This window comes from Aythya marila (assembly GCF_965140915.1).
Source record: "Aythya marila genome assembly, chromosome: 2".
In the NCBI taxonomy this organism is placed as follows: Eukaryota; Metazoa; Chordata; class Aves; order Anseriformes; family Anatidae; genus Aythya; species Aythya marila.
The window spans coordinates 64,113,417-64,257,595 of NC_139043.1; the positions used below are offsets into that span (position 1 = coordinate 64,113,417).

General features: G+C 40.4%; 2 protein-coding genes and 1 pseudogene across 5 annotated transcripts; 1 reads left to right on the forward strand and 2 right to left on the reverse strand.

The window, feature by feature from the left end:
• Window positions 1-3,373: 3,373 nt before the first annotated feature.
• On the reverse strand, window positions 3,374-22,000 carry MLH1 (mutL homolog 1). Its single transcript, XM_082755442.1, has 19 exons — window positions 21,842-22,000; window positions 21,365-21,455; window positions 21,133-21,231; window positions 20,508-20,581; window positions 19,364-19,436; window positions 18,374-18,465; window positions 17,072-17,114; window positions 16,681-16,769; window positions 15,182-15,294; window positions 14,524-14,617; window positions 13,413-13,566; window positions 12,327-12,703; window positions 11,385-11,533; window positions 9,602-9,710; window positions 8,743-8,806; window positions 8,071-8,235; window positions 4,697-4,789; window positions 4,227-4,340; window positions 3,374-3,718 (listed from the first exon to the last, which is right to left on the reverse strand). Exons 1-19 carry the CDS (start codon window positions 21,946-21,948, stop codon window positions 3,551-3,553), a joined length of 2,268 nt encoding a protein of 755 aa, XP_082611568.1. The 5' UTR covers window positions 21,949-22,000; the 3' UTR covers window positions 3,374-3,550.
• Window positions 22,001-26,608: 4,608 nt separating this feature from the next.
• LOC309874603 (solute carrier family 12 member 7-like) lies at window positions 26,609-108,465 on the reverse strand. Of its 3 annotated transcripts, XM_082752915.1 has the most exons (25): window positions 108,239-108,465; window positions 93,237-93,334; window positions 90,857-90,979; window positions 85,215-85,361; window positions 84,386-84,440; window positions 72,845-72,975; window positions 71,572-71,813; window positions 67,046-67,257; window positions 61,113-61,280; window positions 59,080-59,178; window positions 58,388-58,445; window positions 56,163-56,337; window positions 54,665-54,783; window positions 52,706-52,804; window positions 50,591-50,710; window positions 48,933-49,037; window positions 46,513-46,681; window positions 42,397-42,592; window positions 41,871-42,040; window positions 41,593-41,724; window positions 40,113-40,220; window positions 38,091-38,207; window positions 35,653-35,834; window positions 28,023-28,156; window positions 26,609-27,586 (listed from the first exon to the last, which is right to left on the reverse strand). In XM_082752915.1, exons 1-25 carry the CDS (start codon window positions 108,366-108,368, stop codon window positions 27,495-27,497), a joined length of 3,381 nt encoding a protein of 1,126 aa, XP_082609041.1. In that variant the 5' UTR covers window positions 108,369-108,465; the 3' UTR covers window positions 26,609-27,494. The 3 variants fall into 3 exon arrangements, with proteins under 3 accessions (XP_082609041.1, XP_082609039.1, XP_082609040.1); XM_082752913.1 differs by lacking the exon at window positions 38,091-38,207; XM_082752914.1 differs by lacking the exons at window positions 38,091-38,207; window positions 108,239-108,465 and adding an exon at window positions 100,659-100,713.
• LOC309875193 (inositol polyphosphate multikinase-like) lies at window positions 74,632-75,404 on the forward strand (annotated as a pseudogene). Its single transcript has one exon. The product of its transcript is annotated as an inositol polyphosphate multikinase-like (transcript).
• Window positions 108,466-144,179: the final 35,714 nt, after the last annotated feature.

The window sequence follows — 144,179 nt, forward strand, 5'->3', positions numbered from 1 at the left end:
TCAGAAAAACAGTCAGAAATATTACAACAAATTGCATCATTGATTACAACGCGTGTCACACATCGACGCATACCCGACAGGCCACTCGATCTTACTATTCTGTGTGGTCCGCAATACTTGATGGGTGCTATCACACAGCAAAAAATAAAAACGGGGGAGACGGGAGTGGAAACTGTGGTATTGGAATGGATAGCTCCCCCATTGCAACCCCGAAGAACAATTCAAGATGTGTTATTCTTAAATGTCCAGGTGTTTTGTGTTGAAAGTATTTATGTAAGGGTAAGGTTTTAAAACAAAGTGTTGCAAGTCACTTCACGAGGAACACAATGAGAGGCAATACTTGTTTGTTTGCTTATCATTCTAAATTATATTCTTGTGGTATGATTGAGGTTGTGGTATGATTGAGAGTGAGATGTGCCAGAGGCCTCTGGGTGTGCAAGTGTGCTCTGGGTGTACAAGTGTGATCTGAGTGTGCAAGTGTGCTGTGTACTGTGTTAGTGAGAGCGCATTTATTGCCATAGTACAGGCTGAAATCATAGGAAATTAGTCATTGTGTGAAGTAGCCACTTGGAGAAACTTAAGGGAACGTACTGTTTAAAACTTTTTGATCGTACTGAGTCAATGCACAAATCTATTACTTTCTTGAAAGAGCACATGAGAAAGAGTCAATATGGTATCAATCCTTTCCATCAATGGTTCACTGGTTTGTTTGAAACAGTGCATAGATGCTTACTGGGATTGATCAAGGAGGGATTGAGGATTTTGTTCGCTGTGGTGTCAATCATCATTGCATGTAGTATTGTGATAAATGTGGTTGTAGGGTTACTTGCAAAAATGTTATAAAATGTTATAGAGATTTTGAAGTGGTGCCGGAAGTGGGTGCCCGGTGGATCACTGCAAAGCGGACTGAAGCAGCTTTGGAGTCTGCACGCGCCGAGGACGACCAGGAAGAGGTTCCTGATAGTTATTCTGACGGTGACGTGGGCTGTGGCACCTCGACAACTATCAAGAGCAGCCTTTAATCACCATCAAGTGATTGGGTTTGGGTGTGTTACTATTGAGTTGTTGCTTACTATTAATTGTGTTGCCATTGAGTGCTTACAGTAATTGTAGTGTTATTAGGGTTAAGTTGTATAGTTGTGTTATGTGATGCATTTGACATCTGATGTAAAACCAGCCCTTGAAGAAAAGTCACCAAGAAAGGATAACAGCGACCATGGCTGAATGAACAAAGCAAGGGACTTTGGTTATGTTATCAGTTATAATAATGGCTGGACATGGTAATGCCATCTTAGGGAAAATTGACCCTCACCAGAATATATGGGTCACCTGGGCTAATCAGTCTGGGCAGAGCACATTCTGTCTGTCTCTCGCTTCTGCATCTGATCCTTTTAGAACATGTTTGTTTGGGGTCCCAATAGGGGATCCAGAGGAACTGAGTGAAATGTTAGCACCATATTCTGCCAGTATTACTCTACTCAGTAGATCCCTTTCTGCAAACGTCTCGGATGGAGTAGTCGCTGCCCTGCAAGCTCTTAATAACTCACTGCCATGGGACCCTCAAGAACTGGATCTCTCGGGGTCTGTGGTAGTAGGAAATAGCAGTAGCAACTGGACACAAACATGCTTTGTACTCAGTGAAGGGAAGCAAAATAAAATGAACTGGACCAACATAACGTCGAGGACCCTTGGATTTGAGGCCAATGGACATTACTGCGGATGTAACAACACAAGTTCTTTCTGAAATGTCATAAGATATGGAGAGTCTGAGACATGCTGTATTGCAAAATAGGGCCGCTATTGATTTCTTGTTGCTGGCTCAGGGACATGGGTGTGAAGATGTGGAAGGAATGTGTTGTTTTAACCTTTCTGACCATGGTCAGTCAATTCATGAGCAATTGAAATGGTTAAGGGATCATACACAAAAAATTGTAGTACAAGATAGTTGGTTTGACGGTTGGCTTAAATCTGTTTTTGGGAACATGGGTGGATGGGTTCAGTTAGTTAAAGAGGGACTTCGGTTTCTACTTATAGTTATATTGATTATAATTGCTGCATATGTAATCTTTAACTGCCTAACTAAGAAACTAGAGCAACTCACACAGAAGGTATTTGTTGAGCAAAATAAAAACGGGGGAATTGTTGAGGAATGGTTAAGTGAAGTGGGACATGTGAATGTGGGGCAGTTGGGAGGCAATAAGCTAATAAAGTACCGTACTTAGCTTACATGGGTCTGGGCACATACACAGGTGGCTGAGAGCCAATCAGGATCAAGGACACGATGCCCTTGGGCGATTGGGTAGACCCCCTGGGGCAGGACAGTAGCAACTGCAAAGCGCGGGAAAATGTTAGCCAATCCTAAGTTTAGTTTAAGAATATTTATGAGTTTCGAACTAGATAAAAGGCGACTGAGCTATCCATTAAAGTCGAAGTTCACTGTTCACTCATATTGAGCGTCTGTGTCTTCCTCCCGTCGACAACAGTGAGATGATCTGAGCAATTAAAAAAAGCAGGCAAGAAAGATCACGCTGACCTTTTCTAATTTGAAGAGGTGAATCTGAACTGTAGTAAAGGCAGCAGATGTGGCTGTGTGCTGTTTGTAACTTATTTTGTTTTTTTGGGGGGAAGGGCTTGAAAACAAAGTTTGGACTGGGTGTTGTTTCAAGAGGCAGTTGTCAACGAAGAAACTAAAAGGAAGAAAATAAGAACCCCAAACTATTAACAAAATTGGTACGGTTATTTGGTTGTCAATTTGTACTCCATAACAGGCTTGAGAATGTTTTGCGTTATTGCAAGCAGCACTGCAAAATACATCCTGCATTTTTCTCCTGTTTAGGAGACAAGGTGACTTTAGGTAATAGTTTTGTAAAGCTCTGAACTACAGAAAAAGAGCAGTTTCAACCATAATGCAGGTAAATGGTAGGTAGCTTGTGGATTTGGGGGAAAAAAATTGCTCTTCCTCTTTGAGAAATACTACTGGAAGTAACAAATCTCCCTATGCCTACTCAGGGAACAGGATGCTAGAGTAGTTTGGTGAGCAGAAAGATCAGTGTGCTGTTCATTCTTTATTCACTTTGTGAAACCATCACTCTTCAGTAGTTGTATTTCTAGTGGATTCTGCAGATTAAAGTGGTATTTTGGAGGATTTGACTACGTACAAAACATTGCTAATTTTTTGGCATATGGCAAGAGGCATATCTTTTAGTTTAGTTGGATCTGAAACACAATAGCTCATCCAGTACTAAAAAATTAACCTTAAGTGCATTCCATGTATGTTTGACACTACCAGCCTCCTACTTTAACTCAAGATCACTTAACTTGATTCATCTCTATTATATTCTATTGCTGGATTGTTTAATATTGACACTCAAACCATGAGTGAGGATTTAACTGAAACATTTTAGTCAAAATATTTCTTTATTCTTTGATAAGTTGAAGGAAAATGTTTGCTATCATATTTGTATAATATTAAACACCTTCCTCCCTCAGCTGAGATTTCATCTGTTAAATAAAATAAAACACGTACAAGTCTATACAAATAACTACTTGTTCAGCATCTCTCAAAAACTTTGTACAGGTCAGGCAAGTTAGCAAGCTGCAAGATGTTGCCATCATCTGTGAAGTGTTTAGGAGGTAAAAGGTAAGTCCTAAAAGCTTTGTAAACAACGTGTTCCACAGTCCATTTCCATGGTGGTGAAACAGAATCAGATTCCTCATTCTGAAATACAGAAAAAGTAGAAACAAGCTGAAGCTTTTACTGAAGGAGAGCATTTCAACTTTATCAGAATACAGAGACTAAAATTCCACTAGTGTTAAAGTTAACTGTACAGCATGAACTCTTAGTTCTGAAAAGTCTATTTGAGTCATGCCACTTGCAGAATGAGCTAGCTGAACTGAATGATGAAGCAGGTACTTAAAATCGTCTGCTTATGTTTATATGAATCCCTCTATAGAAAACTATTGCAGCTGAATAAGATAAAAAGACATCCTAAACTCTGAGGCCAAGGCCTGCTGCAATATTAAGCACAGTGCACAGCCTGCCTGCTGTTAAAAGGTTCTGGCAGGAGACACAGTTCAGAAAACTTCAAGCCCCACTCTTTCATTCAGATTCTTGCTGCACTGCTACTTGATTTACTTTGTTGAAAGGAGAGTTGGCATTACAAGTCTATAGTTGAGGGAATTCATGTCTTAACTCTGTTCATTTAAGTAGTTACATACTACAGTACCTGGGAGTGGGTCAGGGTGGCTTCCTCTATTAAATACTGCTTTCTAATGGAGTAAAACAGAGAGAGTTCTTTACTCAGGCTTTCAAAGCACTCCTTTTCCTCATCCCAGTTTACCTGTTTCAAGAAAGAGAAATTATTTAATAGAGCCTGAATAAGCAGCCAGAGACCTAACAAAAATTCCTAAGGTGGAAAAGTCATAATATTTTGACCATTTTTGTGCTGCTAAGGTGGAGGCACTGAACAAAAAGGGGTAGAACTGGAGACATTCAGATCAAAACATTCAATTAACAGATACTAATACAGAGGTGCAGTACAACTACTCAATAACCATAGCAAAAGTGTCTGGAGTATGTAACAGTGCAGTTAATCAACTCTAGGCTCTCCTTTGCAGCTTCTGATAAGGACTTTGATTCATTCCAGTGTTTCTTAAGTGGAAAAAGTCATTTGTGAATGAATTGTTGAATACTTACCTCTGTGGCCAGACGAAGGATAAACATAGGCAGTCCTTCCAACAGGGGAATATAGGTATCTATCAGAAGTGGCAAGCCAATCAGATTTCCTTCCTGCAAGGCAATACTGCTGCTTCAGTAAGAAAAATAACTGTTCTTTCTTGCAGTTAATGAACCAAAACTGTTACCTGTTGGAGGACTGCTGAGCCTTAAGGGCAGCTGAGGTCAAAAAGTTTTAAAGCCTGGGTTCTGCCTAAGTTCTAGGCAGAACATCAGTGGTGGCATTTAACTTACACTGCCTGAATTTAGACCTTGTACCACAGGGAGACTTCAACTCAGCTTTCTCTTGAACCTCTAATCCCTGACTACACCAGTCCCATTTCTGAGAACTCATGTGAGGTGCCTGAGTTATGGCACCTGCTGAAGCTGTTCCGTTTTGTATGGAATTGGAGTGCCCAAAACAAGAACCATGAAGAGCAAATGTGATCCTGTAGATCGGAGTTGGTTAAGCCACACACCTTCACAGAATCACAGAATTTCTAGGTTGGAAGAGACCTCAAGATCATCGAGTCCAACCTCTGACCTAACGCTAGCAGTCCCCACTAAACCATATCCCTAAGCTCTACATCTAAACGTCTTTTGAAGACTTCCAGGGATGGTGACTCCACCACTTCCCTGGACAGCCTGTTCCAATGCCTCACAACCCTTTCAGTGAAGAAGTTCTTCCTAACATCTAACCTAAAACTCCCCTGGCGCAACTTAAGCCCATTCCCCCTCGTCCTGTCACCAGGCACATGGGAGAACAGACCAACCCCCACCTCACTACAGCCTCCCTTGAGGTACCTATAGAGAGCGATAAGGTCGCCCCTGAGCCTCCTCTTCTCCAGGCTGAACAAGCCCAGCTCCCTCAGCTGCTCCTTGTAGGACTTGTTCTCCAGACTCCTCACCAGCTTTGTCGCCCTTCTCTGCACCCGCTCAAGCACCTCGATGTCCTTCTTGTAGCGAGGGGCCCAAAACTGAACACAGTACTCGAGGTGCGGCCTCACCAGAGCCAACTACAGGGGTCGATCACCTCCCTAGCCCTGCTGGTCACACTGTTCCTGATACAAGCCAGGATGCCGTTGGCCTTCTTGGCCACCTGAGCACACTGCTGGCTCACATTCAGCTGACTATCCACCATCACTCCCAGGTCATTCTCTGCCTGGCAGCTCTCTAACCATTCCTCTCCCAGCCTGTAGCTCTGCTTGGGGTTATTGCGCCCCAGGTGCAGGACCCGGCACTTGGCCTTGTTGAACTTCATGCAGTTGACCTCAGCCCATCGGTCCAGCCTATCCAGATCCTCCTGCAGAGCTTTCCTGCCCTCGAGCAGATTGACACACACACCTAACTTGGTGTCATCTGCAAACTTACTGAGGGTACACTCAATGCCCTCGTCCAGATCATCGATGAAGATATTAAAGAGGACCGGCCCCAGCACCGAGCCCTGGGGGACGCCACTAGTGACTGGCCTCCAACTGGACTTGGCTCCATTCACCACGACTCTTTGGGCCCGGCTATCCAGCCAGTTTCTAACCCAACGAAGCGTGCGCCAGTCCAAGCCAAGAGCAGCCAGTTTCTTGAGGAGAATGCTGTGGGAGACGGTGTCAAAAGCCTTGCTGAAGTCAAGGTAGACCACATCCACAGCCTTTCCCTCATCCACCCAGAGCGTCACTTTGTCATAGAAGGAGATCAGGTTCGTCAAGCAGGATCTGCCTTTCATAAACCCATGCTGACTAGGCCTGATCGCCTGCTTGCCCTGCAAGTGCTGCGTGATGACTCTCAGGAGGATCTGCTCCATGAGCTTCCCTGGCATTGAGGTAAAACTGACAGGCCTGTAGTTTCCTGAGTCTGCCCTCCGGCCCTTCTTGTAGATGGGCGTCACATTTGCTAGCCACCAGTTAACTGGGACCTCCCCCGATAGCCAAGACTGTTGATAAATGATGGATAGTGGCTTGGCCAGCTCCTCTGCCAGTTCTCTCAGTACCCTTGGGTGGATCCCATCCGGCCCCATCGACTTGTGCACCTCCAAGTGCCGTAGCAGGTCACCAACCAGTTCTTCATGGATAGTGAGGGCCACATCCTGCTCCCCATCCCCTTCCACCAGCTCAGGGTACTGAGTATCCAGAGAACAACCGGTATTGCCGCTAAAGACTGAGGCAAAGAAGGCATTGAGCACCTCTGCCTTTTCCTTGTCTCTTGTAACTAAGTTTCCCCACGCATCCAGTAAAGGATGGAGATTCTCCTTAGTCCTCCTTTTTGTGTTGATGTATTTACAGAAACGTTTTTTGTTATCTTTAACAGCAGTAGCCAGATTGAGCTCCAGATGAGCTTTGGCCTTCCTAATTTTGTCCCTGCACAGCCTCGCTACATCCTTAAAGTCCTCCCTAGTGGCCTGCCCACTTTTCCAAAGATTATAAACCCTCTTTTTTCTCCTAAGCTCAAGCCACAATTCTCTGTTGAGCCAGGCTGGTCTTCTTCCCCGCCAGCTCGTCTTTGGGCATGTGGGGACAGACCGTTCCTGCGCCATTAAGACTTCCCTCTTGAAGAGCGCCCAGCCTTCCTGGACCCCTCTGCCCTTCAGAACCGCCTCCCAAGGGACTCCACCAACTAGTGTCCTGAGCAGCTCAAAGTCAGCCCTCCGGAAGTCCAATACAGCGGTTTTACTGGTCCCCTTCCTGGCCTCACCAAGAATAGTGAACTCCACCATTTCATGGTCACTCTGCCCAAGACAGCTCCTGACAATCACATCCTCCACCAGTCCTTCTCTGTTTGTGAAGAGAAGGTCTACCAGGGCGCCACCCCTGGTAGGCTCACTAACCAGCTGCGTCAGGAAGCTATCTTCCACGCTCTCCAGAAACCTCCTAGACTGCTTTCTCAAGGCTGTGTTGTGCTTCCAGGATATGTCTGGGAAGTTGAAGTCCCCCACGAGTACAAGAGCTGACGATTTCGCAACTTCTGTCAGCTGCCTGTAGAACTCCTCATCCGTCTCCTCATCCTGGTTCGGCGGTCTATAGCAGACCCCGACCAGGACACTAGCCTTGTTGTCCCTGCCGATCCTAACCCAAAGGGACTTGACCTTGTCATTCCCATCCTCGAGTTCTACAACCTTGCTGGACAGGAGACATACAGACTAGTTAGTGAGGAGATGACTCATTTGATAACTAATTAATTAAGCTTTGCATAGTCCCCCTCTAAAAGCAGCGTAAGTCCTGAGCCTTTTTTTAAATGAAAGGGGTAAACCACCTAAACCTTAGTGGAGTTGTCTATCAGTAAGTACAGCAAGCAAACTGTTGTGGTTATCAGTTACCAAACTGTAGCACCATGTAGAACAAAGAGCAATAGTAGCAGTCATATACCTTGTCAATTTCAAGAGAGAAATAGTCTTTCAGCATTTCAGCCTTCTTTTTCAGAAACTCAACTATGTACTCAGCAAGACCTTCTTTTGGGCCATCTTCTTCTGTCCAGCCACTCTCAGGGTCCTCTAAAGCAAGCATTGCAAGCTCATATAAAGGAGCTGCCTCCTAAAAATGGAGGAAGCAGAAGTGTTGTTAGTGATTCCACCAGGAAAGGCTGTAGCTTTTTCCTTCACAAACAATCTAACTTCATTATACAGCTTCCAGGATTCAGAGCAGACAGTTCTGCTAATCAAGCAATTAAGCTGATTTCTGCTACAAGTCTCTGCAGCCCACAATCTTGCCAAGTGTTGATATTTACAGGATAAGCAATAGCACTCTACGCTTTCTAATAAAGGTAGATTGAGTATTCTAATTTTGTCTAAATGTATCAAGCAATAGCAAAGCCAGGTGAATAGTCAGAAGCAACACTAGCAACAAGCCCCCAGGATCACAAGATACAGCTGTAGCTACAGAATGACTCAAGGTGTTTGCTATTTTGTATTACTGTGACAGCAATGGAGCATCACTCTTACAGGGTACAAAATTGAACCTATAAACATATACATTATCTGAAAGGGCAGCCTCACTTTAGATAAGCATTTTTTATATAAAATAATGTAAAATTATACTTACAGATAGCCTTAAGACTCCAAAGTTTGCAAAGTCATAAATAAGTATCTGGTAGAAGAGTTCTTGGCTAAATTGAAGTTTAAAAAAAAATTAGTTACACAGACATGATCATGCATCTCCAAGGTACCATAATTAAAAGGGGAAAAGTAAAGGTCATCTTTGAAACAATAAATGACCATATCCTTTCATGTTAATAAAGATCTTACTTTTAACTCAACAGTTTAAGATTCATACTCCCTCTCTAGATGTTTATAATTGTTTCTTAGTTTCTGACATCACCAACACTGATGCAGAGCTGTTACGTAACCATGCAGCTGCTATCAGTTTGTTCCCAGATCCCTCATATTTCATGGTCTTTAATCCTTTGCTGTGCTGCAAGAAATACAAAGGAACTTGGAAATTGATACAAGTCCATCTTTAATTTTGTAACAAGTAGGAGAATATCCTTGTGTCTGGCCCAGTAAGATCGCAGGTGAAAAGCTTTATGTTATGATCACATCCTGCAGCTTCTCTTAACCCAAGTGGATCAAGTCACTGACTTGTCTAAAGCCTCTGCTCACTCATCTTTCCACTGTAGGTAACGAGTAGTTGCTGTAGACAAGCATAAAGCAACTAAAATTTATTTCCCTTACTCCAGTCTGTGATCACAGAGTGCAGTGGCTGGCATTTAAGAGCTTCTGCAGCTTTTCACAGGCAGTCCAGACTTGTTTCTACTGTTTCGAAAGGTTGCTTAATCATGAGTCTCATGGCTTTCTGGATAGGCCATAAGAAAAAATTATTTTCTATCATTTCCTTCTTCCTTCTAATTAGCTTGGTAACAGGTAATCACTTGAACTGCCAGCAAGTGTGAGAGGTTCTTTACCTGAGTTTTGTTGTATTGAGAAGATACAGTTTTGTCTGATATTGCACCAGAGCCCACTGAGGGCTGACACAGCCAACAAATGAGTGATCGCGTAGCATTTCCTGAAGACCTGAAACAAGGGGAAAAAAGTAAAAAAGAGGTTAATGTTCTGTGTGCAACTCCACCCTAATTTAGTCAGTTGAGTGATTTGTGACTAAAGTCTGCCTACTGTTCAGCTACTACTGCACTACAGTTCCTAATATACACATACTACCAATTCTAGTTTATTTTAAAATCTTAAATCGTTCCTTTGTATATGCATATATTCATAATATATTAAAGCACTCATGAGACAGTTTACAAAAATTCACATTTCTAGTTTAACTGTTAAGAAAAATCTCTCAATTTGATTTGAATAACCTGAGTTTCTGAAGTTGTTTCCAGCCACAGGAGACTAGGATAGGAACGTAGACTTCTTTCAAAGAAAACTGTATAAGCAAAAGAAACTTGCAACAAAATCTCACAGAGATTATCAGACTAGGTTCTGGCAATGCAGTAGATTAGGGCCATAGTCAGTGTCATCTTCCCTCCATAAGTTTCCAGCCTCTTCTCTCTTATTTGAAAAAAGAAGAGTGCAGAGTCTGGATTCCTTGTTCATTTTACGCACTCTACCAAAAATGTCACTACAGCCCTCAGAAACAACTTCATTATAGGAGCTCTGCACTGCCATCACACCATGTACAAAGCATTACACTAAGCAAATTGCATTGCAATATTGTGTTCTGCTGGAAAAGGTGACAAGAAGAGCATTTCTTACTCTGGTCTCTTGTGTTTCTCACATACGTGAAGATGAGAACCTCAAGCAGCTGCACAAGTTGTGCTGTGTACTTCAGGGGATTTTTGAATATTTCATGGCACAGGAATAGCTACGTGATTTCAGTATTTAAACCGCAACAGCCTAACAGGGAATTACCAGCCTACTGCAGAACTTATTCTATAGCACGGGTACTACTTACTAGAAACCTTGATCTTTAAAAAAAGAAAAAAAAACTTCTAAAGATTTTTAATCAGTTATTTATTTCAGAAGTCTGTTAGTCTAGCCATTTTAGCTGTGGAGCTTCTCCCCAGATTCACAATTCAGTGACAAAAAACCACGAGGTTCCTAACATCTAGACCAACTGAATAATACTGGAATATGACTCAATATGACTCTTAAAGCAACTGAAAGAGCAAAGAAGAAACAACCCTAGGAAGAACTGCAAACATTTCACCTTTTCACCAAAACAAAAGAGTATTTCACCAGCCTTTTTTGAACTCCTCCCATAAGTGGGACAGATCCAAATAAAAATGACTAGCAAAAGCAGTAAATAAGAAAATATGACCATCAGGCCTGTCCCATGAAGTTTTCCTTCTGAATATTTTGTAATCACACAATTAATCAAAATTTTTAATAACTATAAACAATTATTTTTTTTGAAAATTACAAAATACCATAGCTTTTCAAGCTGTGCCATAACCAATACCAAAAAAAATCACAAGTTAGAGTTTACAAATTATTTAGAATGAAGCATTTGCCTACTAGCAAGGTATGCTAGTTTTTAATAAGTCTTCCCAGTACGTCTCCTGCTTTTAGTAGCAGACTGTTCAGAGTTTGACACTTGACATTTAACAATTTTGTTTGTCAAAAGCTCAGTTAAAAACATGCCCATAAGCTCACTGTGTTGCTAACTATCTTCCCCTCAGCAGTCCAAGCAGGCATACTTAGTTGGTGAAATAAGCCGAAGAATCAAAGCCACCTGCTTACTTTCATGTGCCCGGCTGCTAATTTCCTCCTGAAGAGTCAACACACTGGTCAAATTGATAATTCTTCTTTTAGGGGTGCAGGCAGCAGTCATCTCCTTTCTGGAAACATCTTTTTCCATCTCTATGTCAGTGTCTTCCCGTGGTCTCTTTCTGCAATACAGAAACAAAAAGGAAGTATATTCTATCCTCCTGTCACTGAAGCAAAACACAAACAGATGGTCTGCTGCATTCACACGTTGTACGTTACAAAAAGGAAATGCACAAAGTTTCCCAAAGCTTCCACTTCCAGTTTTTTGTTTTGTTTTGTTTTGTTTTTTTTACTTCCTATGCATAATTTGTTAGAAAAAGATGATTCATAAAGAATTTAAGACTTCAGTATTGGTCACACTGGATGTCTGTTAACCAACAAGCCAATGGGCTCTAAAGGACACATTATAAATGTTGACATTTCTAATGATGCCCCACACATACACTTCTCTGGCCTCTCGTAACAGCTCCCTGCAGGGGCTGTAGAAGATGACAGTGCTTCTATCTTCACCAGGGTAGTGTCTGCAAAATTCAGTGATGTGGTTTCTACCTTTCAGTCATACCACAAAGTGGTGTCCTCCAAACTGAGGAGGACCACTATGATCTTCCTCAAGTAAAGTCAAGGTCATCATTATTTTTATAGGTTCCTGCATTCCAGCATGCACAGAAATCCAGTTAGAAAATTTATCACGAGCTACGTAAGTTACAGTTCACAGATTAAGTTGGATTTCTCATTGAAATACCATGAGGAGTTCTCTAGGTAAAGAGAGAATTTCTAGGAAAAGGTTTCCTTCTTGGAAAAAAAAAAAAAAAAAAAAAAAAAAAGTCCTAAGGTATCAGAAAACCCTCTAAATTCAAGGCAAAGCCATGAAATAACCAGGTAGGACTGCAAGACCTCAGGAAAGATGAGACTTACCGAGGAAGTGCTTTCTCAGGAGACAAGTGTCTACTCTTACTCAGCTCTTCAGGCATTGCCACATCCTGCTGAACCTCAGCCGCTTCAAGGACATCAGCTATTTCAAGATCACTGACATCTTCCATTTCAGCATCCTGCAGCCTGGCAGGACCCTCTGGAGGTGCTGCATTAATAACCCCCACGGTCACTTCAGCAGGGCCTGTGCTTAGGGGGTTGTTCATGTGCTGAAGGAAAGCATCCAGTTTCTGCTCTCGGGAATCAGTGCGGACCATCTGGTGTGCGTAGATTTTATCACTGCTTCCTTTTGTGGCTGCAGAAGGGTTTGCTGCTGATTTTACCACCTCACAGGAAGAACACTCAGCCCCTGGAAGCAATGTCTTCATTCAAACATGGGGAAGCAGACATCAACAATAGGTAAGTAAAAGCAGAGACCAACCATGCTCCTCACAGTGCCTTACTGCTCAAAGGTAAGTTCCAAACCCCACAGACACCATGTCAGTTGCTTAAACAGGCCACCAGCTTTGCAGTGGTTTTCTGCATAATATGAGTGTCACCATCTTGGCAATTACTGAAATCATTAGTTTGTATTTGAGACAAGTTTTAAAAACATTTAAAAATCACAAGGAAAACTTTTTAGAAGGTTACAGTTAGCATACTATGCTATATGTAAAAAGCAATTAGGGAAGATTTTTCCCGCTATTTTTCTGGTTAGGTTAAATCCAAAATGTCATCAAATACACAGAATAAACAATTTCCTCACACATCTTTCTCATAAAAAAGGGCAGAATAAGAAGTTTAGTGCATGTGAAGGGTAATATACTTGTAAAAATCAAGAAGATTGAACAGATACTTGACAGAAAGTTATTTAAAATATTTCCATGCCCTTCTCCAGTAAGTTTACTGCCTCATTATTAACACTGGTATATTAAAGAAATCCATCCCTGGAATAGAGCAAAGATCTCACGCTACCAGTGTAACAGTGATGACTATCCATCACTGCCTAGCTTGTACTCCTGAAGAAGGTAAACACATCCACTACTGTTAAAAGAGCGCAGAGCTGTGGTTACTTGAAACATGTATTCTCACCTGAGTGAAGTACATCCTTGAGGAATTAGAGCCCAGTAACTTGCTCTCTATGTGCTGCTGCACACGCTCTAGAATGCTGTCTTCATGAAGGAAGTGGACCTCATGTTTTGTAGGGTGCACATTCACATCTACATTCTTGGAAGCTATTTCCAGGCTGGAAAAGATTTTAAAGGTAGTTAACCTAAAATCTTCCATGGATGGCAGAGAGCACACATTGGTTCAGTATAAAGACTGTCAGACTTGGGGCAAATTACCACAAGCAAAGAAGCTAATAATAGTCCCAAAACCTACTAAAGTTACACTACAGTCAAAATTTGTTTGGTATATTAAAAGAATAATTACTCTGAAGAACCCTACTCTGAACTCAAAGTCAGCTTGCACATGCAAACTTAAATCAACGTCTCCACTGCACTACTAAAAACCGTTTCTGGAAATAGCTTTTACTCACAGTGTCTCATGAGTTACTTGTTGATGCCCTGTCATTATCAATGACCCCAAACACTGCAATGCAAGAACTTTATTCCTAGAAAGCACCGGATATCATTAAGTTTCACTGGTGAATGACAAGATTTAGTTGCTTACCATTTAGTTGACTAGCTCTTAAATATTTCATACTCTCCAATTTTTAAGAGAGCAGTCTGGTTTTACCTATTTTTTGTAAATAATTACTTCCAGTAAGCAGCATGTAATTCACTTTTTTGTTACACTAATATACCAAGAAGAACAGTATCTATTAAAGAGAGAGATACAAATATAATTCCTAGCAAGAAAAAAATATGAATGGCATTTGGAAAATTATCTGAGTGGTCTTAAATGCACTGCTGTATTCCTAGCATAACTCATTTTCCTAAGCAAAGAGCATAATGTCAAAGGACTTAAGCTTAGTTAAGTTCACTGCTTATGAAAATTAAAGCCTGTCTTTAATTGTTTGTGCTGACTTTTTTTGGTAACATTGAAGATGCATGGCGAATTACCTCCTGTCTAGCAATAACCTACCTCAGTACAATACTTAGCACTACCATCGGGAACACAAATGACCTTCTAAACCTACTCACCCTAGCTCCATCCTGTAAGATAGTACCAAAAGGCTACTTTTTCCCCATTACTTTACCTTAAGTACAGGAATGGATGCGTACTTTTTGGCAGGTAAGCAGCATACACAGTCTCTATGGCTTTCCGCAAAGCTGTTGACTCTACCAGTCGATCTGAAAGAGAACAAAATGCTGTTTTCTGTTTTCCAAAAATGCTAGTGAATAACTAAACCTTCAGAGCAATATCTTTATGCTTTATATCTTTAAAAGGCACACATTTTATCCCTCTTTTTCCCTAGACCTCTCCAAGAGAAATACAGGTTTAGGCAGTATCATCTTAGTATTTGCTTTATAATTACAAGTATTTTTCACAAATATGAAAATAACCAGACTACCCTTTCAGTATTTCATACAGTCAATGTTCACTGCATCCTGAGCTCATGTTGCTACAGAAGGAAGAGACCACTCTGTGTTACTGCGCAAGATACCCTCATTACCTCGGTATTTCACAGCCTTCAATATAGACCCAGTCTTACCTGCTCTCCAGTACTTACAGAGCAAAACTTGACCCACATTACACATAGAAAAACACCTTAAAATCTACAGTTACCTGTAATATTTATTCTTCAACATTTTCAAGAATTTTTATACTCAAAAGATTTTTGCAATTCTTCAGAAAATTTTGTTCTGATTAGTACATAAGAAGCAATATGATTGTAAAACTTTTTTTAAACTTACGGTTTATGAAGAGTAAAAATACAGATTTCTTCACAGAATAATTTGCATTTGTGATGTAGCCTTTCATTTTAAAGGCCAGATTTGCATCTTCACAGCCCACTTCTATCAATTCCCTATTGACAGTTTGACAGAAACACACACAAAGTTTCTCCTGTTAATGCAAGTTTCAAAGGGTACTCACAAGTAGCAGCACTGTCCTATGTTCTATTTATGCCACAGTTACAGCAAGCTACAGTATGATTTGAGGGCTCCAACATTCTTTGCTGAGACACAAAATTATTTAACCACAAAAAAATAATGAAGTGCCAACTGCATTTTCTTTCTTTCTTTCACTGGTTTCTTTCTGCACCCTCGTATCTCTCCCTAAGAGAATGTAAAACAGTAATCCAGTATGATTGGAGCCTGTAAAACTACCTTGAGTACCTTTTTAACACCTATCACAATATCATAGCCATGTATTGGCACAGCATTAACAATTTTCATAACAGATTTTATACTTTTCATGGTACGTTAGTTCGGGAAATCCAATCACATTTCAGTAGCTTCTAGCAGCATATTGTGTGAGCTGCTGAAGCTCATGTTAAGAAAGGCTTATGGGCTTTTTATTTCCCATTCAGACACTCTGTATACACAAGTGCCAATTTAATGCATGTAAACACAATCTGAAATTGGGTAAAATAGGTTTCACTTGAAAAAGTAAGATCAAAACATGTCAAAATTGGCAACTTATTCAGAACTGTACAAAGAAAAAACTGTATCAAACAAGCATTTGGAAGTAGACAAAAAACGCATGGCAGAGAAATACTGTCTATCTTATTACTAAGCAGCCTCTCTAGTGTGCTGTGTTTCCATGTATTACAAGTTAAATTCCTTAAATGTGAATTATGATTTTAGTAACCAAATCAAACTGACACCTCGGTATTCATGGGAAGACCTCAGAGAAACTCATTCTACATGTCTGTGCTATGAGTTCTTCTCAGCTGAAGATTTAATAAAGAGAATTTTTCCTGAAGTGGCAGATAAATTTTGAGTAGATGCCCAGTTTTGTTTCCAACTTCTGACTGCTTTACTTAGCATCAACTGATACAGCTTTTGTCAAAACGTTAAACCTTAAGATTTTAGAAAAAAAGTGAGAAGACAGAAATGTATCAAAGAGACTGCAGTATGAAGAGGTAAGATTTTCATGGTGTAGCAAGAAGATAGGAACTCATAAATAACACAAGTACAGTCTGCTTTTTTAGATTAGCACACAAAATTACAACTAGGTTGTTCCCTTTCAGCACACTGAAGGAGTAACTTTACAGCTTCCCTATTTCCTTTGATATACTTTTTAAAAAAAAAGTCACTGTCCGCAGTACAAAGGAGAGCTTTTTATTACTGCAGTCACACTTTCTTGTAATTCACCTTGAAGGCAGAAGTTTGCACAGCCTGTGTTCTTTACAAGAGAAGGCGGGAGGAGATTTGCTAGAAAGTCAAAACAGAACTCAACACCAACATACCTGCTAACAGCATTTCCAAAGATGGACCTAATGTTGTCCACTGTTGAGGCATTTGTTAAAGTTCTAACATCCGACACGGTATCACCTTGCTAATAGATCAGAAATAAGTATCAATCAGTTCACGGTTCTGTTTGAATAGAATAGCAATAACAATTCTAACAAAAAGGTACAATGTAATTATCATGTTTTCTATTATTTCCTTATTAATGTTCAGAAAAGTAACATGTTAAATGGCACAGGATTGCAGGATTTGTTAGCCTCATACCTATACAGGCTAATACTCCATCTTTGAAAGTGAAGAATGTATGCAGCTCTGTACAAAAGTTCTGTTGCTTAAAAAAAACTTGACCAGGTGTATATATGGTGAAGGTAAGGGCTTTTTTTCACATACCTTTTTAACTGAAAAGCTGATACCTGAGTTATGGATGGCGTACCTGAAAAACAGGTAAGCATAAGACTGTGGTATGTGAAAAAGAATAAAATGTCACTACATGAATGCTGAAAAGCAGCTAGTAACATGGGCAAACAAAGAAGTATTTCCTGCTATCCAGTAATGTGATTTGAGCCAAAATAAGCTTTGTAGACTTAACAGCTATAAAAACTGTTCTGTTTAACCCACCTGTAGTCATTAAAAAAAAAAAAAAACAAAAAAAAAAACATGATAAACTTAGATTATTTCTCAAAAAAAAAAAAAGTTGAAAAACAACCCAGACCTAATCCAGCTTTTATTGACTGTCTTGCTTAGTTCAGTTTCATTACATAGGTTTAACTAGAAGAACAGCAAAGCTCACTCAATATAGCAGAATTAACTCTAAATTCATACAGAGAAAGATCTGAGAAGTGGCTGGCCCGTCTGACCTCCCCTACCTGGAAAGTTCAGCTGCATGTGAGTCCAAGGTTTGATACACTACAGCTGCATAACCTTGGCTTAAGCTTCTAGAGAAATCATTAAGTCATGAGAAAGAACCTTGCAAGATGAAAACGGTAAAAACACAGAGGTTAGATTGCTGTAACCAGGACAGCTAGTAACTTCAGATCAGCCCATTCCAGAGTACTGGCACCTGATGCTTTACCTCCTGGCTGAAGTCTTCCTGGGCAGTAAAGATACTCTAAGTAGCTCATTCAGGGAGCACGCTAGCACTTCTGCTACTCCTTGCTATCTTTTGTATTTCTCACTGGAAATGCAAAGTTTTTTTTTTTTTTTTTTTTTTGTTAAATTGACTGAATTCTACTTGCAAAGCTTCTACATATGGCAAAAGATAAAAAAAAAAAAAAGGGACCTAGTAAGGGAATGTTATATCTAGTAGCATTTTTTTTTCTGTTATTTAAAAAAAAAAAATTGCCATTCAGCCTTTTCTTTTTCAGCCAAATCTCAATACTCTTACACGTTTTTTACATTGATTCTTTTCATCCCAAGTTCATTGAGAGTTCACTCGTTTCAGTCTATCATCAACTGTTTGCTGGGATTCTTGGTAATAAGAGGCATGGAGTGAATATGCTATTCTTCCTGTTTTTTTCTTTATCTAAGTGGACTGTTAACTGTTATCCAACACCATACGCTTAAAAAAAAAAAAGTGGAAAAACAACAACAACAAAAAATACCATACATGCATATGCCAATACCTCTGAAAACAAGCAAGCAAAACAGTGCTCTCCACATCACTAGAAACTGGAGTTTCTTATTTCAGTTTACCTGCCAACAACTTCTAGTATTTTCGCATACTCTTCACTTGGATTTTTTAAAGCTTTCCTCCGTGTATTTACATTGTAAAAGAGATCTTCAACCTACAGAGAAGATGATAACAATTAAAAACCATTGAAGAAGTCTCCTCTCACTATATAATTAAGATAATTTTCAAATATATACTACAAAATTTTCTGAGAACATTTAAGTTTCTGAAGAATCTGCATTTGACTTTTTTGCTTACCTGCTTAGGTTTACCTAACAAGTTTAAACTCTAGAGAAATACATAGCTTTATTTTAGTACATTCTTTTTTTGTTTATTTATTATTTTTTTTAAAAAAAAAAACACTACCACCTTTACAAGTATTCACTTTTCAGTGAAAATTATATTCCTTCTATTGCTGATAACAACGGATTCCCTGATTAGATTGTTATCATGAACCACAAATAAACTTGAAAACAGCTGTTGCAATCAGGGCTATTAATGTTATTAAAACAGCAACTTAAGTTGTTAATTTTCACTATTTATTGAAACAGCGTGCAAGTTATTTTTCTTTTCTGTAGTGAGAAAAGCAGAATTTTGAAGTTTACTCTTTATGTTATCCTGTATAAAAATGCAAACGTAAATCTACAGCTGATTCACACGCTAAGCCTGCAGGGCACGTATTCCCACTGCAAGACAAGCACACACCTGCAGACCCTTTGGCAGGGCTGGCTTCTACCTCCCACCCTAAACCTTGCAACACACATTGCTCTTTCTATTTTGAGCTCCCTGCTTTTCTGTATCACAGCCGTCTGTCTCATTCTGATCACATGCTAACATCTGCAGTCACATCATCTCACCACAAGACCAACTGAAGATCTGCCTGCCTGTCTCTCCCCAACTTTCCACTTTTGTGCAATACGCCCCACTTCTTCCCTTGCAATGCAACACATACCAATAAGTGGTACAAACATAAAGACCAGGGAACAGCAGGATAACATACAAAAAAACCTTACCATGATCTGTGTCCCTTGGTTTCCAGCACAGGGTTTTGGAGGGGCTTTAATTTTTCCATCACTGTAAGAAGCTCTAGGCAGAAAAGAAAAACAAGTTGTCAGACAGTTGCCAGGATTGGGTGGAAGACGACAGAAACCCCATCATCACCACACTTCTCCCAGCAAAGAACTTGGATTGCTGTGAATTGGCTGCAGCTTCTCCCTTTCTGCTAGCAGAAAACTGACTGTATTGACCCCAGAGCCCATCAGGGCTGCAGGAGAGTGGGAGTTAACAGCAGAAAATGTGTAGTAGATAACAGAATAAGTATTTTGAGATTGTACTACTCAAGCTGTTCCTGTAATTGTAGGATTATTATATTGTAATAGTAGGATAATTGTAGCTTTCTTTAATAACTAGACCTGCATTAATAATAATTCTTCCACTAGACTTCACACTTCAGTTATACTAATAATAAATTATTGACTTTATACATGTGTTTCCTTTTGGGCCAATAACAGGATTTTGACCATAAAAGATTTCTGACCCATTTAGCTCTTTCTGGAATTCTGCATCTGCGTGACTTCCTAAGAACACACTTCTTTTGACCTCTTACATACCCTACATAATTAATAAAAGAAAGACCATCATCATACAGTCTTTTCAAAAAAAAAAGTCAAGATGTAAACATTTTTCCTTCTTTTTCATAAAAATAGCTGAGACACCAATAAGCTTATTTTTGCTTATGTTTAGAGCTAAGTCTTCAGAAGGATATTCAAAACCCTTTTTGGATAGCATTGTGAAACAAAATGTTTCTGTGTTCAGAGACCTATGAAATTTGCAAAACTTGCAGGCTGTGTACACACATTTTATCCTGAAATGTGAAAGATGAAAGTTAACCCTACACTGCCTGCTGAAGTAGAATTCCTTTTAAAACTTCCCCCACGCACGTTTAAATTATATTGTTTAGGTAAAGCCTACCTTTACAGTCTGCAATAAAAATCATTCAAACTATGTTTTTTTATATTCTGGGCCCTGTTTGGAACTGTCCTAGAAACAAAGCATTCAGTGTCCCCATTCCCACCAATAAGAGCACTGAAAAGAACATGAAACACATCTGTTTGTTATTATCTACAGCAGAAATTACCTGGATCATAACTAGCATACCTGTATGCACACTTTGCATCAGCTGTTTTAGTTGTTACCGTAACATGGGCAACATGACTGATGCTAGCCAATGCCTAGAGAAAGAAAAAGCATCTTTGTAAACCTTGCTCTAGATGTCACTGATAGCTGAAAAAGCATACAAGCTCCAAAGAGCACCACAAAATTCTCATATACCACCTGCAAATAATTAATAAAAGCCCCCGTAAAAAAGTCACTGGGGTCAGTAAAGCCTTTATGACTTTCAGTACCTATAAAACCAGACTTTATCCAGAACTTTCTTTTGGCTTTAAGTACTGCATTTAGCAAAAAGTCTGTCATCATTGATTTACCATCCAGTCAAAACTTCCATTGCCTTTCACCTATACGTTCCTGAAGCAACGCTTGAAAAGACAGGTATTGTTTTACTTAAATAACCTCTTACTCCAGAAAGCAAAAAGAATATACACCTCTCACTAGGAATCCATATATTCTTAAAAGACACATAAATATATTTTAAACTACATTCAGAAGGCAGATTCTCAGATATCAGCATAGAGTTTTGTGAATGAGCAATTATGTGAACTCTGCACTACAGAAAGGCACCAATAAACAATGAACAATTTCTAAACCTTGCTGAAGAGCTTACCTCACCCCTGAAACCGTATGTAGAAATACTAGACAAGTCTTCAAATTTTTGTAGTTTACTCGTAGTAAATCTCTCACATACAACGTTGAGATCTTCTTTCTATGTAACAGGGATAAGAAAATAATAACAGCTACTTTCTGTTCCCACTCTTTTCAAGATCAGAAACACTTATAGATTTACGTAAATGTTAAGAGGTTATACAAGACATCAGCACAGAGCTGTTGGTACTCACTCTGATACCACAGCCGTTATCTTGGACTTGGATGAGCTTCAGACCACCTTCTTTAACTACTACCTGGATACTCGTAGATTTAGCATCCAAGCTGTGGAAAGCGAGAAAGCACAGCATAGAACAGCCATTCTAGAGAATAAATAGCTATACGAAAGTGGAATTTTAAATTGTCCTTATATCTGATGTTTCTACTCTGGTTTTCGGACACATTGGAACTTCTGTTCCAAACAGGCGCTTACCGCCTTCTTCCTTTTTCTTCCAGCAGCCATATAAACGATTCTAACGCACTATTCACAGCTCAAACATGGTTTCACAAAGCCCAGAGAGCCAGGAGGGTGTCCAGCCCCGGAACGACCCCTTCTCCCCCCGCTCAGCTGCTGCCCTCCACACGCCCGGCTCCCTCGGCTCGCCTCAGCGCCCGGGCTGCAGCCCGAACCCGGAGAGTCCGCCCCTTCCGAGATACCGCAAGCGCCTCACCAGTTCTCTATCATCTCCTTGATGGCATTCGCTGGCCTCTGGATGACCTCGCCGGCCGCGATGCGGTTCACCACATCTTCATCCAGCCGCCGGATCACGCCGGCCATCTCCGCCGCGACAGGAGCGGGGCCCGGCCCGCCGCGAGGGGGGATTCGAGAAAATGGCGGCCGCCTCAGGGGCTTGGGACGTTGGAGGGAAACAGCCGCCCCCACGCCCGTTCGCGCCAAGCGGCGGCGCGCCCCGCAATTGGATGAGGCAAGTGTCCATCACTCGGCCGCCCTCCCGCCCCGCGCGGCGATTAGCGGAGGGCTGGGGGACGGCCTCATGGTGGCGGGGAGGGGAGGCCGTCCTCACCTGTCTTCGTGTCTGGGATCATCGTTAATTGTAACGTGCTAACAGCGATGTGTAAAACAGTTTTCACTTTACAGAAAGAAAAAAAATAAATAAATAAAACATCCAGAGGAGTAAACTGAGACCAGTCCCCCCTGCTCCTGACACCTGGCAATATGGTTGGCATAACCAACGCCATTTCATCACAGAATCATCTAGGTTGGAAGAGACCTCCAAGATCACACAGTCCAATCTCTGACCTAACACTAACCAGTCCTCCACTAAACTATATCACTGAGCTCTACATCTAAATGTCTTTTAATGACCTCCATGGATGGTGATTCCACCACATCCCTGGGCAGCCCGTTCCAATGCCTAACAACCCTCTCAGTAAAGAAGTTCTTCCTAACATCCAACCTAAACCTCCCCTGGTGCAACTTAAGCCCATTCCCCCTCATCCTGTCACCAGGCACGTGTGAGAATAGACCAACCCCCACCTCACTACAGCCTCCTCTAAGGTACCTGTAGAGAGCAATAAGGTCACCCCTGAGCCTCCTTTTCTCCAGGCTGAACAAGCCCAGCTCCCTCTGCTGCTCCTCATAGGACTTGTTCTCCAGACTCCTCACCAGCTTTGTCGCCCTTCTCTGGACTCACTCGAGCACCTCGCTGTCCTTCTTGTAGCAAGGGGCCCAAAACAGAACACAGTACTCAAGGTGCGGCCTCACCAGAGCCGACTACAGGGGGACAATCACTTCCCTAGCCCTGCTGGCCACACTGTTTCTTATGCAAGCCAGGATGCTGTTGGCCTTCTTGGCCACCTGAGCACACTGCTGGCTCATATTCAGCTGACTATCAACCAATACTCCCAGGTCCTTCTCTGCCAGGCAGCTTTCTAACCACTCATCTCCCAACCTGTAGCTCTGCTTGGGGTTGTTGTGCCCCAGGTGCAGGACCCGGCACTTGGCCTTGTTGAACTTCATACAGTTAAATTCATGAAGCATGCAGCTGCTATCTGCCGGCAGGCTGATCACAAGTCACCCCTTCCACCTCTCTGCATGATTTTTGGAAGCACATGTGCCCACCAGCACTGTGAAAGCCCTGGGCATGGAGTCTCTAAGATATGGTGACACCCGTTACAAAGCAAGGGAGCAAAGCAGCATTTGAGATACCACCCGTCAAACCCAGCAGCTATCAGTAGGACTTAGGTCAGAATTGCTGCTGGGCAGCAAAACCTGTGACCCCCATGGCCAGGGGCACTGCCAACATCATCTTGTTTCGTCTGAGGATTGAGTAACTCATGTAATTTTACATGTATTCTGAATTTAGATCATGATTATTAAGAATTTGACCTAACTGGCAGAGTGTCTAGGTGATCAAAAATCTTACGTAATAAAAAAGCCATGATGACTGCTAAAAAATCTATCTAATAATGTAGGTCTAATTATAACCACAACTAAGTGGCGTCCACATTCTACTCAGTATCCCTAAAGAACCTGCTTTAATTCTTTTAGTCCCCATAGCACAGGTGATGGTACACCATCACAGGTGTCACTTCAAACAAGGGGTTTTACAAGGTACCACATGCCTTGGCCAAAGGCATGAAGAAGACACAGTTTCTGCAAGAAACATGTAAAGCATGAAGCAAAGCCATTTTTTCTGGGTGTTGAGGGTTAAGAGTGTGAAACATGGACTGGCTGTCTCTTGCTGTAAGGTGTCTTGCCTTGCAAGGAGGCCAGTAGTCCTGGGAATGGCATGGAAATATCTGGAGAGAGTCAACAGACTCCAAGATTGAATTTGAGCCAGATTCAGAAAGCAGGGAGGTGGTAGAAGCCCAGCCCCTCGCAGAAATGCAGGAGCAGCAGCAGCTGGCAGGCAGAGGGGTGCATATCACACGCACCTGTATTCCAAAAGAATACAAGGAAACAGATGTGGAATGATCTTGTGCGTCAGTGTCCCACAATCAGATGGGATCACAACATCAGAACTGTTTCGCCAATGGCAAAAGTTAGTACCTATGCAAAATAATAATAATAATAATAATAATAATAATAATAATAATAATAATAATAATTCCCCTCCACCCCATCTCAAGGCAAGGCACTACTTGGCAAGTGCCAAAACAGCAGAAAGGAAGGTCTGGTGGTTCCTCCCAAATTATCTACACTGTAGTCTCTTACCACAAGGAGGACCAACACCTCTGTGTTCCTTCAACTATAAAGTGTCAGTCTGGAGGGATTTTACCTGTGTTAGCTCTGGTGGATAATACTGGAGCTGAAGTTACTGTATTACATAGAGATTAATGGTAAAGAAGCCGCACCACAGAGCACAGAAATTCCCGCCCTCCTCCCCTCAGCCCCCAAGCTAAGGTTACTTTAACAGAAGGAAATACCACCCCATTTTCCACAATGGTGTTAATTGCAACAGTTGAAGAATATATTTTGGGTATTGATGTGTTAGCAGGATGAATTGTTGAAACAGTAAACGGTTACTTTTGCTCCGGGACATCGCAAGCGGGATTTACTATTCAGTCTGTAACTGCTTTGTGTGAATTCCCAAAGTGGGATCCAGTTGTGCTGCCAGCACCTGCCAAGATAGCGACTGTAAAAGTTCAGGCACTTCGACAAGTAGAAATTGTTAAAGAAACCGTGAATGCTTTTAGGAGAAGTTAGATTGTAGAGAGCTGACCAAAGTCACACCCCCACTTGTAGTTACAGTACCAGACATGGTTGCTCTCAGAAAAAATTACCAAAAATTCACAGCCCTGGAAGATGATGCTCTGGTTTCAGGAATTATGTTATAGCAAACAGATGTACAGGCATCTAGTCACTGGGCCTTGAATAGCATATGGATTACATTGGCCCCCAACCATCAAGGAACACACTTTAGTGGACACAATGTCCTAGATGGGGCTCAATGGCTAGGTAGAGATTGGATATTCCAATTTACCTACCATCCCCAAGCTGATGGGTTGATTGAAAGAATGAATGGGATACTGAGGCACGGCATGGGTCAGGTTGGAGGATGGAAGCAGTTACCTCTGCATGGACCATAAGGCCAACGTTGTCATCCAGGGCAGTGCCTGACAGCAACTGTTGTGAAGAGACCTGCCTGTTTTTGGTGGTACAAACTGGAGTTTCAAGTTGAGCCACAGCTCTCCTTGGTCTCTCAGAAACCAGGAAGCAACAGGCAGTCCCTGGGCAGCATTCTTCTTACTGGCCCCATTGAGCGGCATCTCTACAGGACAGAGATTTCCCTTGCAGTAGGACACTCATCGATACTGGGAGCCCGGGAGGGAACAACAATACTAGCATTGCTCAAGTTTGCTGCTTGCCACACATCTGTGTGCAAGCTCTAGCTTAGTTTCTTTCTTTCCAGAGACAGGACCTTTCCTGAGTTTTCCAAGTTTTCCTTCTTTCCAGAGACAGGACCACAGGTGCTGTGGTTTTCTAGCTTCCCAATGCAAGCTCTAGCCCAATTAGCATTCCCTTCTTTCTGGAGACAGGGCCACAGGTGCACAGCAAAGGGCCACAGGTGCACAGCAAATACACTTCCAAAACTACTTATGCTTTCAAACAGCATTATCGAATTGTGGTGCGGTAAGAATTTCAAAGCCCTTGACTTTGCGCAGGTTAGGAATGGTGCAGCGTGTGTGAGCCTTGTTCTCGCCAGGCTTGGGCTCAATGTGCATTCTGCTGGTTTTGCGGACAGCCCAGCTGGGCCACCCCACAAGGAAAGAACAAACTGCTGTGTACAAGGGACCCCTGAGTTGTGTTTCACCAGCTAGCCCAAAACGGCGAAGGCAAGTTCTTCTGTGCTGAGCTGCTCCTGAGGCACATGGCTCAGCAGAATCAGGTGTTTGGCGATAATCGGTCATTTTAGTTCACCTAGTTTATCTCCCACTAAAGCATGTGAGTAACAGAGGACCAGCAGTGGGGTAGGCTAATCCCACAATTCCGTATGTTTCTTTTTTGATGTGGTTTTTAATGTGTTTTACCTTTAAAGAGCAAAGGGTTACTATGGGTCAGCCTAGAATCTTCCTTCAGCTCTTTTCCTCATTCTTGCTTTCATCCCTTATCTCCTTTGCTTTTGCTAGTTCGAGGCTACCAGTCTTCTTGTTTTCTTCAGCTCAGGAAGGAACTCAGATGTGCATCCAAAGATGCTGCTAGACAACCAGGGAGCACAGCAGGTCAGGAAAACAACCTGTTGCACTTCAGATGGCTCTCACCTCCAGGACACACCAAGAGGCACTTGGAGGGCCATAGTACAAGGGAGAAGTTACTCACAGATCATTTTGTTATCTCAGTGTCTTTAGAACTGCAAAAGTAAACAATGATTGAAAGCAGGCACATTTCTGACTAGAAACTTTGCTTCTATCAAGCACTTAAATTGTCTGTTCTACTAGTACAAATAAAACACTTATGGTCTCTTTTGGTTTTGTTTTCCTGAAAAGGAGATTTTATTTTCACAGCAGTGTGTACATACAACATTTCTCAAAATACACAGATCTGAAAACAAGAGACTACATACACATCACTGATCAGTTTGCTGTGGCTTACTAATAGCTATAATGGTGATACTGCATCATAGACTTCCTATGAATTGGACTGTTTGGTATAATTATGCAGTATAGTGTAGCTCATTAAAAAAAAAAAATAAAAGATGTACAATTTACTATTACTGTCACCTGAAGATTTTGAAGTATACATACGTTTCCTGAAGTATTTTAAATAGAAAAAACACTATTTAAAGCAAGCATGGCAAATCATGAACCTCAGGGAAATACTTCAAAATACCTAACAACATCCTAATTTGACTGTTTTTAAACTCATCTCTGAATTAAGTTTCCTGAACTAATCCCAACAGAAGCAACATAGCAGCATCTTTGTAAGTGAGGAAGCCAACTTCTCCCTTTTATTTAGAAGCAGAGCAGAGACTAAGAACAATAAAAGTTGCTTACATTTCTGTTATGTTTAAAAGTAAAATAGCATTACCATTTCTTGTTTCACCACAGATTAACAGGTGTCAGAATATGCTATATATAATTATCCTAATCCATGCAGCATTTATTAATCCACTACAGAAATATTCTCAACATAAATCTCTTGAAAATATAATTTAAATATAACGTTTTAGTAAAAAAACAAAAAACAAAACAGAACACCTCACCAGAAGATTCAGTTTGCTGATTGTTTGCAATGTACTAGAGCTCTTAATGAAGCCGCTCCAATTACATCAAATAATGTTGCACATTTTGCCCCCTGCCCCAAGAATCACAAAACAAAAACAAAACAAAACAAACAAACAAACAAAAAAAGAAAACAGATTAAGAATAAATGGTGATCACTTCACGTCCACTGCCTCGGACTAGGAGAACTCTGTCCAGACCTTCTGTCAGTACTTCCAAAAACTCCATGTCTGAAGTATCGTTAAGTGAAAAGATCACAGAAAAGAAGCAAAACAGCTACTGATGACCCAAGATATCTGATGTACAATTAAAAAACAAGTTCATCAGGAAGCTTTCCTGTGTATCTCCCTTTATTGCCCAATTACGCTTGGGCACTTCCACCTGCTTACTCAGGAAGAAGAAGTGAAGACTAATTCTGGGGATTTGTACAAGAAGATGTGTTTTTCTGCCCTACTGACCTACAGAAAAGAGAAAATAGAAAGTTAAAAGAAAATTCAGCATTGAGGAATGTCTTGCATCAATTCAACTGACAAAATTTCTGTGGTTGACAGTCGTAGCACTATCAACACTTGATTTTTTTCTGTGAAATCGAAAGTAGACAGTGGCACAACCAAAAAATCAAATTTCCAATTTCAGGAACTATAGAAGCAATATAGCAGAGGATACAGTTTTCATCCCCTTTTCTGTTTTTAGGAGGTCCAGGCATATTCAGGAGAACTAGTTGAGCATGTTGTGATTTATTAAGCACCACTCCATTGAGCTTCACAGCGGTGTGCATTCTTCTTACATTCGACTGATTCCTGTACACAAACAAATCTTTTTAGGTATTGCCACAATACTTACATATCTGTGCTTATAAATTAAAATGTACACATCTTATGCATTTGAATTTATAAGCATAATCTGTATGCATGTATAACAAGCTATTTTCTTGGACTTCACTTGTACATATTCAATATAAATTTGAGAAAATGAAATGCCTATGTTTTAAAGATTTTTTTCTTCAAAAATAAAACCTAAAATTGCCTGAATATCATCATTAAGTGAATTGCCAAAATGCACAACTCTTTCAGTTGTCAGTTATCATTTACAAAGATGAATCAAAAGCTTAATTTCAGTGGAAATGAAATTTAGTCAAATAGTGAGAACCCTGCTAATCGAACTAAATAAATATATAACTGGATTTTGCAAGGAATTCTAAACACCAAAGGAGCTACAGAAATATAACAGAAAGATTACGGTGTTTGTTATCATTTCCAGTACAAGACTTCCCTTGTGGTCCTTTACAGGATTATTGTAAGCCCAGCAAAGAAGCTTCATGAACAGCAAAGATTTTATGAGGAAAAAAAATAAATTCAAAAACACACAATAACACCCCGCCCCACCCCCCAATTCCCATAAAATCATGTGAGCTCAGCTGGGCTCCCATACTGTTTTAGGTCTGGCATGTAACTAGTGGCAGGACATAGACATCCTCTGAAGTGCCTGACCAAGTCCAGACTCTTCTGAATTCCACCAACAGTAGTCAAAATGATAGTACAAATGCTTCAGCACTCTTTTAGCTTAGGGAAACAATGGACATGAATGAGATCCCTTTTCCCAAAACAAAAATATTTTGGATCTCAAAATTTACAAAAGAAAACACACACTACTTTATATTTAATTCTAGAATCTTCCAGCAACACAAGGCCACCATCAGATGACATAAATAAGTGCAGCAGACAGACACAGGTTCATTCAAACAAAGGGTGGGACAACAAAAATGGAGAAGGCTGGGTGCATGCGTACTTGTGTTCCAGCACACCCTATTTTACCGCAAAGGGAACAGCTGTTAACACAAAACTATTAGAAATGGCATGTCTCAAGTCATATTTTTATCCTTAACTTTACAGGTGCAATCAGAAAAAAGGACACTTGGCCTGCAACTTAGTGATCAGTGGAGACCAGCTTCACTAATACCCATTTTCCTCCAAAAGACAGGGACATTTTGAAAGCTAAGTTTATCAGGCTGGGGAATTTTCTGTCACAAGGGCCATCTGTTCTGAGTAAGAGCCAACTGTAAGCAAACCATGTATGGAACAAAAGAATACTTGAACCACAGCTTTTCAGAAGCAGAACAGCAGCTTAAGGGGACAAAAGAAAAACTATGAGGAGAGAGGTGTATAACTGAAGAGGTGCATAAATACTGAATTAGAAATTTTGTAAAGCTACATATAAAATAAAGGGGAAATAAGGTAGGTGTAAATTTGTGATGGAGTGGACAAGCATTCAGAACTGAAATAATGGGTCAAAATGACTGTTCACCATGTATAACGTGAACTGAGGTTATCTAACCTCATTTCCCTTTCAAGCGTTGGTTGAAATGAAATAATATATGGAACACCAAGTATGCCTTCTAGTTTTCATAAGAAGCTCAAAATGAAGACAACACAGGTCTGAAAAACAACAACAACAAGCAAACAAACAAACAATAAAAAGCACACAGAGCATCATGAGCTGGTTCCACACAAGTTCAAGCAGAGATGAGATGCCCCAAATGGTGCAGCAACCATTTGCACTAGTGAAGGCCACCCTTCTTACTTTGCTCTTAAGACAGGATAGTGGGCATTCAAAGGCTGCAGGTGTCTATACCAACCACCCCAGTGCTGTTTGATGCCTCCACCTAGACAGCTGCTGGAAGGTGAGGCTGCAGTGCAGATCAGACTGCAGGAAGTGCCTAGATCTTTCTCCTGTGGCAGGCACAGAGGCCTGTTTGCTGAAGTTGTGCCCAGATGGAGGGCCTCCTGCAGCAGGTAGTGAAACTGCTGTCGGAAGTGAGAATCTGACTGCACGACATCAGGGAACCTGAGGAGTTGGGTGGTTCCATGTGCAGTCTGCATCAGAGCCACAATCAGAAACTGCCCCTGCAGGAATACACAGGAGGAAACAATGCTCAAAACAGAAAAATGAAGCTTGTTATGGCAAGGACCATCAGAAGGAAGAGACTTCCCCCACTGCCTGATATGCCCTTGCAGAACCAGTTTACTGCTCTGGGGACTACAGAGGAAGGACCTGTCATGTCAGGGTAGCCACTGGTGTGGACTCAGCCAGTTCAGTCTATTCCCAGTATAACGACCAGTCTAACCAAGAAAGAACGATGGGTGATAGTCATAGGTGACCCTCTTCTGCAGGGAATGGAAACACCCATTTTCCAACCTGACTTAACCTCAAAAGAGGTTTGTTGCATGTGAGAGACTCATGCTGGGGATGTCGCCAAGAGACTACCGAGCCTTGTACAGCCCACAGACTATCCACTGCTTTTATTTCATGTGGGTATCAGTGACCCTGTCGAGAGCAGTCCAAGGTGTATTATGAAAGGTTACAGAGCCCTTGGAGCAGCTGTAGAGGCTCTTGGAGCACAGGTGGTTGTCTCTTCAATCCTTCTGCTGAGAGGAAAAGGTTTTGAAAGGAGCTGGTGCTACAGACAGGGATTGGCTGTTTAGACCATGGGACTCTTTGAGAAACCTGGTCTAGGGATCACTGGGGACTGATGGGGCCCATCTGTCAGAGAAAGCGAAAAGTATCTTTGGTTACAGGCTTGTCAAGCTGGTGAAGAGAGCTTTACAGTTGCTGGGGGAGAGGAACATTAGTTCTAATAAAATTAATAAATAATAAAATAATTAGTTCTAATAAAAGTCCTCTTTTATTGGTCAGCATCAGCAATGAACGTTCAGAGATGGGAAACGGAACAGGTGTCAGTGGGAGAGCACCTGAAGGGGAGCACAAAGGAATTCCAATCACTTCATCCAATAAAACAGTTTCATCAGCCCAGTTTAAGTGCTTCTATTTCCCATGCTGCATTTATTTAAACAAGGTAAACTTGAATTTTTCTTAAGTCTCAGGACTTTCATGTCTGGAGTGCTGTGATAGATGGTTACAGACTCTACAGGAGAGATATGTAGAGAAAGAGAGGAGGTAGGGTAGCCGTTTGCAGTAGGGAATGCTCTGACTGCATGGAGCTGAGTGATGGTGATGAAAGGGTTCAGTGTTTCTGGGTAAGAGCCAGGGGAAAGGCCAATAAAGCTGATGTTATGGTGGGAGTCCATTACAGCGCACCCAACCAGGATGAAGAGTTAGATCAAAAATTCTATAAGCAACTAGGAGAAGTCTCACAATCACTAGTTCTTGCTCTAATGGAGATCTTCCCCAAAGTCTGCTGAAAATACAATACAGCAAAAAGGAGACATTCTAAGATATTGCTGAAGTGTGTGGAGGATAAATCCCTGACACAGGTGGTGAGGAAGCAAACTAGGGAAGGTGTCCCACTTGAGCTGCTGTTTGCAATCACAAAAGACTTTTGTGTGAGGTAGTGGTTGGAGGCTATCTTAGGCAAGCAGTCACAAAACAATAGAGCTTTTGATCCTTGGTGAAGTAAAGGAAGTGATTATCAAAACTTCTGCCCTGGATCTCCAGAGGGCAAACTCTGGCCTATTTTGAGATCTGGTTGACAGAGTCCCTTAAGGAGACAGTTCTGAAAGGCAAAGGACCCAGGAAGACCTTCTTCAATAACAAAGTCTTAAAAGCACAGGAGCAGGCTGTCCCAATGCACCAGAAGTCATGCCAGTGGTGGAGAAGATCAGCTTGGCTGGACAGGGAGCTTCTTCACTCAGGAAGAAAAAGAGAGTTCATGAGATCTGTAAGAAGGAGCAGGCAACTCAAAACTGCTGTCAAGATGTGCAGGCAGAAAATTAGAAGGGCCTAAGCCTAACTAGAACTCAATTGGGCTAGTGCAGTAAAAGAAAAATGCTTTTATAAATACATCGGCAGGAAAAAGGGAACTAAGGAGAAACTTCATCCTTTATTGGATGTGAGGGGAAACATAGTGATGGAAGATGGAAGATAAAGCTGAGGTACTCAATGGTCTTTTTGCCTCAGTCTTTACTTAGTAAGACCTATTGTTCTCAGTGTACTCAGCCCCCTGAGTTGGAAGATGGTGACAGGGAGTGACTTGAAGCCCCTATAATATAATGGGAAGCTGTACATGACCTCCCCCATGTTTTAAATGCTCATAAGTCTACAGCGCTGGACAGGATCCATCAAAGAGTACTGAAGAAGCAAGAAGAAATACTCACCAAGCCGCTTTCAATAATTTACCAGCACTCCTGGCTAACCAGGAAGGTCCTAGATGATTTGAGATTAGCCAATGCAACTGTAATTCACAAGGACAGGAAGGAGAATCCAGGGAATTACAGACCTGTCAGTCTGACCTCAGTACCAGGAAGGTTATGTCATCCTGAATGTCATCACACATTCTGTGATCAGATTCAGCCAGCAGGTCCTGCTGCCTGACTAACTTGATCTCCTTCTGACAAGACAACCTGCTTATTACATGAGGGAAAGGCTGTGGATGCTGTCTACATGGATTTTAGTGAAGCATGTGACACTTGCCCACAATATCCTCCTGGAAAATCCAGCTGCTTATGGCTTGGACAAGTATATGGCTCAATGGCTGAAGAACTGTCTGGATGTCAGGCTCAGAGTCACAGTGAATGGAGTTCAATTCACCTGACAGTTGGTCACCAGCTGTGTTCCCCAGGGCTCAGTACTGGGGCCAGTTTTGTTTAACATTTTGCTAAAAATGATCTGGACGAGATCAAGTGGACCTTCAGTATGTTTGTTGACAGTACCAAGTAAGGCGGGACTGTTAATCTGCTTGAGAGTAGGAAGGCTCTGCAGGAGGATCTAGATAGGGTAGATCGACAGACAGAGCCTAATTGCATAATATTCAGCAAGGTTAAATGCCAGGTACTGCACTTAGGTCGTAATAATCCCTTTCCACAGTACAGGGTTGGGGAAGAGTAGCTGGAAAGTTGCCCAGTTGAAAAGGACTTAAAAGTGCTGCAACAACTAGCTGAACATTATCTGACAGTGTGCCCAGGTGGCCAACGAGGCCAATTGGCATCCTGTCCTGTATCAGAAACAGTGTGACCAGAAGGACTAGCGAAGCGGCTGTCCCTTTGTATGCGGCACAGATGAGACTGCACTTTGAATGCTGTGCTCATTTGCTCTCACCACAAGAGAAATACTGAGTTGCTCACGTGTGCAGAGATGAACAACGAAACTGGTGAAGGGACTAGAAGACATGGCTTAAGAGGAGTGGCTGTGGGAACTGGGATTGTTTAGGCTAGAGGACAAGAGGTTGAGGGAAGACATCATCACTCTTTAAAACTACCTGAAAGTAGGTTGTCAGTCTCTTCTCAGACGGCAGTGACAGGGTGTAAGGAAACTGTCTCAAATTGAACCAGGGGAGGTTTAGATTGGATTTTAGGAAGAATTTCTTCACAGAGAGGATGGTCAAGTGTTGGAATGCACTGAGCCTAGGGAAGTGGTGGTTTTTCCATCCCTGGAGGTATTTAAGAGACGTGTGGATCTAGCACTAAGAAAGATGGTTTATCAATGGAACTCAGTAGGCCAGGCTGACAGTTTCACTTGATGATATCAAAGGTCTTTGCCAATGTAAATGATTCTTTGATTCTACTCTATGATTTTTATATGCTAGTGCCATACCCAATTTATTATCTGAACTCACTATAGTTCTGTATGTGGATTGTGGAAGTGAGGCAGAACTGGCATTTCATGGACTGTGAAAGTTCTTTGTGATATAAATACTTGGACAAAAAGAATGGAACTTATCACACTGGGGGCTATTTTTCCAGACCAAATTTATATTCACTTTTTTTTTTTTTTTATTTTAATCTTGTGGAGAAGAGTACTGTCAGATTTTGCATTCTTCTAGAAACTAAAGTACTTGCTCTGTGACTTACTTTGAAGGGAAAGTTGATGATATTTAGAAGAAAACATTAACAGATAATGAAGAAAACTATTTTTCAGTGATAAATGCTAAAACACAGCATAAAAAACAATGAACAAAACAACATGCAAACTGCAAATCATGATTTAGGAACATGCAGACAGTATACACCACCACAAGAACTACGGAACACAACCAAAATTGCTTAAGTGAAATGAAATTTAGAGACTTACAGATTTCCCCATTCTCTACATGGAAGGGAAGCAAACGTATAAAAAATTATTTTTATGCTATTAGGTACATGTTAATTCAATAATAGCAATGCATTGTGCTGGCACACCAAGTTCAAACCATAATTTCCACCCCGATCTTATACAGTAGTTTTAAAATAATACTACCAATAAGTCTACACCTTGTACAATTCTAAAGAAACAGGAAATCTTTCCAACATTTAAAAGAAAAAAAAAAAAGTCTAAGAATTAGAGCACCTGTTTTTTTGTTCTGAGCTCCAGAAGGTGAGCAAGATTTTTGGAATTTGCAAAAGGCAAATTCTTTCAACAAAGCCTAGAGCAAATCCACAAAACAATTTAGGATTTTAAGTACACCTAGAATTAGTGCCTAAATCTGTCTCTAAGTCCTAGATTTAATATATGTTTCCTCTAGACATTAAATTTCCCTTGCCATTAACATTTTTGATTTGAGCATGGGCAAAGAATAGACCAGACCATGCTTAGAATTCATTTCCTTCCAGAACTCAGAAAAGATGCGTGTATGCACTTGAATCACAAAACAAGAAGGAAGCAAATAAGCTGATATCCTTCTTTCATCAGTTTCGTGGGTCTACTAGCTCAGGCCTGACAGTAGCTCTTAGTGAGTAAGTGACTTATATTTTAACAGACATTTAGAGATAAAGCATAGTTTCACCAGGAAATACTGAATATATCAAGACATACGTATAAAGCAATATAGAACTTGTGCTTATATACTCATTTTAGAGGAAGAAGACCTAACATTTTTTTTCAAAAAAATCATGTAAATCTCTTTCAAGATTTTTAGTTTATCTGATTCTTTGTACTTCTACCACCCCAACAAAAAACAGTAAATTTAAGGGAAATGATATCCAGATGAAGAGAGGAAAACGAAAGTTACCATTAAGCATTAAACATCTGTGCTTTCTGGTACAATCCATAAGCTGAAAGTCTTAAAGTCTGTCATACTTGAGATTCATCCACAACATTATGAATATTTTTATATGTATATTAACAATGTCTATTACAGACATTCCACCCAGCCTGTCTCACAAAGATGGCATTTAAGTGAAGTGCATGGAAAGACCATGTTTGTACTCAACTTTAAATAAACATGAATCTCTTAAATACAAACAAACAAAACTATACAGCAGCAACAAACCAAACCAACCAACCGAAGTCCACCCAACAAACAAGAAAACCCTACACCCAAAACACAGAATCGAATACAAACTCCAACTATCACACATGTACTTACGGCTTCATGTTGAAAATATCTTTGAAACCAGACACATTTGTTTCTTTGTTTTTATGCTTTTCAGCTACAAACTTTTCTTTGGTCCAGGTCATTTGCACTTTTTCTGGCACAGAAGCAGCCACACTTGCTTTGACAGCTGGAGTTGAGTGCGAGGCTGTGTTTCTGTCATGGATCAGTTGAGCCTGGAGACAGACAGGCAGACAGATAGACACACACACAAAAGAAACCAAACCAAAATTCAGCCAAATGATCATTTGTAGATTATAGATTATTAATACCTTGAAATTGAATTTCGCTGAAGTATAGCAAAAGAAAAATCAGAACCCCCCCCCCCTTATTTTGTGAACAAATATCAGAAAGTGTTTTGACATTGTCATGAAATGAAACTGCTTCTAAAAATCTAGTTATTTGTTTATATTTGAAGGACTACTTTTGGGCTGGGACATGATTCTTGTAGTGAACTAAAGTGAGTTAGAATCCAACCTGAGTTTAATCTTTATTAATACCAGAGGCTTATGACAGTGAACAACATGTAGGACAGTGTATTCATTCTTCCTCAGGTTTCTATCAGATAAATTGCTATTTTTAATTTGCTCTGACAATGTTGTAAGCACTGCACTTGAAAGATTTTATGTGCCTTTATCTGAATTAGCAGCATGACCATTACACTTCTAAAACCACAACATTGGATTTTAGAGTTTCCATGGTTGAAGTGAAGGCCAGCTATGTTCCATTTTGATGGAAGGATCATAGATTATTTCTGCACACAAATGCATTTTAAATAACAAAAGCCAATCACAGTCTTACCATGGAAGAGCCTTGTCTTCTGTTCTAATAGCAGTAACTCAGTAAATCAAACCAGTAAGAATATAATGTTATTCCCTCATGTATAAACACTTCTGAGATCTCCATTTCCCACTCCCCTTTGTCCTCTTGAGGAAAAAAAAATAGAATATTTAATTCTTGTTTACTTTCCATCATAATACATTGTCCATAGGCTTTTGTATTTCCATCAAAAGTATCCCAAGTACAGTACCCTAGACTCTTATGATTGTAAATAAATAGGTATTGGTGGAAGGATGATTGTTTTTGTGGTTTTTGTTTGCTTGCTTCCTTGTTTTTAAAGTTTTAACAGTTAGGAACCACCTTCAGATACTTGTTAAATTGTGAATTGGATCCCCTATTTCATTCAAGAATCTCGATTATTCATGCTAGTGAGGGGCATTGCCCCTCCATACATGTGGTGATTCAGAAGAATTGATTTCATTTAGTCACAATCAGAGACATTAATAAAATTTATTAATAAAAATTAATAAAATAAGAAAACTGCATTCATTCTCAGAACACTGATTCCCCCCAGTGGTTCACAGACTGTAGTTGTAGCTGTTTTAATTGCCTAAGTGCTCCTGTGTTTTTCCTAAATTATTTCTCCCATCCCTAGCCTAACCTGGAGGATTCTCAAATCCTGGAGCTCATTTTTCTGGTTCACACCTCTCTGTATGATGGTGTTCATATCTCCCCAAAAAAGTAAATAACGAGTCAAGAGTATAAATCAGAAGTTACTGTGAATACAGTAGCTATTGTGAATATGGAAGAAGTTAACAAAATACATGCAGCTACTATACCTGCTATACTGCAGTGTCCAATAAACTAAAACTTCAAACTAACAAATGTAAGATGAATTCAATTCAGTTATGCTTTAGGGGAAGCTAGTTCTCAATTTTTAGAAAGACAGTGAGGCCAAAACAAATTCTGAGCCTATAGTACATTTTGATAAAAATGCAGAGACAAAAAGGTACATTTTTGTTATTGCTACCTTGATAACAACTTAAATCCATGTAATAAAAGGCATGATTCCATACTTCAAGAAAAAAGGGAAACACAAAGGAATACTGCACTTCTACAAACTACGCTATGCATCTTTACAGATAAGCAACACTTCAAGTGCACACTAACAGCACTGATAACACCAGTCAACTTCCTTTCAAGCTCGGTAAGCAGAAAAATAGTAATGACTTACAAAAGCCCTATCTATACAGTTTTTGAGAAGCTTCAGCACTTCAGTAAGGGAACTAAAAAGGAAAAGCAATGCTTTGAAAGCATGAAACATGCTTATTAATCAAACATCCACTATAAAAATGTATAAGAGAGAGAAGGCAAATAAATATTGTTGCTTCTAACTCTTAAGAAAACCAATTGCTCCCAGATAACACATGCAATTTTTTAATCAAAACTGTGACAAAATAGGATGCAATTCATGTCACAAACATCATCTAGAGAAAAAAAAAACATAGCATGATTAAGACTATACTGAAATTAAAATTTATGAAATCCTGTTTTGGTAACAATCAAGATGTTTTTTTCTAGTTCAGTTTGCAATAGTGGCACTAAGTGTTGCAACGGGAAAGACCTATACAGCCAGTACTATGTCCAGCTACCTCCTCCTCTCCATAGTCATTAGTCATCAATGCCTGTACATCTTGGCCAATGGACTGTAGACTAGAGTAGCTTTTTCTTCTGATTGAGCCTCGAGACTCATCAGTGATGCTCTGAATCTGGGACAAAAAGGTTACCAATGACAAAAATAGTCTAAAGAAAAAGAACAGACAATTGTATTATTCAAAATAAAAAATGTCCTCATTTAAACAGATGAGATATGGTATCATAGGTTATTATACACTTGGTTTGTTTTCACAGATGTGGCACTTGTTTATATATGTGTATATTGTGGAGTTCTGTACCTAACTGCTAACTGTTTCAAAAAAAGTCTCTTTACAGAGATTTGTTAAATCATGAAATGAATTAAAACATTATGGGAACCTCATATACTCACGTGTTCATGAGGGTCATGTCCCTTCCTATGTGTGTTGGCTCAGATGAATTGATTTCATTCAGTCATAATCGCAAGTATGGACAACTGTAGATTCATTCCCCAGGGATTTACAAACTATAACTGTGCTCCTCATCTACATGTGTCCACATTTCTGTCAATCTTACAATCTATACAAGAGTACTTATGTGGAACAACCCAACACCAAGTAGTGTTGGGATGGATGACTGCCATATCAAAACTTGAACAAAATTGCTGCCTGCCCCAACAGCTAGAACTAACCAGAGGAAAAAGCCAACCACAATCAAGCAGATCAGCAAGGAAGTGAATCTCTCTCTACATTTTTTTCCATATCACAGAATCACAGAATGTTAGGGATTGGAAGGGACCTTGAAAGATCATCTAGTCCAATCCCCTGAAATTTGCAGCATTATTGACAAAGTCAAGTAAATAAGCATTTAGCAGATGCATCTAAATCTGCAGAAAAAAGAATCTAATGTCTCCTGTGCACCATTTCTGCAAGAAAACCCAACCATCACATGGTTAAGATCAAGCAAATTTCACTTAAAAAAAAAAAGTGAGAGAAGAAGGGAGGACAATTCCTTAGGTATATGAGCAGGCTTATGAAGGAAAAATGAAAAGAACAATGTACAAAAACAGATTATCTCGATGAAGGTTTGAAGAAGTACAAGCACAGAAGAGTTTTTTTTGTTTTGTTTTGCTTTTACTAGAAAGATTTTAGGTAGATTCAGACCAAAAGGAAACTGCTATGACACAGATGAGAAAGAAATTAAAATGTACAGCTGCACATTTTTATAGTTACACTGTAACTTCAGGAAATCCTACAAAAATGAAAAGGATAACTAAGGACAAAAACAAAGGAACTACATAGGCATGAAAGATTAATGTCAAAAAAGCTTAGGTGTAAAATGAGTTACAATTCTCATTAGACAAAATACACCAAGACAAATATTCTAGTTATTTCATGAATGAGCAGTTAAACACTGTAGAGATCTCTCATTTGGCATGGGAGGGAAATCACTGCAAATGACAGAACAGCCAAATTAATAACTTTTAAAGCACAAAAATGTGTTGGTAATAATAGGGTAGTTAACAGAATAAATGAGTGGAGAGAAACACTATCCAAAAGTGAAAAAGAAGATCATTTTAAATAAAGTTACAAATATTCAGGAAAACATAGCTGAAAAAAAAATTGTTATTACAATGTACAAAATACCATGGAGGACTAACAAGAGTAGGGGAGCAGCAAATAGCATCCTCATCTGGAAGAAAATACGGGCTCAGAGGATTACAAGCTAGTCAGCCTAATTTTGTCTTTTGGTGCCACAAAAACCACAAAATCCAAAAAGAAAAAAAAATACACACACAGACAAAAACCCACAAAAACAAACAAAGCTACCAGGAAAACTACATGTATACTTATTCAAATACATAGGGATTTTTTTTCTTCAGATTATTTTATTCAAGTAAGTGAAACCTGCTGCAGAGAAAGTAACATACAGTACAGTTAAAAAAGTTTTTGACAAGTCAGAAACTGATAAGAAATCACAATTAAGAAACATGATTTTCATATTTTTGAAAGAGTATCTTACCAAACTGAAATTCCTACCTCTCTTTCCCTTTCATTCTTTGATAGTTGCATCTGTTTTAGCATCTGGGATCGCTGTTCCATCATAAGTGTCTTTTCATATGTAAATGCAGAAATGTCATTTTCAAACTGCAAAAATGATTGGCATTAGAAACATCAGAAGAGAAGTACCACTCAAAAAATGACCAACATTTAGACACTTGTACCCCACTTATTTTTGCGTTCGTTGAGCCCTAGATTCATTTATGGCATTAGAGAAATCCCAAACGTATATCTTATTGACGATTTCTGCTGTTTGAAGATGAAGTGTTAAGAATAAAGACAATCTCCTACTATAAACTGCCATACCATACCAACAGCAATGTAATATTAGCTAAATTTTAGGTACTTGGGACAGACTTTCCATTGTTCTGTTCCAACAAGGCTGCAGAAGTGAGGAAAGGTCAAAGGCATTTGTTCAAACTGTCTGCATTGCTAACCCCTGAGCATGTGAGCGTTATTATTATCTAAAGACACTCTGTGTCTTTAGAAACAGTCTAAAGTCACAACATAACACATTACCCTTTCTCCAGTGAGAACTGTTCACTATAAAAGCACTTATGAAGAAACTCTAGTATATATTCTCACATGAGCTCAAAGCTAAAATACAACCCATACAACCCCAACCACTTATCTGTGCTGCCACTGGTATTTAAACTATCTCAACATTTGGAAGATTCTCAGGCTTAAATATGGCCCACATAAGAAACGAATAAACTGTGCTTCCTATGCTGACTTCTGCTTACAATGCAACCAAGGCCTTTCTTGTGGTATGCTGTCCATCTTCTTTCACCTGTGTATGCCACAGCATTTTTTTTTCCTAAGTTATTTATGCTAATTTAAGTGATTCTTAAAACAGTCTAAATCTGCTTTATGGCATGACAAATATTGAGAGGTCAGCTATCTCAAAAGATTCTAAGAACACAAGATCTTGAAAGGAACAACCCATTCCTATGCTCCTTCGTACCATTTCAGAATGAGTGGAGAAGAGATTTCTGGTCTTAGGTCTGAAAGTGAAATTATGCTTTTCCTTAGTTGCCAGATGGGTATGTACAGTTTTATCCCTTTCTTTTTAGCCGTTTACACTGGTGTTTAAAAAATAACAAAATACAAAATTTACTTTGTCTGAATTTGAATCATGAATCTGTAGCTACATTGTCTTGCTGTTCAGTGCCAAAGAGACTGACAATGCCAAAAACAACAGACAGTTTCTTGGGGGGCTGAAGATTCCTTATTCCAGAGACATATTTTTACAACAGTTAGAGAGATGGACATGTTAGTCATTTCTCATGCTGGATGCCAGGGATTATTAGACTAAGCACAGTTGGTCTTTTTTACCAGTGATCACTCCCTAAAAATCTTTTCAGTGTTGTATTTATGTTAACACATTAGTTTCAAAAAGACTAAATCCAGTTTCCCAAGTTTAGTCTCAATTTCAGTGAAAAAAAATGCAGTAACCTACCATTTCAACAACTTCCACTTCAGCATTCAGGCGAAGATGGTACAAGAACATCTGAAGATCCTTCTTCATTTGAATGCTATTATCATCCATTTGAGCAACAGTGAAGATACGCATTTTACATTTTCTCCAAACCTATCCAAAAATGCATTATTTATAAGTATTCATAATACAGTGATTGCTATCTCCAAGTATAATTCTTTCACAGTGAACATTTCATTAGAAACATTTAGAACTATTTATTACAAAATGAAATCCCAGCCATTTTCTATTGTCCTTGCCTTGTGCTGTCGAAGGAGAAAAGGCAGTAACATCAGCATACCACCATCATGAACAATCCACCACACATCTATGTTTCCTTCAGTAAAACGTTCTTGATTTGTTGGAAACAAATCGATGTTCTTAGCCACCAATAAAGCCTGCTGAGCTGCAGTTGTTTCTCGTACAGTGTCTGCAAGGGAAAATAAGACATTTGATCAAGAACTTCTAGCTTTCATTCCCAATGTTTTATTTGTATTTTTTTTATTGTTGTTGTTGATGTTTGTTTTAAATTTAAGAGCTTAAATCCTCTCAGACTCTGCCTTGGTGAAAGAGGACATTCTGGGTTTAGTGAATAATCCGCCTAAGAGGACAAGAGAAGCCATGGTTGAAGAGACTGAGTATTGAGAGTACCCACTCCACATGAAGTTAGAAGTGGGGAAATACCAAGTGTCCACTGGATATTCAGCCTCACATTTTTCCCCACACAGCAAATACAACAGCTATATAGTTGTATTACAACTACAGTAAGAGTCAATAAACACATACCAACAAAATTTTTCCAAGAGAAATGATTTTCTGTCCGCTTCCATGACTGTGGCCATGCCATCAAGACTGTGTTGTGTTTCATTCCTCCTAGACCAGCTGACTGAATCAAATGTGATATTCCATCTCTGAAACTAGGAGATACCACAATCTGGCAAAATCCTTTAGTCTTTTCTACTCCCATTAAGGCCTTAACATTCTGTGTGAAAGGAAGTACACATGAAGTACAGTCAACAACACTGATAATAAATACTATAAGGAATAACAGTACCACATAAGAGAAAAACATTAGACACAATGTACAACCAACATCAAGGAGCCACTCCAATTCCCCAATAGTGATTTCCAACCTAAATATGATTTCATGGTGCTACAATTCTATGGTAACTAAATCCCAGAATAACCCCTGAAAAGACACCAGAGTTTTTTCATTTGTTTAGTTATTCAGCCTTTTACTTCCAAAGAAGAATCAACATGATATGAGTAAAATCATATTAAGTAAAGATAATAAATGCTACTCCAAGTGAAGTCAAAACTTTATTCACTGAGAAAACACTGTATCTATGGAATGGCAAGTCCTTCTTTTGGAATTGGAAGGGTATGGAAAATGGGATGACAAAGATTTTAGAACTCATTAAGAAAGAGGCACATTCTCTATTTATCTGCTCCAAACATGGTAAAACAGACATGCAGGAGACAGTCAGAATCACTGGCTGCATAATGATAAAATAAGCTGACAAGATTCAGTTCCCACACTCCTCAATTTCAATATGGCTCCCCTTCAGTTAAACACCAGCATAAAGTCACATAACCTAATAATTTAAAAGTAGCATCCCACATGGCATCAAGGTTTTCCAGACAACACCAAGTTGGGGGAAAGTGTCAATCTGCCAGAGGGTAGGAATGCCCTGCAGAGGGACATGGACAGGATGGGTCCATGGGCAGAGGCCAATGGGATGAGGTTCAACATGACTAAATGCTGGGTCCTGCACTTTGGCCACAACAAACCCATGCAGCACTACAGGCAGAGTGGCTGGATAGCTGTGCAGAGGAAAAGGATCTGGGGGTGTTGGTCAATGCTCACCTGAACACAAGCCAGCCGTGTGCCCAGTTGTCCAAGAAAGACAACAGCATGCTGGCTTGTATCAGGAACAGCATGGCCAGCAGGAACAGGAAGGTGATCATCCCCCTGTACTCTGCCCTGGTGAGGCTGCACCCCAAGTGCTGTGTTCAGTTTGGGGCCTTTCAGTACAAGAAGGACATGGAGGCCCTGGAACATGTCCAGAGAAGGGCTACGAAGCTGGTGAAGGGTCTGGATCACAAGTCCTATGAGGAGTGGCTGAGGGAACTGGGGTTGTTTAGTCTGGAGAAGAGGAGGCTCAGGGGAGACCTCATTGCTCTCTACAACTACCTGAAAGGAAGCTGTGGGGAGCTGGGGGGTCAGCCTCTTCTCACAGGTAGCTAGTGATAGGACTAGAGGGAATGGCCTCAAGTTGCTCCAGGGGAGGTTTAGGTTGGAAATTAGGAGACATTTCTTCTCAGAACAAGCAGTCAGGCATTGGAACACATTGCCTAGGGAGGTGGTGGAGTCACCATCCCTGGCGGTGTTTAAGGAAAGGTTGGACCTGATGCTTAGGGAGGGACATAGTTTAGTGGGTGACATTGGTACTAAAGGGGTGTTTGGACCAGATGATCCTGGAGGTGTTTTCCAACCTTAATGATTCTACGATTCTAAGGTTGACAAGGGAACATCAGATTTGGCATTTCCTATGTTTTGATAGCATGACTTTGAAAATCCTATAATCATCAATTGCCTACGCGGGAGATAAACATTGTTTCTAATAAAAGCACCAAAATATGTATTGACGGAAAGCACCAAAATATATATATATATATATATATTTTGTAATTTTTTGTTTGTTTTAGAAGAAAATTGTTTGGAATTTCAGAGGAATAGATGGTTTTGGACTCACAAAATAACCTTCAATAGCACATACAATAGCATTAATGCATTCCTGTTTTCTTTTGGATGAAGCAGCTTCTAACCGTGGACAGAGTCACTAGGTTTGCTCTTTGGCTTCATAGTTGTGTCAGAAACAAAGAAGGCTGAGGACTGAAGAACTGTAAATTATTCTCTGCATTTGGACAGACAGTTTCAGAGGAGGTTTCTGGACAGTTCATGCTGCCCACAGTGTCCTTCAAAATGTTATTCCTACCTTGGTAGCATCTTGTTTCTACTTGCCTCTCAACAGAAGAGAATCCTCTGAATTCCTGCCCACTTTTTATTCCTTATAGTTGCAAGCTCATATCTCTGTCTCACTGTACATAAGTTCTCACTAGGTGCTCTTGTCTGCTGTTCCTTAAGCATATCTCCATCTCCCTCCTGATGATAACTGGAGGCCAGACAAAGAACTGTTGCATAAAAAGTAACGCAATTCTCTGCTCTTAGGTTCTGTTACTGACCACACAACGACTTCCAATCAAAAAGTACTGTTGCAAGAGAATCTCTATAAAACACCGGTAAGGAGACATTTGATTACAAAATGATTGCTACTAGCTTAGTGTGGTTTCACATAAGAAATTCTGTTCAGTATACCAGTATAGAAAAAAAAAAAAAAAAGTCTTCTGAGAACTTGGTATCAAAACTGACAAGTCTGTGTGTACAAACAATATCTGTAAGGGCGTGTGTATATATATATATATATATCCTTTTCAAGAGAAAAAGAAGAAATTTTGATTTTCCACAAATCTTCTAGAAAATGCATTTTCTAGCTGATGTTTTCCAAAACCACTGAGCCATTCAGACACTGTTTTAAAATTTGTCTTCATTTATGTTTTAAAAGCAACAGTATCCTTGATCTTGACAGTAGAGGGTCTGACTTGAGAACATAGAGATTAGGTCTCCCGTAAATTAATTCCCAGATCCATCTCTCAGAAATGCTTATCTATGCTAGAGGTGTCAGATCCAAATAATTTAGTGCTTTAGGAGTCTTTACACAGATTTCAAGAAGCCTTGGATCAAAACAGTAGACAGTTCAACTGTTGCTCATTTCAGTAATACTGCAGATATTACCCATATTTGAAAGAGATAAAAGACTACATGGGGTTTTCTAAAAATATTTTGTTTCTCTGTAAAGTTAGGAGTAAGACAGCTTTAGAACTCTATAAGCAACTATATATCTATACTACCACCATATACCAATACTGGAGCTACTGCAGTATACAAAGAAGTACACAGTTTGTTTAAGATGAAACAAAAATGTAAAATTGCTTTGCTTTGAAAATCAAATTTTTATGAACAGATATTCAGAACAAATAACTCTATTAACTTGCATTTTTCATTCAGGGGACAGATTTAAAATTTAGAGTTCAGATATTTTCAAGTGCTTCCCACAAAAACATCTCCATGTAAATCCAAATAGGTAGCACAGTCAAATACAGGTTGTCAGAAAACAAACAAACAAACAAACAAACAAACAAACAACAACAACAAAAATTCAAATTAAATTAAATTGCGTTTGTAAATACAGTTAGATGTCATCATAAACTATATGACAACTTGCTATTTTTTCCCACCTCATCCCACCATCTTTGGCCATATGGGGCAAATAGTAAAGAGAAAAAGAATGATGTTGCTTTATATTTAAGCAACCAACTAAGGTGAAGAAAAAGGTTGTTCCTAACTTTAGCTCTTCTAAGTATTTCTAGGACAATGTAGAAAGCAGTATAAGGTATACATCTAGAGGATGAAATTATGCCAAAATTCTGCATTTTAAAATGAATAAAACTGTTTTCTTCATAAAGTTATTTGTTAAAAATCTACCACTTAATATTTTTCAAGAATGCAATTTGATTGCGAACCCAGGGCCCTCAACACTGAAAATACGTCTAAGAAGTATCAGCATTGTCTCATTCCATTAGGAATTTTCATAAATCATTTGATTATAGTACACCAACCTAGTTTTTATTTATATATGAATATATAAACTATATGCATATATCAATTGTGCTGACAGTCAGAACATTTTTTAAAGCATTTTTTTACAGCAGTTTCATTCAAAATACCAGATTCAACATTTAAATACTAATACAAGAGTTTGTAATACATCTTTTACATACCTCTTCAGCTTTCTGAGTTTCTGTACATTTATCCAAATAGGTTCCTTGAAGCACAGATCCCACAATAGTCAGCCCTTTACCAGCCTTCAACTGGGAGGTGAAAGAAAGCAATCTTGGATGTTTCACCAAGTGTTCACAATCCAAATTTAACAAGACCAAAAGTTGAGGTCTGCCAAAAAAAATTACATAAGAGGACACACATACATATACATAAAAGCAGGGAAGAACTGGAAAAATAGAATTAATAAGCAATAAAATGCAGATTCAATGGCAGACATTCAAACATTAAGCAAAGAAATCATAATTAGCAGTAGCTACACCATTTCAGGTACATGAGCCACCATCCTCAACACCTTACCCTAAGAGAATAGGTTTACTAAGAAAATTGTTGAAACAGAACTATCACCCTTTGGAGGTTATATAGTCCAACCTGCAGCTTGAAGCAGTTAAATGTTGAATTGCACATCAGATTGTTTAGGCTTCAGTCCAGTTAGATCTTGAAAACCTCCAGGGACAGAAATTCTACCACCTCTGGGCAACACCTACCAATGCTTAACTGTCGTTATTTTTATTTTTTTTCCTTTCCGTTTTAGCATTTTCTCTCATTCTCCCATCATATATTGCTGTAAAGAGTCTGTCTTTTCAACAGTCTCCTCTTAGGGACCGGATGTTTACCAGGTAGTTATACTAGCTTTTAGATTCTCCTTAAGCCTTCTCCAAGCTGAATAAACCTCGCTCCCTCAGCCTTTCCCCACAGGAGACATGCTCCAGTGCCCCAGGCATCCTGGTGGTCCTCTGCTGAATGCACTGCTGCTTACTGATGTCTGTCTGGTAGTGGGGTGCCTAAAACTGAATTAAATACTCCGAAGATATTCTAATGAACGTTGTGTAAAGAGGAATATTTACTTCCCCTCAATAGGCTAGCTATGCTCCTGTTGCTGCAGTCCAGCAATGCCAAGGCCTACTGCTGGCTTACTATGCACTCAGAACAACAGGTTCTTTTCAATATCCTTATCCTGTACTATTGCACTGGGCTAGTTGTGGGGGGAGGACTGGGAGGGACCGTGGGTGGATGGCAACACTAGTCTGTCCCATGGAGTAGACTTTGCCTTTGACCATGATGTTCATGTTGACTCATACCTCTACCTCTTTAGGTCCTTCCTAGAGAGTCATACTCTTGACTGCACTGACAGCATGAGTTTGGTTTCATCTGCATACTTAATGAGGTTGTACTCTGCTTCCTTCAATACACAATTTGCTTACTGTCCCCAAACAAAAGTTCTATACTTTTCACGTCATTACTAAAAATTCAAAAGAACTACAAGAGAACTGGAGTGTATTTCCCTCCTCAACACCAGCACAGCTTAAGATAGAACAAGAAGGTCTAGTTCTACCAATTATGTTGACACAATAGCAGGATAAGTCATCTGTAACTGGCTGCAGACATTTAACATTTACATTAAGTTATTTTAGTTGACATTTAAGTTAACATTTACACTAATGTTTACAATAGATGTCAAGCTCATACACAATATAAAGGTTAGGAACAAGCAATGGCTCATGGATTCTTTAGTAACTGCTTGGGTTCTTCAGCCCCATAAGAAAAGGTAAAATAATACAAATAATGCTGTCACACAGAAGAGCAGCAGAACATTGGTTGTACGTGTACCCAGGGATACAATCACATCTGTGATAAGTGGCAGTTTCTTTTTTGTATCTTCCACTGATCTCTGAGTTATTTTAATTTGCACTGCGTATATCAGAAGTGACAACATGTGAAAATACTTATGTTTTTAAATATTTTTTTGTGTTGGCTTTGAAAAATTGATAGTTTACCAAGTAAAAGGAATAGACTATAAAAACAGCAATGGACACTTATCCCCATTACAAACAAAGTACTCCAAATGTGAGATTTTAGTAAGATTTAAGCACTTTCAAAGACGTTGCTATTAAATTACATCTACCTTAATGTAACGTAAGTATAAAAAAAAAACAAAAAAAAAACCACATATGTCCACAAATAAGGACTCCTCTGTGTATTTTTAAATAGAAATCTTACAGAATTGCAGCACGTTTCTTTCGTTAGAGACAGTGGGACCAAAGTAAACTGTTCCTTTGAATCTGAAAATCTTGATAAAAAAAAACATTAAAACCCTTCTGCATTTTAGAAAACCACGTCAACATCACATGGATTTCAGTTCAAATTTATACATTTCCCTACCAAGCTGATTACATGCTGACCACAAGTTAACATTCTATTACAGTAAAACAATAGAATTGCAAAGCCATCATTTCCATGACCAAGTAAAAACTTTATTTTAAAGATGAATATCACTTTGGCCATTAGCTTTACCAGTAGTATTCCCAATCGATCTACATATTTCTAGAATGATGTGAACTTAGATGGCATAGACTTTTACCTCCAGTTCTTGGTGTGAGGAGGACCATCTTCAACACGAAGCAAAGCATAGCGAGCTGCATTCAAAGACAGTCCGCGTATTCCATCACCCCACTCTTTTTCTGCTCTTTGTGTTGCAGAAGACATTTAATTAAACAGGATGCAGTTTATTTACACAAATTAAGTACATTTTCTCAGGTGAGGGATAAAGAACATAATTTTTTACATGAATGCTTGAAAAAGACTTATCTCGCAGACTTAAATCATGAATGAAGACTAACCAATAATCAATAATGAAGCATTCTCAGGTTCTTTCAAGAGTTCTATTTATTAAGTATTTATTACTATTTATTGTGCTCTCTTTTATACTTCAGGATTTTTGTTTTAATCATGAGAACCTGTTAAATTGCTTGTAAGTGGTAGAACAAAAAAACGAAATTTCATTTCCTATGTGTTAGGGTTACACCTCCTCCCCACCCTCCTAAAGCTGTCTCTACTTTCTTTTCTTCCCAGCTTCTCACAGATGAACATGAAGCTTTATGCTTCTTCCCAGGGAGAGAGATTTGTCCGGACAGAAGTTTTTAGACTGTTTCAGAATGGGTTCTTGCTCACTCCTCAGACCAAATCTGCCTTTGCTTTTGTAGTGGGAGTGACTGAGTTTCTGCAAAAAAAAGAATCTTTCTACAAGGTAGATGCAACAGCTTATGGTCCAACGTTTGGAGAATCTGTATATGAATTTGGATATATACACACACATATATATATACATCCAAAATATTTTATGTATGTATATACATACATATACGCACAAGCAGAATTCCTTTCATCGGATCTGACTTATTGGATAAAACAAGCAAAAGAATTTCCTTGTAACGAAACCAATAGCAGGAGCTGTTATAATCCAGGAAGACTATATCCAAGAAAGCGTCTATCCTGGAAATGGAGGCATTAAAAGACGGAGAATCCACAACATGGAACAATCTATATCTGTTGATCTACTGAACACTTGTGCTTAATTACTCACCAGAATAACTAGACTCATTTCAATTTTCTGGTCTTTTTTTTTTTTTGGACTAGAATTGCATTGGATCTTTCCTTAGAAATGGAAAATGCACACACAAAAATCATAAATACAGAAATAAATACTAGATGAGATTATTTAATGAACTGAGCATGCTCTTTAACTCTCTTTCTGTAGAGCATTTCTTACAGGTGTGGCTCTTAAAGTATATTGCAAATTAAATTCTAGCCTTCAGAAAATGGATCAGTGGGCACTCTGGATTTGTGCAATTGATTCTAAAAAGTGCTAAGTCTACATAAAAGAGTAGAGGTTTATGGCTTTGGCACAAGATAATATAATATTTTTGTAGTAGTTCCTGTTTGGTGTAAAAAGACAATATACCCGAAGTATCAAATATGACACCATAGTTTTTGTTCAAATGAAAACTTCCCAGCCATATTAGTTCTTATTTTGATTAGTTATGCCTGCTGAGGACTTTGGAACAGAGCTTCCAGAGAAATTAGAACCTGCAAAGTTGTAACGCTTAACAGAGATGGCTCTCACCTTGTTTCAGGGAACACTTCGTTCTGTTGCTTCAGTTGTATCTACTTTGTATAAAAAAGCTTTTTGCTGAATGTTAAATATATTAAATATAAAATACATAAGATATATGGTCTTACCCTCTATATTCTATGTACTTGTATATACATCCTGCAATTAACATGGCAACCAAAGCATAGTACCAGGAGCAAATGAACATCAAGGCAAGACATAAACTCATCCCCAGGAATGAAAGAGTCCTAGAAGAAACCATTTTTTCAATTATTAAATAGACATGCATGTGTTCTACAAAGTCAATTTCTTACTTAAGTCAACTCCCAGAACGACCTCTCTATACCTTCAAAAAATTTCATAGCTAAATATATAAATAAAATACATTGTCATAGCTTTAGTTTATAAAAATCACATTCTGAAGCCTATGTGAAATAAATGTAATTGAAGAACTAGATATAATAGAGTTACCACTACTGCCAGTTCTGTAACTCTACCATTATTTCTAAGTAGGATCTGTTTCAAAACGTGCCATTGCTTACTGTTGATTTGAAGTTAAGCTTTAAGATTTCTCAAACAATACTGAAGAACATTATGCTAATTTCAGAAAAAAATAATTTAAATTAAATTTTACTAATGAATTGTATGTTCTACTTACAATGTGGCATGTCTCAGGTAAGGACACACACACATAGGAGAACAGATTACTGAAAACAATCTTTCAAAGGCTTTAAAGAATGACTGAGCTGAAAAAGTCACAGAAACATTTCCAGATTAAAGTTTATATGCCTGTTTTGTACCTAATATCACACAGACAGATGTAGGTCACCTCAGAACAGGACAGTTTTGTGTCTACATTTAGTCAGATAATACACCATGAATTTCTTCACACCTGCCTTTCAACTCAGAGCTAGCTTTTACTAGATTGACAAAGAACATATAAAGAGACAACTTTTGTTTGGCTCATTTAGTTTACTTTTTTATTACCATGCAAGTATTGAGTACAAACACATGTGTTCAAAGAAATGCTTTCTAGCTGTTCTATCAACCTAAATGTAGCCTGTCTACAAAAGCAACAGATGGTCTTTCATGCTTAATTTCACCTAGGAGTCTGCTTTTACACAAAAAAATATTCCCAACCCAATTCTGACCAAGCATTTTGACACTCAGTTTGCCTGGCAGAAGCGATTATATAGACACACAGTGAGTCAATTGGCTCACTGGTTTCTCTGAGGGAGGGCACAGGTTGTAGAAGTGTTGCCGAATTGTTACAAACTTTGCAGCTGCCATGTCAAAACTCTTTGCTTTTTATTCCTTACCATGGACCATCCTCCTCTTGCTACCCTCTATCTTATTCATCTGCTTTAGCTTTTTTTTCTTTGGACCTCCTACTATTTCTTCCATAATCACATTATTTGGGAGAAGAGGGGCTTTGAAAGACAAAACAAAACAAACAAACAACCTCAACAAGACACAACACCCACATTTTCTTCTTGATGTTGCAAACAATACTTGCAATGATAAACTTCAGATACAGGCACTGAAATATTTGGAGGTTTAAGTGCCAAACTAATAAGTACCTACTGAGCATATTCGAAAAGATGTGTCAGGGATTTAATTGTGGCATTTCATTTCCACTCTACCCTCTAAAGGGGAAAAAATAAACAACTCTTACATCCTAGAATCAGTCAAGTTTATCTCCTGAAGGATCTAGTTTTTAAAGAATTTTGGCAGTAAAATTTCTCAGTAAAATTTCTCAATCAAATCACTGCGAATAAAAAATTATATGCATTTTTAACATCAACTCAAAATCAAAGAAAATCTTATTCTGAACTTGTTCTAAGTCACTTAAGAAAAATACTTTGTGTTCAACCTCACTGACTGTCAAGTATCCACTTTTCTTCAGTTTCTGAAGCAATGGCTAAAGCATGACATAATTAAAAAATACTGATTGGTTACATAGCAAACTGACACATATTATTATTTTTTTCTGTACAAGTTTTTTTTTTTTTTATATGCGGATTATTTCTCTTTTTGCATAACGAAAATGAAAGTCAGTACTCCTGAAGATTTTCACCATTTCTTTATCTATATATGAAAGATGATACTCCATTACATCTTCATTCTTGCATACTAACTTATTGAAGTCAGAAAGGATATTTTGCTTAATTACAGCAATGCAATTAACAAATCAAGGCTGTATAAGCAGTTTTAATTCTTCTGAATGAAAGAATATCTCCTACCAATGGTAATACTTGAAACGAGGTCTCCAGTTGGGAGTCCGTAAAAGCGTCTGAACTGCACAAGCCAGATTTACAAACATATAGCACATCAGGAAAAACCTGTTAAGGTAAAACAAACAAACAAAACTATTTTGCAACAGGAATGAACTAGACAGACTCATGTTAAAAGGCTAAGTCTAAACACAGTCCAAAGAAAGTGCAGAAACTTCTCTACTGTGTTCACAATAGCCAACAGAACACAAGATGTAGATTAAATTAATGCTTTGTTTGTGTTTTGGTGGGGATAGAGTTAATATTCTTCCTAGTAGCTGGTATGGTGCTATGTTTTGAATTTAGGATGAGAATAATGTTGACAGCACACCCATGTTTTAGCTGCTGTAGAGCAGTGTTTACAGTAAGTCAAGGACTTTTCAGCTTTTTGTAGTGCTCTGCCAGCAAGGAAGCTGCAGGTGCACAAGAGGCTGGGAGGGGACAGAACAAAGACAGCTGACCCAAACTGGCCAAAGGGATATTCCATACAATTGACATCATGCTGAACAATGAAACTGGGGGAATTGGCTAGTTGGGGGGGAAAGAAGCGCTGTTGCTTGGGCACTGGCTGGGCATTAGTCATTGGGTGCTGAGCAACTGCACTGTGCATCACTTGCTTTGTTTGTTCTTCCCACCCGACCCTCCACCCCCCATTAAACTGTCCTATCTCCTGCTGTATATCTTATATCTTAGCTCTTGTGTTTTTCAATTTACTTTCTCATCCCACTGGGTGGGGCAGGGAGGAAATGGCTGTGTGGTGTTCAGTTGCCTGCTGGGTTAAACACCAACATGCTGGTAGAATGTCATGTCTCAAAACATGATGTTAGATTAATTTTCAGTCTCAAAGATTTCACAGAAAACACAGCTAACATCTGGCAATAATGGTGTATTGGTTTTGGCTGGGATAGGGTGATGGTTGGACCAGATGATCTTGGAGGTCTTTTCCAACCCTAATGACTCTGTGATTCGGTATTATTTATTTTTTTTTCATATTAATTTGTATGGTGTTATGTTTTGGATTTGTGACCAAAACAGCACTGATAACACACTGATGTTTCAGCTATCGCTGAGCAGTGCTTGTACAGCATCAAGGCCTTCCCTGTTTCTCACACTGCCCTGCCAGCAAGTAAGCTGGATGTGTGCAAAAATTTCGGAGGGATGCATCTGGGATAGCAGTCCCCAGAGGATCAAAGGGATATTTCATTCCATGTGAAGTCATGCTTAGCAATAAAAGCTGAGGGAAAGGAGGAGGAAGGGGAGGATGTCTGGAGTTACAGCATTTGTATTCTCAAGTAACTGTTATGAGTGACAAAGCCTTGACTTTTCTCAAAATGGCTAAATCTTTGCTTACTGATAGGAAGCAGTGAATTACTTATTTTGCTTTGCTTGCCCATGCAGCTTTTGCTTTACCTATTAAGCTGTTTTTATTTCAACACATTATTTTTCTCACTTTTACCCTTCTGATTCTCTTCCCTCATCCCACTGTGAGGGGAGTGCACAAGTGGCTGTGCAGTGCTTAGCTGCCTACTGAGGTCAACCCAAAACACATGGAATAAACTTCCAAGACAACGTCAGTAAAATAAATTTCAGTTCATACCCTAAAACACAAAACTGTTTAAATAGGAAGAATTTTTATTTAACTTCTTTTTTAACATGTTTGTTTGTTTTTTAAGTTAAATGCTTTTGGTAGCATTCAGGAACTCTGGTCAAGGAAAGTTTCTTATGCCTTGAAATTAATTCCAACCAAAACATTTTTTTCATTTCAGATTACCTCAAGGATCAAATAGAAATGTAACTTGTTGGAAGACAAAGTCTAGAATGCATTATTTCAAAGAGAAGAAAAAAAAAAAAAAAAAACATTATCTAGTTAATTTAAAAGTAAAGTACTATTTAACTTAAAAGAACATGAAATAACAAATTCATACGTACATTGAAAGAATTGGTGCTACACTGTCCAAAGAGGCTATCAGAATTCCTATTTCACAAATACCAGCAGTGAGGAGCAGAGCCCACGTTGGTTCTCCGTTTGCTTTTCCATGACCAAATACCTAGTTCAATTCAAGTATACAGTAAAACTGGGGAAAGGTGTGTTTTATACTGTTGTGAAACATATTGCAGATTGTGACCTAACTAACTTGAACCTAAAACAGTAATTAGTTACAAAGGAAAACAAGAAAATCTATACCATAAAACAAAACAAAAATGTATGCTTCCCAATGTTGCAATCTTTACTAAAATAAAAGACTACATTACATTAAAGTGGTACTGCAGCTGCTGTTGAAATAAACTTAACTAACTTGAAATCTGAATGCATCAGAGAGTAATGCTTAGTCTATAAAAAGCTAACAGTTGAAAGCATTATTTTTTGTAATATACAAAATAGACATCAAGTCCGTATTTACAAACATAAATATTGATCCTTATTATTGATTATTCCTAGGAGGACTTAGGAAAGCCCTATTCTGCACAAGGCCCTACGAAAAATCATCTAGCACATGGTAATTTCCTTTGTTGTGAGAGCCATCCAGCTATACTGGATAATAGATGGCGAAATGCCTCACCTAAAGTTAGAGCTACCTTCAGTCTCCTCCACACTCCCCTCTGCAATTATAAGCATTAAAGCCTCACTCTCATTTTCCATAACTGCTTCCTTTCCAAATGTGTAGGTGCTTCACCTCATTCCTTCTTCATCCTGACTTCTCCTCTTTCCTTAGCTTCCTCTCATTGATCAGTCTACGTTCCTTTATACTATGGAATGTCATTTTTTCTGCTCATGTTTTAAAAGAAGTTTTTTTGCTTCTTTCTTAAACGTCATGCTCTTGCTCCTGTATTCATCTCCTCTCATTTCTCTTACTGTCCATGAAAAGGCTGTATGACTCCAAAACTGTAAGTGCCTTCCAAGTCTAAAATCTCTCTTCAAACATTTTTTTAATTTGTATTTTAAAAAATGCATGACATATGGAGTCATATAAAATGCATGACATATGGAGTCATAGAATGGAATTAGATTCTTACATCTTTCTTGACTTCAGCCTACAAAAATGAATAAAAATGAGAACTGTATCTCTATGACATTATAAGTTAAGTATCTCAATCATAACATTTAATTAACTTATTTCAAATTACAAATTGTCAGCACAATCTGGACTCAAAAAAAGTTTAGTTGCTTCTTAGCTTGTTCATTTCCATTAATAAAAATATTTTTAATTTTGACTCTCTAACATTTATATGTGAGGACAAAAAGAATTAAATTGCACAGAAAAAGACACGTTCAAACTTTGGCCTGAAAAAACAATGCTGCACAAGAGTACAAATGAGCTCCAAAACGTTTCCTCACAGTTCTGGAGGAATAACAAAAATAATGCCTCATATTTTATTAACAAAAGATAAACCGCATTTGAAATATAAAGTAAAAATATTATCTCACTTGGATAAATGGTACAATGCCATCTCTTGCAATGGCCTGCAACAGACGGGGTGCACCAGTGAGACTCTGTAGACCAGCACCGCATGTTGAAAAGAATGAACCGATCACAATAACCCATGGAGAAGGCCAGGCCAGTGTACCAACCACTAGATTTCCATTAACTGCTTCTCCAAACCTTAGGGAAGTGAAGAACAAAACAGAACAGTGAACAAATACACACATAAACCATCAAACTCTACAAGAATTTATTTTGTAGCTTCTAAACCCATAGCTTGATCTTGGTTGGACAACATCACTTTTCAGCAATAAACACCACATCACATCATGCACTATAGGATTTCCCAAACAACCAATTTATCGTGCTGTATTAAAAAAAAAACAACAACAACAACAAAAACATAATTGATTGATTTTAGGTACTGCCTTTTAAGCAGACAAGTGACAACTATCAGATATCTTGGCAAACTTTAAAGAATTAACAACAGAAAAAGTATTTACATATGCATCCTTTAGATCCTTGTGAATACCAGGAACTAGATTTCAGAAGTCTGCATTATACATGTGTGTGATATAGGTGTACCCCAGAGCATAAAGAGATTTGTTAAAATAACGTATTAGCCTTTCTAATATATAGCATGACACTGACATATGGACAACGAAATACAGAGGAACTGTTTACATTGTCGTGCTAACTAATGCAAGTTCAATGAACCACTATGACAAACAAGGCTAGGAGGGCGTAGAAATAAAAGAAAGAAGTGCTTTCATAACACAGCACTGAGTATCCAATCCAAACATAATTGACTTTATGTTCATTTATAGACATCTTAGGTGAAGCATGAAAAAGTACTCTTTCCTCCCCCCATGGGAGTATATAATTTCTTTATATTTTCATTTTCTAAAAAAACACCAGAGAAAATAAAAGGGTATAGGCTAAGAAAAATTATATGTTTCATCTCTTTTTGGCCTGGCTATTGACAACACCAAGGTAAATCAGATTAATATAACAAGCCGGTGTTCAAGTTCTTGCGTATGCTTAAGCTTGAATGCTAGTACTATAGAAGTACTATCTTCACTACAGGAGAAGACAGAGGAAAAAAAACACTACTTGTGTAGGAGAAAAAAAAAAAAAAAAACAACACACTATGCTTCTCTGATGACATATATCTGCTTCTTAATGCTGGCATTGGAGTTTGGCTTCCATTAAAACAAAGAGTAGGTACAACTTGAAAAGATTAAAGACAAACACTAGAAATGTACAAGCTTTTTTTTTCCCCATGGCAGATATTATGGCAATCCATGATGAAAACAAAACAAAAAACAGACAAATCCCCCTACGTTTTACTATTATGTTAACTTATTCTCATTGTATTAGCTTTGATTGGAATCCAGATTTTAACTTACACTTTTCCTTCTAGACTAAAAGAAATGAATTGTCTAAGCATTATCTCTTTCAGCATCAAAACAATATCCCAATGCCCCTGTTTTGTCAACCAAAGCAAATCTGTGCATTGGTCAGTATAAAATGAGACTCAAACAGGAAGGGAAAAGTCTGCTAGCACATTCCCCACAGCATCTTCTTCAACTCAATCTCTCATCAGAGAAATTTATTAAGACCTGGAGGTGCTGTTCATGCTCATCTCTATTAATTTTATGCCGTTCATGCTTCAAAAAGTGAGCCTCAGAAAATAACACGGGTGACAACTAATCTGCGTAAGAATCATGCAGTTAGTAGAAATTATAGGCCTGATGGTGTATTGCAGTCTTTCTGATGAACTCTGCTTGTCATGCAACTGTCAAAAATTTTTCTGCCTGCATTCTTCAGGAACATATTACCTCTCACTAAGTAATATCATTCTGGAGTAAGGGGAATGATATTACTTAGTGAGAGGTAATATGTTCCTGAAGAATGCTTACTCCACCTCAATAAAAATACTAACTATGCTTTTTCTCTCAAGACCATTTTATTAGGAACAGTTCCACTTCACAAACATTTATCTCAGATTCTTCTTCTACTTTTTTGCAGTGATACAGTCCATTAACATTTCCAGTTTTTGCAGCCATCTTAGCTCAAGAGATAGTCTTTCCCTACAGTTTTACCTAAGTGTAAGAAAAATATTCCACATGGATGTTTCCCAGAAGAGCCATTAATGAAAATAAGTCTGATTAACATAACCTGTTTTCATACATGCTCCTGATAAAAGTACAAGTTGAATGCAACTTACTTATCTCTTAATATCACACCTTCTATACAAGCACCAAACAGCACTATGCAAGAGAGATCTGTTATTGAGACTGAAGGAAGATTACACTGTAAATGAAATAATTATAGAGGGAAAACGATTTCCTACCCAGGGATGAAATTAAAATGTCTATGACAAACTTTTTTTTTCATTATTCTCCCATACTACAACTTTTTAGTTTATGTTCCCTACAACTGCATTTGATCCACAATTGATTTGGAATATATTTTAAGCAAGCAGTTCATGCATCATGCAACAAGATATTTTCTCATACAAAGATATGTGTCTTCTAGTTATTGAACAACTAATAATTTGTTTTGCTGTTAGTTTGCTTTAAGACTTTCAGTAGTTATGCTGGGTATAATGACAAAGCAATCTGCCAACTAAAATATGCTAAAATGTCTATGTCACTTAACTGAAACCATAAATTGTAACTTGGAGCTTAAAATGTTAGTAGAAGATAGGAGATACATACATACACATACATATATGTATACATCTACATACACACACACAATATATATATTTGTGTGTGAATAGATATTTAAAATTTCAGTTTAGATTTCATTATTTTTATATTCAGGCAACTCAAATGAATTTTTATTGAAATTCTATAATGTACCATACCTATAGAAAGCCCACTAGAAAAAAAAAAGCCACAGTACAAAGGATACAAATAAAAGAAGTAGTTGAAATAGCTAAAATAGTTCCAGTAGGAATAGATTTCTGAGCATCCTTAAGATCGCCAGATCTGTTCGAACCTGCCATAATACCTGAAGAAAAAAAAAAGTCACAAAAACATGGAATATTAATTTCATTTAAATAACAAATACATGCCTGACCTGGACAGGATGGGTTGATGGGCAGAGGCCAATGGGATGAGGTTCAACATGACTAAATGCTGGGTCCTGCACTTTGGCCACAACAAACCCATGCAGCACTACAGGCAGAGTGGCTGGAAAGCTGTGCAGAGGAAAAGGATCTGGGGGTGTTGGTCAATGCTTGCCTGAACACGAGCCAGCTGTGTGCCCAGGGGACAACAGAAGGACAACAGCATGCTGGTTTGTATCAGGAACAGGAAGGTGATCGTCCCCCTGTACTCTGCCCTGGTGAGGCTGCACCCCAAGTGCTGTGTTCAGTTTTGGACCCCTCACTACAAGAAGGACATGGAGGCCCTGGAACATGTCCAGAGAAGGGCTACGAAGCTGGTGAAGGGTCTGGAGTACAGGTCTTATGAGAAGCGGCTAAGGGAACTGGGGGTGTTCAGTCTGGAGAAGAGGAGGCTCAGGGGAGACCTTATTGATCCCTACAGCTACCTGAAAAGAAGGTGTGGGGAGCTGAGGGTTGGCCTCTTCTCACAGGTAACTTAGTGATAGGACTAGAGGGAATGGTCTCAAGTTGCACCAGGGGAGTTCTAGGTTGGAAATTAGAAGACCTGCATTTGATTCAGAAATTTGTGTTACCACCCATCATGAAATTCCAGAAGGCTCAGAAAAAAGTCAATCATTTTTAGAATGGGGAAATATACAAGAGTAGCAAAATGTAGGGGATGGATGTTTTAAACTAATAAGGGTTTAAAAATTTGAACCAGCATGACCAAATGTACTAACTTTCTACTAAACAGTCTATACATTAACATATGTAAGCAAATCAATTAATAATGAAAACAGAAACAAAAGGAAAGGAGCAGGCATGAAGTACAGAGGAATGGTCAGGGGATCACAGGCATACATTAGTGTTTGAACCTAAATACAGAACAAAAATCACTTTCCAAAACACTGTAAAAGAGTGGAAAAAAATCATGCACTATTTCTGCCATCAGTCCTATAATTGCCCTGATCACTGTTAGAGGCAAAAATCAGATGCTAAGGTCAAGAATCCGGTGCAAAAGCACTGACAAACACTACACAGTGAAATCATAAGCACAGGCTGGCATACAGTAAGATTTTGATCTTACTTTTTTAAGATTAAAGAGACAAGGGTGAAGAAGAGGGATGGGAAACAGGAAAGAACCTGAAGTATAGAAATGAGAACAGTAAGAGGACAAGCATACGAAGTGACATCTCCATTTGGTATTCTTCTAGCAAATAATGTTGCAACTTTGCATCAGAATTCTGTTCTCTTACTTGATATTAAGTTGCTTGAGCTAGGATTTTTCAATAAAAATTATTTAGTTATTTCAGTCAAACAAGACCTGAGGGAAATGATATAAAATTAACCTAACTTTTAATCTTGATAAACAAAAAAGTCTCTGCTAGTTACGGTTGAAAAAAAAAATTGGAAGTTTAAACAAAGCTCATGCAGTTCATGGCTTGAATACCTGAAACACCTTAATACCCAACTGTTCTCTCTCATGCATATGAAGATAAACACATTATGAAGGTAAGAAATTTTCAACTCAGCTGCAGCTTACTCTGAATAAACATTTAGTAACACATGGAGCTTTCTTTTTATTTCCAGGTATAGAAATAAAAAAGTATATTTCTTTTTTATTTCCAGGTACATAAACAGCACTTGAACTGATCCATTAAGTTCTATAAACTCCTAAAATAACCAGTAGCCAGCTATGTCTTTCCAGCACCAGAAAATCTGCTACTTAAAACTTGGACAGAGACTAGGAATATTGTGTCAGCAATAAACATTCACACAAAAATATTTTTTCAACTATGAAAACACGTCTTTACTCAAGGAAAATAGGTATATCTACCTGTTACAGATGGAAAATAAATCCCTACAAGCATTGTGAAGTAGGTCATGATGTCTGTAAAAACATAAGGGCGTCCACCAATTTTTATGTCTTCTGATCCAGAAACTGATGGCTGATTTTTTTTCTCAACTATTGATCCTTTTTCTGAATAGGCACTCCACAGATTATCTACAAGGGGAAAAAAGAATAGCAATTGTCAACTCTGTTTCATAATATGAAATACTGAGAATGAAATACCGTTATAAATTAGATGGCTTTTCTTACTCAAAAGTCATGATGCTTCCCAAAACTTCCTTATGAAATGAAGAACGGAGAATCAATAACATCAATATCAGTTGTAACTTGTAGACATTTCCACTGTATGCCAGCAGTGGTGTATGGGATGTGCCATACAAGATTTTCTCTTCCATTAAAGAAAGATTTAGTTATAGAATTAAATTCTAATACTCTTCTAGAACATCCACTTACATTGCACAAAAATATGGGTGTATTATCAATTATAGTAGTCAAAAAAAAGAAAAGTATAGCAGTGAAAAAAGAAATATTTGCAGATTCAGGCAATCTTAGCATACATTTACATTTCTTGTTCTTAATTTTTGAGGAACAGGTAAAAAAAAATGCTTCTTGGCAGCAACTTGAGTTGAGACCTGCTATACAGTATAGTCTGGACAATAGTTCAAGACTTGGTTGCTCATGATTAAGGTATTCCACATGGTCACTAACCAGACCCCAGAAGACAACAGAAGATCAAAGGTGGTTTACTTTGTTGTTGTTTTTTTAAAACAAAACCAAAACAATATCTACCGCAACCCACCCCCTTAAAAATTAAAAAATAAACAAGAACCACAGCTTTCGAGAGCTTACATTTGTAGAAATTCTAGTTATGCCCCTTAAAATGATGGTAAGGACACCTAAACCTGACTCTTACTTTAAAATAAGATAGTGTTTCCTATCATATGCTAGGAGACAAAACAGATACTTTCTCTCCCTGTTAAAGAGAGATTGTATACAAAAGATTTTCCACCATGGAAATAAATACTTCCTATAGACTACCAGGACAATAGATCTGGTGGCCAATTTTCAGTCATCCAGTGCAACTTTCGGGAGCTGAGCATAGCATTCTGAGCCTCCACAATAGCAACATGTTACTTTGAGCACAATACGAAGATTCAGAGTCAGAGTCAGAGGTAATCTCCTAAGTGGCCAAAGATAGAGTGGTTGTATGCAGATTTGGCAAATATTACAGAATCACAGAATTTATAGGTTGGAAGAGACCTCAAGATCATCGAGTCCAACCTCTGACCTAACACTAACAGTCCCCACTAAACCATTTCCCTAAGCTCTACATCTAAACGTCTTTTGAAGACTTCCAGGGATGGTGACTCCACCACTTCCCTGGGCAGACTGTTCCAATGTCTAACAGCCCTTTCAGTAAAGAAGTTCTTCCTAACATCTAACCTAAAACTCTCCTGGCGCAACTCTAGCCCATTCCCCCTCATCATGTCACCAGGCACGTGGGAGAACAGACCAACCCCCACCTCACTACAGCCTCCTCTAAGGTACCTGTAGAGAGCAATAAGGTCGCCCCTGAGCCTCCTTTTGTCTAGGCTGAACAAGCCCAGCTCCCTCAGCCGCTCCTCGTAGGACTTGTTCTCCAGACTCCTCACCAGATTCGTCGCCCTTCTCTGCACCCGCTCGAGCACCTCCATGTCCTTCTTGTAGCGAGGGGCCCAAAACTGAACACAGTACTTGAGGTGCGGCCTCACCAGAGCCAAGTACAGGGGGACGATCACCTCCCTAGCCCTGCTGGTCACACTGTTTCTGATACAAGCCAAGGATGCCATTGGCCTTCTTGGCTACCTGAGCACACTGCTGGCTCATATTCAGCTGACTATCCACCATCACTCCCAGGTCATTCTCTGCCTGGCAGCTCTCTAACCATTCCTCTCCCAGCCTGTAGCTCTGCTTGGGGTTATTGCGCCCCAGGTGCAGGACCCGGCACTTGGCCTTGTTGAACTTCATGCAGTTGACCTCAGCCCATCGGTCCAGCCTATCCAGATCCTCCTGCAGAGCCTTCCTACCCTCGAGCAGGTCGACACACGCACCTAACTTGGTGTCATCTGCAAACTTACTGAGGGTGCACTCAATGCCCTCATCCAGATCATCGATGAAGATATTAAAGAGGACCGGCCCCAGCACCGAGCCCTGGGGGACGCCACTAGTGACTGGCCTCCAACTGGACTTGGCTCCATTCACCACGACTCTTTGGGCCCGGCTATCCAGCCAGTTTCTAACCCAACGAAGCGTGTGCCAGTCCAAGCCAAGAGCAGCCAGTTTCTTGAGGAGAATGCTGTGGGAGACAGTGTCAAAAGCCTTGCTGAAGTCAAGGTAGACCACATCCACAGCCTTTCCCTCATCCACCCAGAGCGTCACTTTGTCATAGAAGGAGATCAGGTTCGTCAAGCAAGATCTGCCTTTCATAAACCCATGCTGACTGGGCCTGATCGCCTGCTTGCCCTGCAAGTGCTGCGTGATGACTCTCAGGAGGATCTGCTCCATGAGCTTCCCTGGCACTGAGGTCAAACTGACAGGCCTGTAATTTCCCGGGTCTGCCCTCCGGCCCTTCTTGTAGATGGGCATCACATTTGCTAGCCGCCAGTCGACTGGGACCTCCCCCGATAGCCAGGACTGCTGATAAATGATGGACAGTGGCTTGGCCAGCTCCTCTGCCAGTTCTCTCAGTACCCTTGGGTGGATCCCATCCGGCCCCATCGACTTGTGCACCTCCAAGTGCCGTAGCAGGTCACCAACCAGTTCTTCATGGATAGTGAGGGCCACATCCTGCTCCCCATCCCCTTCCACCAGCTCAGGGTACTGAGTATCCAGAGAACAACCGGTATTGCCGCTAAAGACTGAGGCAAAGAAGGCATTGAGCACCTCTGCCTTTTCCTTGTCTCTTGTAACTAAGTTTCCCCACGCATCCAGTAAAGGATGGAGATTCTCCTTAGTCCTCCTTTTTGTGTTGATGTATTTACAGAAACGTTTTTTGTTATCTTTAACAGCAGTAGCCAGATTGAGCTCCAGATGAGCTTTGGCCTTCCTAATTTTGTCCCTGCACAGCCTCGCTACATCCTTAAAGTCCTCCCTAGTGGCCTGCCCACTTTTCCAAAGATTATAAACCCTCTTTTTTCTCCTAAGCTCAAGCCACAATTCTCTGTTGAGCCAGGCTGGTCTTCTTCCCCGCCAGCTCGTCTTTGGGCATGTGGGGACAGACCGTTCCTGCGCCATTAAGACTTCCCTCTTGAAGAGCGCCCAGCCTTCCTGGACCCCTCTGCCCTTCAGAACCGCCTCCCAAGGGACTCCACCAACTAGTGTCCTGAGCAGCTCAAAGTCAGCCCTCCGGAAGTCCAATACAGCGGTTTTACTGGTCCCCTTCCTGGCCTCACCAAGAATAGTGAACTCCACCATTTCATGGTCACTCTGCCCAAGACAGCTCCTGACAATCACATCCTCCACCAGTCCTTCTCTGTTTGTGAAGAGAAGGTCTACCAGGGCGCCACCCCTGGTAGGCTCACTAACCAGCTGCGTCAGGAAGCTATTTTCCATGCTCTCCAGAAACCTTATAGAAAGCTAGAAGGTTTCTGGAGAAAACCATTAGAACCATTAGAAAACTATTAGAACTATATTAGAATCATAAACAGAAGCATGCATGAGAGAACAATGCAAGAGTAGAATAAAGGTTAAAAAGAAAGGTAAATATGAATTGCTACAGTGCAGCTATGTGTTCTTTCATTCAAATGAAGAAGAACAAATTGATGTAAAGATGAAGACTGATGCCACAAAAGCAAAAGTTAAGGAAAACAAGAGAATTGTAAAATTCAGGAATTTCAGCAAGTACTCGAACAGTGACATAAAATGAGATAAGATCTCCAAATTAATATCTACTCCCTCTGAAGTGTATAAAGGAAGTCCAGAAATCACTTTGTCATTGCCAATCAAAAGCACTAAACACTTAGAGGACTCAACAGCAAGTTTCCTTTGTTCAGCGTGACACAGACATGACACTAGCCTGACCAGTCCAACAATCAGATTTGTATTTGTGGAGCACATGAGAGCACAAACAGGAAAAAATAGCTTAGAGACTTTTAATGTATAAATCATTTTCTCCTTTCATGAGATGTCTCACTGAGCTTTATTACATTAAGTTCCTATAGTCACTGTCCCCAGAGTGATAAACCAAGTGGATTTGAAATTCTGGGTGAAGAAAAAGGGTTACTTTCTGAAAGATGTAAACTTACTGTATACAGATGTCCTGTAAATTGTGGGAGGACTTAGCACACACTTCCTGAGACATCCATCTATGATATCTGAGTATTCCCAGCTACAGCCATAGACACATGGGTATTATTGTCTTTGAATTTGGGTAATTATTCATTCACACTGCCTTTTTTTTTTTTTCCTCGGGTTTTAGGAACTGGGGAAGTAACAGCTTTTTAGAAAGAAAATTATACATCAAAAGTATTCTTGATGGAAATATAAGTGAAGAGGATCTATTTAATTTAGCCCACTCAGATTTCCCAAGTGTTTTTGATAGATCCCGTTGGTGAAAAACATTAAGACAGTCATGGGATAAAGGGAAAAGTCATCACATGAATAATAAAAATGGTTCAAAGATAGAAAACAGGTAAAATTAAATACAGATTCAGTTTTACAATGCAGGAAAGTCACCAGTGAATTTCCACAAGAAATCATACCAGGATGTAACCCGTGCTTTGCAATGTACTGGACTAGAAAAATGAGTTAGTTGCAAGATGAGAAAGCTTACCAGTAACACTCAGTTATTCAAGGTGGTGGAAGCAAAAGCCAACTGCGAAGAACTACAGAAAAACCATTCCACACTCAATGACTGAGCAGAAATAGGTGAGTTTCATCAACAGGTTAGCAATGAACATTGTTAAGTGTTTCTCTAACATTGAGCTTTCAGCAGACTCTGAATGGTTGTTAGAAAACTCGGCATTATATGACACTGGAAATATGAAATATACTTTTATGTGGCAGTGCTGGTTCAAAAAAAAAAAAAAAGTAAACTACAAATGGATGAACAGAAGGAAGGAAAGAAAGAAGGAAGAAAAGAAGGGTGGAAGGGAAGAAGGAAGGAAAGAAAGAAGGAAAGAGAAACAGACTGCTACAAAAGAGAAACAGTAGTTTGAAGTTCAAATTGTAGCAGAAGTTAGAACACAGGACTGTATCCTGAGCATGCAGGGGGAAGGTAAAGCAGCATCAAAAGAAATACTTCTTAAAATATTCAGGGGAAAAAAATGTATGTGGTAAATTATAAAATGCACAGAATAATAAATCTCAAGTAACATTTCTTGTAACAGTCAAAAAAAGATTTACATTTTTGATTCTGAAGAAGTTGAATGATTTTATATACAAATACATTTACATACAAATGTCTCTTTTCCAAGTGTTATATTGAAAGCTAAAAATACTTTCTTTTTTTTAAAAAACACAGAACTGACTTGCCATACAATGTTAGACAAACAGCAGACTTCATTCCTCAATTTAGCACTTGTAAATTGGAAAAAGTTCTTCCTCAGAAGAGTTTGAAATAACTATATCTGGTGTTAAAAAAAAGAGTTAAACATTTCATTTATTTATTTTTTTAATGTAATAAACACTTTATTACTTTTTTGGATAGAACAACAGTTTTTGAACTATAAAACCTCAGTGATCCCAAATCAAAGCATTTGATACTAAGGTTCCAAAACCAAATGGAAACATTAAAGGAAGCAACACTCCAGGAAGCAGTCTTTCTTGGAAACAGATTAGAGCAAAAGACTTGTGACAGGTAAGACCCCCTACATTACTGAAAAGCTACAGGCGAAATCAGTATTCAGTATTCACTAAAAATTCAGTGCTTTCTGACTTACCAATTAAAACTCCACTCATTATTCCCGGAATCCCTTGAATTTCTGTAACATTATTGAGACTAAAGTAGTCATCACACGTAGCATTATGTAAAGAGCTATTGCAGAAGAGGCGCCACAAGGTTGTTGTCTTTGTTTCATTATTGCTTTCAGTAAATTTGGCACAGACATCAAAGCTGCGTTTTGACAATGTACGGTTTCCAAGAAGACAGATGCTACCAAAAACAAACAAACAAAAAAAACCAGTGATCCTTCAGCGTAATGTTGTGCAATAAAATATATTTGTCCATTAAACTGCCTCAGAAACCCATTATTTACAATACCCGTGTAATGGGCTATACAACATCTACTAAAGCAGTATATAGTCTCTGCATGTAAACCCATCATCAATAATCTTTAAAACATGAAGCAGACATTTCAACTTTAAGGCAGCTATTTTACTTTCTGATTTTTTCTTTGGAGAATAGAATCAATTTAAGCAGTTTTGCCACTAAACAGCAGGAGTGAACAAATCACGATCTCTATAAGAAACAAGAGAAATTTAGTAATTGGAATTTAAGAAAATGACAAGCCTGACAAAGAAAAACTATAAGAAAGATTAAGCAAGTGACCTGCATTTTCCAGCAAATAAATATTTTACATTAAAAGTTAGTAAATGAGACAGGATGATCAATCAGCAAGATCTAAGGACTCTGAACTCCTAGTTCAAATGCAAATATCATACATGTTCTTCACAGAAAGCAATTAAAGAATTCAGAAAACTCAGAATGGTTTGCAAGAAGCAAATTCCTAACAAAGAACATCAAGCATCTAGGAACAACCTGTTGATAAGTATTTGTTAAGCTACATGAAAAAATGTTCTGGAAATATCTCCTCCAGGCTTGTTTAATAAAGTGATACATAAAAATACAGAGAAATTGTCAGAACAGCCAGGGATCAGGTTAGGAAAGCTGAAGCCCTATTAGAATTAAATTTGCCCAGGGACATCAAGGGCAACAAGAACGGTATAGCAGTGATAAAAGGAAGACTAGGGAAAATGTGGGCCATCTTCAGAAGGAAATAGAAGAACTGGTTACCCTGAATATGGAAAAGGCTGAGGCATTCAACAGCTTTTTTGCCTCTCTCTTCACCAGCAAGAGCTCTAGCCATATAGCCCAAGTCCCAGAAGGCAAAGACAGGCACTGGGAGAATGAAGAACCACCCACTGTTGCAGAAGATCAGGCTCAAGACCATCTAAGGAACCTGAAGGTGCACAAGTCCATGGGACCTAATGTGAAGCATCCAAGGGTCCTGAGGGAACTGGTGGATGAAGCTGCTAAGCCACTGCCATCATATTCAAGAAGTTGTGGCACTCTGGTGAAGTTCCTGGTGATGGAAGACAGGAAACAGCCCCCATTTCAAAAAACAGATAAAAGAAAGACCTGAGGAACTACAGGACAGTCAGTCTCACTTCTGTGCCTGGCAAGACCATGGGGGCAGATCCTCCTGGAAACTATGTTAAGGCACGAGGAAAACAAGGAGGTGACTGATGACAGCCAACATGGCTTCACTAAGGGCAAATCACGCCTTACAAATTTGGTGGCCTTCTATGACAGGGTTACAGCACCGGTGGATAAGGGAAGAGCAACTGATATCATCTAGCTGGACTCATGCAAAACATTTGACGCTGTCTGCCATGATATTCTTGTGTCCGAACTGGAGAGACATGCATTTGACAGACAGACCACTCATTGATTAAGGAATTGGCTGGATGGTTGCACTCAAATAGTCAGTCAATAGCTCAATGTCCAAGTGGAGATAGTAACCAGTGGTGTTTCTCAGGGGTCAGTATTGGGACTGGCTCTTTTTAACAACTTTGTCCCTGACATGGACAGTGCGACTGAGTGCACCATCAGCAGATCACCAAGTTGTGTGGTGCGGTCACCATGCTGGAGGGAAGCAATGCCATCCAGAGGGACAAGTTTGACAGGTGGGCCCATGGGAACATCAGAAGTTCATCAAGGCTGAGTGCAAGAGCCTGCGCCTGGGTCAGGGTAATCCCCAGCACAAATGCAAGCTGGGTGGAGAATGGATTGAGAACAGCTCTGAGGAGAAGGACCTGGGGGTGCTGGCTGATGAGAAGGCAATGTGCACTTGCAGGTCAGAAATCTTACCTGCATCAAAAAGCCTGGGCTGCATCAAAATACGCATGGCCAGCAGATTGAGGGAAGTGATTCTCCTCTTCTCTGCTCTTGTGAGACCCTACTTGAGTACTGCATTCAGCTCTGGGGCCCCCAGTATAAGGACATGGATGTATTAGATCAAGCTGAGAGGAGGGCAACAAGCATGATCAAAGGGCTAGAACACCTCTTCTATGAGGACAGGCTGATGGAGTTGGGGTTGTCAGAATGCTTTGGGAAGGTCTTCCAGTACCTAAAAGGGGCCTAGAAGAAAGCAGGAAATTGTACCAAGGATTAATAGGAAAAAAAAAATAATGGTTTTAAACTAAAACAGTGTAGATTTAGATTAGATATTAGGAATAAATTATTTACTCAGGGAGTAGAACAGGTTATCCAGAAAAGTTGTGGATGCCCCATCCCTGGAAATGTTGAAGGCCTGGTTGGATGGGGCTTGGAGCAACCTGGTCTAGTGGAAGGTGTCCCTGCTTGTGGCAGAGGGCTTGGAACTAGATGATTTTTAGGGTCCCTTCCAACCTAAACCATTCTATAACATCTGTAAAGATGGAAAAAGGAGCATCAAGTGAAGCATTCACGTCAGTCAGATAAGCAAAAGTACACAGGTAGTACACATTGAGTATTTTTGAAGGAGCTCGGGAAGCTGGTAACAAACAGTAAAAACATTACGTTTGCCATTAGAACAAACAAAAAGCATATTAAGTGACAGAGAATATTTACTTGGTGTAACATCTTGTTTCTGATAGCAGTCAAGAGTAGATGCCTTGTGAAGGGTACAAGAACAAGGGAAGCTTACAGGACACTATAGTACAGCTTCAAGGTATGGCATCACAAGTCAAGAAGATTTCATAGAGAACCTGCTGCTAAAAAGGATGATCTTGCCATTTTCCTCTTTTTGCTTGCTATGGTGTTTGATGAACTATTTATCCTATGGAAACTTCCTCCAGTTTGATTTAGCTGGAAGATCATGATGTAAATTAATGACATATACTATTTCAGCATCTGCACAATGGCTAAACCTAACAGAGATGAAGTGAGGTGATGGACAGCTAAGTGAAAGAGGAATCTGGTAAGCTAGCTGTCCAAATGTTAACAAGAGAAGCTAGACTTATTTTTTTTTCCAGACCAACGCTAACTTGCTGCATGATGGTGAGTTTGGTGACCTGCTCACCATGAGATCAGCTTTAACACAATATGAAACCATGCTTGAATTTCTTATTTTAAGGCAGACTCACCAAAATGTGAACAATTGCATTTATAGGAAGACATAAAACTTTTTTTTTTTTTTTTTTTTTTTTTTTAACAGTAATATATCACAGTAGCAGTTCCCAGAAAACCAGGAACAGGTTTTACCTGTTACAAAGACCTGTTCCCAGCTCTTTTCAATGCTACGTATCTACATGATCCCTCTTTTACCTATACGGAGGAATAAAAGATTTAAATACTTTCCTACTGGAAGTTCCAGTTTCTTAGAAATCCATGTTCACTTCAGAAAAGTGTCAATTTTGAACATACCTTTATTTTGCAGTAGAAAAGTTAGTATAATTTTACAGTACAAAAATACTGCTTTAACGTTCAGTTTATGAAGAAACCATCAACACCTCAAAGTACTACAGAATCCAGAACAATCATATAGCACAGGATCAGTTCTACATAATAGATGGCAATTCACTACAGTAGTTCCCAGGCTCTTCCACTAATTTCTTAAGTGGTACTATTGTTTACCCTCCATGCAGGAACAGATGCACAAAAATGTAACTTGCATACTGATAACTGGACACCAGAAAAAATTCTTAGCAAGCTGGCAATGTACAAAATAAAGATGGTGAGGAGCGATATGCCATGTGTGACAACAAAGCTAGATTTTAGTAACAAAAAGGTAGAAAAGTCTTCATATAAAGCAAATGAATTTAACACTGTAAACCTTCTATTTTGAATAGGGTAAAATGGAAGCTTTGAAAATTTCATCATCATGACAAAGTTTGAAAGTATGTTACCTATGGTTCATAGTTACATTTCTTTTAAGGTTTTACTTTATCCCATAGATTTGAGTTTTTCGTTCTTTAGATAAAACAGCTATATTTACTGTCAGCAAGACCACCTTCATGTTTAAGTGTGAATGGAATAATGGCCAGTAATATTAAGTACCAAAGAACCTTTTCCAGAGTATCAAGTCTGGTAAACAAAGATTCAAATATATAGTTCAGACAAGCAAACATGTAAGTGCCTAATAAACATAATAAACATAATAATAATAAGCTTATGAACATAAACATAAGAAACCTACCATGGAGGTCAATTGACATATACATATGTTTTAAATAATAACCTATACTACTTAATAACGTCACTTACGGAAAGTCAGGTGGGTCAAAAGCAGTCTTAATAACTCCAGCATATATGGCAATGATGGATAAAATCACACAGGCAAGGAAGACCAGTGCAAGCTTGTTAACATACTTGACTCCCACAAAAACTACTACAGCCATCAGAATGATAATACATGTTCCATAAACTCTCATGTTATTCAGCATAGCCTCTGTTTCTTCACCACCATCTTCTGCTTTAAATATAGCAGCACTTGGAGAAATGTAAGTCTGTAGGAAATATGGCAAATTATCATACATATTTTATTACTTCACAAACAAGTTCTATCAGATGACAAAAGTGTTTATCAAAGAGCAGAAACAAATATCTCACTTGATCTGGTATAATGAAATTGCAAAAAATTATTTTCAAGATTTTTACTGGTACAGAGACACTGTAGCAGACTCAATTTTAATATACAACGAGTTTTTAACTATATGCCCCTCCTCTTTTCTAACCCTATCTATTATGTAGATTACTTTGAAGAGCTGCATGCACTCAAAGTGACATTATCAGCAAACTGTAAAGTTGAATAATCAGTGATCTATGTAAGGGAAAAAGCAATGGGAGTGAGGGTGACAGAAGAGGATAAAACAGAGTGTATATGCTGAGAAAGAGGCACTGCTTTTGATCCAGCTTTTCTGCTAAGAACTTCTGCCTCTCATAAATTTGTGTCTCTGCCAGACAAGAAAACACAAAAAGGAATGGAGGAGGAGGAGCAGCATAACAAACATGTTTCAATACAATGGGTATGGATTCCATATAGAACCCATACTGTAGCCTAGCCTGATGGCTTTTCTTTCTCTTCTAATACCTTTACTTTGGATTTTTTTTTCTAAGTCTTACCACAATTAGCACAGTTTTTCTTGCAGCTATATATGTGTACAGCACAGACACAGTTTGTGCGACCATTTTTATTTAGAATGCATTAAGAAAAGGTGGCAACAAATATTGTATCTGGTACAAATTAGTAAAGGTCAGTTACTGAACTGTTTTGTTCCTAATTTAAATGGGAAATAATTGACATCAGTCTTTAACATGTTTATGTATTGCTGATCAAAGTTTGTTGAACTTCTTCAAATAATCACAAGTATAGTAAGAATATTGACATACCAGATATATAGTATCAAAGCATTCAAAAACAAACTAGAATACAGTTTAGGCCTTATTATAACTTATTTACAATTACTGAATAATGTCTAAATACAGTAATCTCCCACAGTAGCCTGAATACAGCCTTACAAGACTTAATAGTACTTACCAATAAAATTTCAATGGTACCAAGAATGTACATCGCTCCTGCAAAGGTCGTACCCAAGTAGAAACAAAGTCCCACTGCTCCACCAAACTCTGGTCCTAAAGATCTTGAAATCATGTAGTAAGAACCTCCAGCTGTGAATTTAACCAAAAAGGTTCCAACCTTTCAGATTAGTGATGGCAATAGAGAACAAAAAAAAATGAGTAATTCAATCAACCTAGATACATATTTGGGAAAACTGCATGAACCTGCATTGAAGTATCCATACCAAACCTGTATTTAAAAACAAACAAAAAAAAGCTAAAACTGGCAAATGCAGATGCTCATACTTTTTTCTTTTATTACACAAATAATTCAACATATATCAAATAGCAGCAATGGAAGTCTTGCTGCATTTTACTATTTTCTTCACTGATCCCTATTGATACTTGGTTGTCAAGACGATAGCTCTGGTGCTGGCTCAGCCCACAGTACAGTGGTTGATCACAACAGTCAGAGCTGTATAACCACCAGCACAACCAAGAAAAGGCAACAGGTAATATCTGCAGGGGACTCTTCTGAGAGGTACAGAGGCACCCATTTAATGACCTGACACACGCTTAAGACATTTGTTGCCTACCAGGGGGTCACATTAGAGATGTTGTTGAGAGATTGCCAACCCTTGTGTAGCCTGCAGACTACTATCTACTGCTGTCATTCAATGTAGGCATCAGTGACACTGTCAAGAGCATCCAGAGTGTTTCACGAAGGACTACAGAACCCTTGGAGCACCTGTAAGAGTCTCTGGAACAAAGGTGGCTTTCTCTTCAACCCTACCTGTCAAATGTAAAAAACTTACCACAGTTGCAGGACTGGTGTTATGGTCTAAAAGGCCAAATTGTTGGTCATGTGACCCTTGGGACCCTTGGAGACACATGATCTACTGGAGACTGGTGGGGTCCAACTGTTGGAGAGTTTCTAAAATATATCGGTATAAAGTATATTTAAAGTTTATCAGTGATAAAAGGAAGACTAGGGAAAATGTGGGCCATCTTCAGAAGGAAATAGAAGAACTGGTTACCCTGAATATGGAAAAGGCTGAGGCATTCAACAGCTTTTTTACCTCTCTCTTCACCAGCAAGAGCTCTAGCCATATAGCCCAAGTCCCAGAAGGCAAAGACAGGCACTGGGAGAATGAAGAACCACCCACTGTTGCAGAAGATCAGGCTCAAGACCATCTAAGGAACCTGAAGGTGCACAAGTCCATGGGACCTAATGTGAAGCATCCAAGGGTCCTGAGGGAACTGGTGGATGAAGCTGCTAAGCCACTGCCATCATATTCAAGAAGTTGTGGCACTCTGGTGAAGTTCCTGGTGATGGAAGACAGGAAACAGCCCCCATTTCAAAAAACAGATAAAAGAAAGACCTGAGGAACTACAGGACAGTCAGTCTCACTTCTGTGCCTGGCAAGACCATGGGGGCAGATCCTCCTGGAAACTATGTTAAGGCACGAGGAAAACAAGGAGGTGACTGATGACAGCCAACATGGCTTCACTAAGGGCAAATCACGCCTTACAAATTTGGTGGCCTTCTATGACAGGGTTACAGCACCGGTGGATAAGGGAAGAGCAACTGATATCATCTAGCTGGACTCATGCAAAACATTTGACGCTGTCTGCCATGATATTCTTGTGTCCGAACTGGAGAGACATGCATTTGACAGACAGACCACTCATTGATTAAGGAATTGGCTGGATGGTTGCACTCAAAAGAGTTGCAGTCAACCTACATCCAGGTTGGGACCAGTGATGATGGTGGTGGCAGCAAGGGGCTGGCAGCAGGGATTTAATAGATATATTCTGCTGTTGCACCAGGTGGCCAGGCACCTGTACAGAAAGGATAAAGGTGGTATTCTGCAGCATCTGGATAGGACTGTCTTGAGCGGCTGCAGTGATCACCTTGAGGTCCCAGGGAGAAGGATATCTACAACAAGGTTTATGATGCTGACTGTTACAACAGCTTTCTTCTGGAGCTGCAAAAATATCTTCCAAAGTAATTCCGTATCTGGTCACCACCTACTGCACCAAATGATACATATCTAAAACCAGAAGTTATGATGTATAAGTTTTCCAAGCCTTGCATAATGGATGTAAAAATAGGGCAGAAAAATTATGATTTATATGCTTCAGCTGAGAAGATACAGCAGCAGGTCTGCAAGTACTCACTGATGGAAGAGCTTGGATTTTTGGTAGTGGACATGAGGGTTTACCACATCTTCTGACAGCTATGAGACAGAAAATCAGCACTATAGAATAAGCTTGGCAAAGGAAACAGTAAAGGATGGCATTTCAAAGTTTTTCTACAATTGGTATTGCTTGAAAAAGATGTGATCACTGCCAGCATTCAGAAGATCGAAAAAATTTTGAGGTGATTTGAGGACTAGAAACAACTCAACTTGTTTTGCTCATTACCAGTTGTTTACAAAGTTTCATGTCAGGCAACAACCATGCACTTCAGTAATGACACCTTGGCAGAGAAAAGGGGAGTGCCCAAAGGACTGTTATCAGGTGGAGACATACTTTAGTATAATAATATTCATAAGTAATTAATTCTACATAGAATTGAAAAATTGAGGTCTCTGTAAGGAAGGGCTTTTCCAAATTTTATGCACTTCACAAAAAGGCGTACTCTAAGAGGCAACACAGTCAGATCTCAATAAAAGTAGAAAACATGGAGCAGGACAATTTATGGAAAAGCAGCACTTGCACAAACACAGGAGCACCTGAACAGAAGTGTTATACCCCAACTGGAAAAAGTTGTGTCCCATGCTAGCAGAGACCAAGGAAAGCACAAATATAGAAGTCCAAACAATAGATTTTGCTCACGTCTCCTAGCAACAAAAAGGATGAGGGCTACATTTTTAATGTGTAAAATTTGATTACTGTACTTCAAAATACTTTGGATAACTAAATTATGGTTTTTACTGGGGGCCAAAGATAACCAAGAGCAACAACATGATAAATTTCTGCACCTGTAATGCTGCATAGCTGGATTTGTATTGTTCTACTATATTTTATTTGTCTTTGTACTTTTGGTAGAAGAGTTTAACTTTTTATAGTCTCACTCAGGAAAGTAACTGGTTGTTAATTGGTGAGTACAAAAGGGTGAAGATCCTTGAGATAAGCAGGACAGGTAAATTAAAATTAGTAGGATGAAGTGTATATGGTTGGCTTAAATCCAAGGAGTACTGTTGTACAATAAGCAGGGGTTGTGTTACTACCCATAACAACTTTAGATTAGACAACATTTGCTCACTTAGCCTTGATACTGGGCCATATCTCCATTAAGAGGTTTTTAGAAAAGAGACTGAAAACTGTGAAGTACAGGACTGATGTCTTCAGTACGCTGCCTTCTTGCATTTACTGTATTTGAATAACTGGAGTTAACCTTACTTTGAGAGAAATCTCATTTAGATTCAGACATCTAACCTGGGAACCAGCGTATCAAGAAGTGCTTCTCCATATAATGGGGTGATGTCATTGTTCTTCTAACACATTGGTATGGGTGCTTCCCCTCTTGGTGGTTGTCCATAGCCAGATGTTCATTGCAGACAAGCTGCAATGTAATTTGTATTGAGATGCTACAAAAATGCTAGACTAAAATGTGGTAACAGGTTTTAACTGTACAACTGCTACAGAAACTATTTGCTTCTGAGAAAGAGTAAAAAAAAAATTTAGATGTTCTAGGAACTAATTCAGTATAGGAGATTAAGTCAATCTGTTAATGGAGTTTATAATGTTGCGACTAAGGGAAATGTTTCACTCCTTTGTTCTGAAGGCCATTCTCCAAAAAAAACAATGCTTTTAAAAGCAAGCTAACTGAATGGGGAGACAAAGAATTTTGAGTAAGCATACTGAGATTTCCTCAAGCTGCTTACAACTGGAATTTCTGCAAGAAGCATTTCAGATTTCCACTGTCATGGAGCACCAACTGGAACCAAAGAGCAACACAGATGAAGGACCCTTTGCCGCAAAGATGTAGTTCAATCCAGCAACAACCAGACACACCTCCACGGGTTTTGATGAACTCAGGGTCTGTGAACCTGGGATAAAGCTTTTTTTTTTTTTTTTTTTTTTAATTAACACACTGGCAAGGTGTATGATTTGAAAATTGTCACAGGAAAAATAAAGATTTTCATATGGAATACTTGAGATTGGGATGATGGTGTGTCTCCTCTGTATGTTGTATATGTGGCTTTCCTAATGTACATGTATGTTGTGACTTTTGTATAGCTGACTAGAGTGAGATATATAAAGTAAGCTTTTAATGCTTTAAGGAAGCCCTATAAATAAAACTTTTCAGAATGGATTTGTTCATTAGAAATATACATTTTCTAAGTATAGACTTAATGTGACATTGTGGCCTTCCTCCTTTCTCTGTGTGATGTTAGAATCACAGAATCATTTAGGTTGGAAGAGACCTCCAAGATCACCTAGTCCAACCCCTGACGTAACACTAACAGTCCTCCACTAAACCATATCCCTAAGCTCTACATCTAAATGTCTTTTAAAGACCTCCAGGGATGGTGACTCCACCATGGGCAGCTCATTCCAACACCTCACAACCCCCTCAGTAAAGAAGTTCTTCCTAACATCCAACCTAAACCTCCCCTGGTGCAACTCTAGCCCGTTTCCCCTCATCCTGTCACCAGGCACGTGGGAGAACAGACCAATCCCCACCTCGCTACAGCCTCCTCTAAGGTACCTGTAGAGAGCAATAAGGTTGCCCCTGAGCCTCCTTTTCTCTAGGCTGAACAAACCCAGCTCCCTCAGCCGCTCCTCGTAGGACTTGTTCTCCAGACCCCTCAGCAGCTTTGTTGCTCTGCTCTGGACACGCTCGAGCACCTCTGTCTTTCTCGTAGTGAGGGCTCCAAAACTGAACACAGTACTCGAGGTGCGGCCTCACCAGAGCTGAGTACAGGGGGACGATCACTTCCCTAGCCCTGCTGGCCACACTGCTTCTTATACAAGCCAGGATGCTGTTGGCCTTCTTGGCCACCTGAGCACACTGCTGGCTCATATTCAGCTGACTATCAACCAATACTCCCAGGTCCTTCTCTGCCAGGCAGCTTTCTAACCACTCATCTCCCAGCCTGTAGCTCTGCTTGGGGTTGTTGTGCCTGTTGTGCCTGTAGTGTCTGTTTTCCCCTTAGAGACAGGTGGAACCCATCTGCAGTTGTCAGGCTGGGTGCTGAATAAAATGCCCTGTGGTCAAAATAAAAAACACATTTCTGTGTCAGCGCCAGCCTCTGAGCCATGTGTTTATCAGGTGGGCTTTCCATATCCTCTCTGTACCCCTCCCTGCCACTGTAGGGATAAATGAAAACACCACCTGTACTCCCACTCCATCCACTAACTGTCCCAGTCCCCTAAAGTCCTGTTTGATAGTCTTCAGGCTTCTCTCTTCAATGTCATCACTGCCAGCCTATCCTCTATTAAAAGAGGATAATAGTCAGAGGGGTGAACCAGGTTGGGAAGCTTTCTGGCAACATCCCTGACCCTGGCCCCAGGGAGGCCAGGGTCAGGCCTCCAGGGACTTCCCTATGGGTAGGGTCAGGACGACAAATAGGTCCCTCTGTTCCCCTGAGAAGGGAGTTGCCTGAAATGATCGCCCTTCCTTCTTTCTTAGTGGAAACAGTCTTGAGCCATGGAGTTGACTTCCTCGCCCCAGGCATCCTCCTGGGTGGACTTTTGACTACATCCTCACCCACCGGTCTCAAGCTCCAGGGCATCAAACCTGTTGTGTATGGGTACCTGGGAAGGAGAGGCTGGCAGGAAGGGGGTTGCCTGTGATGTCGAGCAGGGACCTGTTTCCATTCCTCTTCTCCTAGGTCCCCTCCCTCTGCTCAACAGGGACTGGGCAAGGAGTCCACCACTATTTGGGGTGTCTCACCCTGGTGCCTTTCCTTCCAGCCCTGCAGGGAGTTGCTCCACAAGTCTATCTCCCGCTCACACTCCCTGATATCTCTCAATCTCTCGACCTCCTCCTTGAGCTCTGCCACCAGTCTGACCAGGCCATCCACCTGCTCGCACCTCACACACACGGTGTCTCTGCCGCACTCAGATGGCAGCAACAGGCTCAGGTACTCCCTGCATCCAGAGACCTGAACTGCCACATTTTTGAGCGGGCACTCCATCTGGGTCACCACAGACCTTCTGGAAAGAGCTTTCTGCCTAGTGCAGACCATGGCAGTTTAGCTATAGGTAGAGAGCTGGTAGATGAGCTGTTCTTCTGAGCAGGGAGGGATGCTCTGCCCCACCTGAGCGAACTGCCGTGCCACGCCCTGACTGATCCGCCATGCCCTGTTTGCCCATCCTGGTCACCGTGCTCCTTAGGGGCTGCCTTTGTACATCAGGGGAGCACGCGCTGCTGGCTCTGCCCACACCTCATCAGCCTCCCTCACGAGGGCTGCCGGGTCCTGGCAGATCCCTCGGCTGCCTCGAGTGGCCTTGATGCCAAAAAAAAGCCCTGCCCACCTCGATCCCTCTCTCCGCTGCAGAACGCGTCTGCCCCAGAGCCAATTGCCTCAGAGAGAGAGGCAGACGTGTTCTGCACACCATCTGTATATACATCTTTGCAAGTTCTCAATTTAGCATCTGTTTCCTATGTCAAGAGAAAAACAGTATTTGTTCAAGAAGTGTTTGAAATAAAAGCTGAAATTTTAGTTAAAAAGTTTACCTACTAGTAAAACTGAGGTGCAAAAAGGAATTGCACAGGCAGTAGAAGCAGGTACATGTGGCTTGAGAAGATGCTGTCCAGATGTGCAGAGATGGGATCAGGAAACCCAAGGCACAAACGGGGCTTGGCAAGGGACACAAATTAAAACGAGAAGGGATTCTATAGGTACGATGGTCAGAAAAGAAAGGCCATGAAGAATGTACCACTTCTTGACAAATGAGAAGGGAAACCTAGTAACAACAAATACAGAGAAGGCTGAGACAAAGAAGCTGTTGAGTACCTCAGTCCACACTGCCAGTCAAGCTTCCCACATCTCTGAATCTCTAGACAACGGCTATGTGAGTAAAGTCCCTCCCACCACAAGCAAAGTGCAGATTCAAGGCTACCTGATAAAACTGAACAGGTTTAAGTCCATGGGGTCCTATGACATGTCTCCCAGGATCCTGAGGGAATTGGCTGATATAGTTGTCAGGACACTCTCCAACTTATTTGAAAAGTCCTGGCAGTCAGGCAAAGTCCCTGGTGATTGGAAAAAAAGAATCATTGCTCCCATTTTTATAAAGGTTCAGAAAGAGGACCTGTGGAATAACAGACCAGTAAGCCCCACCTCTGTGCCTGGCAAGACCATGGTTCAGATCCTGCTGGAAGCAGCATCGAGGCACATCCAAGACAAGGAGGTGATCTGAGACAGACAGCCTGGCTTCACCAAGGGCAAATTGTGCCTGACCAGTCTGGTGCCTTCTACGAGGGAGTGACTGCTTCAGCTGACAAGGGAAGACCAACCAATGTCATCTACCTGGACTTACATAAGGCCTTCAAAACATGACATCCAAATCTCCAAATTGGAAAGAGGTGGATTTGAAGGGTAGACCATTCAGTGGATAAGGAATTGGCTCGATGGACACACACACAGAGTGGTGGTCAATGGCTCTATTTCCAGGTGGAGGCTGGTGATGAATGCTGTCTCTCAGGGGTCTGTCTTGGGACTGGTACTGTTTAGTATCCTTATCAATGACACAGACAGTGGGATCAAGTACACCCTCAGCAAGTTTGCAGATGACACCAAGCTGAGCCACAGTTGATACAACAGGAGGAAGGGATGCCATCCAAATGGACCTGACAAGCTTGAGAATTGGGCCCATGTGAAACTAATGGGGTTCAACAAGTCCAAGTGCAAGGTGCTGCACCTGGGTTGGGGTAATCCCAGACAGGAGTACAGACTGGGTGAAGAGCAGCCTTGCAGAGAGAGACTTCGGGGTTCTGGTGGACAAAATGCTTGGCATGAGCCAGCAATGTGCACTCGCAGCCCAGAAGGCCAACTGCATCCTGGGCTGCATCTAAAGAGGAGTGGCCAGCAGTTTGGGGGGGTGGGGGGGTGATTGTTCCCCTCTACTCTGTCCTTCTGAGGCCCCACTTGGAGTACTTAAACCAGGTCTAGGGCCCACAGCCCAAGAAAGTTGTATATCTGTTACAGTGGGTCCAGAGGAGGGCTACAAAGTTGATCAGAAGGTTGGAGTACCTCCCCTACAAAGAAAGGATTGAAGTGGGGATGTTCAGCCTGGAGAAGACTCCAGGGAGACCTCGTTGCAGCCTTTCAATAGGTAAATGGAGCTTATAAAAAAGGTTACATGAGCTTTTTACTCAGGCAGATAATGATAGAACAAGGAGGAATAATTTTAAACTAAAAGAGGAGAGATTTACATATTAAGGAGAGATTCTTCACTAAGAGGGTGGTGAAGCACTGGAACAGGTTGCCCAGAGAAGTTGTGGATGCCCCATCCCTCGAAGTGCCAGGTTAGATGGGGTTTTGAGCAACCTGGTCTAGTGGGAGGTGTCCCTGCCCATGTCAGGAGGGTTGGAAGTAGATGATCTTTAAGGTCCCTTCTGACCCAAGCCATTCTACAATTCTATTTTATGATTGTGTTCTTCGTGGATCAGTACTGGGACCGGTACCATTTAACATTTTTGTCAGTGACACAGACAGTAGGATTGCATGCACCCTCAGCAAATTTGCAGATGACACCAAGCTGTGTGGTGTGGTCACCATGCTGAAAGGAAGAGGTGCCATCCAGATGGACCTAGGTTTGACAGGTGGCCCAAGACCAAGTGCAAGAACCTGCACCTGAGTAAGGGCAATCACACACATAAATACAGGCTAGGTAGAGAATGAATTGAGAGCAGCTCTGAGGAGAAGGATTTGTGGTGTTGGTTAAGCTGGCTTTGTGTACTTACAGCCCAGAAAGCCAACCCTATGGCTACACTACATGAAGAAGAATATGACCAGCCAGTTGAGGGAGCTGATTTGTCCTCTCTGCTCTACAATTCTATGATTCTTGTAAGACCCTACCTAGAGTACTGAGTTCAGCTCCGGGGCCCCAACATAGGAAAGACATGGACCTGTGGAGCCCTTCTGCTGTGAAATCAGGCTGAGGGAGTTGGGGTTGCTTAGACTGTTCTCCAGCCTGACAGGTCTGGGGAGAACTTATAGCAGCCTTCCAGTACTTAAAAGGGGCCTACAAGAAGATGGGAAAAGACTTTATCAGGGATTGTAGTGATAGGACAAGGAGTAATGGTTTTAAACTAAAAGAGGGTAGATTCACATTAGATATTAGGAATTCTTCATTATGAGGGTGGTGAGGCAGTGGCACAGGTTATCCAGAGAAATTGTGGATGCCCCATCCCTGGAATTGTTTAAGGCCACATTGGATAGGGCTTTGAGCAACCTGGTCTTGTGGGAGGTGTCCCTGCCCACTGACAGTAATAAGGAAAAAACATTTGCAAAGCAGCATATTGATTTGCAATATTAAACAATTCTTTACCTGCAAGATCTCTCTTATAAACAACCAACCAACCAAAAAAAGCCCTCAAGCTTCAAAGAATTAGGAAAAAAATGGTAATAGTTGACAGGACACTTTAAAAAAGGTTTACACAACTAGGCTTTTGAAATTGAGTGCTGACATACCTCATCCCTGCTTCCTTCAGTTAGCCCCCGTTTCCATTCTTTCCCTAAAGAAGGAGTGTACCTATAGAGATAACTATTATCTTTGTCTGGTTAAAGACCAACAAGATGCTAGAAGTGGAGGCCTAGATCTATTAACCTTAGAAAACGTTTGTAAAAGGTCTCTCCTCTGATATAGATGTCATCCTAGCATCAAGTTTTTGGTGAACACTCAGACAAGCTTAGGAAAAAGTTATAAACAAACCTGTATTTTAATCAAATTTCTCCTTATGAGGAGAAATTAATTCTTGTACATCAGAATCCAATGAGCAGTTTTGCTAAAAATGCATACATTTAGGGAAGCAAGACTGGTCTCCCAAAAAATATAGAAAAATGAAAATGCCCAATGGGAATAGCAGTACTTCATGGCAGATAACATTTTAAAACAAACATAAGATGGAGAATTTATTCATTTTAAAAAGCAGATTCTTTGTTTACAGTTTTCAAACATTTCCATCCATAATGTTTTTAAAGCAAGGTTCCTTACCACCTAAGATTTTGTATTCTAAAACATTTACCAATGAAGTAAGATTACTGGAAGTCTGGTACAACCACTGGAGAATAACACTGGAAGTTCATAAGTTAGTTTACCAATGAATGCTCAATAAAACCAGAAGGGATAGTGTGGCAACTATCTAATCAACCCTACAATACACTTCAGACTATCCTTGAATGAAGCAGGATACTTTTTTCCAGAGTTAGAGCTCTTCCAAAGGAAGAAAAGAGAAAGCTGAATATTAACGATGCTCACCAAGAACAAACCTTTCTCCTCCTCCCCCCAGAAGTGAATAATACATTAATTTTCAGTTACATATGCACTGATACAGATATTGAGATAGATGCATTGCTAATAAAATTTTTGCTTTTAGATTTACAACCAACAAAATCACTGAAACTGAAGAGAAAAAAAAACAGATGAAGACAAGTCTAGTGTAAGAACTATGAACACTCAGAAATGAAACAATCTTTTCAATAAACGTTAGAAATATATGGGAAAAGGCAGAAGTTTTACTTACCTGGAAGGTGATTAGGATAACTACATTATAAAATATAAGTCCTTTAAAAAACTTACTGCATTTATGTTTTACATACTATGGTGCATCTGAGAAATACAATTATTCTAGATTCTGCACAAATTGGAGTGTTTAATTTTGCCCAATAATTTATTCATCAGTTCTGGAACCCCTCACTAAACCAGAGAATCTCTGCAAGTGAGGATTAATTTATTTAAAATATGTACATAAAGCTTAAAACATAACTTTTGTTAGGTATACCGTTTAGAGTTCATAATGTTAATTGAAAATACCAGTATTCAGACATGTTGATAACTGAGAAGGATTAGAAGAGTTATAAAAGCTAACTTTGTGTCTAAATGTCTTTTTCATAATTGAAGAGGAACAAGTTTGTCTATTAAATTTATCCTGAAAAGGTTGAAGGTGACGACCATAACCCAGAATGCCTAGAAAGAGACTTCTGCCTGTAGACTGGCTGTTAGGCTGCTATGCTTGCAGAAAACAATGTAAGTAGTTCCAACATATAGAAAATTAATCATTTAGAGAAGTAATCAAGTAATGTAGGCAAATTCAGGCCAAAAAAGAGAGAAGCCTTATTTTTAAAGAGATCTGCTTTACCTTTATACAAATCTCCTTTAGCTCAAATCATATCTTGTATTTTATTCAAACAATCTAATAATTGATGACAAAAATTCCATCTTGCCTTCAGTCATATAAATCATTACAAGAAAATAAACACTTGATGCAAAGCTCCAAACATTACTTCTTTGACCACTCCTCTGACCATTCATTATTTAAGATAAAACTGTTGATTACCTGGAACGACACCATTTGTTGCTATTGCACTCATTGAAATTGCAGTTAGCATAGTCTGTGGATAATGAAATAGAGAAAAAAAATTTAAATTGAAAGTTTTTGAAAGACAAGACAAAATGATTTAAGTGTAATTAAGAATGTATTTATTTTTTTAATAAAACATTACAACAACCAAAAGCAGTCATACCTTTGGTTAGGGATTTCCATGTAAATCGAATACTAAATTAACTACATCTTCCAGTAGAAGATTTAGATGCTTCAGACAGACTTCAAACAGACTGGAAGAGTACAGCCGCTGAATATACTTAAAATAAGAGATGTTTTCATTCCAATTAAATTTAATTAAATTAAAATTCAATATTATTAACCAACTGGTCAAGGATCATTGCTACAACAATGTAATCTACCAGTGGCTTTACATCCCACAAAATGAATTTATGAACATGATACTAGTAGTTTATGTTTCAGTTGTTCTTAAGTAGTGAAAAATGAAACCATTCAGGACTCAATCTATATCATTAAACGTTTGCTAAAAGCCGATTCAATAAAAATTCCTAAAATACCTCTAGCTAAAACTTAATGTGCTTGGCTCAAAGAAAACCCCATACAGGCTGAAATGACATGACATTCAGTGCATATATTTAAATATAATAGAAGATAGTGTCATCTCAACTCATTCCATATCTCTCAATTGCACTGATATTTAAATTTCACAGAGATATTTAACTTCTATGGGGAAATCTTGCTCTGCTTACTTATACAAAAGAAGGCAGCAGCATTCTGGTAACAGAATAAGTAAACCAATAATAAAGAAAAAAGGTTATCTTACACAAGCACAACACATGAACACGATGATGAAAGACTCGAGAACTCCAGCTGTTCCAACAATCCATGTCAAACGTAGGAACAGAATGACTCCTAAGATGTTTTGCAAGCAGGGCAGGTACACACCAATAAAAGTGCCCATTCGTGGAACCTGGAAACAGAGACCATAAATCCCTTTGCACTAAATAAAGTCCGTAAGTACTTTCTCCTTCAAACACTTAACACAAGTGCTCCATGAACAAACACCAAATGAGATTGAATGGTAGCTTCAGAATTTCCAGCTTCACAAACATTCACGGACTAGTTGTTCAGAAAGATTCCTGAAAAAACAGAATTATTTGTGATAGCAAAACCTGCTTTTCCTTAGGAATTAGGATGAAATCTTAATAAGGGCAGATCTCCCTCTATCTCTTGATTACCAAACTTCACACAACTTCTTCCAAAATACCAGTTACAGGCTACTGGTGAGAGAATTTACTGGCATTATCAAGATACTGAATATACTCAGTAAAAAGTTGATCACTAAGTGGCCTGCATCTAGCCCACAAAATTTTAGCTGTTTATTTTTTTTAAGTTGAAAACAGAAAAAAAAAAAAGGAGAGAAGATGATATAACAAAACCAGAAGAAATACAGACCTAACTACATTTTATTTTTGCAAAAGCATTGTAAGAACTGCTGTTACATACACACTTCATGAAAGTCAGGCCTTTTCTGTTGAAGCACTCAACTTTGAAACAGTACACAGTAGGTCTCCAGGTAAAGAAGTTACTCTTAAATCAAATCTCAGGCTGTGGTAAAAGCAGTCAACTTAGATTAGCAAGCAAGCATTGCAGTAAGTTTCCAAGTACTTAAAAGGACACAATGTCACTCAGACTATAACCAATGCGATTAAAAAAAGTTAATGTTTTTGTGCAAAATCAGTATTACTATCTCAATTATCATGGAATGATAGAATAGTTAATGTTGAAAGAGACCTTCAAAGGTCATCTGATCAAACGCCACCTAAGACAGGTTGCCTGGGACCACTTAGAGACAGCTTTTCAAGATCTGCCAAGAGGGACACCCCACAACCACTCTGGGAGACCTGTGCCAGTGCTCTACCACCTGCACAGTAAAGAAGTGCTTCTTGATGTTAAGATAAAACCTCTTGTGTTCTAGTTTGTGACCACCACTGCTTCTTGTCCTGGCACTGAACATCACTGAAAATAGCATGGCTCTATCTTCATTGAGTCCTCCCTTCAGGTTTTTATATATGTTGATGAGATCCCTCCTAAGCTTCCTCTTCTCCAAGCTGAACACTTCCAACTCTCACTGTCCCTCCTCGTGGGAGAGGTGCTTCAATCCCCTATCATGCTGTTCTTACTACTTAACTATCATGTAATTTCAAACACTAAAGTGGGAAAAAAAATAAAAAACACCACTCGTACAAATCACACTTTCAAGCCACTATTTGGTGGAATACAAGTAAGTACACTGTTCATTTGGCCAGTCACTTCCAGATGGACTAATACTGTGCTGCATTAACAAAAACTCTGCAGCAGTGGGCTGGAGGACTGGGATCACACTGAGAACAGTGTGAATTACCGGTATTGGTTCTCATATGTCAAACTACGCTTTCAGATGAAAAGAGAAATGCAATAGAAACAAAAACAGACAAATAAAGAACAGCAAAAAGCTAAAGCTGGACTTTATTCCATGCCATTGCTCACTATTCCAGTATCAAATTCCTGTACCTGTCAAGTCTTAATGCAAACCGTTCTAGTGCAAATATTCAGGCATCATACTATGAAACTCTCCTCCATTCAAAGAAGTTCCAGGTACGGCCTTACTTTCAAACACCTTTTGATGTCTTCTGCAATGTGCTATTTTCCTTCTATTCCTTCAGTGGATTGCTCTATTACTTCAGAGGCAGGGAGGGATACTGAGAGGACCTGGAAAGGCCAGCTAATAAATACATGGCTGAGAGGCTGGCCATTACAGGAATTTATTTATTTTTTGATTCTGGCAAGGTTTACTTGGCACCTGGCCTGATGGCTGCTGATAGGTGCCATCTGTCTCAAAGGGGGAAATAGATCCTAGCCCAGGAGTTGCCAAGGCTCATTGAGAGGCCTTTAAACTAGGTACAAAGCAGGACAAGGAAGAAATGAGGCTCAAGAGAAATGAGCCTGGGGTAGCGATGCCAGGGTTGGGACACTGGTGCAACTGAAATGCATTTACACCAATGCACACAGCACGGGCAACAAACAGGAGGAGCTGGAAGCCATTGTGCAGCAGGCAAACTACGACCTACTTGCCATCACTGAAATGTAGTGGGACCACTCCCATGACTGGAGTGCCATGATGGGTGGCCATAAGCTCTTCAGAAGGGACAGGCAACAAAGGAGGAGCTGTGATGTGTCTATTAGAGTGTTTTGATGTTGTAGAGCTCAGGGTTGGGAATGATAAGGTAGAGTCCTTATGGGTTAAGATCAGTGGATGGCCAACAAGGCAGACATCCTGCTGGGGGTCTGTTATAGACCAAACTAGAATAAAGAGACGGATGAGGCATTCTACAAGCAGCTGACAGAAGTCAAGCAATCACGAGCTCTTGTTCTCACAGGGGAATTCAACTTCCCAGACATATGCTGAAAATGCAATACAGCCCTGAGGAAGCAGTCCAGGAAGTTCCCAGAAAGTGTGGCAGACAGCTTCCTGATTCAGCTGGTCAGTGAGCCTACTGGGGGTTGTCCCACTAGACCTGCTGTTCACAGAGAAGGACTGGTGGGAGATGTGGTGGATGGGAGCTGTCTTGGGCAGAGTGACCATGCAATGGTAGTCTATTCTTGGTGAAGCTGGGAGATGAGGGGGAACATTTGTCAATAAAACAACAACAAAAAAAATCAGGAAGGCTAAAGCCCAGCACAAGCTCAGCCTGGCCATTACAGTTAAGGATAACAACAAATGTTTTTATAAATATATTAATGGCAAGAGGAGGGCCAAGAGAGAATCTCCATCCTTTACAGGATGCATGGGGGGGGGAACATGACTGATGAGGATAAGGAAAGGGCTGAGGTTCTTAATGCCTTCTTTACATCTGTCTTTATTAGTCAGACCAGTCAGGGTACTCAGTGTCCTGAACTGGAAGCTTGGGACAGGGAGCAGAAGAAACCCCCTGCAGTTCAGGTGGAAACAGACCTGTTGCTCCACCGGGACTGTCACAAGTCCATGGGGCCAGATGGGATCCACCTGAGGGTGCTGAGGAAGTTGGCAGATGCGATTGCTGGGCTACTTTTCATCATCTATCGGTGGTCATGGTCATCTAGAGAGATGCCAGATGACTGGAGAATTGCTAATGTGACACCCATCTTTAAGAAGGGTCATAAGGAGGACCTGGGGAACTACAGGTCTATCAGCCTGACCGCAGTGCCAGGAAAGGCGGTGGAACAGGTCATCTTGAATGCACACAGCATGTGCAGGACAACCAAGGGATCAGGCCCAGTCAGCATGGGTTCGTGAAAGGCAAGTCCTGCCCGACCAACCTCATTTGCCTCTATGACCGGGTGACCTGCCTGGTGGATGAGGGAAAGGCTATTGATGTAGTCTGCCTGACTTCAGCAAGGCCTTTGACATGGTCTCCCACAGTATTCTCCTGGAGAAGCTGGCAGCTCATGGCCTGGATTGGTACACTCTTTGCTGGGTTAAAAACTGGTTGGACAGCTGGGCCCAGGGAGTAGTGGTGAATGGGGTGAAATCCAGCTGGTGACCAGTCACAGGTGGTGTTCCCCAGGGGTCAATGTTGGGGCCCACCCTCTTCAATATCTTTATTGATGATTTGGCTGAGGGAATTGAGTGCACCCTCAGTAAGTTTGCAGACGACACCAAGTTGGGGAGGAAGTGTCAATTCGCTGGAGGGTAGGGAGGCCCTGCAGAGGGACCTGGACAGGATGGGTCGATGGGCAGAGGCCAATGGGATGAGGTTCAACATGGCTGAGTGCCGGGTCCTGCACTTTGGCCACAACTACCCCATGCAGCACTACAGGCTTGGGGCAGAGTGGCTGGAAAGCTGTGCAGAGGAAAAGGATCTGGGGGTGTTGGTCGACGCTCGCCTGAACAAGCCAACCATGTGCCCCGGTGTCCAAGAAAGACAACAGCATGCTGGCTTGTATCAGGAACAGCATAGCCAGCAGGAACAGGAAGGTGATCGTCCCCCTGTACTCTGCTCTGGTGAGGCCGCACCTCGAGTACTGTGTTCAGCTTTGGGCCCCTCACTACAAGAAGGACATGGAGGCCCTGGAGCACGTCCAGAGATGGGCTACAAAACTGGTGAAGGGCCTGGAGCACAGGTCTTATGAGGAGCAGCTGAGGGAACTTGGGTTGTTTAGTCTGGAGAAGAGGAGGCTCAGGGGAGGCCTTAGTGCTCTCTACAACTACCTGAAAGGAAGCTGTGGGGAGCTGGGGGTCAGCCTCTTCTTGCAGATAACTAGAGACAGGACTAGACGGAATGGCCTCAAGTTGCACCAGGGGAGATTTAGTTTGGAAATTAGTAGACATTCCTTCACAGAAAGAGTAGTCAGATATTAGAATGGGTTGTCTAGGGAGGTGAGGAGTCACCATCCCTGGGAGTATTCAAGGAAAGATTGCAAGTGTTGCTTCGGAACATGGTTTAGTGGGTGACATTGGTACTAAGGGGATGGTTGGACCAGATGATCTTAGAGGTCTTTTCCAACTTCATGATTCTATAATTATATGATTCTGTTCATTCTTATCCACTTTTACTTCTTCCTCCATAGCTCTGAATTAAAAAAAAAAAAAAAAAGACAAAAACTCACTAGCAGTCCCCCCCAGTCATACTGAAAGACAAGTAACTCAGTACTCTCCTTTTTCCTATACCTAGTTTTCATTCTGTGGTTCATTCTCCAAGCCCTGCCAATTCCACCTCATCGTTCCTGCTTGAATAGAAGTTTCTGTGATTTGTCAGGCTGCATGTTTTTTATCCAGGCTTTCTCCTTCTGAACTGCTTCCAACCTTTCGCAGAGGGATCAATCTAAGTTTTTATTGCAGATTGACTAGGTTGCATATACTGCTTTCCTAGAGGTCTAGATAGGAATTTTGGGCATCCAGCAGACAACCCTCAGAGATTTTAGCTGTCACTTTCAAGCAAATATGTTTAGAAATGTGTTAAAGAGAGCCTTTCCCTCCTCTGAACACAGAAAATATAGAGCTACTCAAAAAACAAAACTGCTACCATATTAACAGAATTAAAAAGTGACTTTTTCCAAGTGTTCCTTCAATTTCAACCTGAGATAAAAAATAAAATGCATCATTAAACCAACAAAAGGAGAAAAATTCACATTGCATCCCCATCAAAGGTAGATAAAAATACTCATGTTCATGTAAGGATGGAAGGAAGAAGAAAAGAAGGGAAGAGGAAACAGGAGTGCTTGCAGTGCTTGCTTTGAGTCCTAGTTTTACACATTTCATCTGGGACTTTTACAGCAAGTTCTTGCTAAAATATGATGCCAAGAACAACAAATTAAGAACAACAAATTATAACAACTCAATTTTAAGTACAGTATTATCAGTGTCCTGTTTTCAGGCATCCTTTGTTTTTTTTTTAAACATCAATATTCATGATAATCTAGCCACAAAAAGAGAAGTTTAAATACCTTGACTTCTTTTCGCTTGGTGTCTTCATCTGCTTCATGTTCCACCACACCTTGAGTCAGATTCGTATAGTTTGCTAGTTTATTAAGAAGAGATGACACCATGGGATTGCTATCCATTTCCTCCTGTAGGGATTTTAAGACAGCTGTATTCATTAAAAAGTTTAAGTCACGATTTTATGATGCTACTTCAAACAAACTCAGTGGGTTAGCCCTGACTAACTCAAATCCAGAATCTAGCATGACAAAAGACTAGTCATCTGTCAATCAAAAGAAAGTTCTAAATCTTTTTAGAAGTTCAACGCTACAAGGCTATATTGCTTTTTTAAAAAAAAAAAAAAAAAAAAATAAGCAAACGATCTTACAATATGCAGCCTGTAAAGCTAGAATACAAGGGAAATCTAGAGAACAGCCATTATTCTAAAAATTATAAGGGACAATGTTTATGGGATTGCACTAGCAGCATCAAGTCATTAGACACTAGCTAGATGTTAGAAAAAACACCTGAATAATTGCCTCTGATAATTCTCTCAAACACCAAATATCTTCAGATTTGAGGACCTCTCAGGAACCACAATTCTTAAGGATCATTCCCAAACCTACTGTTGTAGGCTTACAGGTTTTTTATCTCAAAACATGCATACTACTTCCAAAGCATGCATTTGTTGAAAATACAGGCACATATATTCTTATGACACGTAATTAAACATATGTAGCGTTACTTGACACAGAAGTCAGCCCATCTTTCTTCAGCCAAATATCTGCTACAAAACCAAAGCATGCTAAAAATAAAAATCCCAAAGAAGCACATATAATAAAAGTATTCCAGGAAAACAGAACTAGGAAATTCAATCAAACATGCAAGATCAAACACTACGAGGTAGATGAGATTAGGATGGCAAACAGTAAGATATAAAAACGAAGGCATCTTTGCCTGAAGGCATTAAGTCATGATAATCACAGTCAACATACATTAACTTTTTTACTTTTGTATGAAATGTTACAAACAAGTCAACTGAAAACATGAGGCTACGAAACATACAACAAAACACATGCTATGAAAAGATTGAACACTACATCAGCAATGGTGATGAAGTCACTAGAATGTTTTCAAGAAGACACTATAACAGCATGATCCATGATCTGAGATAAGCAAAAGATAGTTTTCTTTATACCATCAGCTGAGGATTTAACATCAGGCAGTATTAAAAATAACTGATGCAAGCATATATTCAAAGTCAATTAGGGACAATGAAGAAAAAAGCAGCAAGTACAGAGATTTTATCAACACTGAGGAATACAGCGACTGATTTGAACAACAGATAATTTGGGATATTAATGAGTTAAAAGTCTGAAGGAGAGAAATTCAGCGACTAAACTCGATCGTGGTTTCTGTCAAAAAACTATTTAAAAATTCTGTAAGTGACAAATAGACATTTAATGACTAACAACACTGATCTCTAGCACAATCTTCTCTAAGATTTAGTGAAAAGTAGTAAAATCAAGCATTCTGGTTATACAGAAGAAGGGAACTGAAACATGTCTTCTGTGCAAAGATATTTAGAAGAAAGAAGGGAGGAGCATAAGAGCAAGACAAGAACGGTGGCTTGAATGCAACAGCAAGATGAGCAAGCAACGTAACAAAGACCTTGTTTATCAAAGCACCAAAGCAAGACCAGTGGATGCTACTGAAGTAAAACTTAAGCTAAACTTACTGAAAGTACCATTTCAATGTGAAAACAGCACTTAAGTGTATCATATCAATATACTTTTTTTGCCCTGTAAATGATTGTAATTACTCAGTGAATTAAACAGGCATTAAACTTGCATTAAAAATCAGATGTTTATATTAGAAAGCATAAATACCTATGGTATGCTATACATTGTAACTGGACAATATATTTAAGTCATGGCCTATCGCAGCTTATAGCTTTGCTTCCTTAAAAAGTATGTTTTTCCCCAGATCAACATAATATATTTCCCGATTCTTTTAGTACTTGATAATGCTTTGTTAAAACTACTAGATTAAACCTTTCAGCAGTTATCAACAACTAATTCATAGACAACCAATTTTAAATGCAAGAAGGCTCATCTTTCCTCTTCATAGCAATGCATACCAACATTTACCAGTTTTGCATATATAAACTAGAATATAGAAAAAAATGAGCTTTTTTTTTTTATTACAGCATTCCAACCTGTTGAAATGTAATGTTTTTCCCACTAAATTTCCCACAGATTTTCCCCCACTATGCTAAATTTCAGAAAAAAGGGAGAGGGTTTTCCTTGTTTTCTATCTTACTACCACAACCTGAATTGAAGGTAACATATATTTTCTTTTGTAATATTTTATAAAAACAAACAAACAAACAAACAAAAAACTTACCTCAAAGAGAGCCATATTCTTTCCTTCATACTTATTTCCTCTGTCCATCTCCGCATTGTTAATAAATGGACTACTTTCCCTGGCAATCCCATCCCCTGCTGTAAAAGAAAACAACACAACAAGGTTTTAGCATAAAAGGGATGTTCAGAAGATACCGTTTTAAGAATATTCCAGAAAACAAATGGAACTGAAGTCAAATTGCTGCTTCAAAAAGAGGACAATGACAAATTATCTATCTTGACAAGGAATCATCATTCTGAAAAATCTACAGATCACTTGATGTAGCTATATTGTTTTAAAAAGAAATAATTAGTTTTTGTTGCTGTTGTTTTTGTTTGCTCCCACCCCCCCCCCTTTTTTTTTTTTTTTTTTGAAGTCTTAGATTTGCAAAAATGAAAGGGTTCCCAAGGGTTAGTTCAAGAAAGTCTGAGTCAGTTGCAGAGACTGTGTCCACATCTAAGGAAATAAAATTTAAAACTTAATTTAACAGAGTAACCTTTGTAGAGTATTTTGTCTTTTAAACTTCTACATATTATCACCTCTCTAGTTTACTTAAAATCTCTCTTTAATAGAACTTGACATAAACCTTTGGGGGATGTGGGGGTATATTAAGCTAGCCTAGCTTTTCCAAACGTTATTGACTCCAATTAAAAAAAAAAAAAAAAAAAGAAAAGAAAAGAACAACACTTCTGTAGTGTTGAGGCAGGAATTTATGCAAAAAGCTACAAAATAATTATTTTTAGAAAAGCTGCAAAAGTTGTGGGGATCTAGGATTCTTGGGCTCTATATCTATGATTCTTCAATGAGACGTCATACTTAATCATTTCCTTACTGAAATATCGATCTCACAAAGCTGTAGATCCCCTGACCTGCTCTAAAACACCTTCTTAAAAAATAAAAAATAAAAATACAGCATCACTTCCCCTAGTTTCCAGTCCATACAATACAAGAGGAGTTACATGCTCGTAACTGTTGCAACACTGGAATTCACAAATAGCCTCAAGTCCTTTGCTTGTGCTTTTTGGCCTTATATTTTGTTACAGCAACAACACTTACACAGTCCTTTCACCACATAATTAAAAAAAAAAAAAAAAGCTGGAGAACAAACTGTTCTTTTCTGTGCGTTCTCCACTCTATCCTTCCAGCGCACTTTTTTTCCCCACACAGTCCCAGAACAATGTTATTACTGAGATAGACACCAGAAGGCAGTCTCAGCACTTCAAGTACCATCCTGGTTGTAATAAGAGAAAAATAGATCTCAGTCCTTCAAGCAGATGAGACAGAATATCCTTCAGGAATGTTGTCAACCAGTCTTCATAGCTCCTTTAGATTTACAGTATCACAATACTTACTAGTATCAAGACAGAGAGATTCAAAAGATAGCTGTTGTCCATTAGGCCTCTAGAATTTATTCTATGGTCCAGAGAAGATTCATCCACAATCTACTGTTCTTATCTAGGATTCTACCATAATGTCCAGCTTTCATTTTTCTGTTTCTCTACTTAAGCTTGTATCATCCGTCCCACTGCTTCAAGTCCTACAACCTAAATAGTTCCCACTCCACTGACCAGCTACCAAGCTTGTGTGTAGGTTTGTTGTTTGGCTGTTGTTGTTGGGGAGGGGAGAACGAGGAGAGAAGCTTGTTTTGTGTGGTGTGCATTTTGTTGGTTTTTGTTTGTTTGCTTTTTACAGAGCATGATGGAATGTGCCAGTTTAGTACATGATTATCAGAGAAATTGGCATTTATCAGCTCTGTTGGACTCCTAGAGAACAGTTCAGTTAGTATTGCTATAGCCAATAAAAAGCAACTCTGTTCCCACTCAGATACATGCTGATTTCTTACATCTTCACACTAAGGCATACAAGGACTAAAACTTCTTAGTTTCTTAACAGAATTACTGGAGCATTATCTTCTTTCAGCTGCATTCCTTGAAATGACTAATGTTATTTATGCTAAAGTTTAAAAAAAATGTATTTCTTATACAGCCAATTCCTAAATTAAATAAACCTCTTCCATTGGATGAGATTTCTTAATACTTTTCTTGCTAAGCACTTCCATTAACTTTTCTTGTTTGGTGAGAGATGGTATCTGTACTTACTAGCTAAATATTAATACTTCCAAACCCTTTAGGAAGGAATAGTCTTCAAAAAAAATAAGCTGGGGAATTTCAAGTACTGTTTTATCTTCATGCAGTGTGTAAAGTCAGAGTTACTACTCAGCAGCAATATTAGACTATACAAAGTATCAAAAGGGCAAGCTAATAATGTGAATCAGTATTCATAATTCTGTTACTAAGGAATATAGTTTTGTCTTACCAGTTCTGGAGATAAAATGAACACCTCAGCACTGCATTTTGAGTATTTAAAATTGTAGATAAGTGAATAGTAAAGTCCTCCGTTATATGCTTGGGATTCTTGGATTTGTTCCAGTAGGAAAGAGCTCATCATAGAGATCATCATCTCTAACAAACAAGTCCTGTCAAATGCACCTAGCAGACTTCAAATGTAAAAACAAAAACCTAGGGTTCATGCTCTTCATATCTTTTTTTTTTTTTTAAGCATTTCCAACTGACACTGCAACTCTTTTAAAGCTTTCCAATATTACTCTCTGATATAGTCTGTCACCGCCAGGCTTTATAGAAATCTCGTGGTGTTGTTTTTTTGTTTTTTTAAATACCCTGTACTCTCTTTTCATGTTTTGCCAATATTTATTTCATCATTTTCATTCTATTTGACATGATCTTATTTGATCAGCATTATCTGTTTCAACAGTTTTTGTTGTTGGCTTTTTTTTTTTTTGACAAAAGACTGATGTTGAAAAGAGTAACTGCAAAAGTTTATTGACAAGTAGTCTCTTATTTCCAGTTTATTCACTATTCCTATGTTTATGAACAGCTTTTTACATGCTTTTCCCTTTGAAATTGCTTCAAACTCCCCTCTGGTGTGTGGAGGCAAGTTTTATATACGATAAAAATGATTGCTTCCAAAGTCTTAGATATTTGTCTAATGCGTGTGTCTTCTGGAATCCAGTTAAAGCTTACGCAGTGTGACTAGTACCTCTTGACACTTCCAGTTAAAGCACTCAAAAATCTGCATTTAGCATTGTTTGATTTGTGAATGGAATTCAAATATGATGGTTTCCAGGCATCATCTTAAACCTGGACCAGACTAGCAGTTCATCTGAGCCAGTAATTAATCTTGGAACACCACTGGTATTAGAAAGTAAAAATAAGAAAAGTAAAATAAACGTGTTTTTTTTTTTTTTTTTTTTTTTAAATCTGTTTCATATGGTTTGACATGTTTCCTGGTTTTTATGACACACCAAAAAAATACTGCCGATGTGACACTCTATTCCACCTTACATAAGGTGTGCAACGCCTAAGCTTTAGAAATAACATATCCTCTGCTTCCCCCACCTCAGTTATATACTTTCTAAAAATTATCATCATTAATTTACTATGACAAGTTCACATACCATAGCACAGCTCCATGCTTACTGATGGACCAGTAGGTAAACAAACTAAAGCCACAACTAATGTACCTTTACTGGAAGTCTATCTGGTATTTGTTTATTTATGGGACATGCAAAGGCTATTCCTCCTAATTTTTACATCCACCTGTAGTGGGTTTATGTGGCAAGGGTTTGGTAACAGGGGGCCATAGGGGTGGCTTCTGTGAGAAGAATCTAGAAGCTGCCCCCATGTTAGTTAAGGGCCCCACTGCTGACCAGAGCTGAGCCAATAAGCGACGTTGTTTGCTCCTCTGTGAAAGCATATTTAAGACAGGGAAAAAAAACACTGCCACACAGCTGGGGGAGTGAGAGGAGTGAGGAACAGCCTTGCAGGCACCAAGGTCAGTGAAGAAGGAGGGGGAGAGGTGCTCCAGGCACCGGAGCAGAAGTCCCCTGCGGCCTGTGGTAAGGACCACGGGGAAGCAGACTGTCCCCCTGCAGCCCATGGAGTACCACGGTGGAGCAGGGTTCCACGCTGCAGCCCGTGGAGGTGACCACGGTGGAGCAGGTGGCCCTGCACCGACAGAGGCTGCCGCCTGTGGAAGACTCCTGCCAGAGCAGATTCCGGGCTGGACCTGTAGCCTGTGAAGAAGAGACCACGCAGGAGCAGGGGGTCTGGGGGGAGCTGCTGCCCACCCGTGGGGGACCTGTGCTGGAGCAGTTTGCTCCTGGGGGATGGACCCCGTGGTACGGAGCCGTGTGGGAGCAGTGCTTGAAGAGCTGCTGCCTGTGGGCAGCCCCCGCAGGCTCAGTTCACTATGGACTGCATCCCCTGGGAGGGACCTCACAGCACAAGGGACGAGGATGACTGAGAAGGAGCAGCGGTGAAGAAGCACTATGGGCTGACCATAACCCCCATTCCACTGTTCCCCTACGCCACTTGGGGAGGAGGAGGTAGAAAAGGGGAGAAAGGTGTTTTTGGTTTCTTTCCTCTGTTTCTCACTTCTCTAGCTTGTTAGTAATAGGCAATAAATCTTACTGTCTCCCTATGCTGAGTCTGTTTTGCCTGTCACAATAATTACTGTGTGATCTCCCTGTCCTTATCTCAACCCTTAAGCCCTTTACCATCATATTTTCTCCCCATTCCTCTCTAGTACAATTAATGAGAAAAGCAACTATAGCTATTATAACAATCCAGCCCCCAAACCAATCTATCAGTTTTCCAATTGCAGATGCAATGTAACCCACACAAGTTATTACAAACTTGTAATAACTTAGGGTTGTGTTAGCCCAAAGTTCAGAACTGCCAAGGTCATCAAATAATTTCTCATTAACATTTCCAGACACCAAACAAAACTTATGTTTGAAATAAGTCTGCATTCAAAGTGCTGGTCGTAAAGCCAAAGCAGCACATTGTTCAAATTCTCATTCCTCAAAAGTTTCATGAAGAGTAGTGACCCTCACAATCATTGATAGGTAGAATACTTTAAGGTACGTTACCAATAAAAAAAAATCTAAACAAATCCTAACAAGTCAATTTTATGCAGCACAAGATGGAGCTCAACAGTATAGATTTACAATCAATGTAAACAGGCAGAGACCACTTTGCCACAAAAAAGGTGTCCCTCTTGTCTTATAACTTACCCAATCCTGATCCTCACACAAACAGAACTGTAAACTATTCAGCAGGGGTTGGTGGAGTAATACAGAGTTCACAGAGAACTATTTTGCTTTTATTTTCATTTTTTTGCTGTAATTTTGAATCCAGTTGAGTTTGTGTTCACTACACAAGTGCTTATGCTGTCACTACAGAGACAAGAATAAGGACAGGAATAAGCGGCCTGAGTAAGCAAAAACACTTCTTTAGCACTGATGCCAATCTAACTAAATCATAGAACAATAGCCCTTGCCCTCCTCCTCCACGATTCAAAAGAGTTGGAACATTAAAAAAAAGAAGTATTACAGGTATCTTGTCTTAGGGAAAATGACAGACCAGAGCTTGGGAATTGAGAAGGCAAACAGTCATCTAAGTGATCCTAAATTTGCACTAAAATGCCTGTTTAAGAGATTAAGGACAAAAATATTAGCCCATCTAATCTTATTTCCTGTCCTTCCACAGGTTACAGAGTTTCATTAGGCTCTACAACTTTTGAGAAAACATGCTGAGATTTGACCCTCATGTTTTCAGAATTGAAATAAAAATAAAATGGTAGATATTTTCCTGTTACGATTCAGATTTTTTAAATTAGAAGAAAAATCTCAAAGAATTGTTCCTTATTTCTACATTTGAATTTGGATCTTCACATTCCTATCTGTAACTTCCTAGTATACCTTCCAGATTTAACCACTTGCACTCAGCATTTTCCATCCATGAAGGTTACAATACTTATCAAGTTTCTTAAACTCCTTTTGGAAAAACTAAACCAACTAAGTTCATAAAGCATTCTCCTAATCTCCAGTCATTTTTATGGCAACATCCTTTCCAGTTTTTAAGATATATAAGAAAAATACAAACTCTAAAAATCAAATACAGCCTTCTACAGTCTCATTTGTGCTATTTACAGAAGTATAATAATCACCTTTCTGCTGCAAGGATCATGCTCTTTACCACAGCATTAAACCAAGATCATGCTCTTCTATTCCAGTCTGACCCCTAAATCCTTTCCAGATTCACTGCTTCCTCGCTGTTCCACACTATACCTATCACATACTGTTCACATTCAAGAAGTGGTCCTATTTGCCTTTGTATTCGAACAAATTTTGTCCAAACAAGTCCGTATGGCAAGCATCTACGTCTCCTGTTATACTGCAACAAATTAACATTAATCTGAGAAAAAAAAAAGCAGGTTATTTTTTAAATGGCAAAAGAATACAGGTATTTCTCACTTCTCTGAAAACCATCTAAATTGAACCACATGGCCACAAATCAGCTTGGCCTTGATAAGTCCTCTAACAAACTAAGCAACAGGTACATTAAAAAAAAAAAAAAAAGACTACATTTTCAAATGGCAACTCTTAATCACAGCCCTTGTATGTACATTGAAGTAGGATCTGGTTAGCAAGATACAATGATCTTTCTAATAAAAACTATGATAGGCATTTCATGAAGTTAGTATTGGGTCGTATTAAGAACAAACCACTATACAATGAAAACATGAAGATAAGATCCTGTTTGTAAAAACAGGGAAAAAAAAGCATCTCTTGTTAATGTAAATAAATGTTTTAGGGTTAAAAAAAGCTGAGAAGCCACTTAAATGAAATATCAAAATGTCATGTTGCCTGTGGCAAAAAGCATAAATTCCATCTTCTTCATGATGCATATTTACTTCCTGTATGTCTTTTTTTTTTTTAAATTAGCAGGCAATAAAAGGACTCAGACAATCTTAAAATTAGATTTCTCACCCCTCCTACTCCAAAAACATATAGAAGTATTCTCTAGAGTGTTAAAGTAAACCCAAATTTTTCAAAAACAATTGCCTTACTTAAATTCCAATTAGGAAAAGACATCAATAACTTTGTTTCAACACATCTTCACCACCATAATTTTTTGTTTGTTATTTTTTTACATTGAATGGGCTTAGGAAGTCAGTGCAATCTACTTCATTTCAAAGTGATACTTTTAAAATAAGTGTCTACATATTTTTAACAAATCACCTAATTTCTTGCATTATCACTACCAATGACTAGTACAATTTAAGCTTCCTTGAAAAGCAGCACATGATGTACTTAACCTCCTTGTAAACCCCTTCATATAATGGAGGATTCCAGTACTGCATCCCTTCCCTTATCAACATCACTAATTTTTTTCATTTTCCTTTACTTAGGCTATTATAATCAAGCACAGTGTAATTCCAATGAAAGCATACTAGAAAGACTTTTTATAAGTTCTTCACAGGACAGCTATAAGTATAGAACGTGATACTTAACTGAAATAGCCATTACAACACAATACTGCATATATAGAGACTCACTTGGATTTTGCCCACTTTCTTCATTATCTTGCTCATTCATAATTAAAGTAAATCAAATCATTCTTATCTGCTGATTCTTCATGCATCAGGAATGGAAACTGACAGTTACCTCTTCCCAGCTTTGCTTAAGACCTCAAATCCTGTTTCTTACTAGTAAGGGATTAATCCTGAAAGAAGTCATTAAGGTTTCATGCACTGTAACCAGGCACATGACAAAGCCAAACTATATGACAGTCACAAACTCTCTGACCAGAATCCAGCTGCAGCATTTCTGTTAGCAATAAACACTGTGCTTAGTGAAATGGGCAGGATCAAGTTAATAAAAAACCATCTCGTTACCTAATAATAGCTACTGCTTAAGGTTTTCTTCACATCAAATAAATTCACCTCGAGAGACTTATAAAAAAGATTGGTAAACACTAACAAGTAGTAGTAACCTATTTCACAGATTTATGTAGTATCAAAAAAGTTAGTTTTATGCATCAAGTACATATGAACAGATCTTAGGCAAATGTAGTTGCTAAAGAATGATTTTATGTAGGTAGAGCTTGTAATATTGTACTTAAGATGTAACAGATAAATAAAACACTTTAAAATATAATCCTAGCAACTTTGGAAGCACTCTTTATAATTTCAAAATACTTGTCTTATAAAGGAGTCCCCTTTACAACTTGGGTTAGAAGTTGCATATCTAATTTGAAAGAGTATTAACCATTGTTTTCTGGTTTATGCATTAACTTATTTTACGCATTCTGCACTAGCCTCAAGCAACTTCATACAAACTATTTCAATTGTATTAAACTGATGTTATTGCTTAGAGCAGACTATTCTTCCTGTGGTCTAACCTTTGCATCAAAGCTGAAATCTACTTTTCCCTGTGACCTTAATGCTTACACTAAAAAAAAAAAAAAAAAAAAGGTCACCTGTGGAAAGGCTAGAAGGCTCCTTCCAGGAACATTTCATAAAGCCCCTCTTGCAAGACCTGCTTTAAGTGAGCGACACTGCAAAAAGCCTGGCTCTTGTCACTCCTCGTTTTGACTCCTACACCTCTCCCACCCCACCAAAAAAAAAAAAAAAAAAAACAGCTTGTGGACCTGAGGAGCACTTGCACTGTACAAGTTGTGCCAGCAGAGGGAGATAGGACTAATCAATGGCAGCGAGCGATTCGATTGCTCCTGTCCTGGTAAGTTTCTATCAGGCCAGTTCTAAGGTAACAAAGCCAAGTTCCGTCATATTTTCAATGAAAGTAAGCTTCCCATTCAATAATCTACTGAAAGGTTTTACTCACTTCAAGCAAGCAGGCTTGCAAGAAGAGGCTTTCAGTGTTAGAAGGCACAAACGTGTCCCCCTGTTAGAAGGCAAGAAACAGAGTAAGTTTTTCCTTTCTTCTTCCAGAAAGAGTGAGATCTTAATTTGTTCAGATACATACTAATTTTCATAATAAATGTTTTTTAAAGCAGCTGCAGCTATACACAGCATAGTATGCACAAAACATTCTCCTTATTGAACTGGTACATCCAATACAGTAAAGTAGGAAAACAAATATTACCCAATTACACAAGCACCACCACATGAACCAGGAAAGGGTTATGAGAACCTATTTGGAGAGTAATTACAAGAATCTATTTTTGAACAATGGAACCCATGCTGGGTAAAAGGGGAAAGAAATCCTTAAAAGTTCATTATTTCTACTCAAATCCAGAAAATAAGTTTTTGATAAAACTGTAGTTCATCAGTTTAGAGGGCAAATAAAAATAATTTGCATTGTTATTAAGGTGGTGATGTGCATTGAGATGGCAGTGGAACAACACTGTTCTACAGCGAGCTGACTCATGGAAATAAAGCCTATTAAAAAAACCTTCATGTTCCTATTATAACCAGTTTCTTGCTGTTTTGGCTCCCTAAAACAGTCCACAAACAGTAATACTGGAGACAGACCTAGTTTATTCAGCAGCACCTATTATGATCTGCTATGCTTTAACATCTTGACTACATATCCCTTACCAAAGGCAGCCTTTACAGTGCTTGAGATTTTAACACATGGGTCACAATAATCTTAAAAATTATACCATAATAAAACTTTATGAGCAAAGTTTTGTTATGAAAAACTAATAAAAAAACAGTTGCACCAGAAAAATTTTATTCACCATACTCTGATGACTGCAAATATATCATTAAGAAAAGAAAGCCAGATTTCCAACAATAAAATGATCAAGAGATCTCAGTAACAATATTTTCATTACTGGATCAGAGAATTTAACATTATGAGGGTTTTTATCACTATATCTGATAGTCTCTCCTCCTGGAATAGTCTAAAATTGTTTTAGAACTAGAATTTAGCTCTTGGGCAGTAAGTCCTATATGGGAATGTCAGCATTTAATTTACTTGACTTCAACAGAATTGAATAAAAATAATAATTTGTAGTCCATATCAAGCAGTAACTTATGGTTCTCCTTCTGTAGAGGAGAAAACACTGTAACAGTCTAAAAACATTTAAACAGTTACAAAAGTGAAATTATTTAGTTCATTATCCTTAACTCTCTCTCATTCCCACTTACTTCCCTTGTAGCTATTAATAGAGCTACATATATACAATAGAGCAAGAAACACTTGAATTAAATTGGCTACATACATCATTTTGAAATGGTGAATGGACCAATTAGAGTCTCTTGGCATAGCTAGGCATACATCTGGAGATGACCTGGACAGCCAATGCCCCTTGCAGCAGAGAAAAATCCTACATGCTTCAACCACACCTGTGGTCAATTGTCAGATGTGCCTTTCTCTGCAAGAGGAACAGCACTCTCCATACCAAAACTGCATTATTCAGCACGCCAAGGGGCAGGGGGAAAGTAACCAATAACTTCTCTAAAGGGAGACTGCCTCACAAAGCTGAAAGTGCTTGTTGAGAGAATCAATGAGAATGGAAATTGAATTTATGTAGTCTGCCATCAGGATCTCTGACTCAGTCTGCCAAGACATTTGAAACGAAATTCACTGAACACACTTAAAGAAATAAAATGACCATGGACTGAAAGAGAAGATCTCAGATAAGACATCAGTAAATGAGTAAGAAAAAAGACAAGCATGGTCTACTCAGACAAGGGTAATAGTCAGATGGCTGTTTAAGTTGTGCTGAGACACATACTGTTCCATATATTAATAAAATGCAACAACAAAAATAATTAGGTGACCAGAGATATGACAGTTGGAAACTCTTTCAAGTTATTTAGCTTAGTCAAGACACTAGGTAGTTGTGAAGTGCTGCAGAGGACCTTTGAGACTAAACGGACATTAACACAACAGGCAAAATTCAACATAGAACTGTAAAAGTTGGTATTTACATACATGAAGGAAAACAACCCTAGATAGTATGGCTCCAAGCTAGCTGATTCTTATCTTTCATAAATGAGATGCTCTGTTTAAGACTTTCATAAAAAACAACTGTACAATGATTGTTTTTCAAAACACAGCTTGAACATTGGGAATGAAAAATAAAGAAGTCCATGTTAGACAAAGGTATAAAAAGCAGAGTCCATTCACAATATGATTATTGCACACTGTTCTTGAACCTCCACCTTCCCGAAATGAACAGAAATAGAAAAAGTTCAAGAGAAAGACAGAAAGGGGAACAAGCATTAAGCAATGGTTCCCACATAGAATGACTTACATGTAAAATACTCCATTTGTAAAGTGAGAGGGTTGAGATGGGACTAGGTTTATAAAATCATGAGTAGTCTAGAAAGGGATTGGCAGGCATTAGCTTGATTTGATGACTGGTTCAGAAACAAACAAAAAAGAGGTAATATGCCACTGAGCAGCAGAATTTACTGCCAGTTTCTGATATACCAAAACCACATTATCTTCCTGACTACATAGGAGAGACATGCTGTGTGTATTTAGAATAAAAATAGAATTAGAATTTGATTCATTTTTCCTTATTTTTGTGTGTTTATATTTTTAAATCAAGTTTTACAGAAGCCTCAGCTATATCTGACCCACAAGTGGTTGGAGCCTGGAAGAACATGGAAACAGTATCACGTTCACCAGCCCATGCATATCCCTAGACAACAGCATCAGCCTCTGGCCAGTACTGGATACACCGTGCACACCGCTGATTCTTTATCCCTTTCTATCCTGCTTATGTACTTAATCTATGGAGATTTAAATAAGTGTGAAGATATGGAGAAACCGCAAGGGGATGAAGCAGAACACAAAAATGTAATGTATTTTCTGTGCAGCAAGTTATGAACAGTAGACTGGTCCTGTGTTTAAGCAGAAGCAGACAGATAATCAACTACAGATGTCAGTGAGATTAGCCTGTCTTCCCTCCATTGCATATATGCACCCTCAACTATCCCGTTGTTTTCCTGGAATTAGCATTTTTCAGAAATTAACAGAATCCCCACGTAAGTACAAATGCTATGACTTCTTGGGAACCGATCAAGTTTGCCATTGATATTCTTTGTAATTGACGTTCTTCAATTTAATTTTTTTTTGTAGGAGTTATTTTTCATATTGGTTTCTAAGTAAGACACTGCTGTGACTAGGTACATAACACTACAGGATGCTAGTTATGTTCCAAAACATCTGATGTGTTGAACTTGTAATGAAAGACAAATTTGATTGATTTCAAAGTTTTTACAGGTCTATACTGTAGGCAGTTATTACTGACAAATGTGAAGAACAAAAACCATAAGTTCTTCTAAAACTTCATCCATTACTCCCCCCACAACAGATCACTCTTTCCTTCTGTTCTTTCACTAATTACTATTTCCTAAGCACTCTTCCCTTATAGGGAACTATAAGATCACTGAACAAGATAGGTGCACATAAATATATACAAAGTAGCAGGAGGAATCTGAGTCAGTAAGGCCCCAAATTTCAGCTGTATTGTTCAATCCAAACGTTAATTTCTGCCCTTCCCCATTACTCTTCATCACAAATCCTACTGAAGCCAGTACTACAATCCAGCCAACCAGCCACTCATGTAAGCTTCCACCTCCTATGCACACATATAAGCATCACACAATCAGAAAATACAAGGCTAGAATTTCAAGTGTTTATGGAGCGAAGAACGTAGAGAGTAAGAACATCCCAGTTTACTCTTATCACATAGATGAGTATCAGATGAGAATGTATGAAAAAGGGAGACTACACAGAAAAGTTTATAATAAATCAACAGAACTATTTTATTTGCAATACACACTTAAAAAAAAAAAATGACTAGCATAGTCAAGGCAATTTCAGAACCATTATTTATATGTTAGCCATACAATTAGTTAAAACTGATAAAATTCTAGATAGCCCAAACAATAAGATCATATGTTGAGCTATATAGGCTAAGGGTGATCTCAAGAAGGTCTTATTCCACCTGTTTTCTTACTCCAACCTCTACTCCCAGCTGTACCCTTCTTCCACCTTTTTACAACTTTAGCAATTCTCACTTTTTACAGCACTCATTCACTTCAACCCCCAAACCAGAAAAAGCATGTTTTTCCCCACTGCACTAGTTCTGTTTTCTGCTAGTTTTAACACAAGTCTTTAGATGGGCTTAACCACAGTACCTTTTAGCTGATGTTAACAAATCCAATATTTAGGATTTCTTAAAGCTCTCAGAAGACTGAATGAGTTAAGGATAACTGTTTGATTACAGAGCATTAATCTAACGATCTCATGCATTACAGGTTTACATACCACAGATACCTGTATAATACCTAAGGCAACAGTACGTATGCTGTTTATTTCCTCAACCTCTGTATCCAAGTATAGCATCTAATCTCTCTTACTGAACTTAGACCTCTCTGACTGTACCTCGTCTACAGGTCAAAAAAGCTTTTCCAGTGCTTTCCTCTCTACTTGCTATTTACAGATCCATTACCAGGAAAAATTATACTTAAATTCATCGGCTCCGGTGATGGATTTCTAGAAGACTATAATCTAAACAATGTGCAAATGTAACTCTCAGGCCCACATAAAATCTCCTTAATTATATGAAAAATTAAGAACTCTTACACCCTGAAAAGGTTATAAATAAACCATTACAGAAGCACCAGCTCCACTCTTCTCTTTTCCAACCCTGCAAGGTTTCTGAATGTTCCAGACTTTCCAGATGCTTCATATATATGCACACTCTAACAACACATGTCTAGCCATACTCATATTTATGTTCAGTATTTTGAGATGTGATATGGCCTAACACCACACTCCGTGCCTTTCTAACTACCTTATCACTGTAAGGAAAGCCGCCTAAACAGACTAATTCTGTGTTGCAGTCACTCTTCAGAAATTCACTTTTTTTTCTGCCTTTTATCCAGCCAGTATAGGAATCAAACTGCTCTCAAAGTTTATACTGTTTATGACTTCCTATTCAATTTAGTTTAAGAATAACAACAACAAAAACTTTAACAAAAATTGCCAGTTGCTCATTATTTCAACATACTGAAGGAAACGCAACTACAAATAACATGCGACTTTTTCAGGGAGGTTGGGGGGCGAGGGGAGCAAACGCTGTGGGAAAACAAATGAACAAGTGCTCAAGCACGGATGGTGTTGGACTAGATCGTTAAAGTTCCCTTTCAACCAAACCATTCTATAATTCTGTAACAAACAACCCAATTTTGTCAGCTTGTTTTTCTTGACCACCTTTCCAATAAATCTTTATTTTCATCCATTTGTGCATAATTAACTTTGTCAAATATTTGTTTTCACATCCTGCATCATATGGTATTAACCTTATTTTATCTGTGACCTATATCACCAGCAAGAGAAACAACCATTATGACAAACTTCCTTTTTACAACTTGTCTTTTCACCTGTAATCATCTAACATCTAAATAAAAAAAAAAAAATGTATTAGGAACATGTTTTGACTGCGATAGAGTGTCCAAAATAATATGCAAGATTCAACCAGCTTTCAGTGCTAGCCTGTTCAGGGACTACACTTGGCACTGCTGCTGCAACATACTTTGGAAAAAGGAAGTGTTGAGGGCTTTTGAGCCAAAGGAAGAAAGAGTTATTACTTCCCCGGAAGGGCCTTGCTATCTGAGCAACAAAAGCTCTTATTTTCCCACCACTACTTGCGGACAAGCACCCATTCTGTCACGGAACAGGCTGCCCTGAACAGAGTCCTGCACTGTCCAAGCTCCACCTCGGGCTCGATCCTCCTCACCTCGATGGCACCGTGAGTGAGGCCTAGTAGAAGCAAACCGTCCCTCACACACTTCCATCAGGTAAAAAACCTACAGATGCTGATGCACAGGCACACAGCCAGCCAAACACCTGAAACAATCCAGGTATGGTTACGCTCTTCTTCACAGTCAGAAATCTTTCCTCCTCTCTATCTCAAGAGCTGACCCGGGAGTACTTCCTCGTCGGGGCCAGCGTGGAAACAGAGTGAAACAAACTCTCAGCCACCATAAGGCGCCGGACTTTCGTCCTCTCCCGCACTTCCCCCACCTGAGCAGGGCAGGCGGACCCCGCCGCCCGGCGGCACCGGGAGCCTGGCTCCCCGCACGCAATCACACCAACACCCGGCGCCCGCCCCCCCGCCCCCCGCCCCCGCTCCTGTCTCTCTCACTGGAGCCCCGCTCCCCGTTGTCGTCTTCCTCCTCCTCCTCCTCCTGCTGCTGCCGCCGCGCATCGCGCTCCGCCGGGTCCCGCTCCTCGCCCTGCGCCTCCACCGGCACCACGGTGAAGTTGGTCGGCATGGCCCCGCCGCCCCCCGCGAAGCTCCCGCAAGGCGCCGGCACCTCCCCGAGGGAGGCAGCGGGCAGGGGCAGGGGCAAGCAGGCGCCACCGCCTCCTCTCCTCACGTGAGGGCCATTTCCTCACGCAGCGGGAGGGGGGGGCCGGCACCAAGCCACCGCCTCCTCCTCCTCCTCCTGCCAGCGCTGCCAGTTACAGGCGGCCTAGGCGCTGCCAGGGGAGGGGAGGCTCCGCTGCGAGGTCGCGTGGTGCGCGCAGGTGGGGAGGGGAGGGCTTGTTTGCGGATATGCGGCTCCCCAGGTGGGAGCTGAGGCAGCCTGCATGGAGCTGGGTTTGTTCTGCAGAAGTGGGTCCAGCTAGTGCCATTGGGTAAACACCACATGCAACACACCTTCTTCTCCTTCTCAAATCTTGCCTCGCACATCTGCCTGCAGCACCAGGACTGCCAGGCTGCTGCTGCTCCTCTGATCCCAGCAGATGGAAACTAACTTCCAAAGGAAACCAGAGCCAGACCATAGCGTACTGAACCTCCAAGGCATGACAGCATCCAGAAGCCCCATGCAGAAGCTCTGCAGGTCACCATTTAGACGAGTAGAAGAGGAAGTCCTCTGCACACACTGGAATTACCAGATGCAGATGGTTCCCAGATACCTGCTCCCCTACACAGCGGCTGTGAGTTATAGAGGACAGCAGGAGCCTCCATGTTCCTTGCTCGAGTAAACGTGTGAACTCCGACCTAGAGTGAAGCAGATTCCGAGAATCAGTGGATGGGCTGATTAAAAAAAAAAAAATTAATGATGTAGCATTAGTGATGAGCTCTTGATTATCCTAAACATCCTTCCCAGAGTAGGATTGTAGCATCTCCACTCCAAAAGTGGGAAAAGAAGGCTTGGAAACTAAGGTCCTTTTATTTTCTTCTCCTGCTCTTCTCCCTTCCCAGCGAAGTGTTAGAATAGAGCAGGACTCTTATCATTTTGGTGCATATCTATGCATTTTTGAAGAAGACTCTGAATGGTCTGCAAGTTCCATACCTCAGTGGGATGGAAGATGTCTACTTAATGCACTGTCTGATGGAGTAGACGCCTCCAAAGAAGGGGGATTCTGGCCATCAGAGATGGCAAGGAAGTGTACCCAGATATGGTGGGGTAGATGGCAGGTCAGCAACAAAAGGAGAGGGAGAGAGGCATGGTAACTGATGTCTGGTATGGTCTTGGCAATTTGCCCTCATTCAGTCTGTAGTATAACTACAGTAATGAGAAGATGGCTGCATGAGAAAGGACTTTCTTTCTCAGAGATGTGTCTCCTCACCCTTCCCCTGGATTTTCCAAGCTACAGAAAACTAACTGAAATGGTATCTTTGTTGGCAACATGGGATTTAAAATGTTACTGATAGTACTGCAGAGACAAGGATATTTTGGGGCACATTTTACTTTAAATTTAATTTCATCATGGTAAAGGCTACTATCAAAATTAACAGTACTATGGAACCAGATATAATGATAAACTAGAATGGCAAATGTAATTTTAAAATATATTTGAAAAATGATAATTCTCTCTTCAAAACAGACTGAACAGTCTGCATGGTGTCATGTATAAGCATTGGGAAGAGAATTTGAAACATGGTAATTTTTCAATACCATCCATCCAGTGCTTAAGAATTCCTGAAAGAAATTCATGTATGAAGAGGATGAAAACTTCACATCTGTATGCACAGAAGTTGGAATGGGGAGAAATTAGGACTAGAGTGTTCAATTTTGATTCAACATGATACAATTTATACACCTAGAAATGCTAAGAGCAAGACAAAGCAAAGCTATGGACCAAAAAAACTATTGAATGAAGAGGGAATCATAGAATCATTAAGGTTGGAAAAGACCTCTAAGATCATCTGGTCCAACCATACCCCTACCACCATTACCAATGACTAAATCATGTCCCTAAGCACCAGGTCCAAACTTTTAAACACCCCCAGGGACGGCGACTCCCCACCTCCCTGGACAACCCATTCCAATACCAGACTACTCTTTCTGTGAAGGAATGTCTACTAATTTCCAAACTAAACCTCCCCTGGTGCAACTTGAGGCCATTCCGTCTAGTCCTGTCTCTAGTTATCTGCAAGAAGAGGCTGACCCCCAGCTCCCCACAGCTTCCTTTCAGGTAGTTGTAGAGAGCACTAAGGCCTCCCCTGAGCCTCCTCTTCTCCAGACTAAACAACCCAAGTTCCCTCAGCTGCTCCTCATAAGACCTGTGCTCCAGGCCCTTCACCAGTTTTGTAGCCCATCTCTGGACGTGCTCCAGGGCCTCCATGTCCTTCTTGTAGTGAGGGGCCCAAAGCTGAACACAGTACTCGAGGTGCGGCCTCACCAGAGCAGAGTACAGGGGGACGATCACCTTCCTGTTCCTGCTGGCTATGCTGTTCCTGATACAAGCCAGCATGCTGTTGTCTTTCTTGGACACCGGGGCACATGGTTGGCTTGTTCAGGCGAGCGTCGACCAACACCCCCAGATCCTTTTCCTCTGCACAGCTTTCCAGCCACTCTGCCCCAAGCCTGTAGTGCTGCATGGGGTAGTTGTGGCCAAAGTGCAGGACCCGGCACTCAGCCATGTTGAACCTCATCCCATTGGCCTCTGCCCATCGACCCATCCTGTCCAGGTCCCTCTGCAGGGCCTCCCTACCCTCCAGCGAATTGACACTTCCTCCCCAACTTGGTGTCGTCTGCAAACTTACTGAGGGTGCACTCAATTCCCTCAGCCAAATCATCAATAAAGATATTGAAGAGGGTGGGCCCCAACATTGACCCCTGGGGAACACCACCTGTGACTGGTCACCAGCTGGATTTCACCCCATTCACCACTACTCCCTGGGCCCAGCTGTCCAACCAGTTTTTAACCCAGCAAAGAGTGTACCAATCCAGGCCATGGGCTGCCAGCTTCTCCAGGAGAATACTGTGGGAGACCATGTCAAAGGCCTTGCTGAAGTCAGGCAGACTACATCAATAGCCTTTCCCTCATCCACCAGGCAGGTCACCCGGTCATAGAGGCAAATGAGGTTGGTCGGGCAGGACTTGCCTTTCACGAACCCATGCTGACTGGGCCTGATCCCTTGGTTGTCCTGCACATGCTGTGTGCATTCAAGATGACCTGTTCCACCGCCTTTCCTGGCACTGCGGTCAGGCTGATAGACCTGTAGTTCCCCAGGTCCTCCTTATGACCCTTCTTAAAGATGGGTGTCACATTAGCAATTCTCCAGTCATCTGGCATCTCTCTAGATGACCATGACCACCGATAGATGATGAAAAGTAGCCCAGCAATCGCATCTGCCAACTTCCTCAGCACCCTCAGGTGGATCCCATCTGGCCCCATGGACTTGTGACAGTCCCGGTGGAGCAACAGGTCTGTTTCCACCTGAACTGCAGGGGGTTTCTTCTGCTCCCTGTCCCAAGCTTCCAGTTCAGGACACTGAGTACCCTGACTGGTCTGACTAATAAAGACAGATGTAAAGAAGGCATTAAGAACCTCAGCCCTTTCCTTATCCTCATCAGTCATGTTCCCCCCCCCATGCATCCTGTAAAGGATGGAGATTCTCTCTTGGCCCTCCTCTTGCCATTAATATATTTATAAAAACATTTGTTGTTATCCTTAACTGTAATGGCCAGGCTGAGCTTGTGCTGGGCTTTAGCCTTCCTGATTTTTTTCTCTGCATATGCTGGCAACTTCCTTCTACTCTCCCTGAGCTGCCTGTCCCTTCTTCCACTGGACACAAACTCTGTTTTTCTCCCAGACACTCAGTAAAAGTTCCCAGCTCAGCCAAGCCAGTCATCTTCCCTGTCAGCTCATCTTATGGCACAGAGGGAGCAGCCTGCTCTTGTACCTTGAAGACTTCCTTCTTGAGGTCCATCCATCCTTCCTGGACACCTTTGCCCATCAGGACTGACTCCCAAGGGACCCTCCCTACCAGTGTCCTGAACAATTCAAAGTCTGCCCTCTGGAAGTCCAAGGTAGAAGTTTTATTGACAAATGTTCCCCCTCATCTCCCAACTTCACCAAGAATAGACTACCAGTGCATGGTCACTCTGCCCAAGACAGCTCCCAGCCACCACATCTCCTACCAGTCCTTCTCTGTGAACAGCAAGTCTAGTGGGACACCCCCCAGTAGGCTCACTGACCAGCTGAGTCAGGAAGCTGTCTGCCACACACTCCGGGAGCCTCCTGGACTGCTTCCTCAGGGCTGTATTGTATTTCCAGCATATGTCTGGGAAGTTGAAGTCCCCCGTAAGAACAAGAGCTGTTGACTACATGACTCCATCATGACTACTCCCCCCGCCCCCAACAAATATCCCTGAAGCATCAATGCCTAAAAAAGGGGGAAAGAGTAACTCGGGAAAGTTGAGCTAAGTGGCTCAATGGCAACTTTGTTTTGAGGAAAGATGATATATACTATACATTTTGCAGAACAAGGTTACATATCTTAACAGTTAAAGTTGTTCTAGTATTACAGCCCATATGAAAATAGAAAAGGCATTTTGTTTGGTTCTAGCTGAAATTTGTTTGGAAACTTCCACGGAGTTCACTACATATTCCTTCCATATATTTCAAAACAACTTCCTGACAGCGTTAAGAGGCAGAAAGTATCAATACATAAAGCATGGAGTAACACAGATTAGGATTTGCTCTGACAATTTAATTTTCTTAATCATTTAGATTTTTCTAGTAATGTCTGTGGGTGACAATGATTGCAGTAATAAGTAATGAAGGGAAATGTTTTTATCTGTTCAATTCAGATTAAAGACATACTGCCATAAATATATCAGAGGATCAAGACTACAGGAAGTGAATATTTATCTTGGGAAGAAATATCTCTATCTTTTTTAGAATGTAATCCAAATTTAGCATGACACCTTTCCAGTCTGACATTTGCATTCTTACAGCCAGATCTTCCCCACTGTTGCCATCTTGTGTCTAAAAATGTAGGCCAACCACTGTGCTTTTTATTTCCTGGGCATTCCCAGAGTCCCATGCACCATGCTAAGTGGAACTGTTCTACAATTCAGTTTGACTACTTGTGTCTCATCAATGAGAGAAGGAGGAGCCCCATACTCTGCCATCACCTGGTTCCTTAGTCCATTGTCACTGCAATCTAGACTACAGTTCAGTTTAGCACATTGCAATGAATGTCTTGAGAGTCAGAGCTTCCATTGTCCAGGTGGTCATAGCAAGGGCATTTCTGTAGACATGATACAGTACCTTGTGTCTGAAGCGAAGTGTCTGACTGTATGTCTGTCTTGCAGGCAGACCACATGGGAATGGAAGCTTGTGAAACCTGATGCAATTAGTCACTGCCAGCATAGTCAATGCAAGCAGTAAACTGGCATTTTCTAGGCAGCCTGAACAAAACCACAGTGGTGGAATCACACGGTTTTGGGGATACAGAATACTGAGCAGCAGCTCCAGAAATCCTCAGTGACACCTCTGTTACAGAAGAAGTTAGCTATGGTCTCTCATGGTCAGAGCATGCTGATAGAAGAGCACATATCTGTATGAAAATGGAACGCTACTGAAATGTGGCATCTGGCAGCACTCTTTCTAAATAGCAATATCATTGATAGAGAACATTCTGGAGGATTCTTTGTTGGAATTATTTAAGAAGGTGCATTCGCCACAGTATGGAGCATGTTAGGATACTGATACAAAAAAAAAACCAACACCTTACATGTATGATTATTGAACAGTATCTGCAAAACTAGTCTTTTAGTTTAAGACCATTCCCCCTTGTCCTATCATTATCTACCTGAGCAAAGAGTCCTCCTCCATCTTCTTTGTAAGACCCCTTTAAGTACTGAAAAGCTGCAATGAGGTCTTCCTGGAGCCTTCTCTTCTTTAGACTGAACATCTCCAGCTCTCTCAGCCTTTCTAAATAAGAGAGGTACTTCAGCCCTCTGATCATCTTTGTAGCCATCCTCTGGACTTGCTCTAACAGGTCCACATCTTTCTTGTGCTAGGGGCCCCAAACCTGGATGCAGTAGTGCAGGTGGGGCCTCATGAGGGCAGAGCAGAGGGGGACAATCACCTCCCTTGACCTGCTGGTCACACCTCTTTTGATGCAGCCCAGGATGCAGTTGGCCTTCTGGACTGCTAGTGCATACTGCTGGCTCATGCCAAGCCTTTTGTTCACCAGAACCCCCAAGTCATTCTGCTTAGGGCTCCTCTTAATGAGTTCTTCTCCCAGTCTGTACTCCTGTCTGGGATTGCCCCAACCCAGCTGTAGCACCTTGCGCTTGGACTTGTTGAACCTTGTGCGGTTCACATGGGCCCACTTCTTCAGCCTGTCCAGGTCCCTTTGAATGGCATCTCTTCCTACTTTGCTATCAGCTGCACCACTTAGTTTGGTGCCATCTGCAAACTTGCTGAGGGTGCACTGAATCCCATTGTCTATGTCATTGATGAAGATACTGAAAAGCACCGGTCCCAAAACAGACCCCTGAGGGACACTGCTCATCACCGGCCACCACCTGGACATAGAACCATTCACCACTACTCTCTGGGCATGGCCATTGAGCCAATTCCTTGTCCACCGGATAGTCCACCCTTCAAATCCATGTCTTTCCAATTTAGAGATTAAGATGTCATGTAGGATCATGTCAAACGCTTTACAGAAGTCCAAGTAGATGGCTTTCCTTTGTTGACTGATGCAGTCACTCCATCATAGAAGACCAGCAAATTGGTCAGACATGATTTATCCTTGATGAAGCCATGCTGGCTGTCCCAGATCACCTACTTGTCCTGCAACTTTGCCTCCAGGAGGATTTGTTCCATGATCTTCCCAGGCACAGAGGTGAGGCTCACCGGTCTGTAGTTCCCTGGGTCTTCCCTTTTTAAAAATGGGAATGATGTTTCCCTTTTCCCAGTCTTCCCAGACTTTGCCTGACTGCCATGGTTTTTCGATATGTTAGAGAGTGGCTTGGTGATACATCAGTCAGTTCCCTCAGAAGCCTGGGATGCATGGCATCAGGTGTCATACAGTGTCAGCATGTGTACTGAATAATGATGTATCAGTGCATGTGGTGGTATCGCAACACAGATTTCTAATAAGACTGGTAATTCCTTTAGTTCATGGACAGGATTTGCACTACAATAAACTTAAGTGGATTCTGTAATAAGAGCAGAACTCAAGAGTTCTGTTGGTTTGTAAAAGCTTTCCAAGGTCTAGAAATCTTCAGATTAAGTTGGATCACTTTGTCCTGTCATTAGTTTACATGGTGATAATTTATTGTGATTTTTAGTCCATGAAGTTGGGTAGACTTCTCTGGTGCCACAACAAATAGTAGTATTTCATAGAATTCTGGCTTCAGGTTACAATAGAAAAAGATGTGTATTGTGTAATCTGTTGAGAAAAAAACAGTTGGATAAGTAGCAAAGTGCAAAGGTATGTGTTTGCCTGCATTGGCCAGAACAGTGTTTTTTCACACAGAACTCTCTGACATTGGAGCCTCTTATAGGGATTTCACTTTTCTAGACAGTAAATGAGATTGGCCAACACAGAAAGTTTCCAAAATACAAGGCATGTCAGGCAGAGAACAAGAAGCTACCTGAGAAATTCCTCAAATGAGAAATAGATCTAATTGCTGACTGGACCGGTCCTCAGGATCATCAGAAGTTATGGAAGAAACATGGAAAGAAACAACGTATTTCCACAGATTTCATATAAAGTTGCTGAATTATTCAGCACTATTGTTGAAAAGGGTACGCTAGGCAAATTTCTTTTGAGACTCAGCTAAATTTGTTCCAACCAGCAGAGCTAATGATAGGCAAAATTTTCTGTCATACTCCTGAGTGCAATAATAGGCCTTAATTGCACTGAAACATATTCTGCCCATGGTCCAGGGGCTCCTGGGTTGGAAGAGACCTGAAAGACCATCTACTTCTAACCACCCTTTAATGGACAGGTGCACCTTCCACTAGAACAGTTTACTCAAAGCCCCATCCAACCTGTCCTTAAATACTTCCAGGGATGAGGCATCCACAACTTCTCTGGGCAATCTGTTCCAGTGCCTTACCGCTCTCTGAGTAAGAATTTCAGCCTAACATACAATCTCAATATATATTTTTTTGTTTGTTTAAAACTATTATTCTTTGTCCTATCACTACACTCCCTGACAGAGTCCCTCTCCTGCTTTCCTGCAGACCACCTTTAGATACTAGAAGACTGCTCTGAAGTCTCCCTGGAGGTTTCTCTTCTTCAGGATACACAACCCCAACTGCCTCAGCCTCTCTTCATAGAAGAGGTGCTCCAGCCTTTTGATGATCCTCACCCTCCTCTGAACTTGCTCCAGTACATGCATGTCCTTCTTATACTGGGGGCCCCAGAGCTGAATGCAGTACTCAAGTAGGGTCTCACAAGAGCAGAGAAGAGGAGAATCACTTCCCTCAATCTGCTGGCCATGCGTATTTTGATGCAGCCCAGGCTTTTTGATGCAGGTAAGATTTCTGACCTGCAAGTGCACATTGCCTTCCCATCAGCCAACACCCCCAGGTCCTTCTCTTCAGAGCTGTTCTCAATCCATTCTCCACCCAGCTTGCATTTGTGCTGGGGATTACCCTGACCCAGGTGCAGGCTCTTGCACTCAGCCTTGATGAACTTCTGATGTTCCCATGGGCCCACCTGTCAAACTTGTCCCTCTGGATGGCATTGCTTCCCTCCAGCATGGTGACCGCACCACACAACTTGGTGATCTGCTGATGGTGCACTCAATCGCACTGTCCATGTCAGGGACAAAGTTGTTAAAAAGAGCCAGTCCCAATACTGACCCCTGAGAAACACCACTGGTTACTATCTCCACTTGGACATTGAGCTATTGACTGACTATTTGAGTGCAACCATCCAGCCAATTCCTTAATCAATGAGTGGTCTGTCTGTCAAATGCATGTCTCTCCAGTTCGGACACAAGAATATCATGGCAGACAGCGTCAAATGTTTTGCATGAGTCCAGCTAGATGATATCAGTTGCTCTTCCCTTATCCACCGGTGCTGTAACCCTGTCATAGAAGGCCACCAAATTTGTAAGGCGTGATTTGCCCTTAGTGAAGCCATGTTGGCTGTCATCAGTCACCTCCTTGTTTTCCTCGTGCCTTAACATAGTTTCCAGGAGGATCTGCCCCCATGGTCTTGCCAGGCACAGAAGTGAGACTGACTGTCCTGTAGTTCCTCAGGTCTTTCTTTTATCTGTTTTTTGAAATGGGGGCTGTTTCCTGTCTTCCATCACCAGGAACTTCACCAGAGTGCCACAACTTCTTGAATATGATGGCAGTGGCTTAGCAGCTTCATCCACCAGTTCCCTCAGGACCCTTGGATGCTTCACATTAGGTCCCATGGACTTGTGCACCTTCAGGTTCCTTAGATGGTCTTGAGCCTGATCTTCTGCAACAGTGGGTGGTTCTTCATTCTCCCAGTGCCTGTCTTTGCCTTCTGGGACTTGGGCTATATGGCTAGAGCTCTTGCTGGTGAAGAGAGAGGTAAAAAAGCTGTTGAATGCCTCAGCCTTTTCCATATTCAGGGTAACCAGTTCTTCTATTTCCTTCTGAAGATGGCCCACATTTTCCCTAGTCTTCCTTTTATCACTGCTATACCTATAGAAACCTTTCTTGTTGCCCTTGATGTCCCTGGGCAAATTTAATTCTAATAGGGCTTCAGCTTTCCTAACCTGATCCCTGGCTGCTCGGACGATTTTTCTGTATTCGTCCCAGGCTATCTGTCCTTCTTTAGTCCTTTGTAGGCCTCCTTTTTCTGCTTGATTTTGGCCAAGAGCTCTTTGTTCATTCATGCAGGTCTCCTGGTGTTTTTGCCTGACTTCCTCTTTGTTGGGACACCTCACTCCCAAGTTTGGAAGAGGTGATCTTTAAATATTAACCAGCTTTTCTGGGCTCCTCTTCCCTCCAGGGTTTTGCCTCATGGTACTGTATCAAGCAGATCCCTGAGGAGGCTAAAGTCTGCTCTTCTGTAGTCCACGGTAGTGAGCTTGCTGTGCTCCCTCCTCACTGCCCTCAGGATCCTAAACTGCACCATTTCACAGTCACTGCAACCAAGGCTGCCCTTAAGTTTCATATTCCCCACTAGTCACTCCTTGTTGGTGAGAATGTGGTCCATCATAGCACCGCTCCTCATTTCCTCCTTTATCACATGGAGAAGGAAGTTACCATCAATGCATTCCAGGAACCTCCTGGACTGCCTATGCCATGCTGTGCTATGAGTCCAGCAGATACCAGGGTAGTTGAAGTCCTCCATGAGGACCAGGGCTTGTGAACATTAGCCTGCTTCTATCTGTCTATAGAGGGCCTCATCTGTTCAGTCCTCCTGATCAGGTGGCCTGTAGCAGACTCCCATTGTCATGTCCCCTGTCCCTGCCCCACAAGCTCTCTGTCAGCTCCTCATCCATCCCCAGGCAGAGCTCCATGCACTCTAGCTACTCACTGACATAGAGGGAGATGCCCCCTCCTTGTCACCCCTGCCTGTCCTTCCTGAAGAGCCTGTATCCTTCCATTGCAACACTCCTTTCATGGGAGCCATCCTACCATCTCTGTAATGCGAATGAGGCACATCAGTGCACGCCCTGCAGGCATGCAGACATCTCTCACTCCTCTTGTTTCATGGTTCCCATGGTTTAAGTAACCAAAGCCCTGCCTGTGGCACCAGTCCTGTAACAATCTGTTGATTTGCCAGATTCAGCTGGCCCTTTCAATCCCCTTCCCTTTGATTAGGAGCATGGATCAAAGGACTACCTATGCTCCTGAGCCCTTTACTGGTGCTCCCATGGCCCTGTAAGCCCTCCTGATGCTCCTCAGACTGCTGTAGGCTGCATCAGTGGTGTCCATGTGGAACAGCAGCAGTGGATAATAGTCCTTATGCTGCACAAGGCTGGGCAGTCTTTTGGTGACATTCCTGTTACGAGCCCCTCCTGCCCCCCACCAATCGCCTCGGACAGTGATCAAAAAATCTTAGGAAATGTGGATTCCCAGAAAAGCATTTCATTTCAGTGCTGACACGGGTAGATGGTAGGGTAGATGGTACTGTGATAGCTACATCTGAGCTGCCAAGGTGTGTAGCATTGGTATCAGCAGTGACACACTGGGAGTGCCTCTGTAAGCGTTTCAGTGTTATCAGTGAAAACTAAGAGGAGTGGGTACGTTGCCCGTGGTATCAGCAGTGACACACTGGGAGTGCCTTTGTATGCGTTTCAACTTCATCAGTGAAAATTAACAAGACTATGGAGAAAGGGTGAAGAAAATGGAGACTAGCGTTGGTATGGATTCTACTTAAAGTATCACTTTAGAGGCGCAAGGAACGCGGGACTGTCAACAACCAGCACAGCCGCAACCGGCACCCAACGCGCCCAAGGCACCCAGCCCCACGTTACCGCGGCGCCTCGCCTCCCCACGGGCGGCCCCCCCGGCTCTCGCGAGAGGTACTGAGGGGAGGGGGCGTTGCCAGGGCGACGGCGGCCGCGCCCCCGCCCTCTGCCTAGGAACAGCCTCCGGGAGGGCGGGGCCAGCGGCGCATTCGCACGTCGTGGCTGGCGCTGCGTGGGTTGCTGTGTGGCGTTATCTAGGTGCTCCTGTTCCAGCAGGGCGATTGCACTAAATGAGCTTTCAAGATCCATTCCAATCCCAAACGTTCTGAAATTCTGTCATTCTGTTTAATGAATGATTTATGAGAAAGTCACATATGTTGCCCACCAATCTCTGTTTAGAACCAGGGTTTAATATGGCTAGTGTGCAAAATGGGACACTGCATAAGCAGTAACAAGACAACGGTCTGCTAGTGGTATAAGGAAACCCAGCCCCTGTTCTATACTTTTTTTACTTTGTCTTTCATTAAAAATGGGTCTGCTGAATGGTTGGCAAAATTAAACATCTTCACAACTGGTCCAGAATTAGGAAAGAACAGGCTATAGAAGACTTGAATGTTTTCACATTGATGGCACCTAGTGAAATTATCCTTCTTGTATAAAATAACTACATAAAACTTAAAGATATTAATGGGCAACTTTTTTGTTTGTTTGTTTTTTGTTTACTTCTGTTTAAGACTACGACTATACAGTCACTGCCCAGACTGCCTTGCTGTCTCTCCCAGCTCTGAGTATCTTTCCTCAACCAGTCCAACATTTTTCTGTCCGTAAAAGTAAGTGCTATGACCAAGCTGGCACCTCATACAGAAATCTGCTTTCCTTTTATTTTGAGAAAAATGATGAAAACTGTAATTCTGTCATTAATGTAAGGGGGAAAAGATGTTGTTACTACTTTTCCACTCTTTTCTTCGGTAAAAAAATAAATTAATTGCCTCTCACAACCATCAACATTAACAGGACAGCTTTTTACCATTAAGAATTCTTGCTTGATAGAGTGTGAGACTCATTTAAATGTTTCATAGTTTTATTCAAAATATGTGTTTTACTTTCATTACATTCTAGTACCTCATCAAACTTACAGTCAACATATGCTTTCTACTGAATTTGTCTCCAAGCTAAGTTGCTATACTGAAACACAAAACTGTAAGTATTTAAAATTTTGTAATGATTATGTACATGAGTCCACTTCTCCCAGAAAAACTAGCACACAGCCACTTTGACCTCTTTTTCTGGAAAAGTGCTTTGGGGCTGAAAATGCTGATGGCTCTGAACTGATACTAGCAGGATATAATCCACAAAAAAATTAGAGGTCTTTACTGAGTGGTAAGAGCTAATTTAGAACACTTGATTGTGTATGTTTCTACAAAGGGCTTTACTTTGCAATTGGTAGGCACAGCACTTCTTGCCATTTTACCATCAAGTCACTTAGTTCTATTAGATGGTTGTCATCTACTTCAGTTTTAACAACCATGGAACTAACGTATCTCCAACCTACGTTTATGTGCAAACTAACTGGAACTAACTTTATCTACATAACAAAAACTGTGAGTTTTGTCACTTTTCTGTATTATTAATAAATTGAATAGCAGAAGTCTTAACACAGGTTCAGCAGTACTGATGAAGTTACAGTTCACTGGCTATTTATTCCTGTGTAGAACAACTGGCACAGTAATTTAGAGGAATAATTACATGAAATTGTGGTAGGCCTTACAAATAAGCTTTTGATGTGGCAGTAATGGAGAAGGCAAAGCAGTGTTGGAATCCAAATTCCAAATGCGGGAATTGAAGTCTGGATATTTAAGTAATTGCAGAAAAGACCCACATAACTGTTTAGTCCAGAAACTGCATAAAATGGCTCAGAATATAATTGTTAGAATAAATGTTTTCTATTATTAAAGGCATAAAATTATTGTTTTACAGTATGAGATGAGCTTTGCATGTAGATAATACATGGTACTAAAGAGCAGTTAATCTATCATCATTGATTGGATGCTAGAACCAGATAAAGAGCTATCAGCTTAGTAGTGGGGGAAATTAAAGATTTCTGAAGTACATCACTTTGGGCAAAATACTTTAACTTTCTCTATAAGTTAAAACTTCATGGATTTAAAAATCTGTACAGCCATCCCTGGTCCTACTTTTACATCCCTACTTTTCTTGTTCTTTCAAGTCTGCAGCTTTTTTTGAACATAACAAGACACTAAGGTCTTGATCTGTGTTTCCCTCTACATGGTGATCTTTTGTTTGTTTGCTTTGTTTTGTTTGCCAAGAGTTTCTTTACCATTTCTTTTTTAAAGTTTTGGAACCAGTCTGACTTTGTTATAGTTGCTGAAGTGAGTCAGTACACTGCCATCTTCCTAAACTACTGAAATGTTTGCACCTTTCCCATTCTTCCTTACTGATTGGTCTGTGACGCTTAAAAGACCACTGTATTATAGACTGCCCACAGATTTTAACTTACACTGTTCAGCTGATGTAATGTCAGCAGCTTAAGAGTTATAACATGCAGGAGGGCTGTGGCCCAAGCCTAGAAAGCTACCAAGAAACCCCACAAGCAACCCCCATCCCAGGCAAAGAGACCAGTCCTGTGAGTGTGCCCAAGAGACATGTGCACCCTGACCCGAACTGCCCAACTTGCTTGGCAGCATGCAGACTTTGCACTGTGCTGCAGGCAGCACTGACCACTGAAATGGAAAAATAGAACACAATGCCTATTCAGGAGAATAAGCTAAAGTCCCAAAGGGCTTCTTGAAAAAGGACTGGATGCACTAAAGCCTTGAACTGGAAATTGAACTTCAAGGTAAGTGTCACTCAGAGAATGCGGGTTGTGGAGGAGCACTCTTCACCCACAGCTCTAGGGAGCTTACATCGACTTGTAATACTATTACGGGTTGGAAGCTTGTGTTTCCTTATATCCTTCATCTGATATTACAAATGACTAAGAAGGAAACTAGGAAACAGCTCTGCGAACCAGGATTATCCTTGAAAGGAACAGCTGGCCTCTTCGAATTGCAGCTGGGTACCTAAGAACGAGAGACATCCTGAGGATACCATCAATAAGGGCAAAAACAAGGAACTGTAACAGTAATTTATCATCTGAAAAGGAAAAAAACGGTCTGTGAAAAGTAAAATTCTGTTTGAAAGAACAGGAAACAACACTGCCTATTGGTTTCTCATGTGAAGCAGAAATTAGCAGCATCTATTGCCTGCTCTACAAGGTGGTGTCCTATGCTCTCTTACTGTCTCTGTGACACAGAAATGTCTTGCTTCCTACCAAAAATTGAGAGCTGCTCTCCAATAACTTCATCTGCTGCCCAAGCTTTTGTTTCCTACAGGATTTCCTTAACAAATTGAACTTTCACTGGAGATGCTTGCCCAACTCCAAACTCTGTGATGCAGATGAGCTTCAAACTGAGACTTTGTTCATTATTTATTCAGACTCACTTCTGGGGATTGGGCTCTTCAGTGATCAGTTTTCTTAACTTGACTGTTTTGAGATTGATTTTCTTAATTAGATATTTTTGTGGTTGGTTTGACACATACCACACACACTTCTGGGATTGGTTTGGTGCACTTTGTACCAGTAATTCTTTTGATGTATATACACATAATCTGTCATAAGTATGGTCTTGATAAGTATAACCTACGTATAGCCATTGTTACAATATTTATGTTTGTCACGTGTAATAATTATATTCACTGACATAATATTGATAAATGTGTTGAACCTATAATGCTAATCTATATTTACTGTTGTATTAATAATTTTTACAACATTTAATTGCCTTTCTACTTCCTCTAATTCTTGCTATTAGTGCTATTCTCTTAAAGCTATTACCAATATTACCAAGAAGCATGTTTTTATATATATATATATATATATATATATATATATATGTATGTATGTATGTATATGTATATATATATGTGCTCTCCCTTTTAATCATAGTATATTTGGTAGTGGTGATTTGTGGTAATTATAATAAATAGAAATTTATGAAAATGAAGCCTTGTGTCCTTGTATGTTATGAAATCCTACAAACCCATTGTTGTGATCTCTATATCATGACAAAACCCAACACTATTTTTAAGATTTTTAACACCATGACAACAATGTAAAAGTAGCATATGAGGTCTCTTTTCCCTGTGCTTCCAGTTTGGGTAAATAGCAAGCTGCTATAGCCCTTGTGCTGTATTTGTTCTGAAACCTGACAGGCTCTCTGCAACCAGAGCTCTGAAGAGCCCTTGACAGCAGCTGTCATACTCCAGAACTGAACAAGGCTCTGGAGAAGGGGTATAAGATCTGCATTTTGAAGTGAGTGCTAACAGTATTCTCTCAAATCATATAGAACTATAACTAGCAGAAGCAAGAAGCTTCAGGCTGTCAATTGCACAGATGCTAACAAGAGTAAATATGCTAAAGATTACAGGCAGAATGAAAACCTGAACATATAAAGAAGTACATGTATTTGTGACCAGAATATATTAAGAAAAACACCAGACTGACAAACTGTTTTTAAATTCTCACAGGTAAACTTGGACAGAGAGCCAAACTAACAAACATCTCTATTATAAGAAAATTGGAAATTATCTTAAGAATTAATTAAGAAAATTTTCTTATTGTCAAGATGCCCATTCCACAGAATGAAGTGATTTTTCTGTAATAAATTTGTGATGATAGAAGCTGTTTGGCTGTTAAATGTATGTGCATCATTATGAAATTGAGTATTGGGCAACATTCAAAGAATATTTCATTCGCCTCAGAATGAGTGCTCTGTCTTCAAGGATGGCAATAAAAAGTCAATACTGTTCTGAATGATTTAAAATTTAGACATTTTTATGAAAAAAAAATCTTTGAAACACTTTTTTTTTTTTTTTTTTTAAATTCATTTAAAGTAAAACCTCTGTTAAAACTCTGGAAGGTTATCTCCAGAATTTGTATTTGAATATATCTGTAAGAGTCTTTAAATTTGCCAACACTGTAGCACAAGTCTGTGAATTACAGACTTATGATGAGTTACAAAATGGCATATATGGCTTCTGGGGTCCTACCAGATCATAAAAACTATTTTGTTTCATGTGATCTATTCTGTTCTATGAGAAGATGGTCTTCCCATAAATGTGTAAAAACTACTGAATGGTGGACATCAGAAAAATACAAAAGCTGTGTCAGGACTAAAAAATTGATTAACAACTACGTTTTGGAACAAAACAAGTGTCAGAAGCTATAAGCATTAAACATTTTCAGTGTGATTGCCAAACTACCTCTTTTACCATTTAATTGATCATGGTCATTTTGAAAAAGAAAAATGAAACACAGATGTTGGCCTGTTAATGGAATTGTGCATGGCTTCTAAAGCCTGCATGCAATACAACAGTCAGAAAGATGAATACAACTGACTGCTAAGATGACATGGAGAATGAACTATTCAAAAGGAGGCTGAAGAGAGGTCAAGACGGCCAAGATGTCCTTGCACAGCAATACTAAGAACCTGATTAACTGAGCTCTATAAACACTTTTGATAACTGTTTAACTATGAAAAAAAGAACTGTTAAGGCTCACAGACAATATCACGTCAAGAGCATAGCCTGTTTAAATTGACCCTGAGGTGTGGAATCACATTGGTTAGAAGGCATATCTAGAGGTGATGTTGACAAATTACCTAAAAGCATGCATTATTAAAAGCATGCCCATTTACAACAGGTTGCTCAGGACCTTGTCAGGCTGAGTTTTTAGTGAAGAGTCTAAGACATTTCTGGGCAAACTAGATATGTCCTTATGGTAAAAATTATTTTGTACATATCTAGTAATTATTTCTTGTGTTTCAGCTTGTGTCCATTTCTTTCCATCTTTCTACACTGGACTCTAGCTCTGTTTTCCCTATACCCTCCAATTAGTTACTTGTGGACAGCAGTAAGATCTCTCCTTCCTTGTCTCTTTTTGAGGCTGAACAAATCCAGTGCTCTTACCTCTCTATGTATGGCTCGTGCTCCCACCTCCTCACCAACTTGGTGGTCCTCTGTTGACTCAGTCCAGCCAGGTCTTTCTACTACTGGACAGCCCACAGCTGGATCCCACGCTAGAAAGACCACACGTGCTGAAGGTTTGCTCTCAAGGAGAGCAGTCACTTCGCTCCACCTGCTGTCTACGTGATTATCACACAGCACGGTGGGCGGCTGGCTGCCTTTGCCACAGGGGTGCGCTGCTAGCTCATGCTCAGCTTGCTGCCCACCAGGACCATCTTTGCCCCCAGGTCTTTTATACAAGGCTGCTTTCTAGAAAACGGGCCTCAGTTTGCATAGTTGCACGGGATTATTCCATTCCATTCCAGATGCAGGAATGGCATTGCCAATGTTTATGCTGACCACTAGAAATTTCTCATAGTCATAACTGGAAAAAAAAAAAAGACAGAATCACGAGATAAACATTTCATAGATTTCCTATGAGGTTTTATCAGCTACTTTTAAGCTATATTTCTTATTTAATATTTAGATGTCAGCTAACAGGTAAGATATAGCATGCCTTAAATACCTAATAAAGTTACCAGAAATAAATATTTATTAACAAGTTACTTCATTGATATTTCAGTGGCATCAATCTAATACCGATTTAATTACTGCCTACTTCAATTGAAAATAATTAGAGTGGCATAAACTTTTGATAAAGCCCTCCTAAGCAATCACACAGGCATACTTAATTACAAATGTACCTGGCAGCTATTTATTTGACACCAACATACAGAATTTAAGCACCAACCTAAATCAATGCTTATCCCAGGGGTTACTGCACTGACCTAAGATTTTAATTTAACACTTCCTGAAACTGCATTTATTTATATCTATGAAGAATACCTAGCTTACTGGGTAAGTAGTAAATTCTGAAATTCCCTAAATTACTTTTTAAAGATGACAAACTCTCTAGGTACTTTGAATGGAAAATATTATTGTATTGACTGACAGGCTACCAGAATTTATGATTATTAAAAGATGCTCCCTAACAAAACATGTAACCCTACCCTACATACAGGATTTTGAAACATAGGAATCCCTTTGGTTCCAATCTACTATAGAAAGTGTCCAATTAATACAAGCTTTTCTTTCCAGTGGTTGTTAGTTTTGCTTCCTTCAAGTCCTTACAAATGAAGCCAACTAGAATAAATTTTCAACATTTTCAGAGAATTAAATGGGGATACAGCAAAAAGACTGGACTTTGGAATAAGCACACATTAAATCCAGTAGGAAGCTGAATCATTTACTAGGTGGCAATTCCTGGACATGATTTCACAGAAAATAAAGAGGTGAGGGGTAAGCAAAGCAGCTCCCCACACTACACTCTTTTTAAAAACTTGTGAGAAAAATTATGGTAGGATAAAGGTATTTCCCTTCTATCATTACATTAAATGTTAGTGTTTGCATAGTATTTTGAGATTGTCTCCTGCAAGTATTAAGTTGAACTGAGTTTTAGTATTAATACCTAACAAGCATCTTATTTAATTTTCAAAGACGAAGAAAGGATTCAAGATTTTGGAGGTGAGGTTAGGCAGGTGGTTGCTTCTGTTAGCCTTATGGTACAAAAGGTCAACAGCACTCACCAAAAGCACTGGCTCACAATTTCCTTGTTGTGTGGAGTTTTTTCCACTCTTTTTCCAGGAAGATCCCCATGCTGGCATGTCCCCATCTGCCTGAGAGACCAGGCTGACAGTGGGGAGAAAACTGCAGGAACCCCCCTGTGCTTCAGGAGTGCTGAGGTGCAAACACCCTGCTCGGCTGCGCACGTAATCCAGAAGCAAGCAGGGTGTTCCCTGCATGTCTTTGCAGCCTTCTCTTGTGGGTTGAATTACGATGATGATATTGAATAATGATGATTGATATTGAATGATGATATTGAATGATGATGATGATGTTGAATAATGATGGCGATGATGATGACGACGACGCCGACGATGATGGTAGTGGTGATTATGATAATAACAATAAATTTGTCGCTTTATATATTTATTTATTTTAATAATTTTTGTTTTCCTGTGTGTGTTGCTGGCTGCTGCCGGCAGAGGGCGGCTCCCACCGCGTTGCTGCTCGGCCAGGAAGAGGGACGGCTACGGGTGCGGAGCCCCGAGGAGGGCTCACCTGCTTGTGCCATGGGGTTTATGGTAGCCACCAGGCCTGCACCACCACAAGCTCGCCCAGGAGACCCCAACAGCCTGGCCGCCTCTCTGTCAGCTCTGCAGCAAAGGGATGTGAGCATGCTGCCTGTGGGAATAGAAATGTTGTTTTTGCAGAGTTACATTGTTTAGAAGGAGGGAATGTGGTACTGAGATATGCTTACAGTGATAAGAAAGTTTAGCAGGCGACCTTGTAAAATGCAGACAATCAGACTCCTTAGGACAATTAGGTGAAAATCACGGTGTCAAGTCAAGTCAGATAAGTGAAGAAACATTACCACTTCAAGCAGTAAAAATGTCAAAAGAAATTTGAAATTTAACAGGCCGGCGACTGAAGGCCATGCATTGTTTGTGAAGCATCAGATAGATTGTGAATCTGGATTACCCACTCAGTGGGGAAACAGGGGAGGGTCCTGCCATCAAAAGGTATATAAACTGTGTTTTGGAACTAGTAGATGCGCTCTCTCCTGCTTGTGGGGCGCCCGCCATTGCAATCGCGAATAAATTACTACTTCACTGAGATCCTCGCCTGAGCCTAAGTTATTGGCTACGGAGTGTTTCTCACAATTTGGGGGCTCGTCCGGGATCCAGTCACCTACTGGGGAGCCCCACCGCCGCAGCAGCAGGAAGGCATGCCCCGCTGATTTCAGCGGTCCTGTGCATCGACGGTGGCGGTTCTGCGGAAAGCTGACAGAGGGCCCGAGACTGGTTAAAGAGGCAGGATCCGTGAAGTAGTGGGGAAAGGAAGAAGGTAGGCACTCCGGGTTTTTAAGAATCGATCCGGTAACTCTGTGCACAGACCAAGGTAAGAAATATTGAGTATTGCCTTGGGGGTCGGGTGATCTGGTGTATGGTAAGCCCTTGCACGGGGAAGTGCTGGCACTACACCAGGGGAATCTGGTGTACGGTAATCCTTGCACGGGGAAGTGCTTGGAAGTACACCAGGGAATCTGGTAAACTCAGGTGTGCGGTAACGCTGGCACGGGGAAGTGCTTGGCGGTACACCCCCATCTTTCAGTACGTTGGTGTGTGGTACACTGCAGAAGGGAAATTTCTGTAGCACATACTGGCGAGGGTTAGGAAAAATGGGAAAATATGAGTTCCAGGGGACAGGGAGATATCCCTGGGGGAGTGCCTACTAATAGTTCTTCCTGAAGAACGATAAGAAATTGGAAACATAATCCCAAAATTAGAGGGATTGTAAAAGAAAAATAATTAATAAAAAAAAAAAAGGGTTAAATATTGTGTATCAGTCTGGACAAAAGAACCAATTAAGGAAACAGCAGTATTTTGGCCAAAATACGGGTCTGATGAAAATTCAGGCTTTAAATTTATGTGTAAACAATAAGATTCCTTTTTCAGAGAAGGAGCCAAGTTATGCTCCCTATAATCTTAATATTGAACTGGTGGCAGCAGCAGTCACTCCAGGAAGGGAGACAGGGACTGTAATTAACACTGTCCCTAAAGAAGGATTGTACTCTAGGCTCTGGCAAGAATTAGAACAAGGTAGAAGATATGTTGAGAATTTTGCCTTCCCTGATACTAACAGTACTAACACTAACTGTGTATCCTCTTAGGTGAACTACCCCCTCCTCCTTACCAGCAGAGAGGTTAGGACTTTTTAAGAAGGAGAGGAAGTCTTTATTCAAGGACCCCAACAGCCTAGCTGAACAATTAGACCAGTTCCTACGACCTGATTTATACTCTTGGGGGAGGGAATTATGTCTATAAGTATGTTGTTTACAGGGAAAGAAATGGGAATGATCAGGAGGAGAGCTGCTATACAAGAATGGGAAAGAGCTCATCCTCCAGGACCAGGGGTAATACCGGCAGGGCAGAAATACCCACTTGCCAATCCTGGCTGGAATAATAATAGTGTGCAACACAGAAATTATATGAGAGACTTAGTGTCAGAATGAGAAAGTACTTGGGGATGAGACCTGAGGACCCAGTATCCCAAGGGCTCTTGAAAGTTCATTGTGTGATTAAAGCCTGGCAAAATACGCAGAAAATGCTTCAGAAGGTGGGGGGAATGTAGTGAACAGTCACTGGGGGACCCTCCTGCGGGAGGCCCTGGAGGGGTGTGTCTGGAGGGGAGATAAGAAGGGAAAAAAAAAAAAAAAAAAAAAAAAAGATCGAAACTAATGGTATTGACAGTGCAGCGGGTAGTGAGGCAGAGGGTTGGAGAAAGATGAAGAAAATCTTCAGGGGGAGTCAGGGCCAGGATGGAAAGGAGAGGAAGAGAGATGAAGGAATGGCAGGCAAAGAGGGCTGCCTGTGTTGTGGCCCGAGTCCTAGCAGAGACAGGCTTTGATAAGATGTTTTAAGTGTGGCCAGGCTGGCCACTTCGAATAGGAATATCTGGAGTGGAAGAAGGAGGAAAGAAGGAAAATGGGATGAAATATGCTATATTGATATGTTGTTTCAGTATCTTGGAGGGAAAAGGTATGGAATTAAGTTGGACTCTGACTGAGCCTTTGGTGCTGGTAGTAGAAAAGTGCGGGCTGGAGAAAGATAAAGGAAGTGTTAAAAGTCTTGCCGAAGGTGTTAAAGGTGTGGCATGTAATATTTAACAGAGCTGTTTGAAATTGAATGAGCAGGGAAAGGTTATGTAGGCGTTATCTAAGTAACAGTCTAGAAGTTTTGGTATATTTGCATATTTGCTGTGGTGTTTGTTCAGTTTCCCAAGCATCCGGGAGGGGGGAACAGCCTGCTCCACCAGGGGCCTCTCCAGCGGCCGCAGTGGGGTTTCGGCTCCAGCGCCTGGAGCGCCTCCTCCCCCTCCCTTCTGCACTGACTTTGGTGTCTGCGGGGGGGTTTCTCGCTCTCTCAACTGCTGTTGAGAAGCAGGTTTTTGTTTGTTTCTTTGTTTGTTTGTTTTCGTGGATGTGCTCTCACAGAGGCACGGACTGTATTGCTCATGGCTTGGCTCTGGGCAGCAGTGGGCCCCTTAGGGCCAGATGAAATTGTCCCTTATATGCCACGGGGAGGCTTCCGGGTTTTTTTTTCTCACGGGGGCTGCCACTGCAGTTTCCCACCCCCCTACTCACAGCCCCCGAACCTTGCCATCAAACCCAATACACTGGGGAACAGCTAGGTCATTACTGACCTGAAAAGTATCAGGGATTAAATTAACTAATGAAACGCTAAAAAGTGGGGCTGGGATAACAGTGCCACTTTGGGGGGGATACCAAGCTGAGACTAGGGGATAAAATGATCACTGGGTAATTATTGTATGTACCCAAGGCAAGGACTAATTTGTTGGGAAGGGATTTGATGATTAAATTGGGCATTCAAATAGTAAATTGTTAGACTGGAATAACAGTGTTATTAATGGAGTGCTCTCTGGCCCTGAGAGCAAACATACATGTATATTCACCTCTGACTGGAAAGACCCTGAAATGGGGGCGGAAGCAACAATATAGGTGGACAATTTTACCTCAGGGGTTTACAGGGACACCTATCTATTTGGGTCAGTTTAAATAACAAAAGATTTTGGAGCAATTACAACCTCCCAAGGAGGTATTAATGTTAACAAATATGTGGATCGTTTTCTATTGTCAGGACAGGAGAAAAGAGTTGTGAAGGAAGCTACTAACAAGCTATTCAACTTTCTGGGAAAGCAGGGCTTGGGAGTATTAATAAATAAATAAATAAATAAATTACAATACGGAGAAAGAGAAGTCAGGTATTTAAGGCATCTAATGTCTGAAGGAAAACAGAATAAATGCAGAGAGGATTCAGGGAATTGTTGAAAATTAAGAAAGAACTAAAAAGTTTTAAAAGAAAGATTTTTTTAAGGAATCAGGAGCCATGAAGTCTGAAGGAAAATCGATACTCCCTGATGGGAGAGAAATGCTGAATAAAGTGATAATGAGGCAAATATTAACTGTTTTACATCAGAAGAGTCATTAGGAGGTGCAAGCAATGTGTGATGTTGTGCTAAGAAAGTATGTCTGTGTAGGAATATACACTTTAGGGAAGCACATATGTAGAGGATGTACCATATGTCAAAAGGTAAATAAAAAGGTGTTCTGTAACCCATCTAGAGGGGGACGGGAGCCAGGGGTTTGACCTTTCCAAAGTATACAGGTAAACTTTACTGAGTTACTTGTTTGTCCTAATTGACCACGTGACTAGATGGGTGTAAGCTTTACTGCAAGGGTTAAAGCAGGCCTTAGAGATTGAGTGGGATTTTCACAGCCCCTGGCACCCCTCCTCTTCTGGGAAGGTGGAGCGAATGAATCAGACATTAAAGAAGCAATTAACTAAACTAGTGTTAGAAACCCAACTTCCTTTGGTAAAATGCTTACTCCTACAGGTTTAAACAGCACCAAGAAAGGATATAGGAATTTCACCATATGAGATGCTGTTCAGATTGCCCTATCTGGGCAGAAGGGATGAGATACCACAATTCAAAATAAGAGAGTTTCCTTAAGAACTGTATTCTGGGGTTGTCTTCTTCTTTGTCATCTCTCAGGACCTGTGGGTTGTTGGCTCAAACCCCACCTTTGGAATTCCCCATTCACCACCATCATCCAGGAAACTGGGTCCTGATTCGGACCTGGAAAGAGTCAACTCCGGCCTGAATGGGAAGGACAATTACTAACCGCTGAAACAGCCGTAAGAACTGCGGAAAAAGGTTGGACTCACTATACTCGAGTGAAGGCATCTGTCGACGCTAGTACCTGGGAAGCTGTTCCTACAAAAGACTTGTTGGAAGTTGAAATTGAAGAGAAAAAACTCGTAGTGGACTCTGAGCAGGATAAGAGCTTACAATTGTAAACTAACCTTTTATTTTCACAGGTAACTAACGAGTGTGACTTGTGATTGAGAGAAAGGACAGACCTATAGTGAACTGCAGTGCTCCCAAAGGGGGGGTTGTTATAGTAGTAGTGTACATCTTATTTTTCTATCGATAATTATTTGGAAACCTACGGTTTAAAAATAATGACAGGGAAAAATTGATTACTAATTTTGTTTTTAGTGATTCTAGGCCTCAGAGAAGGCCTCGGTCAATTGGTAACTTGGAAAAGGCATGACCAGATAATAGCAAAAACAGGATACCCCATCAAAATATGGGTGACTGTGACAGAGGGTTATGTACCACAAGCCGTCACGTTTGATGCTTGTGAGGTGTTAGCTTGTGGAGATTTAAATGCCCAATGACAATTGAGCAGAAAGAACAAATAACTGGAAGAGACCCAACAGCCAGATTGAGAATAGCTGTATGGAAACAATCCTCTGTTGCCATCAGAGAAAGGGAGAAACTCAAGGAGAAAACAGGAGAGTAAACAGGAGGCCCTCTGAAATGTGGCAGTTCAAACATTTGAGATTCAAACAGGGTATGGGGACGTGAATGCCTGGATAGAATGGGTCAAATATACTGTCCAGAGTCTCAATCGTAGCTACTGCTATGCTTGTGCCTCGGGATGACCGATTGCCCAGATAGTGCCCTTCCCATGGGGGTGGACCAAAGACTCCCAAGGGATGCGCTGTATGATTGCATTGTACCAAGAAAAGACTGCCTGGGGAAATGAGGCCTGTAAGTCTCTCTTTGCTGTTTCTTGCATGATAACAATATCACAGTTCCCCCTGCATTCTCTACAGCTATAGGTAACCATACAGCTTGCCTCTCACGGCAGGGTGTGAGTGCTACCTGGCATCTGGGAGAATTTGCCTTGTGCTACCAAGGACTTGATGGGAAACTGCTCAAGACTAGAGATCCCCAGGGCAGATCTCTGGTGGTACGGTGGAGGGAAGATCTTACGGTCCACCCTACCATCTAATTGGGAAGGCACTTGTGCACTTGTTCAATCAGCTATACCCTTCACCCTGGCATTTGAAAGAGAAACATCACAAATACCCAGAAGAAGTAAAGGAGGCTTAGGAATATCATTTGATGATAGAGTATACATACATTCTGTTGGGGTACCTAGAGGAGTTCGGGATGAATATAAAGCCAGAAATTAAATTGCTGCAGGGTTTGAGTTACTGTTCTGGTGGGTAACAATCAATAAAAATGTGGATTGGATTAATTATTTCTATTATAATCAGCAGAGATTCATCAATTATACCAAGGATGCGATGAGAGGAATCGCTGAACAACTAGATGCCATCAGCAAAATGGCTTGGGAAAACAGGATAGCATTAGGTATGATGCTTGTGGAGAAGGGTGGTGTATGCGTGATGCTGGGCAACCATTGTACTTTTATCCGTAACAATACTGCCCCGGATGGCACAGTAACAAGAGCATTGCAAGGGCTTACCACCCTTGCCAATGAATTAGCAGAAAATTCGGGAGCAGACACTTCCATCACAGGATGGTTGAAATCTTGGTTTGGTAAATGGAAAGGGATGGTAATGTCCATATTTACATCCTTGATTACAGTAGCAGGAGTTTTGACAGCTATTGGCTGTTGCGTTATCCCCTGTGTAAGGGGACTTGTCCAACGGTTAATTGAAACCACATTATTGAAACAAATGACCATAGATCCACCACCCTACTCAGATAAAATGATATTAGAGGAAATGGAGAGCAAAGAAAGTGAAGAACAGGAAGATATTTACCAAATTACACTTAAAATAAATAAATAAATAAAAATAAAAAGAGTTCTTGCAAAAATCAACAGTTTATAAAAAAAAAGAAAAGGGGGGAATTGTGGGAATAGAAATGTTGTTTTTGCAGAGTTACATTGTTTAGAAGGAGGGAATGTGGTACTGAGATATGCTTACAGTGATAAGAAAAGTTTAGCAGGCAACCTTGTAAAATGCAGACAATCAGACTCCTTAGGACAATTAGGTGAAAATCACGGTGTCAAGTCAAGTCAGATAAGTGAAGAAACATTACCACTTCAAGCAGTAAAAATGTCAAAAGAAATTTGAAATTTAACAGGCCGGCGACTGAAGGCCATGCATTGTTTGTGAAGCATCAGATAGATTGTGAATCTGGATTACCCACTCAGTGGGGAAACAGGGGAGGGTCCTGCCATCAAAAGGTATATAAACTGTGTTTTGGAACTAGTAGATGCGCTCTCTCCTGCTTGTGGGGCGCCCGCCATTGCAATCGCGAATAAATTACTACTTCACTGAGATCCTCGCCTGAGCCTAAGTTATTGGCTATGGAGTGTTTCTCACAGCATCTAGTTGTTCAGCGATTCCTCTCATCGCATCCTTGGTATAATTGATGAATCTCTGCTGATTATAATAGAAATAATTAATCCAATCCACATTTTTATTGATTGTTACCCACCAGAACAGTAACTCAAACCCTGCAGCAATTTAATTTCTGGCTTTATATTCATCCCGAACTCCTCTAGGTACCCCAACAGAATGTATGTATACTCTATCATCAAATGATATTCCTAAGCCTCCTTTACTTCTTCTGGGTATTTGTGATGTTTCTCTTTCAAATGCCAGGGTGAAGGGTATAGCTGATTGAACAAGTGCACAAGTGCCTTCCCAATTAGATGGTAGGGTGGACCGTAAGATCTTCCCTCCACCGTACCACCAGAGATCTGCCCTGGGGATCTCTAGTCTTGAGCAGTTTCCCATCAAGTCCTTGGTAGCACAAGGCAAATTCTCCCAGATGCCAGGTAGCACTCACACCCTGCCGTGAGAGGCAAGCTGTATGGTTACCTATAGCTGTAGAGAATGCAGGGGGAACTGTGATATTGTTATCATGCAAGAAACAGCAAAGAGAGACTTACAGGCCTCATTTCCCCAGGCAGTCTTTTCTTGGTACAATGCAATCATACAGCGCATCCCTTGGGAGTCTTTGGTCCACCCCCATGGGAAGGGCACTATCTGGGCAATCGGTCATCCCGAGGCACAAGCATAGCAGTAGCTACGATTGAGACTCTGGACAGTATATTTGACCCATTCTATCCAGGCATTCACGTCCCCATACCCTGTTTGAATCTCAAATGTTTGAACTGCCACATTTCAGAGGGCCTCCTGTTTACTCTCCTGTTTTCTCCTTGAGTTTCTCCCTTTCTCTGATGGCAACAGAGGATTGTTTCCATACAGCTATTCTCAATCTGGCTGTTGGGTCTCTTCCAGTTATTTGTTCTTTCTGCTCAATTGTCATTGGGCATTTAAATCTCCACAAGCTAACACCTCACAAGCATCAAACGTGACGGCTTGTGGTACATAACCCTCTGTCACAGTCACCCATATTTTGATGGGGTATCCTGTTTTTGCTATTATCTGGTCATGCCTTTTCCAAGTTACCAATTGACCGAGGCCTTCTCTGAGGCCTAGAATCACTAAAAACAAAATTAGTAATCAATTTTTCCCTGTCATTATTTTTAAACCTTAGGTTTCCAAATAATTATCGATAGAAAAATAAGATGTACACTACTACTATAACAACCCCCCCTTTGGGAGCACTGCAGTTCACTATAGGTCTGTCCTTTCTCTCAATCACAAGTCACACTCGTTAGTTACCTGTGAAAATAAAAGGTTAGTTTACAATTGTAAGCTCTTATCCTGCTCAGAGTCCACTACGAGTTTTTTCTCTTCAATTTCAACTTCCAACAAGTCTTTTGTAGGAACAGCTTCCCAGGTACTAGCGTCGACAGATGCCTTCACTCGAGTATAGTGAGTCCAACCTTTTTCCGCAGTTCTTACGGCTGTTTCAGCGGTTAGTAATTGTCCTTCCCATTCAGGCCGGAGTTGACTCTTTCCAGGTCCGAATCAGGACCCAGTTTCCTGGATGATGGTGGTGAATGGGGAATTCCAAAGGTGGGGTTTGAGCCAACAACCCACAGGTCCTGAGAGATGACAAAGAAGAAGACAACCCCAGAATACAGTTCTTAAGGAAACTCTCTTATTTTGAATTGTGGTATCTCATCCCTTCTGCCCAGATAGGGCAATCTGAACAGCATCTCATATGGTGAAATTCCTATATCCTTTCTTGGTGCTGTTTAAACCTGTAGGAGTAAGCATTTTACCAAAGGAAGTTGGGTTTCTAACACTAGTTTAGTTAATTGCTTCTTTAATGTCTGATTCATTCGCTCCACCTTCCCAGAAGAGGAGGGGTGCCAGGGGCTGTGAAAATCCCACTCAATCTCTAAGGCCTGCTTTAACCCTTGCAGTAAAGCTTACACCCATCTAGTCACGTGGTCAATTAGGACAAACAAGTAACTCAGTAAAGTTTACCTGTATACTTTGGAAAGGTCAAACCCCTGGCTCCCGTCCCCCTCTAGATGGGTTACAGAACACCTTTTTATTTACCTTTTGACATATGGTACATCCTCTACATATGTGCTTCCCTAAAGTGTATATTCCTACACAGACATACTTTCTTAGCACAACATCACACATTGCTTGCACCTCCTAATGACTCTTCTGATGTAAAACAGTTAATATTTGCCTCATTATCACTTTATTCAGCATTTCTCTCCCATCAGGGAGTATCGATTTTCCTTCAGACTTCATGGCTCCTGATTCCTTAAAAAAAATCTTTCTTTTAAAACTTTTTAGTTCTTTCTTAATTTTCAACAATTCCCTGAATCCTCTCTGCATTTATTCTGTTTTCCTTCAGACATTAGATGCCTTAAATACCTGACTTCTCTTTCTCCGTATTGTAATTTATTTATTTATTTATTTATTAATACTCCCAAGCCCTGCTTTCCCAGAAAGTTGAATAGCTTGTTAGTAGCTTCCTTCACAACTCTTTTCTCCTGTCCTGACAATAGAAAACGATCCACATATTTGTTAACATTAATACCTCCTTGGGAGGTTGTAATTGCTCCAAAATCTCTTTTTTTTTTTTTTCTTTTTTTTTTTTTTTTAGATCTTACCCAAATAGATAGGTGTCCCTGTAAACCCCTGAGGTAAAATTGTCCACCTATATTGTTGCTTCCGCCCCCATTTCAGGGTCTTTCCAGTCAGAGGTGAATATACATGTATGTTTGCTCTCAGGGCCAGAGAGCACTCCATTAATAACACTGTTATTCCAGTCTAACAATTTACTATTTGAATGCCCAATTTAATCATCAAATCCCTTCCCAACAAATTAGTCCTTGCCTTGGGTACATACAATAATTACCCAGTGATCATTTTATCCCCTAGTCTCAGCTTGGTATCCCCCCCAAAGTGGCACTGTTATCCCAGCCCCACTTTTTAGGGTTTCATTAGTTAATTTAATCCCTGATACTTTACAGGTCAGTAATGACCTAGCTGTTCCCCAGTGTATTAGGTTTGATGGCAAGCTTCGGGGGCTGTGAGCAGGGGGGTGGGAAACTGCAGTGGCAGCCCCCGTGAGAAAAAAAAACCCGGAAGCCTCCCCGTGACAGATAAGGGACAATTTCATCTGGCCCTAAGGGGCCCACTGCTGCCCAGAGCCAAGCCATGAGCAACACAGTCCGTGCCTCTGTGAGAGCACATCCACGAAAACAAAGAAACAAACAAAAACCTGCTTCTCAACAGCAGTTGAGAGAGCGAGAAACCCCCCCGCAGACACCAAAGTCAGTGCAGAAGGGAGGGGGAGGAGGCGCTCCAGGCACTGGAGCCGAAGCCCCCCCTGCGGCCGCTGGAGAGGCCCCTGGTGGAGCAGGCTGTTCCCCCCTCCCCGGTGCTTGGAAAACTGAACAAACACCACAGCAAATATGCAAATATACCATAACTTCTAGACTGTTACTTAGATAATGCCTACATCCTCTTTCCCTGCTCATTCAACTTCAAACAGCTCTGTTAAATCTTACATGCCACACCTTTAACACCTTCAGCAACTCTTTTAACACTTCCTTTATCTTTTTCCAGCCTGTACTTTTCTACTACCAGCACCAAAGGCTCAGTCAGAGTCCAACTTAATTCCATACCTTTTCCCTCCAAGATACTGAAACAACATATCAATATAGCATATTTCATCCCATTTTCCTTCTTTCCTCCTTCTTCCACTCCAGATATTCCCATTCGAAGTGGCCAGCCTGGCCACACTTAAAACATCTTATCAAAGCCTGTCTCTGCTAGGACTCGGGCCACAACACAGGCAGCCCTCTTTGCCTGCCATTCCTTCATCTCTCTTCCTCTCCTTTCCATCCTGGCCCTGACTCCCCCTGAAGATTTTCTTCATCTTTCTCCAACCCTCTGCCTCACTACCCGCTGCACTGTCAATACCATTAGTTTCGATCTTTTTTTTTTTTTCTTTTTTTTTTTTCCCTTCTTATCTCCCCTCCAGACACACCCCTCCAGGGCCTCCCGCAGGAGGGTCCCCCAGTGACTGTTCACTACATTCCCCCCACCTTCTGAAGCATTTTCTGCGTATTTTGCCAGGCTTTAATTACACAATGAACTTTCAAGAGCCCTTGGGATACTGGGTCCTCAGGTCTGATTCAAAGATCGAAGCCGAAATTCCTTTAAGTGGTATATTCTTTATTGCAGCGCTGGATGCACGGGGGATCTCTCCACCTATCGTGCATACTCAAAGCAAAAAGCAGTCTTGAATTTATACAATCAATCTATCAATATTCTACAAGCACCTATACATATGCATTACCTATCCCCGCCTTCCCTTGCTTCTCATGCTAATTAGCCTTTTAGCACCTTGCGCCTGCGTAGAGCTTTCCAAGAATTGTGGGCAGGGGTCTTTGGGACGTGGGCAGGGGTCTTTGGGAGGAAGACCCCGAGTCTTCCTCACAGTGTACTTTTCACCTTTGGTCAGGAATCTGCTGAATTGGCATGTTTCTTAATTGCGAGAGCTGGTTGTTGCCAATTCTTCCGTTTGTTGTATCTTTATAATGAATTCCAATGTCCAGTTTTGAGATTTATAGTCCTTACGTTTGTTTCTCTGTCCGTCTGCCGCTTCCTTATCATGAGTTTCAGTGTCTTGTTTCGAGATATACAGTCCATGTCTGGGGATTGCCCTTGCCTCCCCAATGCCTCCCCAATACCTCCTTAATCAATCCCCCCTTTTCTTTTCCCATGCAAATTCTTTTGCATCAGATACTTTCATTATTTACAGTAACACAACAAAGCAGGCATCTAAACAACATGCACACAAATATTCCTAATACTACTAATGCGATTAGAGCAATGAACACTTGTTTCAACCATTGAAAATTGGGCAACCAGGAGGTTAACTTATTCCATATTTCACTAAAACTCCATGAAAGATCATCTTTACTGATCTCATGTAGGATCCTTGTCTGCTTCCATATTTCTTCCAGGTCGGTAGAGATCCTTCCACTCTGATCTACATACATACAACAACTTGTGTTTATTACTGTACAGACTCCCCCTTGAGTGGCCAGTAACAAGTCTAGGGTCATCCGATTTTGTAATACTACCTGTGATAAACTAGATATCTCTTCTTGTTGAGCCTTTATAGCATACAGAGTTTTGTTTTCTAACTTCTCTATAATTGCAGAAATATTAACTATTGCCTTTTCCAATTCACTCACTCCTAACCATGTGATAAACCATCACACAAAACTATGAAAAGGGGTGTGTCTCTCTACCAATGTATTGTTAATTTTTCATCTGATTCTCCGGATATGATTTCTCAAGTAACCTCGAGGCACTACATCGTGTACTGTCATATTGGGGACTACCGCTCCAAGAGTGCAAGTTCCCTTCCAATTCTCAGGCAAGACCTTACGGGCTGTATCATTGCATAGCCAATACCACCCTTTTCCTTCTGGAACCGTCCAGCTGGTTGAATTTGCCCAGCCGCTAGTCGTACTAATATCAATTGTTCAATTACAAGATGTCTGATTTCCCACATAAGTAGTATCTGTATTTATACAATGCTGTTTTCCTATACCCTTAGGCGGGTTACACCTTTGTACACATACATAATAGGATTCTAACGGCATGAAGCTACTCACTTCTAGTTCCAAAACTTCTTAATATTTTCGACCCCAAGATGTGTTTTCCCACAAATTAGTCCAAGATAAGTTTGCAGGCAAGGGAATCCCGATTAACGATACACCCTTATTCCCATGCTGTGGCAGATGGGTGCATACCCAACAGTTCGTCTTATTAGTTACTTGAGAAATTGTTTGTATTAAGGTCAGGTGTAAGTTCTCATCCCAAGTTGCCCACCCCGAATCCGAGAACCGCACCCCTGCAATCATTAGGATCTGGAAAACCATAATTTTGTTGGTCCAATTGGAGTGGTGGTCTATATCCTCGCCGGGACCTTCTTCACCCTTGAATTGTGGATCCAAGCTGCTTGCTTCTTAATCTTAATGGCGGTGTGTGTTGTCAGTAATACTTGGTATGGTCCCATCCACTTTCCTTCCATTTTTCCTGTAGGGGTTGTCCTGAAAAAGTCTTTATATATATATAATTCCCGAGCTTAAAGGGGTGGATTGGTTGATCCAACCCTCTAGCCCTGGTCCCTAAAACAAATGTATGTACTTTATTTAATTGTTTCTGAAGTTCAGTTATATAAGCATATAAATATTCTGATCCTAACTGCGTTAGGTCCTCTCCACTAAATAGAAATTGCTATGGCCTTCCATATAAGATTTTGAAGGGACTCAAATTCCCTTTTATTCTAGGTTTAACTCTAATTCCAAGTAATGCTAAAGGGAGTGATTGAGGCCATGACAAATTAGCTTCTTATCCAATTTTAGCTATTTATTGTTTAATTAAATGGTTCATTTTTCTACCTGTCCACTTGCCTGTGGTCTATAAGGAGTATGCAGTTGCCAATCTATCTTTAGGATCTTACTTATCTGTTGTACCACTTGTGCACAAAAATGTGAAACTCTATCAGAAGACATTGCTACTAGAATCCCAAAGCATGGTATTATTTCATTTAACAAGACTTTAACCACTTCTCTTGCTTTGTTTGTTCGACAGGGAAAGGCTTCAGGCCTTCCTGAAAACGTGTCAGTCAGAACCAGTAATAATGATATCCCCCTTTTCTAGGGAGTTCTGAAAAATCAATTTGCCACTGTTGCCCCGAATAATTTCCTTTACCGATTATTCCAAATTTTATTCTATTCTTGGTATTGGGGTTATTGTGTAAGCAAATGCTACATTGTTGAGTTATTTGTTTTATCATATCGTCCCACTAATGTCTGACTCAGGCTCTTATGCAGTGTGCCAGCTCCCCAATGCGTTTTATTGTGTTCTGTAAGAACTATGGGCCATGTCAAACTAGAGGGTATTACTATGTGGTTATCTTTTAAATATACTCATCCATCTGGTTTCATTTTACCTTTCAAATCTTCAATTAATTTTAAGTCTTCTTTTGTATAATTTGGATATAGTTTGGATTTTACCGTCTGGTATCAAAGACAATGCCTTCACCTCAGTTATTTCAGCTGCCTGCTTAGCCTCTGCCAATCGATTTTCCAATTTCAAAATCGGTGTTCCCCTTTTGGTGTCCCTGACAATGCACGATAGCTACCTTTTTCTGGTTGTTTTACAGCCTCTAACAATTTTAAAATTTCTTCAGCATACTTTGTGTTTTCACTGAGCGGTCAGCAATCCATGTTCTTTCCAAATTGCTCCATGAGCATGTACCACGCCGAATGTATATTTAGAATCTGTCCAAATATTTACCCTTTTTCCCGCTGCCAGTTCCAATGCTCTCGTGAGAGCAACTATCTCTGCCTTTTAAGCTGATGTTCCAGGGGGTAAAGGCTTAGACTCGATTACCTGCTGAGTAGTTGTTATAGCATATCCAGCTTTACGTTGTCTTTGCATAACAAAACTGCTCCCATCCGTGAACCAAGTTTCTTCCGCATCTTCCATGGGCTCCTCCTTAAGGTCTGGTCGGCTGGAATACACAGTCTCTATAGTTTCTAAACAATCGTGAATCACAGGCTGTGCCGGAGCATCACTAAGAAAAGAGGCTAGATTCACAATATTAGTTATCACAATTTCCAAGTTGTCCTGTTCTACCAATATTGCTTGATATTTCAAAATCATCAATTCTTGGTTAAGTTGTTTAAAGACTTTTTGTGCTTCTCCAGTCCAGACTAACTTTGACTGGTTAATCTTTATCAATTCACATAGAGGCTTTACCAATAGTCCATAATTATAAATCCAAAGGCGACACCAACCTGTCATTCTTAAAAAGGTTTGTAGCTCCTTTACCATTTGAGGTTCTGGAGTCTGGCAAATGACTTCCTTATGTTCAGTTCCTAGTTCTCGTTGTCCTTCCGAAATTTCAAATCCCAGATAGGTCACACTTTGTTGAGCCAGCTGGACTTTCTGTCAAGAGACTTGATATCCATTTAAACCCAGAAAATTAAGACGACTTATAGTCCATTGAATACAACTCCCTTTAGTCTCAGTAGCTATTAAGAGATCATGTACATATTGTAACAAAGCACCTTCAGTGTCCGGAGGCATCCATGTTTCGAGTTTCCTTGCTAATTGGTTTCCAAAAATAGTGGGGCTATTCTTGAATCCTTGAGGTAGTAATGTCTACGTAAGCTGCGTCTTTCTGCCTGAATCGGGATTTTCCCATTCAAAGGCGAATAGGTTTTGGCTTTCTGTGGCTAAGCCTAGGCAGAAGAAGGCGTCTTTTAAATCCAGTACGGTAAACCAGACTTGACTATTCAGCAAAGTATAAGGGTTTGCCACTACTGGATGTATATCCTCAGTGATTTTATTTATGGCCCTCAAATCCTGAACTAGCCTATAGCTTTTTCATCTGCCTTTTTAATTGGCAATATGGGTGTATTGTATTCTGATTCGCATTCAATCAATAATCCATACTGTAAAAATTTATTAATTATCTCTTTAATTCCTTTCCTATCTTCTATCCTCAAAGGATATTACTTAACCTTAACGGGTTTCTGTCCTGGCTTTAATTTAATAATTATTAAGGTCACATTTTTAGCTCTTTCAGGGGTTTCAGTAGCCCAAACTCCTGGACATACTTTATCTGTGATCTCTAAAGGTATTTCACTTTTAGGGTCAGTTTGTATTAGTGCCAAGCTTAACACATTTGTTAGTTGTTCTTCTCCTATACTTAATTCCATTTTCCTTTTTTCAAAAACAATTTCTGCTCCTACTTGCTCTAATAAATCTCTACCTAAGAGTGCCCATGAGGAGCTAGGCATATATAAAAATCTGTGTATGCCCCATTTTTTCCGTAACTTGTACTTCAAAGGTTCACAAAAATAAGCCTTTTCAGTTACACCTTGTCCTGGTTTCAGTTAGAACAGAGTTAATTTTCTTCCTAGTAGATGGTAGAATGCTATGTTTTGGCTTAGGATGAGAAGAGTGCTGATAACACCCTGATGTTTTAATTGTTGCAGAGCAGTGCTTATACCAAGCC

Coding starts and splice junctions, on each gene's coding strand:
- MLH1 (XM_082755442.1), bottom strand. CDS start 21,948: ATGGCCGGCGTGATCCGGCGGCTGGATGAAGATGTGGTGAACCGCATC. Junction 18,466..19,363: donor ACCAAGGGACACAGATCATG/GTAAGGTTTTTT, acceptor TCTTCTCTGTAG/GTTGAAGATCTCTTTTACAA. Junction 8,807..9,601: donor CTCAATACAACAAAACTCAG/GTAAAGAACCTC, acceptor ACTTCAATTTAG/CCAAGAACTCTTCTACCAGA.
- LOC309874603 (XM_082752915.1), bottom strand. CDS start 108,368: ATGCCGACCAACTTCACCGTGGTGCCGGTGGAGGCGCAGGGCGAGGAG. Junction 50,711..52,705: donor CGTTTCAAGTATTACCATTG/GTAGGAGATATT, acceptor GGTTTCTTCTAG/GACTCTTTCATTCCTGGGGA. Junction 38,208..40,112: donor AGAATGAAAGGGAAAGAGAG/GTAGGAATTTCA, acceptor TTTTTGTCCCAG/ATTCAGAGCATCACTGATGA.